The following is a 142,179-nucleotide window of genomic DNA, read 5'->3' as shown; positions in this document are numbered from 1 at the left end:
CTGGACTGTGTGGGATATTGAAGGGCAGGGGTAGTTACGAGGTCTGGAGCCTGCTGGGTTTCTGTTCTACCTGATAATTCATTGCACCCATCTGGTGTCCCAGGTCTAAATAAGTCCCTGATTAGAGGGGAACAATTAAAAAAAGGAGTGGAACTGGCTTCGAGGTCCAGAGTTAAGTTTGAGGGTTGTAGGGTATTTTTCAAGAAAATTGTATTTCCCTATTTAGAAAGCCCTCAAAGAAACAGAGATGGAGAATGTCCTTTGTCAACAAAATCATAGAGACATCCTTTCGTTCTGAAATGAATTGATCTTGTTGTTGTATTTTCTATGTTGTAGTCTACATAGCCTCTAAAGACCAGTTATAGTCTGTTCACTGAATGGTATGGCTAAAACGGTAGGTGGTGAAGTTACTTATTAACCAGCCTCAATTGACAAGATCTTTTCAGACATTTGACTGATGTTAGCTACTCCCGAGGTACTGAACAGATGTGCTACTCTAGTCTAGAGTGATCTTCAGAGTTTCTGCATTAAATTGTAAGGTTTCTTACCAACAACTGTACTACCCATTGTCAGTTGAATGGAGTGGAAAGTGGGTGGAAATTGAAGCTCTTCCCCTTGTGCATTCACTAGTGGTCCTCTATTTTGTACCTGTTACGAAGCTATCACGCAGTACAAGGTTTTGTCTTAAGGGTGTGTGGGGTTTTTTCACTTCTTCTTTTTGTCCACTTGATAGTTTACTTCAGTTAAAATGTAGAGGAATGTAAGGGAGTGGAAGAACAACTTTAAGTGCCAAACTTTGACACAAATGTTATATATCCTTTCAGAAACCCATAGTAGTCAATGATCTCTAAATCAAAATGAACTGTTTTTTTGCACTGGAGTTTTGAGAAATATGTGTGAATGGGAGAAACGCATTTAGTGTTCTTAGAGAAATAAAGAAATAATGTTTAACAGATTTTAAATATAATTTACTATTAACAGCATGAAAATATAAGACATTATTTGTATATCTTCATTACATTTCACAGACGCTCTTATCCAGATCAACTTGCAGTAGTGAGTGCATACATTTTCTGTACTGGTCCCCTGTGGGAATTTAACCCACAACCTTGGTGTTGCAAGCACAATGCTCTACCAACTGAGCCACACGGGACATTATCTCATAGCATTATCTCATGGTTTATAGCTTATGAACAAATATCAAAGCACAAGGACTAAACCATCTTTGAGACACACTTTAATTAATTCAAGTATACCCTCTGTCTTTGAGACACACTTTAATTAATTCAAGTATACCCTCTGTCTTTGAGACACACTTTAATTAATTCAAGTATACCCTCTGTCTTTGAGACACACTTTAATTAATTCAAGTATACCCTCTGTCTTTGAGACACACTTTAATTAATTCAAGTATACCCTCTGTCTTTGAGACACACTTTAATTAATTCAAGTATACCCTCTGTCTTTGAGACACACTTTAATTAATTCAAGTATACCCTCTGTCTTTGAGACACACTTTAATTAATTCAAGTATACCCTTTGAAAAAGAGAATGAGTTAGCATAGGGCAACATTTTTGTTTGTTTGCAAGAAAGGCTGAGCGAGCACAGTCAGAAAGTAGAGATGTTTTTAACTGTGAGAAAGTAGTTACTAAGGTATCAAGTGTATGTATGGTTTATAAATACCCAATGACCAACCCGTCATATTGAACGGTGCTGTCATACAAAATTAGATTATTTATATCAACTATTTAAATGTTACTTTACTATACCCACAAAAACATTATATTGTATTTTTGTGATTTCTTTATTTTCTTATGTTACTTTACACACATATACAGTATGGTACATACAGTATTACACACGGTTAAAGGTTTTGGAAGTCTCCTGGTACTTGGAATGAGATAATCATAAAAGATAGTGTACACAAGATATATAGGTCAATCACAAATATGAATATATTTTACATTTAGGTAGTATTACTATAGTATAGTATAATAGTAGGTGGTATTACTCAGCTTATTTTAATTTGGCTTCCATCTATTCGACCATCTCATGACCTAATTTAGGTTAGAGGAAGACAGAGCATTCAAAGATCAAAGAAGACAGAGTTATTTTATTTGGGGGAAACTACAAATAAGGCCTATATGAAGAGCACATGTAAATAATTTATATTGTTATATATTTTGTCAGACTGGAGAAAAAAAACATCTACAGTACCAGTCAAAGGTTTGGACACACCTACTCATTCAAGGGGTTTTCTGTATTTTTACTATTTTCTACATTGTAGAATAATAGTGAAGACATAAAAACTATGAAATAACACATATGGAATCATGTAGTGACCAAAAAAGTGTTAAACAAATCAAAATATATTTGAGATTTAAGATTCTTCAAATAGCCAACCTTTGCCTTGATGACAGCTTTGCAAACTCTTGGCATTCTCTCAACCAGCTTCACCTGGAATGCTTTTCCAAGAGTCTTGAAGGAGTTCCCACATATGCTGAGCAGTTGTTGGCTGCTTTTCCTTCACTCTGCGGTCCGACTCATCCCAAACCATCTCAATTGGGTTGAGGTCGGGGGATTGTGGAGGCCAGGTCATCTGATGCAGCACTCTATCACTCTCCTTCTTGTTAAAATAGCCCTTACACAGCCTGGAGGTGTGTTGGGTCATTGTCCTGTTGAAAAACAAATGATAGTCCCACTAAGCCCAAACCAGATGGGATGGTGTGTCACCAGCAAAGCACGCCCACACCATAACACCTCCATGCTTTTACGGTGGGAACTACACGTGCGGAGATCATCCGTTCACCCACACCGCGTCTCACAAAGACACGGCGGTTGGAACCAAAAATCTCCAATTTGGACTCCAGACCAAAGGACAGATTTCCACCTGTCTAATGTCCATTGCTTATGTTTCTTGGCCCAAGCAGGTCTCTTCTTATTATTGGTGTCCTTTAGTAGTGGTTTCTTTGCAGTAATTAGACCATGAAGGCCTGATTCACACAGTCCCCTCTGAACAGTTGACGTTGAGATGTGTCTGTGACTTGATTTCTGTGAAGCATTTATTTGGGCTGCAAATTCTGAGTCTGGTAACTCTAATGAACTTATCCTTAGCAGCAGAGGTAACTCTGGGTCTTCCATTCCTGTGGCGGTCTTCATGAGAGCCAGTTTTATCATAGCGCTTGATGGTTTTTGCAACTGCACTTGAAGAAACTTCTTGAAATGTTCCATGTTGACTGACCTTCATGTCTGAAAGTAATGATGGACTGTTGTTTCTCTTTGCTTATTTGAGCTGTTCTTGACATAATATGGACTTGCCTTTCACCAAATAGGGCTATCTTCTGTATAACCCCCCTACCTTGTCACAACACAACTGATTGGCTCAAACACATTAAGAAGGAAATACATTCCATAAATTAACTTTTAACAAGGCACACCTGTTAATTGAAATGCATTCCAGGTGACTACCTCATGAAACTGGTTGAGAGAATGCCAAGAGTGTGCAAAGCTGTCATCAAGGCAAAGGGTGGCTATTTGAAGAATCTCAAATTTAAAATATATTTTGATTTGTTTAACACTTTTTTGGTTACTACATGATTCCATATGTGTTATTTCATGTAAAACATTGTAAAAATAAAGAAAAACCTTTGAATAAGTAGTTGTGTCCAATCGTTTGACTGGTAGTGTATATATCACACCATAATTGTAGTACTGGGTACCTGGGTTCCAAAAACAAAATAAATCTATTATAAATTCCATTGATATCTTAGTTGTTTGCCATCTCTGTGTTTCTTGAGTATTGTACAAAATGGACACTGATTGATTATTGTTAGGGTCTGCATAATATACTAAATGTACTGAAAAAATCCTTTTCATAAGGGAATTGCACACAGTTGTGGAATTTTACAATAAAATGATTGCATTATCAGTGTGTCTTGTTTGTCACATTAATGCCTTGTGGACATTACACATGCACTTCCCTGTTATTCTATGGGATGGCATGGTATAACAAAACAAATGTGACCATGCATCAAAACATGACAAACTAACATTTGCTGCTGATTTCTCACACTGTATTGACCATAGAATACTTGTGAGAACAGGTTAAAATCCTTTTTGATCTACGATAAAGCTGTTGGTGCTGTTCCTGGACAAAAAAAGATGCATATACGGAGGCATGTGAATAACTTTTTGGTTTGCGAGTTGAGGTGTGGTTGACTGTTCAGTGATGTAATGGGAGCATCAGCAGCAGCCCTGCAGCTGTTTGATGTGTTTCAGGGCAGCAGCATGCTAGGCTGGCTGGCTGGCGCAGGGAGACCTCTGCTTTGGCACTTCATCCCCTGGGTTGAGTCGCAGCTGCTGGGTCAGAGATGTCAGCGAATCCCCCTGGTTATTACACAACGCACTATCAAAGGTAGCCTTTCATCTGCAGGGGTACAAGCTCTTCTGAAGAAAAACTGGAATTACAAGGGTCCACCATTAACAATGCAGCACAGCCACTCATTTTTTTCAACATTATTATCATCTTGGTGCCATCCATTCAGCACTCTGGTCCATGGCGAGGTGAGGCAATATTCAGGATCCATTATGCTGCTGAAGTTACAGTTCACTCCTACAGTACATCGATTGAGGTGTGTTGTTGATTGAGGTGTGCATATCCCTGGAATGTTGTCATGAACTCCATTCGATAGGAATTGCTTTTCACCGGGATTATAGCTTGCCATAAACTTGGCAACCAAAGATAGAGGTTTACTAACCTACATAGGCTAGGTGGTTGGAGAGCAAAGTAATTCCATGGACATAACAAAAGAGGGATTCTAGTAATGCGAATTAGAAGACATGCTGCACTTTAAAGGAGAGTTCCTCCAAAAAAACAAATGTCTCTCATCCTACAGATAGGTTACTTATAAAATACTATATGGACCTGGAGAGTCAATAACACAACATTTTGATTTACGGATTAATTAAGCATGGTTGATAGCTCCATTGAGCATGTTTTAGTCCAAGACGTTGCTCAATCTATGTCCAGGAAAAGCCCGTTAGACATACGTTGTTTTGAGTAGGGGGTGCTATCCAAAATTGGGGGAAAATCACCTTTTCCCATTAGCAGTGACTTTGTTGAGGGAAAATGTACATGATACGATTCTGATGTGTTGTTGTCTCACCTAGCTATCTTAAGATGAATGCACTCTGGATAAGCGTGTCTACTAAATGACTAAAATAGAATAAAAAGTTAATAATAAAGCATTGCATGCATCTATGCAGACTAACAATAAAATACATTTCCTAAAGTGATGAGCAGCCTAAGCATAGGACCAGATTTGGTAAAAGTTAGTTTAACTCATGGCTGTTTGCAAAAATGCCTGTTGTGAACAGCACACACATTTCTTTGTACTCCATATTTACAACGGGTGTGTATATGAGAGAGAGAGAGAGAGAGAGAGAGAGAGAGAGAGAGAGAGAGAGAGAGAGAGAGAGAAAATGAGAGGGGTGTGTAAATTAGTAAACACAAGATTGTGCACCATTGACAGCTATACGAGCCATCAAGGAGAAAAGCGCTCACCTTGATCCAGCACCGACGGGGCCACGCCCTGTGTTGCTTGCTAGTGGGCTAGTAAGCCTACGTGTTTGACATGGGCCGGAGCAGGCCTGCAAGCCGAGGGTGAGAGAGTGCCATGTTCCTTATTTAATATTGTTCCCATTCCCTTTTCGCTAGGGTTTAGAATTAGAAAATATAAGTAATAGAACTAATAGAAAATAGAAGTGGGAGACTATTGTGAGCACTGCTCCAGATCACCACAAGGGAGTGAGAAGAGAAGAGGGAGAGAGAGAGGGGGAAAGGGAAAGGGAAAGGGAAAGGGACAGAGAGGAGGGAGAGAGACCCGACTCAACTCAAACTTTCTATTGTACAGCAGAGCATGTGTCTGAATCCTAACCCCCACAACTGAATAGATAAGAACATAAATCATGATCACACCGCTTACAAAACAGAGCTGTGAGCTCTCCATGCAGAAGCGGGCCAGTGCCACTCAACTAAATCAAGCACTTATCACCAGAAACTCCCACCAAAGCACACAATCATTAGAATTAATTGCTAAACAAACCACAACACAACAACCGCATTCAAGAAGAGAAAAGGCACTAATTTCAGTAGCTAACACCATACTATCAACAAGCTATTGTGCATGGTGCACAAGAGTACCCAACACATTAACATTGCAATAATGTGACATTTTGTAACACAGCAATAAAAACAATGAATGCATCCTCAAATAAAGAATATTAACTGCACGGCGGCAGGTTATTAAACCATTGGTCTTACCATGCACGCCGGCAATCATAAAACATCAAAAGTGGCCTTGCGTTCCGGGGTGACCCTGATGAAGGCCCTCATCAGTGCATGTAAGTCCAATGTGTCCAGAATTTCACAGTGAACTTGCATAAGTGTCAGGTGTGTCAGCCTTTTCTGGCTCATTGTGCATCCACGTCTTTAGGTGGTAAAGGGTGGAAAACGCACTCTCCGAGGACACGACAGAGATCGGAAGACAGAGGCATGGTCATATCTCAGTGATGCAGTCATCTCTCAGTGCTCTGACCCGTTCCCTCAGCACATTGGCACATTCGAGGGTGCCGAGTGTACTCAATTTGGTGCTCTGTAGGGTCCTGGCCACTGCCTCACAGGGCCCGAACAGTGCTTCACAACACTGTATGCCAAAGTAGGTTCTTCCTTTGGGTGCCTGTTTGTGCAGTCGCCCGATTTTTGCTCTTGTTGCCCCCTTGACACTCTTGTCATTCTTCAGGTGCTAGATGCACCAGGCCCAGGGTTTTCATCCATTGGGGGGGGGTTTGGCTAGCTAGTACCAGGATTGAAGAAATCCACAAAAAAAATCTGAGAAATTTTGATTTTGATTGACCTTGATCTTCTAACTGCTACCCTACAGGAAGGAATGAACCTCGCAGTAGTGCATTGTCAATGATTGGTTGTAGCCTACAGCTTGAAGATTTCTTCTTATATATATCCCATGTTTTTTTATCTCCCCTACCCCAATTATCTTATTATTTATATCAATAATGCATAAATAAATAAAATGTATTGCAACAACACAAATTCTTATGCCTCTTCAACAGGGGGTGCTGACATTTTGCCATTTCAACACAGGGGCCGCACCCCCAGCACCCCTACTTCCCACAGTTATGCCCCTAGAGTTTTGCAATCATCAATGTTAAAGCTAAGCTGCAGCTGCTTAAAAAATACAAATCGTTACTGACTCTTTCGGTCCATAGAATACATTTTAGTTACTATAGACGGGTTGGTTGTTTAGCAACAAAACCAACGCGTGCGCAACTATGGGGCAGAACAGACAAGATTGGCTTAGATTGTTGACAACAAGTAAACTACATATAGGCTCCAAATGTTTATTGAAAACATAAATACATTTGCACAATGAGCACTTGTTGCCTCACAAATATATCGTTACAGATGTGGGTTAGCTAGCTAGTAAATTTGTCGAGGTAATTGTGGTAATATGTACAGTGAGGGAAAAAAGTATTTGATCCCCTGCTGATTTTTATTTGATCCCCTGCTCCCTTTAAGAGCGTGCTCCTAATCTCAACTCGTTACCTGTATAAAAGACACCTGGGAGCCAGAAATCTTTCTGATTGAGAGGGGGTCAAATACTTATTTCCATCATTAAAATGCAAATCAATTTATAACATTTTTTACATGCGTTTTTCTGGATTACTTTGTTGTTATTCTGTCTCTCACTGTTCAAATAAACCTACCATTAAAATTATAGACTGATCATGTCTTTGTCAGTGGGCAAACGTACAAAATCAGCAGGGGATCAAATACTTTTTTCCTTCACTGTACATGTAGGTAGAGTTATTAAAGTGACTATGCATAGATAATAAACATAGACTAGCAGCAGCGTAAAAGAGGGGTGGGGCAATGCAAATAGTCTGGGTAGCCATTTGATTAGATGTTCAGGAGTCTTATGGCTTGGGGTTAGAAGGTTTCAATAAAAAGATACAACGAGCTGAAACGATTCCCCACATGGCAGCTTCTTGTCATTGTTGCTAGATATCTGACCATTCAGAATCATAACACCACACTGCCTTCTGCCTCATCAATGCGCATGCAACATTTTCGTGATGTTGTCAGCCAATCCGTCTATAACAGCTTTTCACAATTCCATACAAAGAACTTTGTGGCCTTTTGCAAAACAGTAAATGCATTTTCAAAATATAGTTGCTTTCTCAAAATATACAGTGGGGGAAAAAAGTATTTAGTCAGCCAGCAATTGTGCAAGTTCTCCCACTTAAAAAGACAAGAGAGGCCTGTAATTTTCATCATAGGTACACGTCAACTATGACAGACAAAATGAGATTTTTTTTTCCAGAAAATCACATTGTAGGATTTTTTATGAATTTATTTGCAAATTATGGTGGAAAATAAGTATTTGGTCAATAACAAAAGTTTCTCAATACTTTGTTATATACCCTTTGTTGGCAATGACACAGGTCAAACGTTTTCTGTAAGTCTTCACAAGGTTTTCACACACTGTTATTGGTATTTTGGCCCATTCCTCCATGCAGATCTCCTCTAGAGCAGTGATGTTTTGGGGCTGTCGCTGGGCAACACAGACTTTCAACTCCCTCCAAAGATTTTCTATGGGGTTGAGATCTGGAGACTAGCTAGGCCACTCCAGGACCTTGAAATGCTTCTTACGAAGCCACTCCTTCGTTGCCCGGGCGGTGTGTTTGGGATCAATGCCCTTGCTGATGGAAGGAGGTTTTCACTCAAAATCTCACGATACATGGCCCCATTCATTCTTTCCTTTACACGGATCAGTCGTCCTGGTCCCTTTGCAGAAAAACAGCCCCAAAGCATGATGTTTCCACCCCCATGCTTCACAGTAGGTATGGTGTTCTTTGGATGCAACTCAGCATTCTTTGTCCTCCAAACACGACGAGTTGAGTTTTTACCAAAAAGTTATATTTTGGTTTCATCTGACCATATGACATTCTCCCAATCCTCTTCTGGATCATCCAAATGCACTCTAGCAAACTTCAGACGGGCCTGGACATGTACTGGCTTAAGCAGGGGGACACGTCTGGCACTGCAGGATTTGAGTCCCTGGCGGCGTAGTGTGTTACTGATGGTAGGCTTTGTTACTTTGGTCCCAGCTCTCTGCAGGTCATTCACTAGGTCCCCCCGTGTGGTTCTGGGATTTTTGCTCACCGTTCTTGTGATCATTTTGACCCCACGGGGTGAGATCTTGCGTGGAGCCCCAGATCGAGGGAGATTATCAGTGGTCTTGTATATCTTCCATTTCCCAATAATTGCTCCCACAGTTGATTTCTTCAAACCAAGCTGCTTACCTATTGCAGATTCAGTCTTCCCAGCCTGGTGCAGGTCTACAATTTTGTTTCTGGTGTCCTTTGACAGCTCTTTGGTCTTGGCCATAGTGGAGTTTGGAGTGTGACTGTTTGAGGTTGTGGACAGGTGTCTTTTATACTGATAACAAGTTCACACAGGTGCAATTAATACAGGTAACGAGTGGAGGACAGAGGAGCCTCTTAAAGAAGAAGTTACAGGTCTGTGAGAGCCAGAAATCTTGCTTGTTTGTAGGTGACCAAATACTTATTTTCCACCATAATTTGCAAATAAATTCATAAAAAATCCTATAATGTGATTTTCTGGAATTTTTTTCCTCAATTTGTCTGTCATAGTTGACGTGTACCTATGATGAAAATACAGGCCTCTCTCATCTTTTTAAGTGGGAGAACTTGCACAATTGGTGGCTGACTAAATACTTTTTTCCCCCACTGAATATATATATATAAAACATTGGGGATTGGAAGTGATGCAGACAATTACATTGATGGAAGTTACAATCTATCTGCAATATTAATCTGATCTAGCCCCCCCAAATTTAAAAAAATTAAAAAAATAAAACAGATATGTATGAAAATACCCTAAAATAAAAGGTGACATTCTGTACTGTCATCTCATATAAAACATTTGATCTCAAATGCTGGAGTATAGAGCCAAATTAAACGTTTTAGCTTCACTGTCCAAATAAATACGTGGAAAAAATGTATTCTAACTGATGAGAGATTCAACTGAGAAACTGCTGAGTCATCAATCAACTTAGCACATTTAGCTTGATGTTATGCATCAATATTAGCGAGATATGTCACTTTAAAGTATGGAGGACCTACAATATCTTATGGTGAAAACATTGTAATTACATTGTAATCCTCTCTGCTATATTATGAAACTTTGTAACTGCCTGAGAACCCATTTAGGTATTAGATCAAAGTCCACAAGATGCTTTCTGTATGCTCTTCATTTCCCTCTAAATGTGCGTTTTTGAAAGCAAACAAATTTGGAAGTTCAAAGAGGAACGCTGTGGTTCTCTGCAGTTATTAAGCCTTTCATTTTTTACATACTAATTGAACCTCTGGTGATTAGGTTCAAGAAAACAACATCGGTTTAATGGTAGGAGATAGGATGCACCAGCCACTCTAGCCACCATGCCATAGGCAGAGATCGTAGATTATGATAAACACATGATAATAGAATGCTCGTTTCCCCCAGAAGGCATAGTGCACAGTAGGTGAGGACACTGTAGCACCTTACATATGTATCATAGCCTATATGATGTCACAACAGAGAGCATTAGTGTTTTTCATGTTGATCTATTTATAGACCCACCTGACCCAAATCCAGATGGTAGAGTATTCTGTTTATCCACCATGAGAGCCAGGCATGATGCTTTCTCACCTGTGAACAGAATTTTCCTAAAGTCTCCTAAAGCACTCAATGGACCACAAAAGTTAAATGAACCTTAACTGAACAAAACTAGCTCTGAGATCCATGAGATATTTAACTTTCCACTTTCATTGCAGTTTCCAAATGTTTTCCCAAAGTGTTTGCTTGTTGTTATTTGTTCATTTGATTCTGAATGGTACCCTACTGTACAGTGGGGAAAAAAAGTATTTAGTCAGCCACCAATTGTGCAAGTTCTCCCACTTAAAAAGATGAGAGAGGCCTGTAATTTTCATCATAGGTACACGTCAACTATGACAGACAAATTCAGAAAAAAAAATCAGAAAATCACATTGTAGCATTTTTTATGAATTTATTTGCAAATTATGGTGGAAAATAAGTATTTGGTCACCTACAAACAAGCAAGATTTCTGGCTCTCACAGACCTGTAACTTCTTCTTTAAGAGGCTCCTCTGTCCTCCACTCGTTACCTGTATTAATGGCACCTGTTTGAACTTATCAGTATAAAAGACACCTGTCCACAACCTCAAACAGTCACACTCCAAACTCCACTATGGCCAAGACCAAAGAGCTTTCAAAGGACACCAGAAACAAAATTGTAGACCTGCACCAGGCTGGGAAGACTGAATCTGCAATAGGTAAGCAGCTTGGTTTGAAGAAATCAACTGTGGGAGCAATTATTAGGAAATGGAAGACATACAAGACCACTGATAATCTCCCTCGATCTGGGAGATCTCACCCCGTGGGGTCAAAATGATCACAAGAACGGTGAGCAAAAATCCCAGAACCACACGGGGGGACCTAGTGAATGACCTGCAGAGAGCTGGGACCAAAGTAACAAAGCCTACCATCAGTAACACACTACGCCGCCAGGGACTCAAATCCTGCAGTGCCAGACGTGTCCCCCTGCTTAAGCCAATACATGTCCAGGCCCGTCTGAAGTTTGCTAGAGTGCATTTGGATGATCCAGAAGAGGATTGGGAGAATGTCATGTGGTCAGATGAAACCAAAATAGAACTTTTTGGTAAAAACTCAACTCGTCGTGTTTTGAGGACAAAGAATGCTGAGTTGCATCCAAAGAACACCATACCTACTGTGAAGCATGGGGGTGGAAACATCATGCTTTGGGGCTGTTTTTCTGCAAAGGGACCAGGACAACTGATCCGTGTAAAGGAAAGAATGAATGGGGCCATGTATCGTGAGATTTTGAGTGAAAACCTCCTTCCATCAGCAAGGGCATTGAAGATGAAACGTGGCTGGGTCTTTCAGCATGATAATGATCCCAAACACACCGCCCGGGCAACGAAGGAGTGGCTTCGTAAGAAGCATTTCAAGGTCCTGGAGTGGCCTAGCCAGTCTCCAGATCTCAACCCCATAGAAAATCTTTGGAGGGAGTTGAAAGTACGTGTTGCCCAGCGACAGCCCCAAAACATCACTGCTCTAGAGGAGATCTGCATGGAGGAATGGACCAAAATACCAGCAACAGTGTGTGAAAACCTTGTGAAGACTTACAGAAAACGTTTGACCTGTGTCATTGCCAACAAAGGGTATATAACAAAGTATTGAGAAACTTTTGTTATTGACCAAATACTTATTTTCCACCATAATTTGCAAATAAATTCATTAAAAATCCTACAATGTGATTTTCTGGATATTTTTTTCTCATTTTGTCTGTCATAGTTGACGTGTACCTATGATGAAAATTACAGGCCTCTCTCATCTTTTTAAGTGGGAGAACTTGCACAATTTTTTCCCCACTGTATGTGTTGCTATTACGGCAGCAGTTAGCCTAGTGGTTTGAGCGTAACGTTGCTGGTTTGAATACCCGAGCTGACAAGGTGAAAAATCTTTCGATGTGCCCTTGAGCAAGGCACTTAACCCTAATTTGCTCCAGAGGTGCCACCCTATTATTGCTGAACTTGTAAAAACATCTTTGATGCAGTTAATATCGATGACATCAGCTGGCATTTTGTTTTGAACTTGAATGTTTATGCTTATGGTGATAGTCAGAAAACAGTCGATGCTGCTTTCCCCTGCTGAATGACTTGGCCGATCCAAAGTTTGTCACCTTGAGCCAAATAAGAAAAATAAGATCCCATGACACAGTTAGCACTACACAGTGAAACATGGGATTTGGACTTCATGGCCAATTGGGTAGCTGTCAACAGCATCTACACCTGTTCATATGTAAATATCTCAAACTTCTGTTTTCGGGGAAGTTCATAATTTACCCAATTGAATATTTTATGAAAAATGTGTCATCAAAAAGAAGAGGATGGAAAGATTGACCATGGAGGGGACTGATAACACTGCCTAGCAAGCAGCTGCCGCTCATTATGGAGAGACACTTGGGAGTTGCAGAGAGGCAGACTTTCTACCTCATTGGGCTTGCTGTTTGGATGCCAAACATGCACATTTGAATTGTTATATAATTCAAGGTCAAATAGCTGTGATAAACTTTGGATACGATTTCATGGTGGCTTGGTCTTGTGTATATTTATATCATGGTGTTATGGTGGCAGCAGACTGACAAATATACTACCATGTCCAAATAACTAACATCCACGTCTCATTATGTCCAAATCAAAACTACAGGCCAGATATCATCAACACTCCCATAGCAAGATTTATGCAATATTGTTGTTTATAGAACTACAGTGCATGGACATCTTATTCTTCAAACAAGAAGCATCTACCTATAAAATGAGTCTACCTGCTATTTTTACTGTGTCGAAAAAAAACAGTATGTCAATTTGATGTGACACGGGGAAAAAGTGTTTAAATACTGCAGTGTGTTTGACTTCATTGCACCCTACAGTGCATTCAGAAAGTATTCAGACCCCTTCCATTTTTCCACATTTTGTTACTTTACAGCCTTATTCTAAAATTGATTAAATAAATAAAAATCCTTATTAATCTACACACAATAGCCAATAATGGGAAAGCGAAAACAGGTTTTTAGAAATGTTAGCAAATGTATTAAAATAAAAAAACAGAAATACCTTATTTACATACGTTTTCAGACCCTTTGCTATGAGACTCGAAATTGAGCTCAGGTGCATCCTGTTACCATTGATCATCCTTGAGATGTTTCTACAACTTGATTGGAGTCCACCTGTGGTAAATTCAATTGATTGGACATGATTTGGAAAGGCACACACCTGTCTATATAAGGTCCCACAGTTGACAGTGCGTGTCAAAGGAAAAACCAAGCCATGAGGTCGAAGGAATTGTCCGTAGAGCGCCGAGAAATGATTGTGTCGAGGCACAGATCTGGGGAAGGGTACCAAAATATTTCTGCAGCATTGAAGAACCCCAAAAACACAGCGGCCTCCATCATTCTAAAATGGAAGACGCTTGGAACCACCAAGACTCTTCCTAGAGCTGGTACAGTACAAGTTTACAGTGCTTTAGTAATTTAAAAGGTTATGAACTTTGGTTTTACTTTGACACTTTGTGAAAGCTAACTACCTGGGAATAAATAATATAATCCAGTGTTTAATTTTCTTCAGACCTGAAGTTCCACCCATGCATCTGATATGCTGCTTACATAGATAGAATACTCATCTTTGTATCATGGCCCTGTGTAGCTCAGTTGGTAGAGCATGGCACTTGCAACACCAGGGTTATGGGTTCGTTTCCCACGGGTGGCCAGTATGAAAATGTATGCACTCACTAACTGTAAGTCGCTCTGGATAAGAGTGTCTGCTAAATGACAAAAAAGTAAATATAAATGTACCTGTGACAACATTGGCAGTGGCATTGAGGCTTTGAAGTTGTCCATTTTCTTCTTCAGGATTGGCTGATCCCTCCTGATGAACCGGTTGGACATGACTAGAACAGGGTTACCAGGAGGGATCAGCCAAAGAAGTTGGAAGTACCACCCAGTTGACTTCATTAAAATGGTGGAATCTCTCAATGGTGCTGCCCATGCTAAGACAGGCTTTAGGCCACTAGTGGCTTCTATCATTCTCTATGGCTGCTTGTTAGTATGCTCCCCCTGCTGGGCTGGCCCCAGGTACGCAAATGTTTTAATCCATAATCTGCCAGACTGCCCGCGGTGGCTTCCTCACTATGACTGAACCTGGAGAACTTAGAAGTTACAAAACACAAGCTCTGGATCAGTCAATGTTAAAGAGGTAGCATTATTACATTCCTACAGTCAGGGTAGTGTTAATTACTGCACACTGTACCAAAACTTTTTGCAATGATAACTAGAGTTTCTTAGTGGACAAATTCATAGTCCCTCCTTGTTTCGGAGGTCGCAGTTGTAAATTAGAACTTGTTCTCAACTGGCTTACCTGGTTAAATAAAGGTTAAATCAAATAAAATAAATAATAACAAAAATTCCATTTGGTTACTAGAGAATACGACCACAGCTGGGAATATCACTGCACTGTTTCTGTCTTCTTTCCTGTGAGTGTCTCATTGTTATTTATGACTAATGAAAAAAGACTCTCCAAACCTGGTCTGGGCCCCACATCATTTCATGCTCAGCGTTGGGTGACTATTAAAGATAATCAAAGTCTGATAAGGCAGGCCGACACCATTACCAACCGTTTCACAGTTTGGGTTCCAGATGAACTATGTCAATGAGCTTTGGCAGGATTGATGGGGCGTGAGGCCAGGAGTGACAGAGCGCTTTACACCTCTGTAGCGCCCGTCCGGGCTCCATGGCAAAGGCGAAATCAAATCTGCAGCACAGTGAGACGGCAAAGGCCTGCGTTTATTGCCCGTGCACCCGGGAGTGGAGAGTAGACAGGGCTCTATTCAATCAGTAGTGCTGAAGATCCACTTTATAGCACGATTGATAATTAAAGGCAATGTTCCCGCTGTATCGGAGACTGCATTCATGGTAAACGCTGCATATTTCAGCACATTCAGAAATTACCTTTACATTTTAACGTGGATCTTCCGCGATACTTCGGCTATACACATTTGAATCCAGCCCCTAGTTACTGGCACCACAGTGAAGTCAGACAGGCCGGCCTTGTTTACCTACTGTAGGTTCTAAACTACAGTGAGGGAAAAAAGTATTTGATCCCCTGCTGATTTTGTACGTTTGCCCACTGACATTGTTTTGGACTGCAAACCGGCCCAAAAACGTTTAGTTTATTGATCATACATGTAGTGCATGGTATTGCGTCACCAAGATGGATTATTATGAACCCAAAAATATCCCCACTGACACCTCCTTCCGCCTCACTGTGGATCTGTGGATGAGTCACAGACAATGTCAGCTTCTGGCTGATTGCTGAGAGTAATTCTGCTGTGGCAACCCCCTTCCTTCACAGCCAACCTGGTCTCAGAGCATTTCATATTATTCTGTACATAAATCAGAGAAGCTCCATTTAGTATGATACAGTGAGGGAAAAAAGTATTTGATCCCCTGCTGATTTTGTACGTTTGCCCACTGACAAAGACATGATCAGTCTATAATTTTAATGGTAGGTTTATTTGAACAGTGAGAGACAGAATAACAACAAAATAATCCAGAAAAACGCATGTCAAAAATGTTATAAATTGATTTGCATTTTAATGACGGAAATAAGTATTTGACCCCGCTGCAAAACATGACTTAGTACTTGGTGGCAAAACCCTTGTTGGCAATCACAGAGGTCAGACGTTTCTTGAAGTTGGCCACCAGGTTTGCACACATCTCAGGAGGGATTTTGTCCCACTCCTCTTTGCAGATCTTCTCCAAGTCATTAAGGTTTTGAGGCTGACGTTTGGCAACTCGAACCTTCAACTCACTCCACAGATTTTCTATGGGATTAAGGTCTGGAGACTGGCTAGGCCACTCCAGGACCTTAATGTGCTTCTTCTTGAGCCACTCCTTTGTTGCCTTGGCCGTGTGTTTTAGGTCATTGTCATGCTGGAATACCCATCCACGACCCATTTTCAATGCCCTGGCTGAGGGAAGGATGTTCTCACCCAAGATTTGACGGTACATGGCCCCGTCCATCATCCCTTTGATGCAGTGAAATTGTCCTGTCCCCTTAGCAGAAAAACACCCCCAAAGCATAATGTTTCCACCTCCATGATTGACGGTGGGGATGGTGTTCTTGGGGTCATAGGCAGCATTCCTCCTCCTCCAAACACAGCGAGTTGAGTTGATGCCAAAGAGCTCGAATTTGGTCTCATCTGACCACAACACTTTCACCCAGTTCTTCTCTGAATCATTCAGATGTTCATTGGCAAACTTCAGACGGGCCTGTATATGTGCTTTCTTGAGCAGGGGGACCTTGCGGGCGCTGCAGGATTTCAGTCCTTCACGGCATAGTGTGTTACCAATTGTTTTCTTGGTTACTATGGTCCCAGCTGCTTTGAGATCATTGGCAAGATCCTCCCGTGTAGTTCTGGGCTGATTCCTCGCCGTTCTCATGATCATTGCAAATCCATGAGGTGAGATCTTGCATGGAGCCCCAGGCCGAGGGAGATTGACAGTTATTTTGTGTTTCTTCCATTAGCGAATAATCGCACCAACTGTTGTCACCTTCTCACCAAGCTGCTTGCCGATGGTCTTGTAGCCCATTCCAGCCTTGTGTAGGTCTAAAATCTTGTCCCTGACATCCTTGGAGAGCTCTTTGGTCTTGGCCATGGTGGAGAGTTTGGAATCTGATTGAATATGTTGTCATATTTCACTCAGATAGCTACTCTGATGTGTAACAAACAAAATAATGTACTGTATATAACATTTCCAAGATTGGTAAAGATATACATATTTCATTACTGTATTTGCTAAAACCTTTCCAATACATATTTCACATTCCCTTTCGTCTAATTGAGGACTATATACAAATCGTGCTATCTAGAACCTAAAAGTGTTCTTAGGCTCTGTCCCCATAGGAGAACCCTTTGAATAACCCTTTTTGGTTCCAGGTAGAACCCTTTTGGTTCCAGCTAGAACCCTTTTGGTTCCAGGTAGAACCCTTTACACATGGAACCCAAAATAGTTCTACCTGGAACCAAAAAGGGTTATCCTATGGGGACAGCTGAAGAACCCTTTTGGAACCCTTTTTTCTAAGAGTGTTATCAGCTAGTAGTTTGAAAGCCTTGTTACTTTGTTAAAACCACAACTGAAACATTGTCAAATTCATGAAAGTTTTAAACCACGCTATCATCCCAAAACTTCCAATAATTTGTCACTTAAAGTGTCAAAAAGGAATCCAGACATGGGTCGATATCATGATGTCCAGACTCCAGGTTCACATTACATCTGAGCTCTGAGTTTCATCAGAGCAGTTAACATGGTGGTTTTTCCACAAATGCCATCTTAAGTGCAGGTGACACATGACTCTAAAGCCTAGGGGGGCTCTCTCTCCTATCATTCACCCCCTACCTCCAACAAAGTCATCCCCGCCAGCTGCCCCTCACTATCTGTCAGCAGCACTGACAGGTCCAGGCCTGATGATGGTGGGCTTTCTGGTCCACAGACAGCATGCTCACACCCAGTTCATCACAGGATCATGATGCCTCTGGACAACGCAGGGCCCTGGCTTTTGTTATCACAAGCCCTTAACTGCAGAGACAGAGGAAAGCCCCCAGAGACATACACTACATCCCGTCCCACAGTCCACTTGAGGATAAGCCACTGCTTTGAAAATGCACGACCACAGAATTGACCACTGTGGCTGTTGCCCTTGCTGCTACCTCATACCACGTGAAGCCGTGGGCCATGGGCTCTGTTGCGCCAACGTCATCTCTGTCTGCTTGTGCTGGACTGGAGCTCTCCCCCTAAACTATTGTCCATGGTCGGGTGCTTGCATGTCTCCTCCACTGCCTGTCTGCCACCCCCAGGACCCCTGAGTCACCCAGCTGACAGCTGAGTCACTTCTACAGGGTCCAGATAGTCGCCCAGGGAGGTTTGTGTGTGTGCGCGTGTGTGCACGTGCATGTTATGGTTATTTTTACTTGACTTGCGTATGCATAAATGTGTGGGTCAGACATATATATTTTGTAGCATGTGTGTATATTGTGAGTGTCTGTTTTTCCTTTAATCTTGTCCTCATTACCAGGGGGTACATTTAGTTATGAACCCAAGTCATATTGCAAAACTAGCCAAAATATTTTGGGGTCAAATACTTATTTCCCTCATTAAAATGCAAATCATTTTATAACATTTTTGACATGGGTTTTTCTGGATTTTTTCATTGTTATTCTGTCTCTCACTGTTCAAATAAACCTACCATTAAAATTATAGACTGATCATTTCTTTGTCAGTGGGCAAACGTACAAAATCAGCAGGGGATCAAATACTTTTTTCCCTCACTGTAGATCACATCAATGGAGTTGAGCGGAGACGATTGTGGGTGGACTGAACCTCCGACTACATGGAGTCGCTGTCAGTCCCTACTTGTAAAACATTTTTAACCCTTGCCATGTACCTATGTTTGTCCTCTGTAGCTGCATGCCTTACTTTGTTTGCTGAAATCCATAATTTTTTATTTAACTTTTGTCAAATACAACCACCAACTGTTTCCTCGTATCGTCTGACAGAGACTCAATGTAGTCAAAGGTACACTCTGCCCACAGTCGTCGCAACCCAACTCCAATGTACTGTACATATCGTGGAATTAAGAAACCCAGCTTGGGTTCACCATGCAGGATCAGTCTGTCCCACACACTAAAAACAAATGGTTCTATAAAACTATTTCACATGTGAAAATGCAATCCTCACATGTGAAACTACACATTTCACATGAATTTCAAGGGAATTTAATTATATGTTTTTTTAAAAGTGGTACGATGTTCAGCTAAAATTGTGTAAATAATCTTGATAAATGACATGATTCTGACTTTTTAATAACATGATCCTACCTGGGATTTGAAATGGCAACCTCTGGATTTGGGGTACGCTGATCTCTACACATTTATTACATATAATGTTGGTGGGGGATATAATTCTGTGTTAATGTTACTCCTGAATCACTATGATAAATAAAATAGTTTTTCTTGAGTGTATTTTTAACAAAGCTGAGATTTACTTTAATTAAGTCCAAAGTGTAGGAATACAGGTGAATTCAGTCACTGACACAGATATGGTGGCGTAGCAGGAAGATCAGAATACTGTGAACCTGTGATTTCAAATCTCAGTTGAGGACATGTTGAATAATAATTACTCTATAAGTAAACATACACAATCGAATCATGTAAGTTGAAAACACTACGTTAAAGGCCCTGTTTGTGTGTGTATCCTAACAACTCATTTTAGGAACATTTGAATCCACATGTGAAAGGTTGTGATCACATGTGAAACTTCATGTGAAATGTTCCAAAAACACATGGTTTCACATGATTTCACATGTGGAATTTCACGTGAAATAAAAATGATCATGTGCAAAACGTGAAAATGTTACATGTGAAATCATGTGGTTTTTCCTTTTTAAGAACCATACAGGGTTTTTTACTATGGTTAACAATATTATATGGTTAAAAATCCATAGGCGTTACTGATGCATTCATTGAAAAGTTGAATCAGGTGCTCTATCTCTGGAACGGCTGGGTTCCCTAAGGTAATAATTGAGAACCACTGAGTTAGATAACATTAGTCTTTCACAAGACACCATTACTGGCCATTATTATTTATAATTTGTAATGGCATAACACATTAGATGACAGGAATGACACACTCACTCACGGTTGCACAAAAATAACTGTCTATAAACCACGCCCCAAAATATTATTATTACAAACCACGCCCCTAGATTTATATTATTGCTTTTGTGAACTGCAAAGAACCATTGAAGGCCTAAAGGGTTCTTTGGGTCATTATGGTTCCACATAGAACCATCACCCTTCCCAAAGAACCCTTGAGGAACCCTCTTTTCTGTGCAGAGGAATGGAAGTGACTGGGCAGACAGGCAGAGTCTCATACAGCAGGCAGGGGGTGAATGGCCTGTTTGTCCTCCATCCATCCCTCCCTCCCTGAATCTGACTCTTGTATTAGCCCTGCTCTCAAGATGTCTTCCCCCTCTTCTGTCTTTGTCAGGGCAGATTGCAGCACGGCTAATTCCTGGAAGATGCAAATAAATGTACTGTGCTCCTGGGTGTGCCGTGCGTGTGTGTGTGTGTGTGTGTGTGTGTGTGTTTTTTTCGTGATGAGTGAATAGTTAGGAGGTCAAGGATTCACACATGGGTATCCTCTCATCTCTCTCTGGTCCCATTTGACTTGAAGCTATTGTCGTAGAGTGAGGATTATCATAAGCTGTCATAATCATTTACATGCAGCCATAAATGTCATGGTCAATCACTGGTGCATAGCATGAGTGAGTGTCAGTGTGTCATATCAGAGCAGGGACTCTTGACATCTGGTAAAGGTCAGAGGGGCAACAACTCATGCTATTTATTTTCACTTCACTCTACATGTCAACAGTTCCTGTACAGTACATTGGCTGGTGGCTTTTTGGCCAGGGGGCAGTCTAAAACATGATGTTCCTGTGCTTTATATATATATATATATATATATATATATATATATATATATATATATATATATATATATATATATATATATATATTTGTTACCCATTAATTATTTGATATTGAGTTAAAACAGCTGCATTGGACCTTTACGGCATTCATCATTGAGTGATGAGATTCGATTAGATAGGCTATTTACACAAACATAAAGATTCTGATCCTGTATTGCAACCCATAAGTTCCTCATAAGGACCATAAAATAAACTTAAGATATATAACTGGATGGATACATGGTCACATGGACACATAGGATGACATATGATTTCATTATAATAGACATGTCTCTACCTTGAGTTGATCTATGCAGTACATGGAAATGTCAACCATATAATGAAATTAAAGATTTCCAGTTGTTGCAGTCAACTATATCGCAGGCATGATTCAGTTTATTATATCATCATGATTCAGTTTATTGCACTTTTTCAGAGTGAAATGAAGTGCATTGAAGTTGGAGGCAAAATTAAGCAGTGACCGTTCACAACCCTGACCTTTCAGTACAGATGTTGCCTTCACATTACATTTCTGTCTCCTTTGGACCAATGGGCACCACAGCTGCTGTGCATTCTATGACGTCACCATGAAATGCCTGTATGTAGAATCCCAGTAGGCCATACTGTAGTCTCTCAGACAACACAACAACAGGTATTTCTGTTGCTTGGTGAGCTACAAGTGGCCATGAGAAAACCCATTTTCTAATATTTGTTAGCTAGCTCCCAGCTATGTTCCAGATAGGGAGATGGTTTGTATAATGATGTTTTAGATCGTGAGCGTAGCTATAAACCCCCAGTAAGTAGGTCTAGACAACAAAATATTTATCAAAGCAGTGACATGCTACCCATGAAAATAGAACAACAGAAAACAAATATAGCAAACACACACACTGAAAATAAGAAAGGATGAAGGCATAATTATTTTTGCAAACTCAGTAATAACTGTCGCCTGAAAAATACAACTTTGTTATAAAAGCCTCTGCTACACACAGAAACGTCAAATACATTTTTTATCTTTGTAACCTTGTTTGTGCATTTGAGATTTCATCTTTTCTGCGAGCCTGTGTGAGGTGAATGAGCACCAATACCTGTCTGATGTGTTTGTGATCTTATTTGGGAGCTGTGAAAGAAGCTCTGCCATGACACCGCCACTATGACGGAAAGCTTATTGGAGCGCTACAGCACTCCTCTCTGTTTCTCCCATGAGCCTCAGCTGCAGACACTGACCAGTGGACCCTTGGGGACTGACTGATAGACAGAGGGAGCCAGGAGCACATTTTAATCTAACCTGCATTGTCCTCCGCTTTTGTCTGGTCCACTTAACCTCTCTCTCTGAATCTAAAAGGAATGGATTTTTGGGACTATGTTAACGTTTAATTCAGTCTGCAAGGTCGTTTCCACAAGGTTGTCATTTGGTCATGTACAGAAAAAATTATAGTGGTTCAAGAAATCATAGATGTGCCCTTTTATCTTAGCTGACTGTGAAGAAGTTTGACGGTAGGTGTTGGTTGGTTCTTTAGGCAATGCCATTTGGTTTAACAAACACTACAAATAAACACAACAAATGCCAACATTGAGCAGAAAAAATATATGATTTTGCAACTTAGCACCGTGAAGCTACAGACAAACACAATGAACAAAACACCTCTTTTTAAAAGCAACTCTCGCAAAGTTACAGGTTCTTCATTTCAATTTTCTCAGTCTCAGACGGTAGGTAGAGTTAGTGTGATTGATGTCAGGGAAAGCCAGACAGTGAGCAAGCGACTATGGCAGACTTTTATAACCCTCATTCTAACACAAACTTTACTCTGCTTACAGTGCCTTCAGAAAACATTCAGACCCCTTGACTTTTTCTACTGCTGTTACGTTTAGCATTCTAAAATTGATTAAATAAAAATAAATCCTCAGCAATCTACACACAATACCAAATAATGACTAAGCGAAAACAGGGTTTTTGAAATTCTTGCAAATGTATTAAATATAAAAACCATAAATACCTTATTTACGTAAGTATTCCGACCCTTTGCTATGAAACTCGAAATTGAGCTCAGGTGCATCCTGTTTCCATTCATCATCCTTGAGATGTTTCTACAACTTGTTTAGAGTCCACCTATGGTAAATTCAATTGATTGGACATGATTTGGAAAGGCACATACCTGTCTATATAAGGTCCCACAGTTGACAGTGCATGTCAGAGCAAAAACCAAGCCATGAGGTCGAAGGAATTGTCCGAAGAGCTCCAAGACAGGATTGTGTCAAGGCACAGATCTGGGGAAGGGTACCAAAAAATGTCTGCAGCATTGAAGGTCCCCAAAAACACAGTGGCCTCCATCATTCTTAAATGGAAGATGTTCAGAACCACAAAGACTCATCCTAGAGCTGGCTGCCCAGCCAAACTGAGCAATTGGGGGAGAAGGACCTTGGTGACCAAGAACATGACGGTCACTCTGACAGAGCTCTAGAGTTCCTCTGTGGAGATGGGAGAACCTTCCAGAAGGACAACCATCTCTGTAGCCAGACGGAAGCCACTCCTAGTAAAAGGCACTTGACAGCCCGCTTGGAGTTTGCCAAAAGGCACCTAAAGACTCTCAGAACATGAGAAAGAAGATTCTCTGGTCTGATGCAACTAAGATTGAACTCTTTGGCCTGAATGCCAAGCGTCACATCTGGAGGAAACCTGGCACCATCCCTACGGTGAAGCATTTTGGTGGCAGCATCATGCTATGGGGTAGTTTTTAAGCGGCAGGGACTGGGAGACTAGTCAGGATTGAGGGAAAGATCAACGGAACAAAGTACAGAGATCCTTGATGCAAACCTGCTCCAGGTTCACCTTCCAACAGGGCAATGACCCTAAGCACACAGCCAAGACAATGCAGGAGTGGCTTCGGGACAAGTCTCTGAATGTCCTTGAGTGGCCCAGCTTGAGCCCAGAATTGAACCCGATCGAACATCGCTGGAGAGATCAGAAAATCGCTGTTCAGCAACGATCCCCATCCAACCTGACAGAGCTTGAGAGGATCAGCAGAGAAGAATGGGAGAATCTCCCCAAATATAGGTGTGCCTAGCTTGTAGCGTCATACCCAAGAAGACTTGATGCTGTAATTGCTGCCAAAGGTGCTTCAACAAAGTACTGAGTAAAGGGTCTGAATAAAAACAGTTTTTGCTTTGTCGTTGTGGGGTATCGTGTGTAGATTGATGAGGGCGAAAAAAATGATTTAATCAATTTTAGAATAAGGCTGTAACGTAACAAAATGTGGAAAAAGTAAAGGGGTCTGAATACTTTCCGAAGGCACAGTATACAAAGGGATAGAGCCGAATACAAGAAACATGAGATACACCGTTACGTTTGTGTGTAAGTGACTGTGAAGGGCTCTCCCTACAGTGAATAATAAGATTACTCTGTCTAAAAAGATATGGTATGGGCCCTCAGATCCTCAAAAAGCTCTACAGCTGCACCATTGAGAGCATCTTGAGTGGCTGCATCACCACTTAGTGTGGCAACTGCTTGGCATCTGACCAGAAGGCGCTACAGAGGGTAGAGCCTACGGCCCAGTACATCACTGGGGCCGAGCTCTCTGCCATCCAGGATATCTATACCTGGCGGTGTCAGAGGAAGGCCCTAAAAATGGTTAAAGACTTCAGCCACCCAAGTCATAGGCTGTTCTCTCTGCTACCTCATTGCAAGCGGTACCAGAGCGCCAAGTCTGGGACCAAAAGGCTCATGAACAGCTTCTACCCACAAACCATAAGATCAAATGGCTACCTGGAGTATTTGCATTGACCCTCTTTTGTTTTTGCACTGACTCTCTTGCGCTGGCTCTACAGTATGTACACTCACTGGACTCTACCCAAACACTCACATATACTACACTGACATTCCAACACACACACACACACACACATAGGGCTGTGGCTGTCATGAAACTTTGTCAGCCGGTGATTGTCAAGCAAATAACTGCAGGTCTCACGGTAATTGACCTTTAATTAACATAAACACGTTTAGCATTTCCTGGCTTCCATGATGCAAACCTTTAGAACATCCACATTTTAAAAAGTCTAATAAATCCATTAAATATAGCCTACACCATCACAATAAATCAATTACTTATTTTAGACAGGTCTAAAGAAACATGATATGAAGAAAATGTCTGTTTCTGTGACGAGTACTGAGGACACGAAGAGGCAGGACGCAGACGCAGGAATCAACAATGTAAAGGTTTACTTAACACTGAGCAAGAGAACAACAAAGAGCGAGTACATGAAAAGACTAACAATCACACACAACACAACACTGAACAGTCCAGGGCTATACAGCGGTGGTGATGAGATGATGAGATGCAGGTGCGCTGGAGGTGATTAGGGTGCGTTGGTTTTCCATTCCGGTGTTGCCGAGGTGGTGCGCTCAGACCAGTATGATACCTCATTTATCCACCGGAGGACCTTAAACGGGGGGCTCAGTTTCTTGCAGGGCAGGTGGAGAGGGATGTTTTTTGTGGACAGCCAGACATTATCCCCTGTAATACAGGGGTCTCACTGCGGTGGCGGTCGGCTTGGTCCTTCTGCCGACGAATGGCCCTCTGGAGATGGACATGGGCGGCGTCCCAGACCTGTCCGGCCCTGTGGAACCACTCATCAACAACGGGCGCGTCGGTCTGGCTGGGTGTCCAAGGGGCCAGGGCCGGCTGGTACCCCAGGATGCACTGGAAGGGAGTGAGCCCTGTGGATGAGTGAACGAAGGAGTTCAGGGCATTTTCTGCCCAGGGGAGAAACCTTTCCCACTCACCCTGCCGGTCCTGACAGTGGCAACAAAGAAACCTCCCCAGCTCCTGGTTCATGCGCTCCACCTGCCCATTCGACTGAGGCCTATACCCAGAAGTGAGGCTGGCCATGGCCACGATCTTCTCCAGGAAAGCCTTCCACACTCGGGAGGTGAATTGGGGGCCAAGGTCAGAGAGGATGTCCTCCGGAAGTCCATAATACCAGAAGACCTGTTGGAATAGGCCCTCAGCGACCTGGAGAGCAGAAGGAAGACCAGTTACTGGCAAAAAACGGCATGATTTGGAGAACCGATCTACGACCACCATGACTGTGGTGAAGCTGTCAGAACGTGGAAGGTCGGTGACAAAGTCTATGGACAGGTGTGACCAAGGTCGCTGAGGCACTGGGAGAGGAACTAGTTTGCCAGCTGGGGCATTCCGAGGTGTCTTCGTTTGGACACATATGGAACAGGAGTTGACGTAGCGGGAGACATTTTTGGGCTAGAGAATGTAGGGTGCCCTGCAGTAATGGTGGTGTGCGCCCAGATCAGCAGGTGATCACAGACACTGGTGGGTACATACACGCGCCCCGGAGGGGCGTTGGCTGGCCTGGGTCCTCCTGAGCCGCCAGGCGGATGTCTTCATCCACATCCCAAACGACAGGAGCAACGATGAGAGATGAGGGCAGGATTGTACCCCCCAGATCCTTCCTTTCTCTGGTATGGTGCATCCTGGAGAGTGCGTTTGCCTTCACATTCTGGGATCCTGTGCAGTAGGACAGAATGAATTGGAAGCGAGTGAGACATTGGGCCCACCTGGCTTGACGAGAGTTCATCCATTTCGCTGCCCATATGTGCTCCAAATTCCAGTGGTCAGTAAGAATCAGGAATGGATGGACTACGCCCTCCAGCCAGTGTCTCCATTCCTCCAGAGCGAGGACCACCACCAACAGCTCCCTGTATCCAACTCCATAGTTCCTCACTGCGAGGGTAAGCTTTTTTGAGAAAAAGGCACAGGGATACATTTTCTCTGGCTTACCGTGCCGCTGGGAGAGGACCGCACCCACGCCCTCCTCCGATGTGTTCACCTCCAGGATGAAAGGACGAGATGGATCTGGGTGTTTCAGAGTGGCCGCTGTGGTGAACCTCTCCTTCAGCCTCTTGAAGGCAGCGTCAGCCTCAGGGTTCCAGGCTACTTCTGAGGCCCACCATTAAGGAGAGAGGTGAGCGGGGCAGCTATGGAGCTGAAGGACCTGATGAAACGCTGGTAGAAATTAGCGAAGCCCAGGAAGCTCTGTAGGCCCTTGATGGTGGTGGGAACTGGCCATTACCTGACAGCGTCCGTCTTCACTCCTTCCATGAACACCCCCTGAGGACTGATCCGTATCCCAGGAAGGAGATGGCCTGTTGGTGGAATTCACATTTCTCCCCCTTCACCAACAGGCTGTGTTCCCGGAGGCGGAGTAGCACAGCTCGGACATCCCTGACGTGCTCCTTGAACGTAGCCGAGTAGATCAGGATATTGTCAATGTACACCACCACCTGTCTACTCAGCATGTCCCGGAACACGTAATTGACGAAGGACTGGAACACAAAAGGTGCATTGGCAAGACCTTAGGTTATGATGCAGTATTCATAGTGGCCTGAGGTAGTGCTGAATGCCGTCTTCCACTCGTCTCCTTCCCGGATTCGGATCAGGTTATAGGCACTCCTTTGGTCCAACTTGGTAAAGTGCCGGGCCCCTCGTAGCTGCTCGATGGCCGACGGAACCAGAGGGAGGGGGTACCGGTACTTGGTGGTGACCGTGTTCAGCCCCCTGTAGTCAATGCATGGTCTCAGTCCTCTGTCTTTTTTGACCACGAAGAAGAAGCTGGCGGAGGCAGGAGAGGTATAGCGTCTGATGAACCCCTGTTTCAGGGTCTCCGCCACATACTTCTCCATGGCTTCAGTCTCCGCCATGGAAAGGGGGTAAATGCGACTCTTCGGGGGGTGTTGTCCCTCCAGCAGGTCAATGGCGCAGTCCCAGGGCCTGTGAGGAGGGAGACACGTAGCCTTTAATGAAGAGAAGACATCGGAGAGATCTGCATACTCACGTGGAATATTGGGCTGGAGGGCGGACTCCGGACTCTCCACTGACATGGAACAACAAACCACCGGCAGGCAGGTCTTCCGGCATGAGGTGTACCAGGCTGTGTAGTCTGAGCCAGGGCAATCCCAAGACGATCCGGTGAAGGGGTGATGTGACGATGTGGAATGACAGCTCCTCGTAGTGCTCTGGTAGTGTGGGGATGGTGATGGTGATGGGGAGAGTGACGTGCGTAACCAAGGGGTTTATTGTCCAGTGAGATGACGTGTAGTGGAGATCGCAGTGGCACGGTGGGCAACCCCCATATAAGGTTCCCCACTGATCCAGAATCTATCATTGCGGTAGAAATGGAAGAGAAGGAATAACCAGTCACCGTTATGGGAACTAAAAACAATGGTTTTGTGATAGGAGCTGACGTAACACTCACGGAGTGGCGACGGGAGTCATACCGCCTAGATAGGGAGCCACCAGGAGATCTGTGGTCTGTGGTGGTGTAGGGGGTGTTGCTCACCTCCATGGGTGAGGAGTCGGAAGCAGGGCGGCTTGCATAGCTCAGATGAGGTGAGCGTCGAGGTGTTGGGAACGCCGTCTCTCTCTCAACATGTCGTCAAGACGGATGGATGTGGGGATGAGGGTATCAAGGTCCATCTCGTCATCCCGACATGCGAGTTCTGTTTTGATGTCTCATTCCAGCCGAAAGATGCCGCCACCGTGCTGAAGCTCAGAGTGTACTCGGACTGGGCCCCTCTCTCTGTTGTAGATGGAGGAGACGCTCACCTCCGTCCTTTCCCTCCGTGGGATGATACAACACAGCCCTAAACTTAGCGAGGAAGGTGGGGTAGGGAAGCGCCACTGCCTCCTCTCCTTCCCAGACTGCCGTGGCCCAATCCAGCGCCTTTCCATTAAGAAATGAAATCACCAGCGCTATCCTGGCTTGGTCAGATGGATATGCCCCAGGCTGAAGGCTGACGCGCCAGATAAAGGGAAACCTGTAGCAGGAAGCCGCTACATTTAGTAGTTTTACCGTCATAGCGTTCCGGTAGGATGAGGGTTCCCGCAGGAGTGGGTGATCGCATGGGAACAGATGGATTGGGGGCACTCGCCGCTCCCTGAGGTGGAACCCGAGCGCTGGGCAGATTATGCAGAGTTTGGAGCACTTCCTGCATGGCGGCGTTCAACTGGGCAAGCTGCTGCTGGTGCTGGTCGAGGCACTGGGAAACTCCTGCTGCATCCATTTTCGTTTGGTGTGTGATTCTGTGACGAGTACTGAGTATACGAAGAGGCAGGATGCAGACACAGTAATTAACAAGGTCAAGGTTTACTTAACAATGATAAAGAGAACAAACAAACAGAGTAAACGACACGAAGCTTAACAATCACACACAACATCATCCATGACAGTCCAGGGCTAAATAGGTGTGGTGATGAGATGATGAGGTGCGCAGGAGGTGATTAGGGTGCGTTGGGTTTCCATTCCTGTGTTGCCGAGGTGGTGCGCTCAGACCGGTTGCTCAGTAGACTGGCGAATCAGAGCGCCGGAGGGGAGGAACGGGAGGAGACGTGACACTCATCTATTTTCCTGTCACATACTGCATCTTCCTCAGTGTCATTTCATTTAACTCTCTGTGGAATGCCACTGAACTCATTTTTAAAAAGATCCCATCCTGATACCATATATATATCTTTAAAAAAAAAATCAAATTCATCTCATTTTGTGGTGTTATGCCTTCCCACCATCTGGGATTGGAGATGTCTTGTGAATTAAAGTGTATTCACATTCAGCACTGGCGACCCTGTGGGACTGGCTAATCCTGTCTGTGGCTTAATAACAATACCCTTGCTAGACAGCCAGACCTGCTCCTGTTCCTGCTCAATGTGCTGCTGGGGTAGTGGTGTGATTCTAAATGCTGCTGGTGTTGAGCCCAGGGGCAAGATGTGTTGTAAAAAGAATGATAATTAGCCAAGGTCAAAGGCATTTTGGATGATTTGTCAGGACGCGTGCTGCTCTTAATAAGGTTGGGAAAAAACAAAACATCTTACTGGCTTAAAAACATGCTTGTTCATGGAATCCTGTAGTTGTGATTGCATGTTGAATAATAATTTACTGAGAAAATCGTGTGTCATCACAACAAAAGGAGTTGGGAGGATAATTTGAATTGGCTTTGTGAGAATAGTCACAAATGTATGTTGTTAGGATGGTTTACACATTGAGAGTACAATATTGTTCAGTTTTATTCACTGGATCATGTGTCAGATCTGTTGTATTTCATTTTATTGTATAATATACACGTTTTTGAGAAAGATCATTTGAAAAATATAATTGTATCGAGTTAATATATTTATTGGTTCTCTTAATGCTGATAAGATAAATTATAATGTAAGGTTATTTGTTGATGTTAAAATCTAAATTTACCAATTTTAAGGTTGTGACGTTAAATTCGGGGTGGGGTCATCATAAATTCTGCCCCAAAAAAGTTTCCCAGAAAAACGTTTAACTTTTGCGTTCTACATTTGTATGTCAGTGTTCCGTTAGGGGCTTCTAACTTCTGAGAGCACCTCTTTAATCTTGCTGTAGAACCCTGGGAGGGTGTTAGTGAAGGGCGGAGTGGAGGGGAGACATCTGAGGGAGATCTGAGGAGACAGTGGCCCTAGGACTGACGGCGCACCTGTCTTGGCCTGCTGCCAGATGAGAGCGAGGCTGTAGCTAGCTTTAGTAGGAGTGATGGGCGGCCTGCTCTGCCTGCTCCACCCTGCAGATGGGTATATCCGTTGGGTGAGAGGCGAGGGGGAAGTTCAATTCCGTCCAGGAGATCAAAGTTGGGGGCCGTTAATGATGTGCGCTGCCAGCTTCTGCTGCCGCTGCTGACCTGGCTAAAAGTTTCACTTGGGGAAGATAGATGGCCTTATTTATACATCCTTTGCTAGGGGCAGGCGTGTTAGCAAACAGGACATCAATGCAGGGGCCAACGGTGCACTCAGCAATGGCATCTCAATATCACAAGCAATTGACTTTGTGCATTGGCAAAGTACAACAGACACTGGTAATGTGGTCCAGTTTTCAGGTAGAGGTTCAGAGCAGCTGTTTGCAGAGCCCAATAACTTTTATGAAGACACAACAATTCACGCAGAGCACAATAAACACAACTAAATATAATACCACATGCCACATACTATTTTTATTTCCTTTATAAAGGAGTCATAACACGTCCACTGTATGATTCAGCAAGTAATTTGGCTTCAAGGCATTCCTGTCTTTTACATTCATTTTATACCTAAGGAAAAGTCTGCTTGGTCTGTTTTGATCACTGTCAAGACTATACCTTTCATACATGTTTTCAATGGCAGTTTATGATGTATACTGAAGAGTAAGTAATCAAATTATGTCTACTTCACCCACTGCAGACTATTTCTGGATATAAGAACACAGATTTGAAAATGAGCAGATCAGGCCATACGAAGGACGAGAGAGAGAGATCTAGGGCTCTATTCAATCATATCTGCTTTAGCCGGCCTCCGCATAGTGGTTGTTTTCGGCGGTGTCGGAGGTGGAACTGTGTTAGAGCTGTCAAATCCACAAGCAGCTCCTTGCATTATACCTAAAGCGGACATTGCCATTGGCTGCACGGATTCGCATTAAGATAAAAAATCCCATGCATTCTTGTTTACAAGTTCGAACACTGGAATGTGAGATGTAATCAAAACCTCGATTAGGCTGATAGAAATCCTCATTATTTTGTTTAATGATTTTCAATTTGACCATCATTGTATTTATATAGCATACACTTTCTCGTTCTAAACCTCTAACGTGAGCGGGACGGGTGTGGCTTCGTAACAATGATCAAGAGCAGCTGCTCACCAATTTGACAGCTCCAACTCAGTTACACGAGTTACACCAACATCAGCGACGTGGGTGTCAGCTGTCTCCGATTAACACTTGGCCTTCATTTCTCTTCTGCCTCAATAGTGAAAAATAACATTCTTTAGTCCCACATAGTACAACCATTTAATACGATTATCACTGCATGAAGCGATGGAGCATGGAGACACCTGAACAGAGCAGAAAGAAAAATGGATCTCATTCAAAGTAACAGTTCATGCTTACATTATTACCAACGCCCTAAAGTTCCCCCTTCCTTTAACACACAATTACCCACAATACAATGCAATTCTTCCCCTTCACGAGTGCATTGCTAATCTGTTGGGTCATTTTTTGCAGTGGGATGATTCCCATTGTAAAAAAGGCTTTTTGTATGAGATAAAGACAACTGTGCCTACTGCTGCATGTGTCTCACAGTTAATGCCTCTACTCCTCCTAATGGCATTTGTCCTGCATTAAACAAGGCATCCATCAGGGATGAAAATATGTACAGTCAATTCTGCTGCAGGCCAGAAGCTGCTTCCACACTTCATTAGCAGAAGTCTGTGAATGTGTTCAGTTAGATCATCCATGGAGCAGCTCTGAGTTCCAGTCGGTGGGTATTGGTAAACATTCGTGGAAGACAAGATCTGGAGTAAAAATCTGGGAAGCTTTACCCAAAAATATAGGTCAGTTTCCTTTCAAGGTCATTGTCATCTCTGCTGTTTAAGAAGGAAAAATCTGTATGGTACCATAAAGTGTAGGCATCTGTAACAAAAAAAGAAATCCCGTAATCTACATTGACCCCATGCAACTTTGCCAATATGGAATGTTCTTTCATGTAGTGTTAGTGAGAAAGGAAGTGTTTCCTCAAAGACGTGTCATCGAAATGGGGTGAGGTTTGAATGCTTTTTCATATAACACAAATGTCCATCAACTTTTAAAAATTGGATCAACAGTGAATCATTTATAACATACGAGGAGAGAACTCACACTCACACTCCTTGCGCGCCAGGGGACGTATGCGGTGGCAACAAAGGAGGTAGTATAGTATAATGCATTGGCCTATACGGTAATCCATTCGTGGGGCTGAATTTTTTATTTATTTTTTAATCCGGCAACATGGTAGTCTCCTGAGCGTCACACTAAAGGGTAGAACCAGGGGTCATTTCATGGTTATCTACTGACTCATATGCCATTTAAACAACACTCTACAACCCTCTGTGGACTGTAGGTTTATGTTCTGTCAATGGATACTTGATAAGCAAAGACATACATAGCAGTCACAGGCAGTCAAGTGTGCATGTGGATATGGATGTGTAAAATCCACAATGATCCTAGGAAAGTAAAATGCAATTAATGGATCGTCTACAATCATAATAATTGCAATTAAATTAAATGTTTACAATTTAAGTAAAAGTAAAAGTGAATGAATGGATTTGTACAGTATAATTATCTTGACTAGCTCCCCCTTTGTGAAAACATAATTGGCTTTCATCACTAAGCCTCAATTAGGAGGCGCTTGGTTTGGCACATACAGGGGTAGAACAGATAAATACATTACTGCCACTTTCTCATAGCTTCAATCTTTTTACGCTGATTATTATATAACTAAGTCATTGAAATATTACAGCACAATATTGCCTTGATTTGTGAACATATGTTTGAAAAGTTATTCCTCAGCGAGGGAGTCGTGACTTGCTTTGACACACACATTTCACATTCATCACATCAGAATGGATGCCTATCTCACCTCAAATTAGAGTATTGCTTACAGTTGAAGGGAGTTTTCTGATGTTTGTTATAGTCCTGTCTGGCTCGAAGGACCATTGGATGAGTTGAGGTACTCAGGTGCACTGGACAGGTTAGTAGGGTGACAGGTGAACAGGTTTAAAGCCCCCATGCAGACTTTTACATTTATTTTAAAATCATCACTTTATGTCTAATGAATCACTGTGTCCAAAATATATTTGTAATAATTCATTTCCCGGAGCCATTGAAAGGCTCAGTCTGATCGTGTGGGCGTTAGGAAACACATTTGAATATGAAATTAGATACTATGAGGGAAAAAAGTATTTGATCCCCTGCTGATTTTGTACGTTTGCCCACTGACAAAGAAATGATCAGTCTATAATTTTTATGGTAGGTTTATTTGAACAGTGAGAGACAGAATAACAACAACAAAATTCAGAAAAACGCATGTCAAAAATGTTATGAATTGCTTTGCATTTTAATAAGGGGAAATAAGTATTTGACCCCTCTGCAAAACATGACTTAGTACTTGGTGGCAAAACCCTTGTTGGCAATCACAGAGGTCAGACATTACTTGTAGTTGGCCACCAGGTTTGCACACATCTCAGGAGGGATTTTGTCCCACTCCTCTTTGCAGATCTTCTCCAAGTCATTAAGGTTTCGAGGCTGACGTTTGGCAACTCGAACCTTCAGCTCCCTCCACAGATTTTCTATGGGATTAAGGTCTGGAGACTGGCTAGGCCACTCCAGGACCTTAATGTGCTTCTTCTTGAGCCACTCCTTTGTTGCCTTGGCCGTGTGTTTTACCCATCCACGACCCATTTTCAATGCCCTGGCTGAGGGAAGGAGGTTCTCACCCAAGATTTGACGGTACATGGCCCCGTCCATCGTCCCTTTGATGCGGTGAAGTTGTCCTGTCCCCTTAGCAGAAAAACACCCCCAAAGCATAATGTTTCCACCTCCATGTTTGACGGTGGGGATGGTGTTCTTGGGGTCATAGGCAGCATTCCTCCTCCTCCAAACACGGCGAGTTGAGTTGATGCCAAAGAGCTCCATTTTGGTCTCATCTGACCACATCACTTTCACCCAGTTCTCCTCTGAATCATTCAGATGTTCATTGGCAAACTTCAAACGGGCATGTACAGTGGGGAAAAAAAGTATTTAGTCAGAAACCAATTGTGCAAGTTCTCCCACTTAAAAAGATGAGAGAGGCCTGTAATTTTCATCATAGGTACACGTCAACTATGACAGACAAATTGAGAAAAAAAAATCCAGAAAATCACATTGTAGGATTTTTAATGAATTTATTTGCAAATTATGGTGGAAAATAAGTATTTGGTCACCTACAAACAAGCAAGATTTCTGTCTCTCACAGACCTGTAACTTCTTCTTTAAGAGGCTCCTCTGTCCTCCACTCGTTACCTGTATTAATGGCACTTGTTTGAACTTGTTATCAGTATAAAAGACACCTGTCCACAACCTCAAACAGTCACACTCCAAACTCCACTATGGCCAAGACCAAAGAGCTGTCAAAGGACACCAGAAACAAAATTGTAGACCTGCACCAGGCTGGGAAGACTGAATCTGCAATAGGTAAGCAGCTTGGTTTGAAGAAATCAACTGTGGGAGCAGTTATTAGGAAATGGAAGACATACAAGACCACTGATAATCTCCCTCGATCTGGGGCTCCACGCAAGATCTCACCCCGTGGGGTCAAATTGATCACAAGAACGGTGAGCAAAAATCCCAGAACCACACGGGGGACCTAGTGAATGACCTGCAGAGAGCTGGGACCAAAGTAACAAAGCCTACCATCAGTAACACACTACGCCGCCAGGGACTCAAATCCTGCAGTGCAAGACGTGTCCCCCTGCTTAAGCCAGTACATGTCCAGGCCCGTCTGAAGTTTGCTAGAGTGCATTTGGATGATCCAGAAGAGGATTGGGAGAATGTCATATGGTCAGATGAAACCAAAATATAACTTTTTGGTAAAAACTCAACTCGTCGTGTTTGGAGGACAAAGAATGCTGAGTTGCATCCAAAGAACACCATACCTACTGTGAAGCATGGAGGTGGAAACATCATGCTTTGGGGCTGTTTTTCTGCAAAGGGACCAGGACGACTGATCCGTGTAAAGGAAAGAATGAATGGGGCCATGTATCGTGAGATTTTGAGTGAAAACCTCCTTCCATCAGCAAGGGCATTGAAGATGAAACGTGGCTGGGTCTTTCAGCATGACAATGATCCCAAACACACCGCCCGGGCAACGAAGGAGTGGCTTCGTAAGAAGCATTTCAAGGTCCTGGAGTGGTCTAGCCAGTCTCCAGATCTCAACCCCATAGAAAATCTTTGGAGGGAGTTGAAAGTCCGTGTTGCCCAGCGACAGCCCCAAAACATCACTGCTCTAGAGGAGATCTGCATGGAGGAATGGGCCAAAATACCATCAACAGTGTGTGAAAACCTTGTGAAGACTTACAGAAAACGTTTGACCTGTGTCATTGCCAACAAAGGGTATATAACAAAGTATTGACAAAACTTTGTTATTGACCAAATACTTATTTTCCACCATAATTTGCAAATAAATTCATAAAAAAATCCTATAATGTGATTTTCTGGATTTTTTTTCTCATTTGTCTTTCATAGTTGACGTGTACCTATGATGAAAATTACAGGCCTCTCATCTTTTTAAGTGGGAGAACTTGCACAATTGGTGGCTGACTAAATACTTTTTTGCCCCACTGTATATGTGCTTTCTTGAGCAGGGGGACCTTGCGGGCGCTGCAGGATTTCAGTCCTTCACGGCATAGTGTGTTACCAATTGTTTTCTTGGTGACTATGGTCCCAGCTGCCTTGAGATCATTGACAAGATCCTCCCGTGTAGTTCTGGGCTGATTCCTCACCGTTCTCATGATCATTACAACTCCACAAGGTGGAGAGCTCTTTGGTCTTGGCCATGGTGGAGAGTTTGGAATCTGATTGATTGATTGCTTCTGTGGACAGGTGTCTTTTATACAGGTAACAAACTGAGATTAGGAGCACTCCCTTTAAGAGTGTGCTCCTAATCTCAGCTCGTTACCTGTATAAAAGACACCTGGGAGCCAGAAATCTTTCTGATTGAGAGGGGGTCAAATACTTATTTCCCTCATTGAAATGCAAATCAATTCATTACATTTTTGACATGCGTCTTTCTGGATTTTTTTGTTGTTATTCTGTCTCTCACTGTTCAAATAAACCTACCATTAAACTTATAGACTGATCATTTCTTTGTCAATGGGCAAACGTACAAAATCAGCAGGGGATCAAATACTTTTTTCCCTCACTGTATTTACATACACAGCCCTGATTGGCTGATAGGATGGTCTAGAGCCCATCCCCTTACCCCAAAAATAAAAGGCACATGGTATTCAACCTGTCAGTTGGAGCTGGACCCACAAAGCGATGAACTGCCACAGGTGTATAGACTACTTTGTCCTGTCATCTAAACAAAAGGCATACATAATCTTTATTTGCTATTGTATATCATTGTGGTACAGTTTCCAATAGGTAACCAGAAGATGTAGGTCCAGAACAGCCTGTTTGCACGGTGGAACATTCTGGCCTATACCCTGTCTGCCGTCTATTTATTGCAGATGCCATGATTATCTACAGGACAGACTATATGGTATAATCTTCAGTATCATCACAGTCTATTTCAAAATTTTACGAAATAGACTGTGATGATACTGGAGATTATAACTTATTAAAACATGTCTAATGAGTAAACACTCTTTAATTACACACTTTGGAATGTTTTCTGCTGTTTAAAGTAAATAAACAAACCAGACTGCAATGAAAGATTGTTGACATTATTCATAAATTCTCGTCCATTATTTACATAACATAATAAACAGATCGTAAACAAGGTTATAATGAATGTCTAAATCCTGGCATGTAAGTATATTTTCAAGTTATTGTTTTACATGTGCTCAAGCTCTGGAAGGCTGTGAGAGGAAAACAGATCATGGGGAAAGTAAGAGGGTGTTAGCTAAACATAATCAGATAGGAGGTATAGAGCAGCAACAGAGTAGTCATCGATTGTATAAAGTAGAAAAGTAGCAGTGGTTTTATTTACATTGTCATCGCTAGCTTTCTCCATCACTGACATTACTATACACAGCTATAATCACATCCTGTGACAGGAAATGTAGGAGAGTTAGTATTTCACACTTATTACACGCACACAATTACACTTAGCTGTGTTGTGATAGTTGGAGTGAAAATCTACCGGAGAATAGATCTCCAGGAGGATGGTTGGTGACCACTGCCCCTACACATACCTCAAATGTGTTTTAAAATAGTCATACAGTCAATCACATAGAGACCCATAGTCCCTACCCATTGACAATTCCTACTAATCGGTTATAAGGCATGGTTCAACCGCTACACTCTCTGAAACAAGTAATATATATAACTTTTGTCCACATAGCAGAACAATCTTGGGTCTATACAGATGTAGGATCTTAATTTGAGCCAGTTTGCTACAGAAGGAAAATAATTCTGCAGCAACAGGAAATGTAATTAATAGTTGGATTATAATTAATGGATATTTTTTGAACGGGTTAATGCATTTCTCATTAGGGCAAATTCTTATTGGCAGACTAAATAGCCTTGGTTTCTCAAATGACTGCCTCGCCTGGTTCACCAACTCCTTCTCAGATAGAGTTATTGTGTCAAATCGGAGGGCCTGTTGTCTGGACCTCTGGCAGTCTCTATGGGGATGCCACAGGGTTCAATTCTCGGGCCGACTCTTTTCTCTGTGTATATCAATGATGTCGCTCTTGCTGCTGGTGACTCTCAGATCCACCTCTACGCAGACGTCTGGCCCTTCATTGGACACTGTGTTAACAAACCTCCAAACGAGCTTCAGTGCCATACAACACTCCTTCCTTGGCCTCCAACTGCTCTTAAATGCAAGTAAAACTAAATGCATGCTCTTCATTCGAACGTTGCTTGCACCCGCCTGTCCGACTAGAATCACTACTCTCGGCGGGTCTGACTTAGAATATGTGGACAACTACAAATACCTAGGTGTCTGGTTAGACCGTAAACTCCAAAAACCACTCTAAAATGTGCTGTTTTGTCACACAACACAATGCCACAGATGTCTCAAGTTTTGAGGGAGCATGCAATTGGCATGCTGACTGCAGGAATGTCCACCAGAGCTGTCCCCAGATAATTAAAAATGTATTTCTCTACCATAAGCCGCCTCCAAAGACGTTTTAGATCATTTGGCAGTACATCCAACCGGCCTCACAACTGCAGACCACGTGTAACCACGCCAGCCCAGGACCTCCACATCCGGCTTCTTCACCTGCAGGATCATCTAAGACCAGCCACCCGGACAGCTGATGAAACTGAGGAGTATTTCTGTCTGTAATAAAGCCCTTTTGTGGGGAAAAACTCATTCTGATTGGCTGGGCCTGGCACCCAAGTGGGTGGGCCGATGCTCTCCCAGACCCACCCATGGCTGCGCCCCTGCCCAGTCATGTGAAATCCATAGATTAGGGCCTAATACATTTATTTCAATTGACTGATTTCCTTATATGATCTGTAACTCAGTAAAATCATTGAAATTGTTGCATGTTGCACTTATATTTTTGTTCAGTATACTTCCATTAATTTTTTTAAGTGGTACTGGGGACTTTCAGACGAGTCTTGTGAGGTGTCCTAGACCGCAATGGTCATGAGAGTCTCAGCTTTCCACAGAGGTGTCATGCTAGTGTGTAGCCCAAACAGTTCGGACGCTACAGACAGAAGTTGGCAGAAGAGGCTGTACCAACTTCAGACAAGTCTTGTGAGGCTTGTGGGTGTCCTAGAGAAAAACAGAGAACACCATCGTGTTCGTGCGAGTCTCATCTTTCAAAAAAGTGGTAGTTTGTAGTCCAAACCGTTCGGACGCTACAGACGTTTTCGTGAGAAGACCGATTTTTGGGATGTCTCATGGTCTGACAAACACAGCTCTAGCTCTGCCACCTTTCACCACAGATGCAGAAGGGTGATATCGGAATATGTGGTGGATTGAGAAGCAGCCCATGCAAAAATATATCAGATATCTCTAGCTTAAACAGACAGATTTTGATGGGGATGTTTGTATTATGTTAATTAGATTACCGCAGGGGAGCAAACACATTTTTTCGACAATTAAGGCCAAAAACTGATCAAGTCAGGGATTTTGTGAATGTGCTAACCAAGTTTGAACTCTCACTTTTGTCACCTACAGTGCATATGTGACCGAACGGCTCGATTTGGGTCTTATGTAGCAAGATTTGAAATTGTGTTTAATACATTGGATAAAAGTAGAGACTCAGAGCTAGAAAATGGTATATCATACACTACAGTTGAGGAACAATGGGAAAGTAATTCTGCTTTGAATGTTGATAAACTTGTAACCTCACTTTTGAGAAAATGGCCTTGAATGTTTTGGTACACCTACTGGAGACCTCTTCTTTGTTCACACCCTCTTAAGCTTTAGCTCCACCCATCTCTTTAAGGGTTAATCCGAGCACCCAAGCTAACTGGCTAACGTTGGCTAGCTTGCTAGCTACTTCCAGACAAAAATGAGAGAACAGCTCACTCTGACTATTTTACTCGCCCTAGCAGAGCTGGATAGGCTGTTTTTATGTTATCCAGAGTGTTGTTGACTGCAACTGTGCTGCTGGCAACAATTTATGCTTTTTTGACGATGTTTACTGACACTGGCCATATTCAACGGGTGTTGAGTGTTCGTGAATTCATCATTTATTCTGCGCTCTAGCACACTCAGACAAGAGTGCTCTGAAATCGGAGTATTTAGCCAGTGTGAATTTACCAGCTACGTTTATCAACAATTGTCGCAGTGACATCTTTAACATTCTATTGAAATGGTTACTTGCATAGTGAAGTATTTTGTTAAGACATGCAGCTAGCTAGCTAAACAATGAACCATTATCCTAACGTTACTACCCTGCATGAATCTGCAGGTAGCTAACCAACCAGGTTCAACGTTATCTAGCTAACATTAGGCTATAACTAGCAAAGCAAATAGCTCTGAGACACATTTTACATTTATTTTTTTTGTCATTTAGCAGACGCTCTTATCCAGAGCAACTTACAGGAGCAATTATGGTTAAGTGCCTTGCTCAAGGGCACATCGACAGATTTTTCACCTAGTAGGCTCAGGGATTAGAACCAGCGACCTTTCGGTTACTGGCACAACGCTCTTAACCACTAAGCTACCTGCTGACACAAATAATATTACTACACAGATCATTTACATTTTACATTTTGGTCATTTAGCAGACGCTCTTATCCAGAGCGACTTACAGTTAGTGAGTGCATACATTATTATTATTATTATTATTTTTATTTTTTCATACTGGCCCCCCGTGGGAAATGAACCCACAACCCTGGCGTTGCAAATGCCATGCTCTACCAACTGAGCTACATCCCTGCCGGCCATTCCCTGCCCTACCCTGGAGGACGCTGGGCCAATTGTGCACCGCCCCATGGGTCTCCCGGTCGCAGCAGGCTACGACAGAGCCTGGATTCGAACCAGGATCTCTAGTGGCACAGCTAGCAATGCAATGCAGTGCCTTAGACCACTGCGCCCACGTAACGTTAGCTAGCTGACCTAACCACAGCAGTCAAGCACCCAAGCTATCTGGCTAACATTGGCTAGCTTGCTAGCTACTTCCAGACACAAATGAGAGAACAACTCACTCTGACCATTTTACTCGCCCTATTGAAATGGATACTTGCATAGTGGAGTCTTTTGTTAAGACATGTAGCTAGCTTGCTAAACAATTAACCATAATCCTAACTCATGACGTTATTACCCTGCATGAATCTGCAGGTAGCTAACCAACCAGGTTCAATGTTAGCTAGTTAATATTAGGCTATAACTAGCAAAGCAAATGCTCTAAGATACAAATAATATTACTACACAGATCATACACGTAACGTTAGCAAGCGAGCCAGCCAGCTAACGTTAGCTAGCTAGCTAATAGTACACTTTAACTTGAAATGAAAACGACTTTCTGACAAAATTAGAAATGTGTAATATCTGAAAATGTAGCTAGCTATACTATCTTACCCGTATACATGGATGGACGCTTCTCCCTCTCTCACGGATGCCATGGTTGCCCTTAGTTTGAAGTTGTAATCCGGAGACTGGTGTTTTCTCCTTCTCCTTAGCTATCATACTCTAATTCCACTGATTTCAAAACTCGGTCCGCTAGAAAGCGGAGAGCAACACTTATGCAGTTCTACTACGCGATATATATATATTTTTTACAGCTGCGTTAGACAGGATTACCTACACATACTGACCAGCACAAATAGACAGAAGCATGCTACAAGGCAGAACAATCCGAACTCATCTCTCAAACTCATTATCACAGCCAATCATGGCTAGCGGGAAGGTTGCTGTCTTTTTCTGTGGCTAAATCAACTAGGCTCGAAATTTAACAATTTTATTCATATTTACAGATGGCATAAAAGTTCGTTATTAAGGCACATGAAAGTTCACGTTCCAGAAGGCATTTCTGCCAAGAAACACATTTTGAAAAAAACGTTTATGTTCAAATGGCTCTCCTGTGAAGAGTTGATGCGCGACACAAGCCTAGTTTCCTGAAATGAGTCACATATACGGTAGGCTGTGGTTCAGCCAGCTTAGCCTACACACTGACTGTAAGCCGCGCTGAAATGGGACACTACAGTATGCTAACATGACTGTAAATATGCTCAATAACACATCCGTTGTAAGCGTCTGTATAATCATAGGAATCTCATTCCTCACAGAGCGAGTGCACTCTGACTCCCATCCAAACACATCCCAGCCAAATAACATGCAGGAGTAGAGGAAGGCTTCCTCTCCATCAGACTGTCTAATGGGAAGCTGTCCATCACCACTCTCTCTGTGCTCACAGGGGAATAAGCACTAGTCTGTGAGGGGGCTTAATAGCTATCAGAGCCTGTCAGTGAGTAAATGCAGGCGAACGGCCCTGAGCCCAGACCGCCAGCTTGGCCCACTGCCACGCATCACCGCTTCTTGATAAACAAAGGGAGGTAAGGAGTGCCTACATATGGAAATACGCAGTACACATGCACCCACACACATGCACGCACACACACACACAATAAACGTAAATACACATTGTGTTCAGCACATAAACATATGATTTGAACTAACATGCACACACAACATGAACAAACATGCACTTGACTAACTCTGAGTATCTATATCTAATTGACATTTCAATCGTAAACAGCTCTGTAAATAGGTCTAATCATAGAAAGGCAAAAAGTTATTGAATTTTCTGTGTTAATTAATCCATACTTTCAACGTGGCACCGTCATAGGATGCCACCTTTTCAACAAGTCAGTTCGTCAAATTTCTGCCAGAGCTGCCCCGGTCAACTGTAAGTGCTGTTATTGTGAAGTGGAAACGTCTAGGAGCAACAACAGCTCAGTCGCGAAGTGGTAGGCCACACAAGCTCACAGAACAGGAGCGCAGAGTGCTGAAGCACGCAGCGCATACAAATTGTCTGTCCTCGGTTGCAACACTCACTATCGAGTTCAAAGCAACATCAGCAAAATAACTGTTTGTCAGGATCTTCATGAAATGGGATTCCATGGCCGAGCAGCCACACACAAGCCTAAGATCACTATGTGCAATGCCAAGCGTCGGCTGGAGTGGTGTAAAGCTTTCCGCCATTGGACTCTGGAGCAGTGGAAACGCGTTCTCTAGAGTGATGAATCACGCTTCAACATCTGGCAGTCGGACGGACAAATCTTGATTTGGCGGAAGCCAGGAGAACGCTACCTGCCCCAATGCATAATGTAAACTGTAAAGTTTGGTGTAGGAGGAATAATGGTCTGGGGCTGTTTTTCATGGTTCAGGCTAGGCTCCTTAGTTCCAGTGAAGGGAAATCTTAACGCTACAGCACACAATGACATTCTAGACAATTCATCATCATCAGTGCCCAACCTCAATTATGCTCTTGTGGCTGAATGGAAGCAAATCCCCACAGCAATATTCCAACATCTAGTAGAAAGCCTTCCCAGAAGAGTGGAGGCAGTTATAGCAGCAAAGGGGGGACCAACTCCATATTAATGCCCATATTTTTGGAATGAGATGTTCAGGTGTCCACATACTTTTGGTCATGTAGTTAATGTTTGAACTGCAATAACACTGAATGTTCAAACATGAAGATTCATAGTTCAGAGACACATGTGTGGATTCTGAATTATGTGTGATAGCTTCAAGTGTTTTCTGGTAAAACCTGATATGGTCCTGTAATGTTTATTTTATCACTCTGTGATGGTGGTATGCAGCTGCAGCTGCGGCTCTCTTCCATGCCACCCATACTGAGAGGTTTTCCACCATGAATGACTGTTTGATCAGTGCTCTAGATCTATTATTACTCATGAAACCCCAATGAAGTGTCCCTCTCTTGGACCAGAGCCCGGTTGCATAAAAGGGTTAAGGTTTGCATAAGGGTTTACCTTAAGGAATAATTTCCCCTTACCTAAGGGGAATGTTTAAGGGCATTGCATAGAGCCCCTCAAATATTTCCTTAGGTATGGGCATACTTATGGGGGTTTATGGTAGTTTGAAGGCATGTACGGCAGAAGCAGTATTTGGTTACCATGGGACAGCCTGATTCACTGACTAAACGTCTAGTCAAAGAGACAGCATTTATTTTGTGAGATAGCAAAACAGAACTTTACAATCAAGACAGGATAACCAAATTGCTTCAGAAGATAATAAACCACGTTTCCATATTCATTTCTTGTAGTTATTTTTTCTCAGCTTGTTTCTAGCACGTCAAGCTAGCTTACATAGTAGCTAGCTAACTAGCCAGCTAGCTTTGTAGCCATGGATTGTTGAAGGTGGAATTTTTTTTCAACTTGTGTAAATAACCCAACAAGTTGGGTTGTTGGGATTACCCGAACATGGGTAAATTTAACCATCAGTTGGGTATTTTTACTCTCATGCTGGGTTGACCTAGCAGCTTGGTCTTTTTTTATGTAATCATTAGGTCAGGAGGCGTGGCTTATTAGGGGTGTGGTTTTCAGCTAGTTCTTATTGGCCATCCGTGAGTTCAAATGTTCCTTATTTTTTCATTTGACACATTCTTCGATAATATAAAGATTATTTATTACATATTATAGTAAGGTATATCACCTTATTGCATAATAAGGTATAGCACATTATTGTTGCCCAACAATGGGATTTACCTAGGCTTTTAGGGAACTCATACACTTATGTAAGCCTCATTGAAATTACAAAAATGTAAACGCTCGACTTCATCATGTAAACTATACAACAGAACAGATAAACAGGAATTACATTACTCTAATGGGTATCTAAAAATACCTACCTGAAAGCCACGCCCCTACTAAACTACGCCTTCAGTCTTCTGATCTGACCCGCTGGGTCATATCTCAATAACCCAGCATTAATAACCCAGCAGTTGTTAAAGAAAACAACCCATCTAAGTTGACCCAACTGCTGCAACCCAGGAGTTGGGTCAACTAAACAACCTAGCATTTTTTTGTGTGTAGATTTGCATAATATTTTTATTCATCTAGTGGAGGCTGTTATAGCAGCAAAGGGGGGACCAACTCCATATTAATGCCCATGATGTTGGAATGAGATGTTCGAAAAGTAGGTGTCCACATACCTTTGGTCATGTAGTGTATGTGGAAGCAGATGTCTTGTGCCTTTTGAAATGGAGAGGAGTATATCACAGAGGCTTTGATATGTGACAGCCTCCTGTGGTGGTAAGCTGCATGACACTTGGCAAGTATGACAGCAATGACAGTGGCAGGCATGAGTGGATCACAATGCATGTCTCATATTGTTTGTCTTTTCATGAGTTGACATACTTGACAATAAACACATTGTCTGAATGCAAGATAATGTATGCAATGCATAAATGGATAAAACACAAATACATCCGTCTTCTCAGCTAGGTGGCATGTTAACTGGTGAAAAATGAGAGAAAATTGATGTAAATCACAGAGACAGATGTTAATGTGATGGGAGACAGAATGGCTGACAACTGCACTTTAATTAACACAAGGATCATGGAGAGAAGAGAAGGTGTCATACATTGATTTAACTAGGTATCAATTCCTCCTCTACCTTCCAACGGATTGCCATCATCACCTATCACACTCTCTAACACCTCTAATCTCACAGTGTGGGTATGATCCACATAACCCAGCTACCCAATTTCATAATTTATTTTAAACAGTGGGCTGAAACGCCCAGGTTCCTTAAAATTAGAACTTTATATGAATTATACATCTTTCAACACTTTCCTAATTTCATGTTACAGACATAATCAAGATGCACTCTTACAACGATGTGATTCAAATTTGTATTCCACCTCTATTTCTGTCAGAGTGACTAAATTATTTAAAGCAAGAGCATGAACAACGTATCACTTAATTAATACAGCACTTTAATGTATATTCTCCCATATCAAACCGCAAAATGAGTCATTGTCTCACAGAGTTCCACATTAGAAGTAAAACACCTAGTTATTTTTCCACACTGAGGCAAAGGGTGTTGAAACTTCTCAGACGCACTTTTTTGTTGGCAGAATCGTACTGTGAGTAAAAAGGAAACTTTGTGTACCACTACGCTACTACGGTGAAATGAAACCTGGATCAGGGCTCTTTGTTGTGACTGAGACGGCACTGAGAGCGAGAGAGTGAGTGGGAAAGGAAAAAGGAGGACGCTTGCGTAAGCGAGAAAGCCTGGGAAACACAACTTCTAAGATGTCGACATCCTGGGACGGTGTCAGGGGAGGTGAAGCACTCTCACGCTACAACCCCCAATTATCCGCAACCCTGGCTAAGCAGGTAACGTATGGCACTGGACTCCTGGATGCTAATGAAACCTAATTATTTCAGACAAAGCATCCGGGTTGACACAGCAGTCTTTGGAGAGGATTGACTCTGCCTTTGTGCCTGCCGTCTAAGGAGCTGATGAGAAATCGTTGGATAGTGTCTCATGGGAGGCCACGGATGGGGTGGGATCAGAAGAGAGTGAGAGGTGCTGGTGGGAGGGGGGATTTAGGGGGAAGTTGGGGGGGCTCTCTCTCTGAGAAAGACATGCAATTCCAGGTAATCTGTAGTCACACAGAGTTCTCTGCTTGCTCGCAATGAGTGTGCCCAAGGGAGCTGTCATGTCTTTGGCGGTGCTGTTACTTTCCAATGGCTTAATGCCTTATCAATGTCTGAGAAGGGGGATGAGGAGGGAGGGAGCCTTTGCTGGATACGCTTAGCCAGGCAGAGTAAACAACCAGGAACATTAACACTAGCATGCTCAATCACTGCATCACCAGCCAAGCCCTGCGCTGTGCAGTGTTGACGCTGGGATAGAGTGAAGGTCCCTCTCATTTGCCTCTGAGAAGTGATGCCGCTGAGTCCTCTTGGATCATTCATACTCGGAGTGGTTGGCTTGTTACCACTTATCAAAGCTGTTTATTGTATATCTGACGGATGTTGCTTATTGCCTCTACTGCACCGTAGAGTAATGTGGGGTAAATAGCCCCCCCCCCTAAGAACAATGATGACACAAAAAAGCGAAGTTTGGTAAAAATGTGACATGTGACATGTGGATGATGGTCATGCTTAGGCAAACAAACTATGACGGGAAATAAGTTGCTAGAGTTTATACTTTTTTAGTTATTTAATGAATGCGTTTTTCACAAATACTGGGGTAAATGCCCCACCCACCCACCCACATGGGGTAAATGGCCCCCTGAAGATTAGTGTGTTAGAATCTATTTTTTTTATTTTATTAAACTGTTAAAAGCTAAAGTCTAGGTATCTTATTTGAATTACTCTAATTTAGGTACCATTGACTGCTTTATTAAAAACATACAGTATATATATATATATAAATATATATATATATTTTTTTTTATCTCTAAGCAAGTGGATTATGTATCTTTAGGCTCCCCTAATGGTGTATACACTGAGTCACAAAACATTAAGAATACCTGCTCTTTCCAGGTGAAAGCTGACCAGGTGAAAGCTAGGATCCCTTATTGATGTCACTTGTTAAATCCACTTCAATCAGTGTAGATGAAGGGGAGGAGACAGGTTAAATAATATTTTTTAAGCCTTGAGACAGTTGAGACATGGATTGTGTATGTGTGCCATTCAGAGGGTGAATGGGCAAGACAAAATATTTAAGTGCCCTTGAACGGGGTATGGTAGTAGGTGCCAGGCTTTTGTGTCAAGAATTGCAACACTGCTGGGTTTTTCACGATCAACAATTTCCCATGTGTATCAAGAATGGTCCACTACCCAACGGACATCCAGCCAACTTGACACAACTGTGGGACGCATTGGAGTCAACATGGGCCAGCATCCCTGTGGAACGCTTTCGACACCTTGTAGAATCCATGCCCCAACAAATTGAGGCTGTTCTGAGGGGGTGGGGGGGGTGCAACTCAATATTAGGAAGGTGTTCTTAATGCATTGTACACTCAGTGTATATGTAAATGTTTATAGATCTAACTTAATTAGATTACATATATGTAACTTTTACAAAATGATTACATATATGTAACTTTTACAAAAAGACAAAATTTTAGATCAACTTACCTCAGAATTGTTTTGTTAGAGCGACTTAATTGTTTTTTAGCTGAACAAGAGTAGTGGCAGCCAGGAAAAGTGTTGTGGAAAAAATTGGTGACATAAAGTGGTTTCTGTGAGAATTACGGGGGGCAGTTACCCCAGGGGACTAGTTACCCCACGTTACCCTACCTACAGGACCTCCAAGCTGTGAGTCTCTCTGGACCACTTAGTGCGGGTTCTGGATGGATGCAGGGGCTGCTTGGTTTACCTGTGCATTCAGTACATTACTGATTAATTAAATTAAATTTCACCAGGGTTCCAGAGGGGAATAAAGTGCAGTTCAAGAGATCAGTGGCTGTTAAACTTCCAGGATTGTTTGGAGCCCCTTAAGACAAATCCACTTCTCTAGAATAGGCGAGGGAAGAGCAGGCATTTGAGAAAAAAGGACACATTTCACCCACGGTCGATTGGTCAGAACTAATTGGTCAGAACTGTTCAGTGTTAGATAATAATGTATAATTTTCAAAGGACAGATAGGCATCTGATGTAAAGTGTTGTGTTCTTCATGGTTGTGCTACAAGGCAATGAACATACACCCCTATGGACTAGATCTGCTCTCAGGAGCAGGCAGCTTTGAAAATATATCAATCACATCATGGCCTTCTTTTTAAAACGGGAAGACTGATCATTATATCTTGGCAAGGCACTATGATTAATCTTTTTTGTGACAATCTTTTTTACATTTCAAATCTGTTCTTCCCTTTCCATGGCTGACTGAATGAGGTTAAGTGAGCCAGAGGCCTTTTTTCCTCACTTTTCCACAGACAAACTGGCAGGCATGCCCAAAGTTTCAGGAAATCCTTTGGAATTATACAATTTAATGAAAGGTTATTACAATGAATTATACTATACTATAGACAGAAGTTTCTAGACTATTTTCCCTCTCCAATCCAATCACGATTTGTTGCAATGATGGTAGAAATGTAATTGAGAGCTGGTTAATAGAAGTAACTGGATGAAATGAAAACCATGGATCTGCTCTAGAGGGACCTGTCCAATGTCCGCTGACATAAGGATCTCAGGGCCCCAACATGACATTGTCAGACTGTGCCAATTAGGCGGTGATTAAGACTGAGTGGACATCTAACACTGAGGTACCTAAAAGTATGTTCCACGACCGTGCACATTGGGTTTTTAGGTAACTAAGAATATTGTTAGAGAACCAGGTAGAGAGAAATTGTATTAATTTCCCTCCCAGTCTATTGTTATAATTGATGCATTATATGCTGTAACTCTTAAATACTAACATCATTTCCAAGAGTTGTAAAACCCATGGTACATGACGTTAAGATGATCTGGTAAACGTACAGGATGAGAATGCTACATTATAAAGAGATTGTTCTATCCATCATTTTCTCCCAACACTGTAGTGGCATCACCTCTGATAAATACGTTGGGCAGCATCCTGTGCTGTGAGAAGTGAGGCTTTCATTAATGCTCAGAAGTCCTCTGCCGATTAGAGTATTGGGATCTCACTAAGATGGATAGTGCTATCAGTTAGGAGGCCTCCCCACTCTCTGTCACTGGTGGAAACCCAATTTGCCCTGTTAGGGAGGAGCCAGGGGATCCCACTTCCTCACTGAGGCAATATGATCTGATAAATTGCCTTACCTGGCACACTTTTACGTGGGAGGTATCCATTGTCTGTGGTAACAGTGTTTCAGACATTGTATAGGTCAATTTCTAATGAATAAGGACAATTGAACGTTATGCTTATATTGCAAGTTGTAGTGAGTTAAATCAAACATCATGGTATCTGCAATATGTAATGTACTGTAACTACTCGGTTCCTGGTGTTATGCTTTTTAATATGGAGAGTTTCATACCCCGCAGGTTATGAACCCAGTTGGCCATGTACTGTCTAGAATCACTAGTGTAACGAATTTCCACGCTGCAATGTTGGGGAGGGAGGTTGTAGTTTCAAGTTTCAACATTTATTTGTCACATGCACAGTATACAACAGGTGCAAAACAGCAGAGGTGAGACCAAGTCACTGTTATTCGAGTTACAAGCAAGTCTCAAGTCACAAGGTCCAAGTCTCAAGTCCAAGTAGAACCGGTCCAGTCTTTAGTCAAGTCCAAGTTGTGCATTCTAAGTGCAAGTCAAGTCGAGTCAAGTCGCAAGTGTTTTCAAGTAAAAAAAACAACATCTATACAGGCAATGAACTTGTTCAACTACAAATCTTTGTCTATTTATTGAGGCTACCAGACCGTCCTTTTCATTATTATGTCTACAACACATTTTGATTATACATAAGTAAATGATCAATTTCAAGCAATTTTGACATACCAAAAGACCAGTAAGCCTATGCTAGGTATTGTTGCTGGATGCCACATTGCTAGTGAGCTTGATCAACAAACCATTTTTGGAGCTGCATATTCATTTACGGCAATCCTCTCTCCTTACAATTTGAAGTTTGCGCTGCACCCGATCATATAGCTGTACAGCAAATCAGCAATCTGTTCGCTAGCACAGTGCTTTCAAAACTTTTTGACCCACGACCCCCAAAAAGGAGTGGTTCAAAGCTTGCGACCCCCGCGCATGCACATGTACGCCCGCACAGGGCAAACACGCACGCATAATCGCTGCCAAAATGTGGCATGTCATTACAGCCATAAATGGTTATGCATTTTCAAAATGCAAGATACAGAAATAAACGGCGTTTTACACCTGCATTTTGAGCAGAAAGGCATTCATGTTAGCAGTCATTATTAACTAGGGTTATGATATCATGTCACATTGTCACTTCTCTGCAGTCCAGAGCAAGCAGGAGAATATGCCCTACCTGTATGCAGCAGAAGTTGCAGGGTTGGATGGAAAGAAAGTATGATCTGTCTGTAGCCTTTTTCTTCCTCACAAATATTGTAATTACTTCGCCAGAAATCAGTCCACATTTACATTTCGTCAGCCAACAAGATGAGTAGGCCTAACGAACAGCAAAAGCACTAGCCTATGTCAATCTACTATCCCCCATAGTACAGAAATTGACCTATTCTATTCTGTGCGAGAAATAAATATTCCAAACATAGTCTGGGACAGCTGTGGGATGCGATAGATCCCAAATGAATACAACCACTAGCATCAAAACAACTTTCTTACGCAATGAGGCTGACGCAACAGATCAGAACATTTAGCTTAAAATGTGATAAACTATTAGGCTATTTCTTCACATTATAAGCGCAGCAATGTGCACACAAACATAGGCTATCACCGCGAATGTTCCATTAGCGTGAAAACACCATTATCAAAAGTGACCACAAATGCAATTATGCATGTCATGCTTTTATTATAAACGTGCATTTTTATGGTGAAAATTATCTTCCCAAACTTGAAACTCATCCTCTGCTTATGTATGTCAGTTAGGCTCTACACCCCTTGTAAAGCTGATGAATGTGCTTAATTTTAAGAAGTTATTAGGCTACATGAGGTGTGCGACTATTATATTATATAAATAGGCCCGTTTAATTTTTTCTGGCTTGCCGTTCCAAATAAAATGGAATATGTTTTTCTCATATAATTAAAAAATAACTGTTCGCTAGGCGTAGGCAAGACCAGTGTTTTCCTTGTACCTGGCACAGGGCATTGTCGGGAGCTTCAACAACTGAAAAGTAGAGATGGATGGTGGAGAAGGGGAAGTGACTCTACAGACACACACACACAGAAATAAATAGGAGCTGAAAATGTATTTCCGTTGACGTAAGTGGTTTGGACTCTTGCTTGATTTGCATTTATTTCACAGGTACTGTCCATTCTTTTATATTACTGTACATACATTACTGTATATCGCTGTATATATTATTGTTCATTGCTATTTTGTGTAAATGTTGCACAAAGACCAACATTTTATTCTAATCACAGTGAATATGTCTTGTATTATCAACCAATTTCTATAGTTAGTGTGTGAATACATTTGTTGTACAATTGTGCTCCAACACTATATAAATATGGCTTTGATTTCATTAAAGTAACCCACAAAGTAATATTCTCTATGAGTTGCTTTAATGTTGTCTTTATGAATAAGATACATGCATTTCGAGTGTGCTCTAACACTCTTTCATTAAATTAATCCTCAACGTAAAGCAATCTTCTCGTTTTTTTTATATAATCTTTATATACATTGCAATGGCAAATGCAACGTCACCTCATTACCGCTCCCTTAAAGATGATGTCGGTGTTACCTTAGTCCTGCTTGCAACCAAAGTCTTTCAAGATATGTTCGCCCACTGGTTTGTATTGTCATCGGAACAACATAGTTCTTTTTGAACAGACAAAGGGTGATTTATCTATTTGACAATAGAAGTATTTCCTCGTTTACCACGACAAATCTACTGTGGCAATTTACCCGACACTTTGTATTAATGGAAACTAATGTTGGTGTAGCCTACTATTATTGTTTTATTTGTTTCCTATTTATATTATCCAAAAGTGTCTGGTATGGTCATTTTTATCACGATCAGGGGTAAAATATCCCTGGACTGTCCATATTTGAAATCTGTAACTAAATCAAGTCAATCAGGGGGATTGAGTTATTTGTGCCAGAAGACCAGAATCAAACCCACACTGACACAGTAAGCCTATATGTGCACGCTGAAGGCAGCGGCCCTCTCCACTAGACTACTCCAGGCCACAATTCAACAATATTTTGACAGTTAATTCGTAATCTTAGGATACACTCTTGACACTTCTATGTCATAGCCTAGTGGAGACCAATATCTGTATTGTGTAATTAAGCTATATAAAAGGATGGTTGTTGATGTGTATGGCTGTATTTCAGTTGTTGTTTTTTTACATTTGAATGTTGCGGTAATAGGACCTAGGCCTAGCGTTTGAGCGAGCGAGAGAGAAAAATATTTTCATATTAAGCCCTGATCCCAATGACTCGACTGCCGCCACAAGAGAACTGCTCATTTTCAGGGACTCATTTGAATTTCCTGAAGAAGCTGGAATATTTTCAGAGACAAAAGAGTGATCAAGTTAAGATCTGACATCTGTAGGGCCTTGAGGTCGAGGGCGGTGCTGAGTTGGAGTTGTGTGTGGCCATGCAGTTGTGTATCAAATCAAATTATATTGGTTCCGTACAAAGTTTAGCATATGTTATAGCGGGTGCAGCAAAATGCTTGTTGCTAGCTCCTAACAATGCAGCAAAATGTCAAACAGGTACACAAATAATCAATAAAAAAAAGAATAATTAGAAAGAACAACAGAAAATCATGAAATGTCAGAATGAATACAATTAACAACCCAAATATCATTGTAACAGTAATCCAAATGCAATCTCTACGTATCTACACAGGATTAATATCACGGTCGTCGTAAGCAACGGACCAAGGCGCAGCGTGATATGCGTACATCTTTTAATGAGTACTATAAACAACAATTATAAAACAACAAAATGATACGTGAAGTCCTAAGGTTAACAAACACAAACCTCTCCGGAACAAGATCCCACAAATGACAAGTGCAAAACAGGCTGCCTAAGTATGGTTCCCAATCCATAGGGTGGCGCAGTGGTCTAAGTGAATGGCCGGCAGGGATGTTTGTAGAGCCAGTATGAAAAAAAAAATATATATATATATATATATATAAAATGTATGCACTCACTAACTGTAAGTCGCTCTGGATAAGAGCGTCTGCTAAATGACTTAAAAAATTAAAATAAAAATAAAAAAACAAGCCACAGCTGCCTCTGATTGGGAACCACCCCGGCCAACATAGAAACACATGAACTAGAACGTGAACCTAGAACACTAAACCTAGAAACTAACACCCTGGCTCAACATATAAGAGTCCCCAGAGCCAGGGCATGACAATTAATTTACACAAGATATACTAGCAATGATATGTACAGCATTAGAGTGAGCTATGTCAAGAATCCAGTATACAGTATAAATAAAAATGTGGTGTGTAAACAGTGTAACTAAAATGCAATGTACACTAGTAGAAATATTAGAATGAGCTATGTAGAGACTACAGTATATACGGTAAATACACAGTACAAAACCCCATAGCAAAATTGATAGAATTGCAGGAAAAGAATACGCCATAAATAACATATATGTATGTGAATGGTGTGTATAGACAGTATTGACAGTATGTGAATAGAAAAGGTGTGTACAGCAGTAGTTATATAGGATGAGTCTTGACTAGAATACAGTATATACATATAAAGTCGGTAAAACAGTATGTAAACATTATTAAAATGACCAGTGTTCAATGCCTTCGGAAAGTATTCAGACCCCTTGACTTTTTCCACATTTTGTTACGTTATGTCGTGGAAATACTTCTCAAAGATATCTCTCAGACACTGGAGCTTGTGAGTTCAGAATATACTTTATTACAAAGTAACAAGTCGAGCTGGTCCGCAGAGCAACTGCTGGTCCCAGACTCGGAGCTCTCTTTTTATACAGTTTCATTCTTACATAACGTACATGAACACCCTTTTTTATGCAAATAGCCACCACCCTTTGACCTTCCGCCACTATGGTTTCTTTGTCTAGCCTCTTTCTTGTCTACTCCCATGTTTGCTTGGTTTCCCCTCCTCTTGCCTAACTCTTGTTTTCGGGGTGTATACTCTATTGGTGAAGTGATAAAGACAGTTCCTTTTAAAATAATATACATACACACCTGATGATAATGATATAGTACATTGATTACTGCAGTCACAATGTGGTTGTCCAGTCATGCATCTGGATAACAAAATATGTTTCATATGTCATAGATAGGTGTGGTCACTAATCCTCTTTTAAGCCCATAATGATTCTGCTTACTGTTAAATGATTTCATAATATATGTAATAGAAAAATACCTATATATTCCCCCCTTTGGGACTTTCTAAGTCCCAATCTTCATAACCCAATAAAAAATAAAACAGATAATAGACATAATAATGGTTTAACCATTAGTGTAAGAATGGATGTAAACGTATGCATATCACTTTTTTCTTCTTTTTTTTGCCTTGCCCTTGTAGTTTCATTACATACATTACATAAAAGTTTGTCATTCTTTAAACTATTTCATCATCTTCTTCTCCAGATGAACCATTATGATGAGGTTGTGGAGCCCAGTCCAGAACTGGATAAAAGTCCGGAAAATCATTCTTATGGTTTCCTCCCAATCTTTGCTTTTTAGTTTTGTAGTCAGGGCAAGTCCATCCTCCCCCGGGGCTAACACCCCATTCGCTTTCAGGGTTGCCAAACGGACAGTCCAGCAGGGCCCCTTTTGATGTTGCACGGTTTTCCTCTCTTGTCAACATACTGTCCTGGAGATCCTGGAGCTGGATATACAGTCGTGGTCAACATTTTTGAGAATGACACAAGTATTGGTCTTCACAAAGTTAGCTGCTTCAGTGTTATGGGATATTTTTGTCAGAAGTTACTATGGTATACTGAAGTATAATTACAAGCATTCCATAAGTGTCAAAGGCTTTTATTGACAATTACATTAAGTTTATGCAAAGAGTCAATATTTGCAGTGTTGACCCTTCTTTTTCAAGACCTCTGCAATCCGCCCTGGCATGCTGTCAATTAACTTCTGGGCCACATCCTGACTGATGGCAGCCCATTCTTGGAGTTTGTCAGAATTTGTGGGTTTTTGTTTGTCCACCCGCCTCTTGAGGATCGACCACAAGTTCTCAATGGGATTAAGGTCTGGGGAATTTTCCTGGCCATGGACCCAAACTGTCGATGTTTTGTTCCCCGAGCCACTTAGTTATCACTTTTGCCTTATGGCAAGGCGCTCCATCATGCTGGAAAAGGCATTGGTCGTCACCAAACTGTTCTTGGATGGTTGGGAGAAGTTGCTCTCGGAGGATGTGTTGGTACCATTCTTTATTCATGGCTGTGTTCTTAGGCAAAATTGTGATTGAGCCCACTCCCTTGGCTGAGAAGCAACCCCACACATGAATGGTCTCAGGATGCTTTACTGTTGGCATGACACAGGACTGATGGGAGTGCTGACCTTGTCTTCTCCGGACAAGGTGTTTTCCGGAGGCCCCAAACAATCGGAAAGGGGATTCATCAGAGAAAATGACTTTACCCCAGTCCTCAGCAGTCCAATCCCTGTACCTTTTGCAGAATATCAGTCTGTCCCTGATGTTTTTCGTGGAGAGAAGTGGCTTCTTTGCTGCCCTTCTTGACACCAGGCCATCCTCCAAAAGTCTTCGTCTCACTGTGCGTGCAGATGCACTCACACCTGCCTGCTACCATTCCTGAGCAAACTCTGCACTGGTGGTGCCCCGATCCCGCAGCTGAATCAACTTTCGGAGACGGTCCTGGCGCTTGCTGGACTTTCTTGGGCGCCCTGATGCCTTCTTCACAACAATTGAACCTCTCTCCTTGAAATTCTTGATGATCCAATAAATGGTTGATTTAGGTGCAATCTGACTATCAGCAATATCCTTGCTTGTGAAGCCCTTTTTGTGCAAAGCAATGATGACGGCACGTGTTTCTTTGCAGGTAACCATGGTTAACAGAGGAAGAACAATGATTTCAAGCACCACCCTCCTTTTAAAGCTTCCAGTCTGTTATTCTAACTCAATCAGCATGACAGAGTTATCTCCAGAATTGTCCTCGTCAACACTCTCACCTGTGTTAACGCGAGAATCACTGACATGTTGGCAGCTGGTCATTTTGTGGCAGGGATGAAATGCAGTGGAAATGTTTTTTGGGGATTAAGTTAATTTTCATGGCAAAGAGGGACTTTGCAATTAATTGCAATTCATCTGATCACTCTTCATGACATTCTGGAGTATATGTAAATTGGCATCATCAAAACTGAGGCAGCAGACTTTGTGAAAATTAGTATTTGTGTCATTCTCAAAACTTTTGACCACGACTGTACTTCCTTGGGTGATTTCTTAACAATTGTCTGTACAGTCATTTGTTTATCCGTGGTTTGAATCAAGAGTGATTTCAACAAGGGTAGTATGCAACAGAATACTACTCCCATTACTACCAAGGCTACACCTATCATAATTGCCATCTTTGCAAACATGGCTCCCCATTTTCCCAGAGTCAATTCCAGCCAATCCCAGGCATGAGCATCATGCCCAGCATTGTATCTGACTTCTTGTCGTAGTCATTTAAGTTTTGTCATGGCCTCAGTGAATGAACCTTCTGGGGCGGTGTTATTGGGGATAAAGGTGCAGCACTGTACACATTACACAGACTCCTCCTTTTTCAGCAAATAACCAATCCAATGCCTGTGTTTTGCCAGGTCATTTTGCTAGTTGCATGCCACCTGTTCTCCTAAAGCTGTTAATGCTGAGTCCGTATAATTTATGAACCTCTGCTGATTGTAATAAGTGTAATTAATCCATTCTAAGTTTCTGTTGGTAGTTATCCAGATGAATATTGATTCAAATCCTGACATAACTTCGTCTCTTTTTTTCTCTTGCCTTATATTATTTTGGAATTCCTCTAGGTTGGCCTATTGCATCTAAATATATATTTGGGTCAGACTCATAATCTCTTTTTATAATTTTTAATTGGGTATCTTGAGTTTCAACTCTTAAGGAGTCCCACTCCACTATTATAGCTTGTTGTATCAACTGTACCACTGTCACGCTCTAACCTTAGATATCCCTTTTATTCTCTATTTGGTTAGGTCGGGGTGTGATTTGGGTGGGCATTCTAGTTTTTCTATTCCTTTGTTGGCCGGGTATGGTTCCCAATCAGAGGCAGCTGTCTATCGTTGTCGCTGATTGGGGATCATACTTAGGCAGCCTTTTTCCCATCTTAGTTTGTGGGATCTTGTTTTTGTATGGTTGCTTTGTAGCCTGCAGAACTTTACGTTCGTGTTTATTTTGTTGTTTTGTCTGTGTTTCATTTAATAAATGAATATGTTCGCCTACCACGCTGCACCTTGGTCCGAGCCTTCAATCAACGAACGTGACAACCATAGCACAGAGCCCTTTCCAGTCCGCTGGTAACATTGCCCTGAGTCGTCGCCCTTGGCAGACCCAGAAGAAATCTGTCACTGCCACTGAGTGAACCTCATATGGAGCAATCATGGCCAATGCCAAGGTCTGATTCTGACATTGTTTTGGTGTCACTAGTTGTCCTTTGCTTGTCCCTGCTGCCTGGTATGTAGCCCTTTCTGGCATATCTGCGTTCCAAGAGGTATCAATGGTCAAGTGCCAGATAGTACCACACTTACCCTGGAATTTCCCTAAATCGTGTCTCCCTTGAGTTCTATTAAAACACTTAAGTCTATTGTGCCCATTTGTACCAATCATTTTTTATTGCTTCCTCCCATGCCGTATCCCTGTTTCTATGGGTAATTTCATCTCTGGGGGTATTTTCATCTGTCTCTGGAATTGCTGTCATGTTTGATGGTTCTAAATTACCTATGCTCCTTAGGATATTCCACAGCCATTGTAGACCCCCTTCTGATTTTGTCTGTTCTGATGAGGGTGGAGTAGTGGTTGGTAGGGCAGTACGATTTGTTGAGCTAGTTGCAGTTTCCCTTTTTCGCCTGGTTTGGAGTGTATTATTTCTCATTTTTATTATTGTAGTTATTCCTGCCCCAGGTTGTTGGTGTATTTGGCCTATTCATTCGCACTGTCTCGCCTCAGATTGTTGTGGTTTCTTTGTCATCAAGACTGCTAGGCTACCTAGCTTTAGGTTCAATTTTGTCTGATATTGGTGGGATCATGAGTCGTTTCGCCTGCTTAATCCCCATTATTTGTGAGTGTTCACTTCCTATGGGCCTTCCATTCTCATCCCTTTTATATACTTCCACACAATGGTATTTTAGGCATTTAACTCTAAATAATGCATATCCTTCTATCTGGCACCTGCCCAGCCTTGGCCATCCTACATGTAGTATTTGTTCTTTGTTCATAATGAATATTCTCCTTGGTTCAGTGAGACTATCTCTGGAGTATTGCATTGTTGTGGGTAGGCTTAGCACGACTTTCCCTAGATTCACAGCGATTGTCGTCAAGGCCAGTCCGCAGATTTTCAACTGTTCTGGCCTCCAGTTGTTACTAGGGGGACCATTGAAGGGCGGAGAAGTTGATGGTAGGGAAGTCACTTTCCCCTCCATCTCCCGTGGTTTCTCAGTTTCCTTGGTCATTGCCTGTGCTTGGGGTACATGCCATAGTAGGTATCCCATCAACATTATTCCATCCATCACCAGGCCCCACCCCCTGACTCTCTGAGGGAAAGAGGGAGTACTTGCTGGTCTTCGGTGCTTGTATCATGGCCTGTGCTTGCTTCCTCCTCTTCCTGGATCCTGCCTGATGTCTCAGTATCCTCAGATCCCGCATGGCTCACTGGTAGTGCGCCAACTCCTTTTGGGACTCGACTGCAGTGATTCAGATGGTACCACATAGTGCTTCCTTCCACCTGTATGGCCGTAGGCGTAGCTTGAAACACCTTGTATGGACCCTCGCCTGGGCTGGTTCCACTTCCTTCGGAAGACCCTGATGTACACTTGGTCCCCTGGCACCACAGGACCAGACACCTCTGGTCCTGGCTCTGGTTCTCATCTTTTCTCCTGGAGATAAATAGCTTTATGTATAGCAGTTAGTTGTCTCACATATGCTTTGAGTTCCATTTCAAATTGTTCAAGTAAGGGACCTTTATAGGGTCCTCTCAGAACTGGCACTGGCATGGGTCGACCCGTAAGCATTTCATGTGGGGTTAGGTACGTGTTTCTGTTAGTTTGCATGTGATAGCTCATTAAGGCAAGCGGTAATGCATCCACCCAGTTAAGCTTTGCACTAGCACAGATTTTATTCAGTTTAGCCTTGAGGGTTCCATTTATTATTTCAACCATCCCTTGCGACTCTGGGTGATACACATCCCAGTCTTTACTTTATCCTTAGCTGTTGTAATACTTGTTTTACTGTTTTCTGAATAAATGCTGACCCACTGTCTGAACTGATTTCTGACAATATTCCAAACCTGGGTATTACTTCTCTGGTTAGAAATTGTAATTACTGTTCCTGATCCTAGGTCTACTGATGGTTCTGCTTCTACCCATCTACTGAACCTATCTATAATTACAAGCATGTATCTTTTTTCCATTCATTTTCATAATCATATCCATGTAGTCTATGACCAGGTGTCGAAATGGTCCCTCTGGGACAGGTACAGTATGTGACCTATAGGCGTGGTTATGCCCTTGTGCACATTGTGTGATTGAAGTGGATTTAATATTCAAAGTATGTTTGTTATGAGGAGCGATGGTGTGAGGTTGTGTTCCTCTAAGTGGGGAGGTAAGCTTGGCTTCTTCTTTATGTGTTGAGTAAAGCTTATACCATGCATTTAGATTGTAGGCAGTTTATCCAGGTAGTTATTGCAGGTAGTTATTGTAGGTAAGTATTGTAGTGTATTCGACTGAGCCCGGTGAAGCACGAGGCTAGCTAGCTAACCCACTACCTGGACCATTAAAGCTAGCTAGCTAGCGGGTAGCAACCTCGCAGCCACTGCTTAAACCATGCATTTAGATTGTAGGCAGGTATTGTAGTTAGGTATTGTAGGTAGTTTATCCAGGTAGTTATTGTAGGTCGTTATTGTAGGTAAGTAGTGTAGTGTATTCGTCTGAGCCCGGTGAAGCACGAGGCTAGCTAGCTAACCCACTACCTGGACCATTAAAGCTAGCTAGCTAGCGGGTAGCAACACCGCAGCCACTGCTAGCTAGCCAACTATACCAGCTAGCAGTACTGTAACAACTAAATACATTTCAACGGAACGATTTGATTAGTGTAAAGTTAGCTAGCTACATAATTGTCTTGGTATCAAAGACAAAGGTGTAGTATAGAGAAACTATCGAGGTTAGCTAGCCAGCTACATTTTAAAACAGTCAACACCGCAGCCACTGCTAGCTAGCCAACATTACCAGCTAGCAGTACTGTATCATTTTAGTCAATGAGAATTTTGCAATGTAAGCTTCACTTTCTGAACATTCGAGATGTGTAGTCCACTTGTGTAGCTAGCATGACTGACTTTGTGCTAGCTAGCCAACGTTTAATTACTTCTGCATTATGAAAGGAACTAGACACGGACATTAATGATCCATTGGTAGATTGTTGTAACCAAGTATTGGTGCTAAACTGTGTGTTATTGGATGCTAGCATGCTAGTTAGCTATGGCGTCATAGGATACGGTGCCCTGGGCGGTTTTCACAGAAGAATACTATACCAAGTTAGCTAGCTGAATAAACTAAGTTAGTCTATTCCTGGAAACATTGAACTACTGTAGATTACAGCAATTATAATTTCTAAAGTGGAAGTTGGAAGAGTTGTATTTGAGTGTTTCAGTGAAAGGTTAGTGAGGGAGGCCTCGTTTCCCCAGATGTTTAGTTAATTTCATTCCGATCTCCTTTGCATTAGTGTAGCCTTTTCTGTAGCCTGTCAACTATATGTCTGTATATCCCTGTTCTCTCCTCTCCGCATAGGCCATACAAACACCTCACACCACGTAGTTCCAGGTCTCCGGCAGCCTCTGGAACTGCCGTTCTGTGGCCAACAAGGCAGAGTTCATCTCAGCCTATGATACCCTCCAGTCCCTCGACTTCTTGGCACTGATGGAAACATGGATTACCACACGAAACACTGCTACTCCTACTGCTCTCTCCTCGTCTGACCATGTGTTCACGCATACCCGAGAGCATCTGGTCAGCGGGGCGGTGGCACAGGAATCCTCATCTCTCCCAAGTGGACATTCTCTCTTTCTCCCCTGACCCATCTGTCTATCTCCTCATTTGAATTCCATGCTGTCACAGTCACTAGCCCATTCAAGCTTAACATCCTTTTCATTTATCGCCCTCCAGGTTCCCTTGGAGAGTTCATCAATGAGCTTGACGCCTTGATAAGTTCCTTTCCTGAGGATGGCTCACCCCTCACAGTTCTGGGTGACTTTAACCTCCCTACGTCTACCTTTGACTAATTTCTCTCTGCCTCTTTCTTTCCACTCCTCTCCTCTTTTGACCTCACCCTCTCACCGTCTCCCACTACTCACAAGGCAGGCAATACGCTTGACCTCATCTTTTTCTAGATGCTGTTCTTCTACTAATCTCACTGTATCTCCCCTCCAAGTCTCCGACCACTGCTTTGTATCCTTTTCTCTCTCGCTCTCCTCCAACACTACTCACTCTGCCCCTACTCAGATAGTAATGCGCCGTCGCGACCTTCGCTCTCTCTCTCCCGCTACTCTCTCCTCTTCCATCCTATCATCTCTTCCCACTGCTCAATCCTTCTCCCTCCAATCTCCTGATTCTGCCTCCTCAACCCTCCTCTCCTCCCTTTCTGCATCTTTTGACTCTCTATGTCCCCTATCCTCCTGTCCGGCTCGGTCCTCCACTCCTGCTCCGTGGCTTGACGACTCATTGCGAGCTCACAGAACAGGGCTCCTGGCAGCCGAGCGGAAATGGAGGAAAACTAGACTCCCTGCCGACCTGTCATCTTTTCACTCCCTCCTCTCTACATTTTATTCCTCTGTTTCTGCTGCTAAAGCCACTTTCTACCACTCTAAATTGAAAGCCTCTGCCTCTAACCCTAGGAAGCTCTTTGCCACCTTCTCCTCCCTGCTGAATCCTCCTCCTCCTCCCCCTCTCTCCTCCCTCTCTGTGGATGACTTCGTCAACCATTTTGAAAAGAAGGTTGACGACATCCGATACTCATTTATTAAGTCAAATGACACCACTGGTCCTGCTCACACTGCCCTACCCTATGCTTTGACTTCTTTCTCCCCTTTCTTTCCAGATGAAATCTTGCGACTTGTGACGGCCGGCCGCCCAACAACCTGCCCGCTTGACCCTATCCCCTCCTCTCTTCTCCAGACCATTTCCGGAGACCTTCTCCCTTACCTCACCTCGCTCATCAACTCATCCTTGACCACTGGCTATGTCCCTTCCGTCTTCAAGAGAGCGAGAGTTGCACCCCTTCTCAAAAAACCTACACTCGATCCCTCCAATGTCAACAACTACAGACCAGTATCCCTTCTTTATTTTCTCTCCAAAACTCTTGAGCGTGCCGTCTTTAGCCAACTCTCTTGTTACAGTGGGGAGAAAAAGTATTTGATACACTGCCGATTTTGCAGGTTTTCCTACTTACAAAGCATGTAGAGGTCTGTAATTTTTTATCATAGGTACACTTCAACTGTGAGAGACGGAATCTAAAACAAAAATCCAGAAAATCACATTGTATGATTTTTAAGTAATTTATTTTACATTTTATTGCATGACATAAGTATTTGATCACCTACCAACCAGTAAGAATTCCGGCTCTCACAGACCTGTTAGTTTTTCTTTAAGAAGCCCTCCTGTTCTCCACTCATTACCTGTATTAACTGCACCTGTTTGAACTCGTTACTTGTATAAAAGACACATGTCCACACACTCAATCAAACAGACTCCAACCTCTCCACAATGGCCAAGACCAGAGAGCTGTGTAAGGACATCAGGGATAAAATTGTAGACCTGCACAAGGCTGGGATGGGCTACAGGACAATAGGCAAGCAGCTTGGTGAAAAGGCAACAACTGTTGGCGCAATTATTAGAAAATGGAAGAAGTTCAAGATGACGGTCAATCATCCTCGGTCTGGGTCTCCATCCAAGATCTCACCTCGTGGGGCATCAATGATCATGAGGAAGGTGAGGGATCAGCCCAGAACTACACGGCAGGACCTGGTCAATGATCTGAAGAGAGCTGGGACCACAGTCTCAAAGAAAACCATTAGTAACACACTACACCGTCATGGATTAAAATCCTGCAGCGCACGCAAGGTCCCCCTGCTCAAGCCAGCGCATGTCCAGGCCCGTATGAAGTTTGCCAATGACCATCTGGATGATCCAGTGGAGGAATGGGAGAAGGTCATGTGGTCTGATGAGACAAAAATAGAACTTTTTGGTCTAAACTCCACTCGCCGTGTTTGGAGGAAGAAGAAGGATGAGTACAACCCCAAGAACACCATCCCAACCGTGAAGCATGGAGGTGGAAACATCATTCTTTGGGGACAGGACGACTGCACCGTATTGAGGGGAGGATGGATGGGGCCATGTATCGCGAGATCTTGGCCAACAACCTCCTTCCCTCAGTAAGAGCATTGAAGATGGGTCGTGGCAGGGTCTTCCAGCACGACAACGACCCGAAACACACAGCCAGGGCAACTAAGGAGTGGCTCCGTAAGAAGTATCTCAAGGTCCTGGAGTGGCCTAGCCAGTCTCCAGACCTGAACCCAATAGAAAATCTTTGGAGGGAGCTGAAAGCCCTTATTGCCCAGCGACAGCCCCGAAACCTGAAGGATCTGGAGAAGGTCTGCATGGAGGAGTGGGCCAAAATCCCTGCTGCAGTGTGTGCAAACCTGGTCAAGACCTACAGGAAACGTATGATCTCTGTAATTGCAAACAAAGGTTTCTGTACCAAATATTAAGTTCTGCTTTTATGATGTATCAAATACTTATGTCATGCAATAAAATGCAAATGAATTACTTAAAAATCATACAATGTGATTTTCTGGATTTTTGTTTTAGATTCCGTCTCTCACAGTTGAAGTGTACCTATGATAAAAATTACAGACCTCTACATGCTTTGTAAGTAGGAAAACCTGCAAAATCGGCAGTGTATCAAATACTTGTTCTCCCCACTGTATATCTCTCAGAATTACCTTCTTGATCCAAACCAGTCAGGTTTCAAGACTGGTCATTCAACTGAGACTGCTCTTCTCTGTCACGGAGGCTCTCCGCACTGCTAAAGCTAACTCTCTCTCCTCTGCTCTCTCCATCCTTCTAGACCTATCTGCTGCCTTTGATACTGTGAACCATCAGATCCTCCTCTCCACCCTCTCCGAGTTGGGCATCTCCGGTGCGGCTCACTCTTGGATTGCGTCCTACCTCACAGGTCGCTCCTACCAGGTGGCGTGGCGAGAATCTGTCTCCGCACCATGTGCTCTCACCCCTGGTGTCCCCCAGGGCTCAGTTCTAGGCCCTCTCCTATTCTCTCTATACACCAAGTCACTTGGCTCTGTCATATCCTCACATGGTCTCTCCTATCATTGCTACGCAGACGACACACAATTAATCTTCTCCTTTCCCCCTTCTGATAACCAGGTGGCGAATCGCATCTCTGCATGTCTGGCAGACATATCAGTGTGGATGACGGATCACCACCTCAAGCTGAACCTCGGCAAGACGGAGCTGCTCTTCCTCCCGGGGAAGGACTGCCCGCTCCATGATCTCGCCATCACGGTTGACAACTCCGTTGTGTCCTCCTCCCAGAGTGCAAAGAACCTTGGCGTGACCTTGGACAACACCCTGTCGTTCTCCGCTAACATCAAAGCGGTGACCCGATCCTGTAGGTTCATGCTCTACAACATTCGCAGAGTACGACCCTACCTTACACAGGAAGCGGCACAGGTCCTAATCCAGGCACTTGTCATCTCCCGTCTGGATTACTGCAACTCGCTGTTGGCTGGGCTCCCTGCCTGTGCCATTAAACTCCTACAACTCATCCAGAACACTGCAGCCCGTCTGGTGTTCAACCTTCCCAAGTTCTCTCACATCACCCCGCTCCTCCGCACACTCCACTGGCTTCCAGTTGAAGCCTGCATCTGCTACAAGACCATGGTGCTTGCCTACGGAGCTGTGAAGGGAACGGCACCTCCGTACCTTCAGGCTCTGATCAGTCTCTACACCCAAACGAGGGCATTGCGTTCATCCCCCTCTGGCCTGCTAGCCCCCCTACCTCTGCGGAAGCACAGTTCCCGCTCAGCCCAGTCAAAACTGTTCGCTGCTCTGGCACCCCAATGGTGGAACAAGCTCCCTCACGATGCCAGGACAGCGGAGTCACTCACCACCTTCCGGAGACACTTGAAACCCCACCTCTTTAAGGAATACCTGGGATAGGATAAAAGTAATCCTTCTACCCCCCAAAAAAAAAAAGAAAAGAAAAGGTTATATTGTAAAGTGGTTGTCCCATTGGCTATCATAAGGTGAATGCACCAATTTGTAAGTCGCTCTGGATAAGAGCGTCTGCTAAATGACGAAAATGTGAATGTAAATGTAATTGTTTTGCACGCAAACTTCACATTTTGCCAATGTATCATCTACCATTGCCTGTAGATATGGTGACCATTATCCTTGTTTTCTACAAAATAGTCCTCCACATAGCCATTTCCCAGATCGGGCAATGGTGTTGACTCTAAGTCTGGTCTAAGCCGGGTGAATGTCAATGATTCTGCCACACAGTTGTGTGCTAAACCCTCAAATTCTAGCGGAATTCTTTCTGCTGGAGACATCTGGGTATGTTAATAGGGTCATGTATTCCAAAGTTCTTGCATTGGTAAGAACACATTTTCCCTGTTCTATTAGCTCCACTATTTTATGATGTGTGTACATTACTATAGGGTAGCCCATAGTAATGGTAGATGCTTTGTCGTATGCATACTGCAGAGCAGCTAGACCCTAGGGTTTAGTTGCCCAGCATTTTTCAAAATTTCTCGTAGAGAATCTGTTTTGACAGCCTATTCCTCTATCCAGTCAGAGCTGAATCCTGTCATCCCTAAAAATGTAATAATTTGGGCAACTGTTTGGGGTGGTTTGCTGATGCATTCGAATTGTCCTGGTGCTATTGCCTTTGTAGCATGAGCTACTGTTCGTCCCAGATATTCAACTTGAGGCTGGCAGTATTGGAGTTTTGTTTTCGATACCTTGTGTCCCCCTTCCGCTAGTTTTGTCAAGACTTTCATGGAATCGGTATGACATTTTTCTAAGGAGGGAGCACAGATTAATAAATCATCCACATATTGAATCAACGTTCCCTTGAGTATCAATTCCTCAAGGTCTGTTCTCAGGACCTGATTAAATACGTGTTGTGAGTGTTTAAACCCATGTGGCATGCGGGTGTATGTGTACTGCTTCCCTTTGTATGTAAATGCAAACAGATGTCTACACTCCTCTGCCAGGGGCACACAAAAAAACGCTCCACATACAGTGCCTTGCAAAAGTATTCATTCCCCTTGGTGTTTTCCTATTTTGTTGCATTACAACCTGTAACTTAAATGGATTTGATTTGGATTTAATGTCATGGACATACACAAAATAGTCAAAATTGGTGAAGTGAAATGAAAAAAATTACTTGTATCAAAAAATTCTAAAAAATAAATAACAGAAAAGTGGTGCGTGCATATGTATTCACCCCCTTTGCTTTGAAGCCCCTAAATAAGATCTGGTGCAAGTAATTACCTTCAGAAGTTACATAATTAGTTAAATAAAGTCTACCTGTGTGCAATCTAAGTGTCACATGATCTGTCAATTGATCTAAGTATATATACACCTGTTCTGAAAGGCCCCAGAGTCTGCTACACCACTAATCAAGGGGCACCACCAAGCAAGCGGCACCATGAAGACCAAGGAGCTCTCCAAACAGGTCAGGGACAAAGTTGTGGAGAAGTATAGAACAGGGTTGGGTTATAAAAAAATATCAGAAACACCATCCAGATGAGACTAAAATTGAGGTTTTTGGCCATCAAGGAAAACTCTATGTTTGTCGTAAACCTAAACCCTCTCATCACCCTGAGAACACCATCCCCACAGTGAAGCATGGTGGTGGCAGCATCATGCTGTGGGGATGTTTTTCATCGGCAGGGACTGGAAAACTGGTCAGAATTGAAGGAATGATGGATGGCGCTAAATACAGGGAAATTCTTGAGGGAAACCTGTTTCAGTCTTCCAGAGATTTGAGACTGGGACAATGACCCTAAGCATACTGCTAAAGCAACACTCAAGTGGTTTAAGGGGAAACATGTACATGTCTTGGAATGGCCTAGTCAAAGCCCAGACCTCAATCCAATTGAGAATCTCTGGTATGACTTAAAGATTGCTGTACACCAGCGGAACCCATCCAACTTGAAGGAGCTGGAGCAGTTTTGCCTTGAAGAATGGGCAAAAATCCCAGTGGCTAGATGTGGCAAGCTTATAGAGACATACCCCAAGAGACTTGCAGCTGTAATTGCTGCAAAAGGTGTCTCTACAAAGTATTGTAGTTATAGTTATGCACGCTCAAGTTTTCTGTTTTTCTGTCTTATTTCTTGTTTGTTTCACAATAAAAAATATTTTGCATCTTCAAAGTGGTAGGCATGTTGTGTAAATCAAATGATACAAACACCCCAAAAATCAATTTTAATTGCAGGTAGAAAGGCAACAAAATAGGAAAAATGCCAATGGGGTGACTACTTTCGCAAGCCACTGTAGATCTATTACTGTAAAGTACTTGGCTTCCGGAGGAACATTGGTCAGCAGCGTGTGGGGATTTGGGACTTCAGCAGGCCAGTCCTGCACTATGTCATTTACGGCTCTCAAATCATGTACCAACCTCCATTTCTGTTTATCTGCATTGAAGACTGGCAACAGAGGTGTGTTACAGCAACTCTGCGTCTCTATTAGCACCCCTGCTTTTATTAATCCTTCAATTGTCTTGCTTATGCCTTCTTCTGCCTCAGGTTTCATGTGATACTGGACTCTCCAAGGAGGCTTTGCATCTGGGTTTGTTCTGATGTAAATGGCAATAGCTAATTCTACCAGTCCCACATCTGTGTCATGCTGTGACCATACCTTGCTAGGTATGTTTTTTTAAATCTTTTGTCTAAAACTCTCCGCTGGCGTTATTACTTCCCCTAGCTGAACTTGTTGCCTAGCTGTAATCTCTACCTCCTGTGGGTCACTGGTTATTACTGTGGTGCACAGTATGTTAATAAACGATTTATCCACCAAGTGGTAAATCAAGGGGTTGTCTGTCTTGTCCCATCGGCTTGCTTTTGCTCGCTTCATCATGGGACCTAGATCTTTCGCTACGGCTCCTTTATTTACCAATAAGGTAATATGGGGGGCAGCACCAGGAATGTCTGTAACGATCCCGGCAGTCTGAGTCGGGTCCTGTCTGGTGACTAGTGTTTCTGTTCGTAATCTCCAGTTTCCCGAGGGTTCGGGAACGCTCCGGGGAGCGCTCTTGTTTTCCGCACCTGCATCCCATCAGCAATCTGCACACCTGGTCCTGATCATCACCCTTCATAGGCTCTGGCCTAACATCCAGTTCCTGCCGGATCGTTAGCCATGAACAGTATGTTTGTCAGCGTATCAGCCTCTGAGCTACTAGTGTTAGTTTTGTTGTTTTGCACCTTGTTGGCTTGCCGTGTACTTACCTCCGTTTGTTTCTATCTGCAGTCTCTCACCCGGAACCTTCTCCCAACCTCTGCCTGATGGTCGGCGGCTGCCGAGCCATTACCGGACCAACCACTGCACCCTCAACAACCCCTCCACGCCATCCGCTCTGTTCCCTGGATTATTCAGCCTCACTCGGGATCTATTAAATAAACACTCACCTTTGTCTCAACGTACCTTGTCCTGGTCTGCTTCTGGGTTCTGGCTTAGTAAACCGTGACAGAACGATCCGGCCAGTAATGAACCCAGCGGACCTGGACTCTGTTCGCCATGCCATTACCCAGCAGGAGAAGATGTTGGGCCATCATAGCACGGTACTACAGGAGATCGCGTTGTCAGTTCGGAACCTTTCTACCGGTCTGACGGAGGTCCAGAACCAACGCAAGTGTCCGGTGGAGGATCCACTACCGGTTTCACCCATCTCGCCTGCCGCTTCTGAAGTTGTGTCCCTCCGTGAGCCCAAGGTTCCGACGCCGGATAAATATGAGGGGGAGCTGGGAAGATGCCGTTCCTTCCTTATGCAGTGTGGATTAGTGTTCGATCTACAGCCCTACTCTTATGCCACCGACAAGGCTAGGATAGCCTTTGTGATTGAGTTGCTGCGTGGTCGAGCGCTGGAGTGGGCGTCAGCCGTTTGGGAACGACAGGATCCCTGCATGGCTTCATACCAGGGGTTCACGGCCGAGATGAGGAAGCTCTTCGACCATTCCGTCCGAGGGAGGGACGCAGCTAGGCGCCTGTTTTCACTTCACCAAGGAACTCGCAGCGTGGCCGACTTCGTGATCGAGTTCAAGACGTTGGCTGTGGAGAGTGGGTGGAACGAGGAGTCTCTGCAAGCGGCCTTTTACCAGGGTCTGTCGGAGCAGCTCAAGGATGAGTTGATCTCCTATCCGGAGCCTAGTGACCTGGACAGCTTGGTAGCCTTGTCGATTCGGGTGGATAATCGAGTCCGAGAGCGAAGGAGGGAGAAGCAATGGGGTCCGTCCAATCGATCAGCTTCTCAGTTCCCAGTCGGGTCGGGTGGTGGACCAGAACACGTCGATCATTCTCCACCACAAAGGATTAGTGGAGAGGACTTCTCTCCCGATTCTGAACCCATGCAAGTGGGGCGGCACGGGTTAACCAAGGAGGAGCGTCAACATAGACGTAAGACCAACTGCTGTCTCTACTGTGGTCGCTCGGGACATTACAGCTCCACTTGTTCCCGGCGGTCGTCAAACTGCCCGGCTCGCTAAAGTTGGGAGGACTGTTAGCGAGCCAGTTTCAACCTCTCAGTACCTCTGTCAGACCCCGTTTCCCGGCTACCCTTGTGAACAGGAATCAAAGCTTAGCGATTAACGCTTTTATCGATTCAGGTGCCGATGGAAGCTTTCTTGATGCCGAGTTGGTGGAACAGCTGGGGCTTTCCAAGGAGCAATTGCCGGAAGCCATTGAAGCGACCACTCTGAACGGCAGTAGTCTGGCACGTATCACGATGAGGACTGAACCGGTTAAGATGCGGTTGTCGGGGGAATCATTCTGAGATGATTTCATTCTTCATTCTGCCGTCTTCCCATGTTCCTCTGGTCCTTGGATACCCCTGGCTGAAGGAACACAATCCCACGTTCGATTGGGTGACGGGCAAGGTAACGAGTTGGAGCCTTGATTGTCATGCTAACTGTCTCAAGACTGCCTGCCCCCATTCGGTTCCCAGTCAGGTGATTGAGGCTAAACCCCCAGATTTGTCCCTGGTTCCCGAGACATATCACGATTTGGGGGAAGTTTTCAGTAAGCAGAAGGCTCTGTCACTCCCTCCCCACCGACCATATGATTGTGCCATCAACCTGTTCCCGGGAGCTGTCTACCCCAAAGGAAGGTTATACAGTATCTCCCGACCTGAACGTGAGGCGTTGGAGACCTACATCAAAGAGTCCCTAGCGGCTGGTCTCGTTCGTCCCTCGTCATCACCCCTGGGGGGCAGGATTCTTCTTTGTGGGTAAGAAGGATGGCTCTCTTCGACCGTGTATTGATTATCGGGGGTTGAATGCCATCACGGTCAAGAACAAGTATCCCCTGCCCTTGATGAGTTCTGCCTTCGACTCCTTACAGGGTGCTACGGTATTCACCAAGCTTGACCTACGCAATGCGTATCACATGGTCCGGATCGGAGAGGGGGACGAGTGGTTGACGGGTTTCAATACACCGATGGGTCACTTCGAGTATCAGGTGATGCCGTTTGGACTGACCAATGCTCCAGCGGTATTTCAGAGTATGGTGAACGACGTCCTGACAGATATGATCGGTCTCTTTGTGTTTGTTTACCTGGATGACATTCTGATCTTCTCGAAGGAACCTTCCGACCACGTCCAGCATGTCCGGCAGGTTCTGCAGCGATTGTTGGAGAATCGCCTGTTCGTAAAGGCCGAGAAGTGCGAGTTTCACGCCCACACGACATCCTTTCTCGGGTACATCATCTCCAGGGGAGAGATTAGGATGGACCAGGAGAAGGTTAGAGCGGTTCTGGAATGGGCCCAGCCCGGTACGAGATTGCAGCTCCAGAGATTTTTGGGGTTTGCGAATTTCTACCGCAGATTCATCCGGGATTACAGCCGTGTGGCCGCTCCGTTAACTGCCTTGACTTCCAGTATCAGGACCTTCAAGTGGAATCCGGAGGCGGATCGAGCGTTTCTGGATTTGAAGAGGCGATTCACCAACGCACCGATTCTCTCTCAACCGGACACGGCCCGTCAGTTCGTCGTTGAGGTGGACGCGTCTGATGTGGGAGTTGGCGCCATCCTGTCGCAGCGATGCTCCACGGACAGTAAACTCCATCCCTGCGCCTACTACTCTCGTCGCCTTTCGCCTGCGGAGAGGAATTACGATGTGGGTAACCGGGAGCTTCTCGCGGTGAAACTTGCCTTGGAGGAGTGGCGCCACTGGTTGGAGGGGGCGGAGCAATCGTTTATTGTCTGGACTGACCACAAGAATCTTGCTTACGTGCAATCGGCTAAACGTCTCAACTCCCGTCAGGCCAGGTGGGCGTTGTTTTTCGGACGATTCAAGTTTTCCCCTGACGTTCCGACCTGGATCTAAGAACGGCAAGGCGGGACGCCTTGTCCCGGATGTTCTCCAAGACGGAGGAGAGTGGGTCCAAGACCGAGACAATTCTCCCCCGGAACTGCGTCGTGGGAGCAGTTATGTGGAAGATTGAGGAGGAGGTGCTGGCGGCCCTTCGGACTCAGCCCGGTCCCGGTAACGGTCCACCCGGTCGGTTGTTTGTGCCTGAGTCGGTTCGTCCTGCTGTCCTCAAATGGTCCCACGCCAGCAAGATGGCTTGTCACCCTGGCGTGGCTCGGACAATGGCGTTTCTTCGCAGACGTTTTTGGTGGCCTGCCATGGCCGAGGATACTCGGGGTTTTGTTGCTGCCTGTCCAGTGTGTGCGCAGAATAAGAGTACCAATCGGCCCAGCTCTGGACTACTTCACCCCCTTCCTATTCCCCGGCGACCATGGTCGCATCTGGCCCTGGACTTCGTCACTGGGTTGCCCGCTTCTGAGGGGAACACGGTCGTTCTGACTATCGTGGACAGATTCAGCAAGTTCGCCCACTTTGTGCCAATTGCCAAGCTTCCCTCTGCCTCGGAGACGTCCGAGATCCTGGTTAGGGAGGTTTTCAGGGTCCACGGTTTGCCCAGTGATATCGTTTCCGACCGTGGCCCTCAGTTTACCTCTGCTGTCTGGAAGTCCTTCTGTTTGGCCATTGGAGCTACAGTCAGTCTCACATCTGGTTTTCACCCCCAATCCAATGGTCAGGCGGAGAGAGCCAACCAGAAGATGGAATCCACGCTACGCTGTCTGGTCTCTTCCAACCCCACCTCCTGGGTCTCTCAGTTGCCTTGGGTTGAGTATGCCCACAATACTCTCCCTACATCTGCCACTGGGATGTCTCCTTTCCAGTGCCTGTATGGCTACCAACCTCCCCTGTTCCCTTCTCAGGAGAAGGAGCTCTCAGTGCCTTCTGTTCAGGCCCATATTCGTCGTTGCCACCGGACCTGGCATCGGGCCAGAAAGGCACTCCTTAGAGTTTCGGACCGGTATCAGCTCCAGGCGAATCGTCGCCGGATCCCCGCTCCCACCTATACCATCGGAGATAGGGTTTGGTTGGCCACACGGGATCTTCCGTTACGGACTGAGTCTAGGAAGTTGTTACCGAACTTCATTGGTCCGTTTGTGGTGGAGAAGGTGATCAATCCAGTGGCAGTTCGACTCAAACTACCGAGGACGCTCAGAGTCCATCCCACCTTTCATGTCTCCTGCCTCAAGCCTGTCTTCCTCAGTCCTCTGTTGCCTCCTCCGCCTCCTCCTCCTCCTCCTCGGATGATCGGAGGTGGTCCTGCCTACACGGTGCGTCGCATCATGGATTCCAGACGGCGGGGCCGGGGTTTCCAGTATCTCGTGGACTGGGAGGGGGATGGCCCCGAAGAGAGGAGTTGGATTCCGCGGCGACAGGTCCTAGATGCTGACCTCATCAGTGACTTCTACCGCCTCCATCCTGGCGCTCCGGGGAGTCCGCCCGGTGGCGTTCGTCGGAGGGGGGGTACTGTAACGATCCCGGCAGTCTGAGTCGGGTCCTGTCTGGTGACTAGTGTTTCTGTTCGTAATCTCCAGTTTCCCGAGGGTTCGGGAACGCTCCGGGGAGCGCTCTTGTTTTCCGCACCTGCATCCCATCAGCAATCTGCACACCTGGTCCTGATCATCACCCTTCTTAGGCTCTGGCCTAACATCCAGTTCCTGCCGGATCGTTAGCCATGAACAGTATGTTTGTCAGCGTATCAGCCTCTGAGCTACTAGTGTTAGTTTTGTTGTTTTGCACCTTGTTGGCTTGCCGTGTACTTACCTCCGTTTGTTTCTATCTGCAGTCTCTCACCCGGAACCTTCTCCCAACCTCTGCCTGATGGTCGGCGGCTGCCGAGCCATTACCGGACCAACCACTGCACCCTCAACAACCCCTCCACGCCATCCGCTCTGTTCCCTGGATTATTCAGCCTCACTCGGGATCTATTAAATAAACACTCACCTTTGTCTCAACGTACCTTGTCCTGGTCTGCTTCTGGGTTCTGGCTTAGTAAACCGTGACAATGTCATGCCATCTCGCTATGAAGTCTGAGCCTTCCACGTCTGTTACTTCCATAGCTGCCCCTTGTTTCCCAATGATTATATGTTGGGATATGATAGGGGCTGATTTTCCGTGTGCGTCCAGCAACCACAGTTGTTCCAGGAGGGGATCACATTGGGGGTCGTACTGCATTGTGCAGTGGTATTCTGATTTCGTTCTTTCTGCCTTAGGTATCTGCGCTCTGACGAACCTACCCCATTTTTCTATTGTTTTATCTACTTCTCATTTAATGCCTCCTAGCCAATACACGTTTGCTAGGTCTCCTGTCATCATAATTTGCAAGTTTAACCCTGCTTTATTTATGACCACCCCTTCTGGAGTACAACGAATTTGTATGCCCATTTTACACAAGGCGTCCCTTCCTAATAGGTTGACAGGGGTGTGTTCTGATACTAATATAGGGAGGGTTAAGGAGTTGTTGTCCGCTTTTACCCGAACTGGAGCTGTCATTGGAATTAACTGCGTTTATCCCGAGAATCCTACAGTTTTGGCATACTTGCCTGACATGGGGAGGTGAGAGGCATAATTTGGACTTACACAAGTGTAAGTGGCTCCAGTGTCTATCATCATGGGTGTGCCTCTGTCTTCCATTTGAACCTGCAGCATAGGTTCCTGATCAGCTCGAGTGGTTAGTACTGGAAACTGACCTTCCCCTGGGTTCACAGGAACCTGCGGCTGTCTCTGGGATTGTTGTCAATTGCCCTGATTCCCATTTCCTTGTCGTGGCTGCCACAGATTTGTGGGGCAGTTGCTTCTGGCATGTCCTGGCAGTTTCTTCCTCAAAGGTTCTTGTCCACTTGCCTGCCCCATCATGTATATCCGGCAAGCGGGTGACCAATCCTTCCAGGTCCTGTGATCCCCACGGAACATAATGCCCTTGCGTGCCTCTTATCAAGATTTGACATTGCGCCCTATACTTTTCAGGTTTTTTCAGCGTTCTCCTATTCCACAACCTTCCCTCTTCTCTTTCTTTATCATATAGCGTTTCCCTTAAATTTGCTGCTGCCCCTTCTTCTTCCCCTTCTAGCTCTCTGAGGTCCCGTTCTCTGGACATACTCTGTTCTTTTTCCTTTTTCTCTGTTTCTTTTTCCCAGCTCTCTTTTTAGTATTTGTATTTCTCTGTCCACCAGCTTACTGGTCACATTAATTTCAGTTATCATATCTCCATCCAGGGATTCCTCAGCATCTTCCTCATTTACCTGCATTCTCTCCAGGGCTTCCCTTAACCCTTCGTAACAATCAAACCTTTCTGGGTTTATTTCTGTAACCTTCTCAGTCTTTCTTACATTTTCTACATCCCTTTCTTTTGCAAGAGAAGGTGTAGATAGAGTCCTTCTCTCCTCTTCCAGTTCTATTTCTATCACTCATAGACACCAGTGGGTACTGTCCACTGGTGTATGGTGGGGGTCCTATGGACCAGTCCATTTTCTTTCTGTTTGTCTTTTCATCATCCTTTCTCAACATGCTCCTACCCTTATGCATACTTTTTAGTAGACCTTCTCCTTCTGCCTGGAAAATTTTTTGCACTTCCCTTTCTCTGTCTCTTTTTCCTGTCTCTTTTTCCCTTTGTCACCTGCTTTATAGTTCTTTATCACTGTGCCAATTTCCTCACATACTGAGACATCAAACGTTCCTCCTTCCGGCCATACTGTATTCATTTTCTTAATGCGTTGCTCCAATTTTTTGGACGTTTTATCAATTCTTCTCTGTATACAGGGTATCTGTCACCCAGGATTTCTACCTCTGTTTTACTCATTTCTGCTGCCTGTATTCTTGGACTCCCCACTGCCAACCTTGTGTGATTCCTTTTCCGTATTTGTTTTTATAGTTAACAGTATTTTCTTTAATGTCAATCCAGTAACTGCCTGTGGTTTCAATATCACTGGTCTTTTGTTTGTTATCCACTCTACTCGTCTTAGTACCACCAACATTTATATCTCTGGGTCTTTTATTTGTTGTCCAGTGACTCTTTTTCCTCTTTCAAACCCTTCCTGCTCTCCTATGTCCGGATATGATTCTACCTGGGTGTCTATGGGTACTACTACAAAGTATAGAGTTCTTGCCCGTGCTAATTCCTCAAGCGTCTGCCCTATCCGTCCCACTGTCCAATTTCTTCCAATTATGCTTCCCCAATTTACCTATGGCCACTCTTCTCCTACTTCCACTAGATTCCGTATCTCAGTTAAACTTCTCAACAGCGAATTTTTCCTTCCCTTTGTTAAACTATATCGTCGTCCAAGCAAACTTCGTATTCTGATTCTCTCCAAAAATGTGTCTTTATTCCTTTAGCTTCCTGTAATATCCGTACTGTCCTCTGTTCCCTAGTTTCGTCTTGCTCTGCCATTCACTTCTCTTCTGGTAGTCTGTCCACACTCTTGATTCGCCCAACCGAAATTCAGTTATTGTAAATGTGTGCGTTCGTCTTTCTCGTAACACACTTAACTCTCCTGACTGCCACCACCTTTTTGTAGCTAATCTCAAAAACCACCTTTTCACTCTTATTTTCCTTATTTCTAGACCATTCGGTAGCTTATAGCTTTCTACTCTCAGTATTTCAATAGTCATTCGTGCATTCACACACCCTTCTCCTAGTGTGAGACTGGGCGCGTCCTCCCTACCGTGTCACACTCAAGTGACGGTCCAGGAGAGGTGAGCATCCCCTTCCCCACCCAGAACAGGAGTTACTTTCACACTCACTTGCACTCTCACACTTCCACACGCTTTCCTAAGCGACATGCAAATTCAGCGCTTTCGTGATACACTTCCTTGACACAAAAAAGTGGTATTATACAGGGTTTTTGCCTGTCTATGGAGTCCTTTATTGATACACGTCCTCGACACAATAAAGCGGTATCCACAGGACTTTTGCCTGCCTATGATGATACACTTCCTCAACACACCAGAGTGGTATCCACAGGACTTTCTTTCACGTGACACTACTTAGGGATCTTTATTGTTGCAACCCTCAAGGCTTTTATTCCTTCATTGTTTTGCATGAATTGTTTGAACTCAAAAGCTCCCAATTCATATTTTTCAAGTTCTTAAATTTGGAGAGACCTACTTGGTGTCCTGCCGCTGAGGCCAGGACCTGGAGCGAACCACACAAACTCTATACTAATAAGCAAGAACTTTGCTTAACTTTTTAGTGGCCACTTGATTGTGTAGTTCGTCCAAGACGTCCACAGCCGCAGATTTTTCACCGTTCTCGGTCCCTTTTTGCCAATCCTTTTCGTGACGCCAAGATATGTCGTGGAAATACTTCTCAAATATATCTCTCAGACACTGGAGCTTGTGAGTTCAGAGTAGACGTTATTACAAAGTAACAAGCCGAGCTGGTCCGCGGAGCAACTGCCGGTCCCAGACTCGGAGTTCTCTCTTTATACAGTTTCATTCTTACATAACGTACATGAACACCCTTCTTCATGCAAATAGCCACCAACCTTTGATCTTCCTCCACTATGGTTTCTATGTCTAGCCTCTTTCTTGTCTACGCCCATGTTTGCTTGGTTTCCCCTCCTCTTGCCTAACTCATGTTTCGGGGTGTAGACTCTATTGGTGGAGTGATAAAGACAGTTCATTTAACAAATAATATACATACACACCAGATTATAATTATATAGTACATTGATTACTGCAGTCACAATGTGGTTGTCCAGTCATGCATCTGGATTACAAAATATGTTTCATACATCATAGACAGGTGTGGTCACCAATTCTCTTTTAAGCCCATAATGATTCTGGTGTTCTGTAGCTCAATTGGTAGAGCATGGCGCTTGTAACGCCAGGGTAGTGGGTTCGATCCCCATGACCACCCATACGTAAAAATGTATGCACACATGACTGTAAGTCACTTTGGATAAAACCGTCTGCTAAATGGCATATTATATATATATTATATATATATTATATTATTATATTATATTATTCTGCTTACTGTTAAATTATTTCATAATATATTTAATGGAAAAATATCTATAGTTAAAGCCTTATTTTAAAATGGATGAAATTGTATTTTCCCCTCATCAATCTACACACAATACCCCATGAAGAAACACCAAAAACAGGTTTTTAGACATTTGCCAATTTATATTTTTTAACTTAAATATCACATTTACATAAGTATTCAGACCCTTTACTCAGTACTTTGATGAAGCACCTTTGGCAGCAATTACAGCATTGAGTCTTCTTGGATATCACGCTACAAGCTTGGCACAAATGTACTTTGGGAGTTTCTCCCATTCTTCTCTACAGATCCTCTCAAGCTCTGTAAGGATGGATGGGGAGCATTGCTGCACAGCTAGTTTCAGGTCTCTCCAGAGATCTTCGATCAGGTTCAAGTCAGGCTCTGGCTGGGCCATTCAAAGACATTAAGAGACTTGTCCCGAAGCCACTCCTGCGTTGTCTTGGCTGTGTGCTTAGGGTTGTTGTCCTGTTGGAAGACAAACCTTCTCCCGAGTCTGAGGTCCTGAGGGCTCTGGAGCAGGTTTTCATCAAGGAGCTCTCTGTACTTTGCTCCGTTCATCTTTGCCTCAATCCTTACTAGTCTCCCAGTCCCTGCCGCTGAAAAACATCCCCACAGCATGGTGCTGCCACCACCATGATTCAACGTAGGGATGGTGCCATGTTTCCTCCAGACGTGACACTTGGCATTCAGGCCAAAGAGTTCAATCTTGGTTTCATCAGACCAGAGAATCTTCTTTCTCTTGGTCTGAAAGTCCTTTTGGTGCCTTTTGGTAAACTCCAAGCGGGCTGTCATGTGCCTTTTACTGAGGAGTGGGTTCCGTCTACCATAAAGGCCTGATTGGTAGAGTGCTGCAGAGATGGTTGTCCTTCTGAAAGTTTCTCCCATCTCCACAGATGATCTCTGGAGCTCTGTCAGAGTGACCATCGGGTTCTTGGTCACCTCCCTGACCCTTCTCCCCCGATTGCTCAGTTTGGCCAGCTCTAGGAAGAGTCTTGGTGGTTCCAAACTTCTTCCATTTAAGAATGATGGAGGCCACTGTGTTCTTGGGGATCTTCAATGCTGCAGACATTTTTTGGTACCTGTCCCCAAATCTGTGCCTCGACACAATCCTGTCTCGTAGCTCTATGGACAATTCCTTCGACCTCATGGCTTGGTTTTTGCTCTGACATGAACTGTCAACTGTGGAACCTTATTTACATTTACATTTTAGTCATTTAGCAGACGCTCTTATCCAGAGCGACTTACAGTTAGTGAATACAAATATATATTTTTTTATACTGGCCCCCCGTGGGAATCGAACCCACAACCCTGGTGTTGCAAACGCCATGCTCTTTCAACTGAGCTACATCCCTGCCGGCCATTCCCTCCCCTACCCTGGACGACGCTGGGCCAATTGTGCGCCGCCCATGAGTCTCCCGGTCGCGGCCGGCTGCGACAGAGCCTGGATTCGAACCAGGATCTCTAGTGGCACAGTTAGCACTGCGATGCAGTGCCTTAGACCACTGCGCCACTCAGGAGACATTTAGACATATGTGTGCCTTTCCAAATAATGTCCAATCAATTGAATTTACCACAGGTGGACTCCAATCAAGTTGTAGAAACATCTCAAGAGTGATCAATGGAAACAGGATGCACCTGTACTCAATTTCGAGTCTCATAACAAAGGGTCTGAATACTTATGTAAATTAGGTATTCTGCTTTTTATTTTTAATACATTTGCAAAAAATTCTTAAAACCTTTTTTTGTTTTGTCATTATGGGGTGTTGTGTGTAGATTGCTGAGGAAAATGTTTTGTTTAATTCATTTTAGAATAAAGCTGTAACGTAACAAAATGTGGAAAAAGTCAAGGGGTCTGAATACTTTCCGAAGGCACTGTATGTACATAGGGCAGCGGTCTCTAAGGTGCAGGGCAGAGTACTGGGTGGTAGCCTGCTAAGTACTGTGCCTCTATACTGTCAGAGGGATCGCTACAACATACCATTTTGCTCTTGCCATCGTACACTGCAGCTCTAAAACAATGTGACATAGTTTATGTATGTAACCATCTGCAGAGTCACATCTTAAGGTAAATAATTCAGCTTTCTTCATCATTCTCAGTGTTATTATTAATTAATGCTCACCGTTCTGCAATTGTCACACAAGTCTCCCATGAATTAATGGGAAGGCCCAGGGTTATTCCTTTATGGAATTAATGCAACAATTCTTAGCCTAAGGAAATTATGGATGCAACATCATTTCCTACTATCCTTATTTAACTGATGCCCTCAATAAGCATAACAGGGCTAGATGACATGTAACTCCGCTCTCACGTACGGGATTGCTTTTTGAGGATTTACAAAGGCTTGTTGCTCTTGTTGCTCAGGGAATATCTGCCTAAAACGTTGGTGCACATTAATTATGAATTTGGATTTCGTAACCTGCCTGACTTGCTGACATTATTTAAAAGTAATTGCTTGTTATTTTAATTATGGATGAAAGGACACAGGAACAAAACAACATTGCATCATCATGAGAGACCAGACACATGACCATAATCTAAAAGCCCTAGTCACTTGGTTAGGATATACTGATGCTCTGAAATATATTGAATTGCCCTCTTTGGTTATATAAGTGACACAGCTTATCAAAAAATGTAAGGCAAAGTTGAAATAGCATATTATGAGGATGATGATGAAAGGGAAATATAACATTTCGTGAGATGGTCTTACTTGAAATATCGAGGGAAAGAGATGAGGCCCTGATATGCATCTTCTAATGAAAATTCGATTAACACAGCCCTTGTGAAGTTGGGACTAGTATCCGGAGTGATGTGTCATTCTACCGTATACACTTAGTGCACAAAACATTAAGAGCACCTTCCTAATATTGAGTTGCATCTCCTCTTTTGCCCTCAGAACAGCCTCAATTCGTTGGGGCATGGACTCTACAAGGTGTCGAAAGCGTTCCACAGGGATGCTGGCCCATGTTGACTCTAATGCTTCCCACGGTTGTGTCAAGTTGGCTGGATGTCCTTTGGGTGGTGGACCATTCTTGAAACACACAGGAAACTGTTGAGTGTGAAAAACCCAGCAGTGTTGCAGTTCTTGACACAAACCGGTGCGCCTGGCACCTACTACCATACCCCATTCAAAGGCACTTCAACATTTTATCTTGCCCATTCATCCTCTGAATGGCACATACACAATCCATGTCTTAATTGTCTCAAGGCTTCAAAATCCTTATTTAACCTGTCTCCTCCCCTTCATCTACACTGATTGAAGGGGATTTAACAAGTGACATCAATAAGGGATCATAGCTTTCACCTGGATTCACCTGGTCAGTCTATGTCATGGAAAGAGCAATGTTATGTACACTCAGTGTATATGTGTTTGATCATGAACAGCATTCATCCATAGACAACACTCATGCAAGCACACTTGAGTTGTATTCTACACCGTATGTCACTGCTCCTTGGCATTTGTATGATCACTGTCATGCTGCTGCATACACTGTATAACTGGCTTCAGACATGTCACAGGTTAATGTCTCAACTGCTGACAAGTTGGGGCCAAAGTTGCACCTTAAATGCAGTTCCTAATGTGTTTAATCAACATTAACAAATCATTCAGCAGGGAGCGCTTGTTTTTTAAAGGTATTTTTTTGAACAAGTATGGAAAGATGAATGGCTTTTGGGAATTGTTATTAACAGCACTGCACAGGGTAACTGTTGTGTGCCCTCTCTCAAATAACAAAAGCCACCTCAGACTGTGTTTAAAGCATCAGGAGGCCTTGAAGCACTATTCACCCCTCTGTGCACTGTACTAGTAGACAGGGAAACTATAGCTGTCTCCAAATTCTGTGCTAGCAGGAGAAAGGTACCAATATATGTAGCCCACTGTAACTACTATTATCTATTACTAGCTGAGTTCTGTGTCTCCCCAACACCACATTACATTCTGAATGGTTTGTCTGTTGCTCATGGCAACCATGCCTCAGATAGAGTATGACGCCAGACATCATCCACAACAATTAGTTTTTTCAGCACTCAACACTTGTTTACGCCCTATGAAAGATGTTAACCGTGTTATGTTTGACACATCTCCCAAACTGCTTCCTATCACGTCCATGTGCTCTTAAAAGATGTACATTTCATGGACCTTTCTATTGGATATTAATGCGAATAAGCCAATATTAGTTTTTTCCTTTTGTGCGTTTCGGTACACAATGCTCTACGATTGAATTGTCCTGTAGAGGCAGCCTACCTGGTAATGTTAAAATCTAACTAATGTGACTTACTTACTTACTTATTAGCATTTAAATCATCTCTCCGAACATAATATTTGTGGGAAATGCCTTGAAGCTGTCTGAACATTATATGTATTACAAAAACGTTTTTATTGCTCCTCAGTCAACGGTCGACTTGTTTGAAGTAAATAAAATGACTATAAATTAAGGTAATGAAAGCATGTGGGTCACCATTCTCAGGGTTCTACTTTACGCGCCGCAAATCAATCTCACATGAAACTATTCCCAAGTCTTGTGTTTATTCTTTAAAGGGGAAATCAGCAGTTGCTACATACATTTTTGACTTATAAATTATGTACACATTGATTCTTGAAGAACATAACTTATAAATTCCTCATGAGCGTAGTTCAACTGTACTACCCCATCAGAACCCAAAATAAGTTAGTTTTACTAAACAAAGTACATGTAAACAAACATTACATAGCCTCAAAACATTGTTAAACTATCATTTTGATATCATGGATGGTCAGTCCGTGCATCTATAGCTGTCTATGAATTTGAGAATGGTTACATTTCTCCATCCCATCCCTTTACTCTTACCGAAACAGGGGCGGGGAGTATGCTTTATAATTGTTTCTACTGCTGATTGCCGCTTTAATTAACCGCAAGCCCAAAGAAGCATACCCTTCTACATTAATTAAAACCATTTGATTATGCAGTCACTCATGCTTAATTTACAGAATATCTTAGTGTCAAAAGAAACATTGCATAGTCATAAAATATTAAGAGGGCCCAAGGGCAAAGATAGCTTCCTCTCAAAAAGATACAAAATAAAATAACACACCAGCACACAAGCCTTAAGTGTCTCTTTGATCCTCTTTTTGTACGTTTGCCCACTGACAAAGAAATGATCATTCTATAATTTTAATGGTAGGTTTATTTGAACAGTGAGAGACACAATAACAACAAAATAATCCAGAAAAACGCATGTAAAAAATGTTATAAATTGATTTGCATTTTAATGAGGGAAATAAGTATTTGACCCCCTCTCAATCAGAAAGATTTCTGGCTCCCAGGTGTCTTTTATACAGGTAACGAGCTGAGATTAGGAGCACACTCTTAAAGGGAGTGCTCCTAATCTCAGCTTGTTACCTGTATAAAAGACACCTGTCCACAGAAGCAATCAATCAATCAGACTCCAAACTCTCCACCATGGCCAAGACCAAAGAGCTCTCCAAGGATGTCAGGGACAAGATTGTAGACCTACACAAGGCTGGAATGGGCTACAAGACCATCACCAAGCAGCTTGGTGAGAAGGTGACAACAGTTGGTGCAATTATTCGCAAATGGAAGAAACACAAAATAACTGTCAATCTCTCTCGGCCTGGGGCTCCATGCAAGATCTCACCTCGTGGAGTTGCAATGAGAACAGTGAGGAATCAGCCCAGAACTACACGGGAGGATCTTGTCAATGATCTCAAGGCAGCTGGGACCATAGTCACCAAGAAAACAATAGGTAACACACTATGCCGTGAAGGACTGAAATCCTACAGCGCCCGCAAGGTCCCCCTGCTCAAGAAAGCACATATACAGGGCCATCTGAAGTTTGCCAATGAACATCTGAATGATTCAGAGGAGAACTGTGTGAAAGTGTTGTGGTCAGATGAGACCAAAATCGAGCTCTTTGGCATCAACTCAACTCGCCGTGTTTGGAGGAGGAGGAATGTTGCCTATGATCCCAAGAACACCATCCCCACCGTCAAACATGGAGGTGGAAACATTATGCTTTGGGGGTGTTTTTCTGCTAAGGGGACAGGACAACTTCACCACATCAAAGGGACGATGGACGGGGCCATGTACCGTCAAATCTTGGGTGAGAACCTCCTTCCCTCAGCCAGGGCATTGAAAATGGGTCATGGATGGGTATTCCAGCATGACAATGACCCAAAACACACGGCCAAGGCAACAAAGGAGTGGCTCAAGAAGAAGCACATTAAGGTCCTGGAGTGGCCTAGCCAGTCTCCAGACCTTAATCCCATAGAAAATCTGTGGCGGGAGCTGAAGGTTCGAGTTGCCAAACGTCAGCCTCGAAACCTTAATGACTTGGAGAAGATCTGCAAAGAGGAGTGGAACAAAATCCCTCCTGAGATGTGTGCAAACCTGGTGGCCAACTACAAGAAACGTCTGACCTCTGTGATTGCCAACAAGGGTTTTGCCACCAAGTACTAAGTCATGTTTTGCAAAGGGGTCAAATAATTTTTTCCCTCATGAAAATGCAAATCAATTCATAACATTTTTGACATGCGTTTTTCTGTATTTTGTTGTTGTTATTCTGTCTCTCACTGTTCAAATAAACCTACCATTAAAATTATAGACTGATCATGTCTTTGTCAGTGGGCAAACGTACAAAATCAGCAGGGAATCAAATACTTTTTTCCCTCACTGTATCTCATGCTGAAATGCAATGGAATATTAGATTGGCCGAGTCTGACCAATTTGGGCCAAAATGGGCGTTCTCACTGCACGAGACGAGACATGGTTACGTCAGCATGGTTTGTCTGCTGGGAGCAAAACACACGCACACATAAATTGCAAATGAGGACTGAATGTGACTTTTGATACATATAAGCAGTGGTGGAAAAAGTACCCAATTGTCATACTTGAGTAAAAGTAAAGATACCTTAATTGAAAATGACTCAAGTAAAAGTGAAAGTCACCCAGTAAAATACTAATTGAGTCCAAAAGTATTTGGTTTTAAATATACTTAAGTATCAAAATTAAAAGTAAAAGTATGAATCATTTCAAAAATCATTTCATTTCAAACCAGACGGCACAATTTGTTTTTGTTTTTATTTACAGATAGCCAGGGCCACACTCCAACACTCAGACATACTTTACAAACAAAGCATTTGTGTTTAGTGAGTCCGCCAGATCAGAGGCAGTAGGGATGACCAGGGATGTTTTCTTGATAAGTTTGTGAATAGGTCAATTTTCCTGTCCTGCTAATCATTCAAAATGTAACAACCACTTTTGGGTGTCAAGGAAAATGCACAGAGTAAAAAGTACACTATTTGCTTCAGGAATGTAGTGAAGTAAAAGTAAAAGTTGTGAAAAATATCAATAGTAAAGTAAAGTACAGATACCCAAAAAACTTCTTAAGTAGTACTTTAGAGTATTTTGACTTAAGTACTTTACACCACTGCATAAAAGCATGACCATACAATAAACAAATCAAAGTGAGATTATTGCAGATACGCCTAAATACTTTCTTGGTTTGCTTTGCCTCTTCAAACATGGTTATTTGAAAATAATTTAAATGGTTTTTGAGCTTGGAGTACATTTAAATTACATTTGTAGCTTACCTCAATTTAATCCCCTGTTTTAACCTTTCATTACAAATCAGATTTTCGTTCATAAGAATGACATTGCAGTTTAGTGTATTTAATAAGTGAACGTGTTGAATTACATTCTGCTCTACATTGCTCCTTTAAATGTATGAGGCAGAAAGAAAACGGAGTCCTCCTGGGCACCTCCAATAATCCCTTGGTCTGATTAATTCAGAGGACAAATCGCAGAGAAGGATGGGTTTCTTTTTTTCTATTATTTTGGCAAAGCATGAACAAACACGAAAGGAATGTGAAACCTAGTAAACTGATTTAAAGTCTCCACCTTCCTCCCATGAGTCTCTGCTCAAATCCTGTGTGAAGTTTATTTTGTCAAGGATGTGAAAATTGACAACTAAAAGGCTAAAGGACTTTGCAGGTCTAATTCTCCCCTGTTTCTCTTTCACACCCTGGTGTGATCATGAAACGTGTTGTCAGTAGATTACGAAACAAGATTTTTTAAATTGTACTGTGACAATTGTAATAAGAATATATTGTAGGATTCAGAAGTCAGGCAAACAGACATGACATTGTAGTTATTACAATGAAAAACATATTTATTGTAACTTCACCATCCATTATCTGATCCCCACTTTTATAAAGGCCCAATAAATGCATCAAGTTTGGAGGCCTGCTCAAGGTCCACCTGGAGATAAGGTCAACAAGCACTCCTTCAAAAATTCTGTTTTTCTCTGCCTTTGTTCTCAACTGGGCACCGAAGGAGTGTTTCTCCTCTGAGTCTCACCTAAACTAAATGTAATATTTATGAATGCCATTTCCAGCTGCTTGAATATAAATGAAATTGACCCTGCCGTAATCTATCTACAGAGCGCATAACTTCCCACGGGAATGTGTGAGTATGTTGATGTTTTCCCTCCAGGCAGCCAGATAGGACGTCCAGCACCAGTAAGTTAATGAAGTATACAAATGCTGCTCAGTCATGATAAAGAGCCTGGCTGAAATTGGAATAGAGGGAGGTTTTCTGCATTACACCCACTTCGCTCCTTAGAGAATTCTGATGAATGTATGGATATGGGTGTATGTTACTGTATAATAAACCTCCATGGCAGCCCTATAGTACAGTGTTATCTTGCAACCAGATTTCTCAATAAGACAGCAGCCAGGAATCTAACTCTTTTCACAATTTGACCCGGCTGGGAAGAGTCAAAGTAGATAATTGGGTTACCTGTATAGAACTTTACTTGAAGTTTTAGAGGCCCCACTTTACAAAGTTGAAATATAAGTTAAGCAAAACGTTACTTTTCCACGAATCAGATTGGCAGATCTTGCCAATCATTTGACGGTAAGTTTTATATTTTGAGGATTTTTCCTTTCTGTTATCTTCTGGCTTTTCACAAACATAGTAGGCCTACTTGTGTATTACTGTGTGGTGGCAGAATTTTGGGTGAGCTGTTGTCACTTCTCTAGGGATATGTTCTGTGTTGGACTGTGATGTTATGCCTTTCATAGACTCCTGGTATGGCTACACCCTAACACAAGGCCATTGTGTTCCGGAACTGTTGCTTGTATAAAATAATATGATTGTATTATCACATCCCACCATATGAGGGACATGTAACCATTTACTCTTTGAGTTCTTCCCTCACAGCTGCTTGATTAAAGATGTTTCCATTATACAATTAAATAGTCTCTGCATTAATCTTTGGATCGAGTTTTCCACAACAACTGGATATATTATCATATATTATCATATTCCCTAAAGGTCTGCTGACATTGGGCTGATTTTGCATTATTCCCTTGCAACAAAAACTTTGTGTTGCACATCCCACACAAAGGTGAGCACATCCCACTGGGCAAAAACTGGTTGAATCAATGTTGTTCCCAAGTTATTTCAACCCCAAAAATAATTGTGATGACGTTGAATCAACGTGGAAACCTAATTGGATTAGCAAAAAGTAATCAACGTAAGAGCATTTAGTCTTTTTTCACAGAACTTTTAACCTTTATTCCAATGACATGGTGAAATGTTTTGTTGATTACCCGTTGAATTCACGTTAGTTGACAACTCAACCAAATGTAAATCAAAATTAGACATTGAACTGACGTCTGTGCCCAGTGGGATGTATTCAATGCTCAGTAATCCACACTCAGTAGAAAGTGTATCTTATCCACACTCCAACTGACCAAACACTGTACAGTCCCGTCATTGTTATTGTAACTCTAAATATGCATGGCAGTTCCCCCTGGGACATGACATGGACAGTCTTACTCAAAGGCCATAAACAGGTGATGAGATCTGGACTTTATTTGGCTCTAACTAAGGGCACTTCATCACCTGGACTGGGACAAAGTCGAGTTGAAAGGGAAGGACTAAGCTACCCTGGGGTTGCAGAACGAAACGACAGCAAGTGGTCGACTCACAATAATACCCAGGGAATGGTCACATGCAATCAAATCATCAATTTTATATCAAAGCATCTTCAAAACACATTTCCTTTTTCTATTTCAAGCGTTGGTTTGCAACAACAATGCCAGCCCTCCTCAACACTGAAATTCCATACATGGAGGTTGAGTCTGGGGGATTTAAAGTTAATTCCTGCAACAATCTATTAATTAATCTGTCAATGAAAAACAAAATATATAATGTATAGGGGAGGACTCTTACTTCTCCCATAGGTAAAAAAAAAAAACACCGGAATAAGGGAAAACAGTAGAACATAATGTATCAAGAAAACACACCATGAATTTTTTATTTTTTTATTTCACCTTTATTTAACCAGGTAAGCCAGTTGAATTAATGCCAATGTATACGTAATAAAGAAAGTGTTGCTGAAATAGGATTAATAAGCCGGCATCTGAGCAACAGCGGAGAGGACATTTATGAATGACGAGTTCTGAAAGCTAATTTTAATTAAGTAATAATGCCTGAGAAGCCGGTGTTTGGAGGATATACTGGCACGGGTGTTGTTAGGACCGAGACGAAGTCCTCCAAACACCTGCTTCGAGGGCATTATCACTTTTATACAACGGGTTACCAACATATTCAAATAATGATTGACATATTTTCATTAAAAACGTTTTTCTGATTAATTTATTAATACTATTTCATCCTTCCACGAGATATAGTCCCGACACAAATCTAGGGTTGCTACCCAAGCCGGCTGATCGTTTGTTCTAAATGTTCAGTTGCCATGATGGCTGGCAATATCCCTTGCATGCTAGCTAACACCGTCACGTCAAACAGTCCAGCCAGAATAACAGAAAAGTAGCTGCATTTGCGTTTGTTTAAGCTGTTTTTTTTTAAATATACATAACAATGAGCTAATAATGTGCCATTTCGCTTGGCATAGACCATTTAATCTCTCGCAAGGCCACTGTTCAGAAGAGATAGCCAACTACACAGCTAACACAATCACTTCAAACTGAAGCTGGAATGACAGCAAACTAGCTGCATTTCGTGTTTTTCTATTGACATTTCTTTGTATACATCCAAAAATGATGCTGATTCATGATTTTGACTGGCTGAGAAAAGCTGCCAGCCTGTCTGTCTCGTCCCGACTCCCGACACATGCATTACCATAGGACAGCTGAAGATCGAATTTCAATATTGAAACAATGTTGCAAATGTCAGAGAGAAAAGACAGTAAGGTTATTACAAATCTCCGCTGTTGAAAACCAAATGCTAGTCTAAAAGAAATTAAAGATAAAGTCTAGATGCTTTTTACAGTGTAGATCTAATTTATAAATTGCCTGGCTGAGGTGATGGACAGTGGATTGCACAGTCAGATGAAACAGAGTAAATAAGCATTTAAACATCATAGCCGGTGGTAACTTGTGGAATAGACACCGGCTAGAATGCAGTTTTAACCAATTAGCATCCAGGATTAGACCCACCCGTTGTATAATACTGTGATAATCTGTTTGGGTTGGGTTCTTTCCAAAGCCACAGGCCTAACACTTTAAACATTGTCTAACGGTCAACTTCCACTATGACTGTGGGAGGTGGGGTGTTTTCCACTAGCTCCCAGCGACAGCCCCAAAACATCACTGCTCTAGAGGAGATCTGCATGGAGGAATGGGCCAAAATACCAGCAATAGTGTGTGAAAACCTTGTGAAGACTTACAGATTCATTTTGTCTGTCATAGTTGACGTGTACCTATGATGAAAATTACAGGCCTCTCTCATCTTTTTAAGTGGGAGAACTTGCACAATTGGTGGCTGACTAAATACTTTTTTCCCCACTTCTTGCAGACATGAAAACAAAAGCATGTTTTAATGCCTTGCTTTTTGCATCTTTGCTTTAGGTTTTGCTTTTGTGTTTCCTTTTTGTTGTGTCTTCTGAATCTGTTTTCATGCTTTTCTTTTTGTGTTTGTGATTTAGGTTTTGCTTGTCTTTTGTACTAACAGGCCACTGTACTTACAAATGTTTTTGCATGGCATGTTGACCTCCTTTACAAAAGCATCAACACTTACCAAGCATTGGTATGACATGGGTTGTTGAGCTTGAGATTTCCAGGCACAAACAACCTACAAGAGCAGGTACTTAAAAGTTGTGATCAATGTCAATGATTAATCAATACTGTTTATCTAAGCCTCAGTGACCTGATAGAATGTGTCAGTGGCCAAGCCATGCAATATTTCACACCCAGTCCTGCTGCTAACACAGTGGAAGTGCTGATCACAGTCACAGCCCAGACCCAATCAATAGGACTTTGAAGTAATGGAAATGTATTGCTGATATTAATCTAATGAGAGTTCACTTAAACCTCTCGCATTCCCCTATTATACACTGTACCTGTAAAACAAGCATATTAGTAAGACCGAAGTTAGTACACTTTATAGACCAAAAACATAAAAAGAAGCATTTACAACATGTCAACATTAATCAAGTCCTTCAAGTCACGTTCCTCAACCCCCCACATTAATCAAGTCCTTCAAATAACGTTCCTCAATCCCCCGGGTCTTACAAAATTAAACCGCCACAGAGTTTTTCAATATTTTGGAAACCACCCCTTGATCTTTGATTTGATAGCAAAGATTTCGACCGAGTGGTAGTTACATTTACCAAGACCCACCCCTCTGTTTACAAACACCAATGTTTATGGCGCACAGTGGGTGGAAACAGAGATTGGTGGTTGTGGCTTCAAGTGTAGGTTTGTAAAAAAACACCCAGACATTACATACGTCATGTATATTTACATGTAGGAGGTAATATGATTATTCCACTAATTATCCCAGTATGAATGCATTGTATTACACCTGAAGTACAGTGGGGGAAAAAAGTATTTAGTCAGCCACCAATTGTGCAAGTTCTCCCACTTAAAAAGATGAGCGAGGCCTGTAATTTTCATCATAGGTACACGTCAACTATGACAGACAAATTGAGATTTTTTTCTCCAGAAAATCACATTGTAGGATTTTTTATGAATTTATTTGCAAATTATGGTGGAAAAAAAGTATTTGGTCACCTACAAACAAGCAAGATTTCTGGCTCTCACAGACCTGTAACTTCTTCTTTAAGAGGCTCCTCTGTCCTCCACTCGTTACCTGTATTAATTGCACCTGTTTGAACTTGTTATCAGTATAAAAGACACCTGTCCACAACCTCAAACAGTCACACTCCAAACTCCACTATGGCCAAGACCAAAGAGCTGTCAAAGGACACCAGAAACAAAATTGTAGACCTGCACCAGGCTGGGAAGACTGAATCTGCAATAGGTAAGCAGCTTGGTTTGAAGAAATCAACTGTGGGAGCAATTATTAGGAAATGGAAGACATACAAGACCACTGATAATCTCCCTCGATCTGGGTCTCCACGCAAGATCTCACCCCGTGGGGTCAAAATGATCACAAGAACGGTGAGCAAAAATCCCAGAACCACACGGGGGACCTAGTGAATGACCTGCAGAGAGCTGGGACCAAAGTAACAAAGCCTACCATCAGTAACACACTACGCCGCCAGGGACTCAAATCCTGCAGTGCCAGACGTGTCCCCCTGCTTAAGCCAGTACATGTCCAGGCCCGTCTGAAGTTTGCTAGAGTGCATTTGGATGATCCAGAAGAGGATTGGGAGAATGTCATATGGTCAGATGAAACCAAAATATAACTTTTTGGTAAAAACTCAACTCGTCGTGTTTGGAGGACAAAGAATGCTGAGTTGCATCCAAAGAACACCATACCTACTGTGAAGCATGGGGGTGGAAACATCATGCTTTGGGGCTGTTTTTCTGCAAAGGGACCAGGACGACTGATTCGTGTAAAGGAAAGAATGAATGGGGCCATGTATCGTGAGATTTTGAGTGAAAACCTCCTTCCATCAGCAAGGGCATTGAAGATGAAACGTGGCTGGGTCTTTCAGCATGACAATGATCCCAAACACACCGCCCGGGCAACGAAGGAGTGGCTTCGTAAGAAGCATTTCAAGGTCCTGGAGTGGCCTAGCCAGTCTCCAGATCTCAACCCCATAGAAAATCTTTGGAGGGAGTTGAAAGTCTGTGTTGCCCAGCGACAGCCCCAAAACATCACTGCTCTAGAGGAGATCTGCAAGGAGGAATGGGCCAAAATACCAGAAACAGTGTGTGAAAACCTTGTGAAGACTTACAGAAAACGTTTGACCTGTGTCATTGCCAACAAAGGGTATATAAAAGTATTGAGAAACTTTTGTTATTGACCAAATACTTATTTTCCACCATAATTTGCAAATAAATTCATAAAAAATCCTACAATGTGATTTTCTGGATTTTTTTCTTCTAATTTTGTCTGTCATAGTTGACGTGTACCTATGATGAAAATTACAGGCCTCTCTCATCTTTTTAAGTGGGAGAACTTGCACAATTGGTGGCTGACTAAATACTTTTTTTCCCCACTGTATATGCTCAGACGGCTGCAACGCATTGGCAAGATAATGATAATGCAGTTACTGTATGTTTGTCATCACTCAAGTCTTAGTAATTATTCCCTGAGAATGTTCTACAGTTAAGAGATAATGATATGTATGAGACATACACCACATAATCTGTGAGCATCTGCAATCAACACATTGTGGAATACACTTAATCTCCTCTCGGAAACCAAGCCATGTCTTGTTATTCCAAAACTTCTTGTGAAATATTAAAACTTAAAAGGGACAAGAGCAGCATGCAACACAAACACAAGCCATCCCTTTAAAACAGCCTTTGAAGGAGAGGGAGAAGAGTGAGATTGTGAAGCCACCTCCTACACCACCAGTGAATGCTCACTCACAAGGCACAGCAGATTGCTTCATAACGGAGCTAAATAAATGTGGGCTGGCCGTAGATCTTGGGAGCTGGGAGATGAGCGTCAGAGTACCAAGACAAAAGGGGACGAGGAGGAAAAGCAGAGGAATCTGACAGCCCAGAATAAATGACTCAACATCAAAACCCCTCACATCTCCCACCACATCCCCCCAGACTTGGAGGAACAGAACAAAAGCATTGTGCTACTCTGGGAGGCTGTTCATTAAGTGCTTGGACGTGTGTTTACTGCACCCTCTTTCACTTCAAAGCCACCGACTCCTTGCACCATCAGTGCCTTTCTGCGGGAGAAAAAAGTTTTTCTCATTGAAGGACAGCAAAGCATTGTGCCCAAGTTAAGTTTTGGGTAACAAGCAGACTGGCATTGTAAACTGTGAGAACTTAAAGCCACTTAATACTCAAGTCCTGTCTTGAGAGAGGGACAGTATTTAAATTAGTTACTGGTGGACGTTTAAATAGCTCAGCTATGAATAGAATGTAAATCAAACGAAATAACCTGTGAAATATTTAAATATCTAGGAGAACAGTAAGTGCATTTCTTGGTGGCAATGAGGACTGCAGGTATTGTGAGAGTCTTGGTGTGGGAGACAGTGGCTGAGTCCAAATTCCCATACTAGAGTACTACATCCTTAAACTGCATACTATTTACTCATCGTCGCATACTATTTAGCACATACCGTTTAGTAAAAAGTATGCAGTATGCCATGGCTGCAACGCAGTAGAGGCTCCTCATTGGCTGAGTAAGTGGGGCGGGGCCAAGTACAGGTGGATTTTTCCAAATTCCACAGACATGTATCGTATTAACCAGCCTGATAATAGCTCATCTCCAATTTAATGCATTTCTCTAAACTGAATAGGAATGGATTTATAGGCCTAAGGGTCTAGGCCCAAGGGTCTCAATACTTACAGTGGGGAAAAAAAGTATTTAGTCAGCCACCAATTGTGCAAGTTCTCCCACTTAAAAAGATGAGAGAGGCCTGTAATTTTCATCATAGGTACACGTCAACTATGACAGACAAAATGAGAAAAAAAAATCCAGAAAATCACATTGTAGGATTTTTAATGAATTTATTTGCAAATTATGGTGGAAAATAAGTATTTGGTCAATAACAAAAGTTTCTCAATACTTTGTTATATACCCTTTGTTGGCAATGACACAGGTCAAACGTTTTCTGTAAGTCTTCACAAGGTTTTCACACACTGTTGCTGGTATTTTGGCCCATTCCTCCATGCAGATCTCCTCTAGAGCAGTGATGTTTTGGGGCTGTCGCTGGGCAACACAGACTTTCAACTCCCTCCAAAGATTTTCTATGGGGTTGAGATCTGGAGACTGGCTAGGCCACTCAAGGACCTTGAAATGCTTCTTACGAAGCCACTCCTTCGTTGCCCGGGCGGTGTGTTTGGGATCATTGTCATGCTGAAAAACCCAGCCACGTTTCATCTTCAATGCCCTTGCTGATGGAAGGAGGGTTTCACTCAAAATCTCACGATACATGGCCCCATTCATTCTTTCCTTTACACGGATCAGTCGTCCTGGTCCCTTCGCAGAAAAACAGCCCCAAAGCATGATGTTTCCAACCCCATGCTTCACAGTAGGTATGGTGTTCTTTGGATGCAACTCAGCATTCTTTGTCCTCCAAACATGACGAGTTGAGTTTTTACCAAAAAGTTATATTTTGGTTTCATCTGACCATATGACATTCTCCCAATCCTCTTCTGGATCATCCAAATGCACTTCAGACGGGCCTGGACATGTACTGGCTTAAGCAGGGGGACACGTCTTGCACTGCAGGATTTGAGTCCCTGGCGGCGTAGTGTGTTACTGATGGTAGGCTTTGTTACTTTGGTCCCAGCTCTCTGCAGGTCATTCACTAGGTCCCCCCGTGTGGTTCTGGGATTTTTGCTCACCGTTCTTGTGATCATTTTGACCCCACGGGGTGAGATCTTGCGTGGAGCCCCAGATCGAGGGAGATTATCAGTGGTCTTGTATGTCTTCCATTTCCTAATAATTGCTCCCACAGTTGATTTCTTCAAACCAAGCTGCTTACCTATTGCAGATTCAGTCTTCCCAGCCTGGTGCAGGTCTACAATTTTGTTTTTGGTGTCCTTTGACAGCTCTTTGGTCTTGGCCATTGTGGAGTTTGGAGTGTGACTGTTTGAGGTTGTGGACAGGTGTCTTTTATACTGATAACAAGTTCAAACAGGTGCCATTAATACAGGTAACGAGTGGAGGACAGAGGAGCCTCTTAAAGAAGAAGTTACAGGTCTGTGAGAGCCAGAAATCTTGCTTGTTTGTAGGTGACCAAATACTTATTTTCCACCATAATTTGCAAATAAATTCATTAAAAATCCTACAATGTGATTTTCTGGATTTTTTTTCTCAATTTGTCTGTCATAGTTGACGTGTACCTATGATGAAAATTACAGGCCTCTCTCATCTTTTTAAGTGGGAGAACTTGCACAATTGGTGGCTGACTAAATACTTTTTTTCCCCACTGTATGTAAATAAGGTATTTCAGTTATTTAAAATAAATACATTAGCAAACATGTCTAAAAACCTGTTTTGCTTTGTCATTTGTATTGTGTGTAGATTGATGAAGAAAAAAATTATTTAATCCATTTAAGAATAAGGCTGTAACGTAACAAAATGTGGAAACAGGGAAGGGGTCGGAATACTTTCCGAATGCACTGTATGTAGGTAGCTAGCTATGTTTTGATGAAGTGAGGCAGGCTTGCTAACGTTAGCTGACGAGGCAGGCTAGCTAACGCTTTAGCTAACATTAGCGTAGCTAGCTAGCTACATCATTACAACTTAGTTAGGTTATAACTCATACAAGTTTATTGTATATTGTCTAGATACTGCTGGGTATGTAACGTTATCATTTTATAATGCTAGTGAGGCAGGCTAGCTAACATTAGCCTACAAGTCAGATTTCTAACTTAGTTCATAGTGTATTCTGCATTGTCAAAATAATGAATGAAGCTATGGTGGTAGCTAACTCATGTCTTGAGTCTGACTAATACAGTGACGGCATCACTGTAACGGAGTCACTGGCCTGAATCTAATGCAATCTGGGGCTACAGTCAGTCTACATCTGTAAAGCACAGAATTACGGTTTCCACAGCCACAAAGTCCAAATTGACTACATCGTAAAAATTCATGAACACAAACCTTTTGCTTTTTGGTCTTAATTTAAGGTTGGTGACCACTGCTATAAATGGAACAGGGAAGACTCTTGAATCAGGTTGGTGACAGATTCGAGTTCTGTCCCAATTCACCTTCACAACCTAGCTTGGTGAAACCAGCCTGATCGCTGCGTTTACCATTTTATTTGACTTCACATATCATGATATCTGAAGTGAAATAGAAAGGTGAACGCCGCGATCAGGTTGGTTCCACCATGCTAATCATAACCACCATTGATAACGTAACCAGTGCTCTGTGTTTGTTTCTGTGACCAACCAGTATCTTTGATGAGGTGCCAAGAGCTGATCTATGCTGCCATGTTGTAACGTATACGTAGGGAGTCAGGAAATATGTGCAGAAGCTGAGTTTAATAATAATAATAATAAATATGAAGATAATGCAAAACAGGAGAAGCGTACCCCTCCCAGTCCACCAGGTACTGGAGCCGACCCCCACGACGTCGGGAGTCCAGGAGGGATCTGACCACATAGGTGGGGCTTCCCTCGATGTCCAGGGGAGGCGGAGGGGTGTCATGGGGGACGGCATCAGCCAGGGGACCAGGAACCATTGGCCTGAGGGAAACATAAAAAGAGGGTGAGATCCGGTAGTTAGTGGGGAGCTGTAATCTATATGTCACTTCGTTGACCCTCCGGTGGACCTTGAAGGGATCCACAAACCGGGGGCTCAGCTTCTGGCAGGGCATGCAGAGTGGGAGGTTCCTGGTGGAGAGTCAGACGATCACCAGGATAAAACACGGGAGCCTCACGTGGGCGGCGTTGTGTAGTCTGAGCCAGGGCAATCCCAAGACGATCCGGTGAAGGGGTGACGTGACGATGTGGAATGACAGCTCCTCGTGGTGCTCCGGTAGTGTGGGAATGGTGATGGTGATTGGGATAGTGACATGCGTAATGGTGCCTGATCCAAGGGGTTTATTGTCCAGTGAGATGACGTGTAGCAGAGATGGCAGTGGCACGGTGGACAACCCCCATTCAGAGACCAGCTCCCTATATATAAGGTTCCCCGCTGATCTGGAATCTATCATTGTGGTAGAAATGGAAGTGAAGGAATAACCAGTCACCGTTATGGGAACTAAAAACAATGGTTTTGTGATAGGAGCTGATGTAACACTCACGGAGCGGCGGCGGGAGTCATGCCGCCTAGATAGGGAGCCGCCAGGAGATCTGTGGTCCATGGTGGTGTAGGGGGTGCTGCCCACCTCCATGGGTGAGGACTCGGAAGCAGGGCGGCTTCCATAGCTCAGATGGGGTGAGCGTCGAGGCTCCGGGAGGTGTTGGGAACGCCGTCTCTCTCTCAACATGTCGTCAAGACGGATGGACGTGGTGATGAGGGTGTCAAGATCCCTCTCGTCGTCCCGACATGCGAGTCCCGTCTTGATGTCCTCCCGTAAGCCTCTCCTGAGGCCGTGCGCAGAGCACGCTCATTCCAGCCGGAAGACGCTGCCACCGTGCGGAAGCTCAGAGCGTAATCGGACGCGGGCCCCTGTCTCTGTTGTAGATGGAGGAGACGCTCACCCCCGTCCTTTCCCTCCGTGGGATGATCAAACACCTCCCTGAATCTAGCGAGGAAGGTGGGGTAGGGAAGTGCCACTACCTCCTCTCCTTCCAAGACTGCCGTGGCCCAATCCAGCGCCTTTCCTTTAAAAAGTTAAATCACCAGCGCTATCTTGGCTTGGTCAGATGGATATGCCCCTGGCTGACGTGCCAGATAAAGGGAAACCTGTAGCAGGAAGCCACTACATTTAGTAGTTTTACCGTCATAGCGCTCCGGTAGGGCAAGGGTTCCCGCAGGAGTGGGTGATAGCACATGAACAGGTGGATTGGGGGCACTCGCCACACCCTGAGGTGGAACCGGAGCGCTGGGCAGATTATGCAGTTTGGAGCACTTCCTGCATGGCAGCGTTCAACTGGGCAAGCTGCTGCTGGTGCTGGTTGAGGCACTGGGAAACCCCTGCTGCATCCATTTTCGTTTGGTGTGTGATTCTGTGACGTGTACTGAGTATACGAAGAGGCAGGACGCAGACGCAGGAATTAACAAGGTCAAGGTTTACTTAACAATGAGAAAGAGAAATAACAAACAGAGTAAACAACACAAAGCTAAACAATCACACACAACATCATCCAGAACAGTCCAGGGCTAAATAGGGGTGGTGATGAGATGATGAGGTGCTAGTGCGCTGGAGGTGATTAGGGTGCGTTGGGTTTCCATTCCTGTGTTGCCAAGGTGGTGCGCTCAGACCGGTGGCTCAGTAGACCGGCAAATCAGAGTGCCAGAGGGGAGCAACGGGAGGAGACGTGACACCCAGAAAGACTCACAGCTGTAATCGTTGCCAAAGGTGCTTCTACAAAGTTTGACTCAGGGGTGTGAACACTTTTGTTAGTGAGATATTTCTGTACTTTATTTTCAATACATATGCAAACATTTCGAAAACATGTTTTCGAAAACATGGGGTATTGTGTGTAGATGGCTGGGGGGAAAATCTTGAATTGAATTCAGGCTGTAGCACAACAAAATGTGGAATAATTCATGGGGTATTAATACTTTTTAAAGGTACTGTATAGCCTCTTTCCCGGTCTGCGCAACTGGCAGATCCGGCTGTGCTACATTGGCAAAACCGGGCAGGGTAATTCATACACCATTTGTTATGTTTATAGGGAAACAAAACTGGACACAAATTATTTTCTGGGGTCCATCCACATCATAGAGCCGGCCCTGCATCAAATCCCCTTGAGCAAACAGCTCAGGCTTTGTAAATAAGGTAAGCAAACTGGAAATTGTGTATGTCAGACAGTCAGTCAGTCAGGCCTTTGTCCTTCATACTCGCTGTAAATACTGAGGCACCTTGCTCAGCACAAGTCTGCTCAATGCAATTCCACCCAGCCACGAACAGAAACCTTAGAATAGTAACAGACAGAGCAGTTTCCTCTACCCCACGGGCTCCACCTAAGATGTGTGTCTTAAATCATGTTATGAGTTCCTTTTCAAACAGTTGTTATACCTCTTCTCCACCATCACCTCTCACAGTCATACTTTATAAAATAATTCAACATTTTAAGTGAAGCAAATTCAGGTTATTAACACATTTTTCTATCATGCATCACATTTAGATCGGTGAGTAGAGTGCCTAGAAGGACATTTCAACTCTCAATGTCGAAACAGGTATTCCATGGTGAAAAGGACTATTCAAGGCCTACCGTACCATAGACAGAACATCCATCTAGATGATCCATCAGAGGAACCATCATTGTAAAAAAAAAAAAAGAAGGAAGACTGAAGATTCTCTCTCTCTCAAGGTAGACGCAGCAAATAGATATAAAAATGTTGAATGACACTTCATAAAAAATTCCAAAATGTCTCATGAATCAAATTGTCTTGCCTGCCTGCATGGTTTTGTCTCGGGCATTAAGGCATTAAACCATTACTCCATTAGTTCTTCAGGGAGCAGTGTTTCTGTTCATAAGTTGTATGGATAAGCTGAGAGGTATCATTTGTCTCATAGCTTGATCTACATTACTTATCTGCTTTATTATTATTAACCTCCTCCGGTTCTCCCTGTTCGCCCACGACACGACTCCAACTCCATCATCACATTTGCTGACGACATGATGGTGGTAGGACTGATCACCAAGGGTGATGATATAGCCTACAGGGAGGAAGACAGAGACCTGGTAGACCATGTTAGGCAGTGTCTGAGAAAGGCCCGAAAATTGCCAGAGATTCCAGCCACCCGAGACTGTTCTCCATGCTCCCGTCCGGCAGGCGGTACAGGTGCATCAAGGGTCAGAACAACAGACTCCTAAACAGCTTTCACCCCCTGGCCAACTACTGCTCCCCCTTACACCTGCGCTGCTGCTGAAATGATTATTGATTACATTTATTACTACCACTACTCTGCTGTTCATTGATTATTGATTGCCATTACCATTAGTATCTATCTATTTATCTTGCTACTGGTCACTATTACTCCTGTTTATATCTACAGTGAGGGAAAAAAGTATTTGATCCCCTGCTGATTTTGTCCGTTTGGCCACTGACAAAGAAATGATCAGTCTATAATTGTAATGGTAGGTTTATTTGAACAGTGAGAGACAGAATAACAACAAAAAAATCCAGATAAACGCATGTCAAAAATGTTATAAATTGATTTGCAGGGGATCAAATACTTTTTTCCCTCACTGTATACAGTATATTAGCATTGGTATATTACCATAAGTATTTATATATTCCTGCTACCAGTCACTGTTCAGCCCTGTTTACATGTACTGTATATCCACTTATCACGCCTACACTGACACTCTTCCACACACACACTCACACACCCACCCACCACTTATGCTGCTGCCATACTGTTCACTATTGTTATTGTTATTATTATTTATCATGCTACCAGTCACTTTCTCCAATCCCTGCCTACATGTACATATCTACCTCAATACTCCAGTATCACTGCACATTATACATGTGGTACTGGCACTGACCCTGTATATAGCTTCCTCTCTTATTTCTTGTGTTTTTTTATTTTATTATATTTTAGTATTAGTTATACTATTTTGATATTGAGTACTGCGCTGTTGGGTAGGGCTTGCAAGTTAAGCATTTCACTGTAGTTGTGCATGTGACAAATAAAAAGTAATTTATCTTGTCAAGGTTTTCCCAGTCTCCTGTGGAGTATAATCCTTGATTAAATGTGAGGCTGTATTCTGAGCCTTTTACATTTTACGCCATATCACTCACAAATTGCTTTTGAAGCAAAATACAATTTATCAGCTATCATGGTACTGTACATAACATAAGTGGACACACTTTTTTCACATATTGATGAATAGGGAAACCTTTACTGTAGACCTTTGTACTGGTGACCTTACCTTTTCGGTGTCTTGATAAAATGCCTAATATTGGGCACATATGGATCCTGAAAATGTCATTTCTAAAAATGTGCAAAACACTCTGGAATACCAGCCTCACATACAAAACTACTAGCACAACCAAAAGCGGACACATGTTTTGCAGATGAAAATCTAGAAGCTTTGTAAACTGCAATTTTCCCCCACGCTTCCATATTCCATTCATTGGATGCCAAACTCTCCCCCCTTAGGCAGCCACAAAGAAGCACATAAAATTATATTCCAGTTTGTCTGAATCATCAGCAATATACCATGTCCTCAAAAATCTCTTGCCATTTCTATTTTTAAAAGCAGCACAGTAATATGGCCCTTGGTGTCTTCTCCAGCCTCAAACAACTTGCACAGTTTTATCTAATCAATAGAGAAGTCTTTTGAAATTTGCTTTGCTTACTGTCTTGTACGCTTGCTGAGATGTTCAGTGTCTGTATGTGATTCAGAAATGTACTTTAAAAACCATGGCCAAACAATGAGAGCACGTGAGAGGGGAGAGCGCGAGAGAGAGGGAGAGAGATGGTAACTAGAAGACAGACAGTACTTATAAGATAAGTTGAGTTACAGTATGTTTCCCCTCAGAATGGAGGTTGAATATTTGATCCTCTTATCGATTTGTATTTTGTTCTCATTTGACATGTTTGGCCTATTCCAAATTGTTTCAGTTTCCATTGACAACAAAAGCCTGAAAATGAGCTCCATGCTTTCACCTCAGTTTTCATCAATTCTCTTTCAGCCAATTCCATCAATGCAAGTCTAAAGAGTTTCTGTCTTGTCTGTTGTGAATATACAGTTGAAGTCAGAAGTTTACATACACTTAGGTTGGAGTCATTAAAACCCGTTTTTCAACCACTCCACAAATGTCTTGTTAACAAACTATAGTTTTGGCAAGTCGGTTAGGACATTTACTTTGTGCATGACACAAGTAATTTTTCCAACAATTGTTTACAGACAGAATATTTCACTTATAATTCACTGTATCACAATTCCAGTGGGTCAGAAGTTTACATACACTAAGTTGACTGTGCCTTTAAACAGCTTAGAAAATTCCAGAAAATGATGTCACGGCTTTAAAAGCTTCTGATACGCTAATTGACATCATTTGAGTTAATTGGAGGTGTACCTGTGGATGTATTTCAAAGCCTACCTTCAAACTCAGTGCCTCTTTGCTTGACATCATGGAAAAATCCAAAGAAATCAGCCAAGAAAAAAAATGTAGACCTCCACAAGTCTGGTTCATCCTTGGGAGCAATTTCCAAACGCCTGAAGGTACCACGTTCATCTGTACAAACAATAGTACGCAAGTATAAACACCATGGGACCACACAGCCATCATACCGCTCAGGAAGGAGACGCATTCTGTCTCCTAGAGATGAATGTACTTTGGTACGAAAAGTGCAAATCAATCCCAGAACAACAGTATAGGACTTGTGAAGATGCTGGAGCAAACAGGTACAAAAGTATCTATATCCACAGTAAAACAAGTCCTATATCGACATAACCTGAAAGGCCGCTCAGCAAGGAAGAAGCCACTGCTCCAAAACCGCCATAAAAAAGCCAGACTACGGTTTGCAACTGCACATGGGGACAAGATCGTACTTTTTGGAGAAATGTCCTCTGGTCTGATGAAACAAAAATATAACTGTTTGGCCATAATGACCATTGTTCTGTTTGGAGGAAAAAGGGGGATGCTTGTAAGCCGAAGAACACCATCCCAACCGTGAAGCACGGGGGTGGCAGCATCATGCTGTGGGGGTCCTTTGCTGCAGGAGGGACTGGTGCACTTCACAAAATAGATGGCATCGTGAGGAAAGATCAGTGAGGAAGTTAAAGCTTGGTCGCAAATGGGTCTTCCAAATGGACAATGACCACAAGAATAATTCCAAAGTTGTGGCAAAATGGCTTAAGGACAACAAAGTCAAGGTGTTGGAGTGGCCATCACAAAGCCCTGATCTCAATCCTATAGAACATTTGTGGGCAGAACTGAAAAAGCGTGTGCGAGCAAGGAGGCCTACAAACCTGACTCAGTTACACCAGCTCTGTCAGGAGGAATGGACCAACATTCACTCAACTTATTGTGGGAAGCTTGTGGAAGGCTACACGAAACGTTTCACCCAAGTTAAACAATTTAAAGGCAATGTTACCCAAATACTAATTGAGTGCATGTAAACTTCTGACCCACTGGGAATGTGATGAAATAAATAAAAGCTGAAATAAATCATTTTCGCTACTATTATTCTGACATTTCACATTCTTAAAATAAAGTGGTGATCCTAACTGACCTAAAACAGGGAATTTTTACTAGGATTAAATGTCAGGAATTGTGAAAAACTGAGTTTAAATGTATTTGGCTAAGGTGTATGTAAAATTCCGACTTAAACTGTAGATCTGGAAGACACTTTTAAAAGGTGTTTGTGATACCACAGTAGATTTCAAAGTTAATTTCAAAGCGAAGTTTAATGTAGTCAGCCAAAAAGCTGCTCTCTTTTTCCTTGGGAATTGCTTAGGGGAAGAGTTTGTTTATACTCAAGAAATAACTGTGAATGCAAGCAATAAATGAGCAGAAAAATAAATGTTTCTTAGTTGAGAAAAATAACCTCAAGTTAAAGGGGAAATGTGTGTGTGTGCTACCTACTTATTATAACAATGGATTAACTGACCTGGCGGGTGGGTGGAGTTACTCGTTTTGGAGAAAAAAATCTAACCAGGGGTGCCCAAGCAATTACATCTCACCATTCGACTTTCTTCTTACACTTAGGCCAAGCTGTTCATACATACAAAACAACCCAAAAATTACTACTTGTTTGGCCCCCAATAAATTCCCCTATGGCTGCTCCTTAAACCTCTGATCTCCTCTGCAAGCGATGAATGCAGAAAACAGCCACAGTGTACTGAATGAATAATGGATGGGGGCCTGTTGTGAAAATTAAACCGGTCTCATGCTCCCTGTGATCCTTAGCTAAAATTACTTTGAAAGTGAATATCAGGGTGACTTTGGGAACAGCTAAATGAAATGTGAAGTATTTTTCTGGGCCACTCAAGGACATTCAGAGACTTGTCCCGAAGCCACTCCTGCGCGGACTTGGCAGTGTGCTTAGGGTCGTTGTCCTGAAGGAAGGACCATCGCCACAGTCTGAGGTCCTGAGCGCTCTGGAGCAGGTTTTCATCAAGGATCTCTCTGTACTTTGCTCGGTTCACATTTGCCTCGATCCTGACTAGTCTCCCAGTCCCTATCGGTGAAGAACATCCCCACAGCATGATGCTGACACCACCATGCTTTTCCGTAGGGATGGTGCCAGGTTTCCTCCAGACGTGACGCTTGGCATTCAGGCCAAAGAGTTCAATCTTGGTTTCATCAGACCAGAGAATCACCTTTCTCAAGGTCTGAGAGTCCTTTTGGTGCCTTTTGGCAAACTCCAAGCGGGTTTTCATGTGCCTTGTACTGAGGAGTGGGTTCCGTCTGGCCACTCTACCATAAAGGCCTGATTCGTAGAGTGCTGCAGAGATGGTTGTCCTTCTGAAAGGTTCTCCCATCTCCACAGAGGAACTCTGGAGCTCTGTCAGAGTGAACATCGGGTTGTTCGTAACCTCCCTGACCAAGGACCTTCTCCCCCGATTGCTCAGTTTGGCCGGGCGACCAGTTCTAGGAAGAGTCTTGGTGGTTCCAAACTTCTTCCATCGAAGAATGGTGGAGGCCACTGTGTTTTTGGGGACCTTCAATGCTGCAGATTTTTTTTGGTCCCCTTCCCCAGATCTGTGCCTCGACACAATCCTGTCTCGGAGCTCTAATCAAATCAAATCAAATCACATTTTATTTGCCACATGCGCCGAATACAACAGATGTAGACATTACCGTGAAATGCTTACTTACAGACCTTAACGAACAATGCATTTATTTTTTAATAAAAAAGTACAATAAAACAACAACAACAAAAAAGTGTTGAGAAAAAAAGATACAAATAAAATAACAGTAGTTGAGGTAATATGTACATGTGGGTAGAGTTAAAGTGACTATGCATAAATAATTAACCCTCCCGTTGTCCTGGTATTCTGTACACACGCCGTGCCCTCCGGGTCGAACTGTCCCCCTCTCACTAAAGGCCCAATTGGAACATGTGGGACAGTATGGGTGCGAACAGCTTTTGCAGATGTATTTGTTACACCTGGTGCACACCGTGTGTGTTTTACAGTCCTTCTTTGTGGGGCAGACCTGACACCTCTTCCTCTTACTGGGTTGTGCGGGGTTGGGTGCTTGGGCCGGTGCTGCGTGGTCCGGTGCTGCGGGGGCGTGATCCCTCCGGGGCTGATCACGATACGTAGCCCTCTGAAGAGCTTTGACGAGCGCCGCAGAGGCTTCGGTGCGAGGGAGACGGGCCCTTCTTTGTATGAACGGAGTCACTAGTGCCTTTCCCAGCTGCTCGAGGAACACCCTCCTCTTGTTTTGCTTGCCAGGCATCCAAGTAGGGTTGAGCTCTCGCCATATGACAAAAGCGTTGTAAGAGGACACGTCAAGGATGTTGTGGAAGATGACCAGGGGCCAGCGCGCGGTCATCCTCCTGCAGCTGTAGGTTCCAATCACCTTGTCTAGGTTGTCCACACCTCCCTTGTTGCTGTTGTAGTCTAGGACGATGGCCGGCTTCTTGTCCTGGCGACGGCTAACGTAAGCCTCGGTGTGCAGCGTGCTCAGGAGTAAGACGTTCTTGTTTTTCTTTGCCAGGTAGGACACTAGAGCGGTGGTGGACGTGAAGGCAAACTTGGAGGAGAAGAGGAGCCTGTCCTTTGAGGCGAGCAGCGCCTGCGGGAGCTCTGGCTTGTTCTTTCTGACTGTGCCGACCACGGTGACGTTCCTGGTCAGGAGCTGGCGCGCGAGCTCGTATGAGGTGAAGAAATTGTCGCAGGTGACGTTGTGACCCCTGAGTCCCTGCGTCAAATCGAGCACGACCCTCATCCCCTGGTTCTTCTCGGGGCCTCCGCATGTGGCCTTGCCGGTGTAGACCTGCATCTTCCAGGCGTAGCTGGATTTGGAGTCGCAGGCCACCCATGTCTTGATGCCGTATTTGGCCGGCTTGCTTGGGATATACTGGCGGAAAGGACATCGGCCTAGGAGAGAGAGAGAGAGAGAGAGAGAGAGAGAGAGAGAGAGAGAGAGAGAGAGAGAGAGAGAGAGAGAGAGAGAGAGAGAGAGAGAGAGAGGAGAGGAAAGACAAGAGATTAGCTTTAGCGTGTTGTGTTGTGTTGTGTTGTGTTCAGTGTTGTGTTCAGTGTTGTTGTTGTGCTCTTGTACGGTGTTGTTGGCCCCGGCACACCTCTGAAAGGGACCAGTTGCTCGTCCACCGTCACGTCGGCCCCGGGGTTGTAGAGGAGCGGCAGCCTCTCGACCCACTTGTCCCAGACCTCTCTCACGGCCGCAAGTTTGTCACCGCCGCCTGCTGCGCGTCTCTCGGCTCTGGTCTGGCGGTCGTCGAAGCGAAGGAGTCTCGAGTAAGCGTGAAAGACTTTGAGCGGCATGGTTGCGCGGAAAATGGTCCTTCCGCTCTCGGCGTCCCAGAGACTAGAGGCCGCTTCGCCTCGGGACCTGTACACGCCGGCTAGGATGAGCAGCCCTACGTAGGCTCGCAGGTCTGTGGAGTCCATCGCTTTCCAGCGGCCGCCGCCGCGGTCGCGGTCTTCGTGGTCTTCGTGGCCGTCGTCGGCGGCGTAGTGGCGGTCGTCGCCGTCGCCGTCGCCGTCCCCGTCGCCTCGGGCTCCGTATTTTCGAACGCCCTCCAGATTGGTCATCTCCAGGATGATGTCTTCTATCTCGGGTGTGAAAAACAAGCGAAACGTGGAGAGGATGTCGCGGGCTTGGCCTACGGCCTGCCTAGTAGGCCCGGGCCTCATGTCCTCCGGCACCTCAGCAACCGGCCTGTTACTTTTTGCCGCTGCGGCGGCCCCTCCGACGCCCCGATTGTTGTCACAGGGCACCGAGCACCATTGGATTTGGCCGTTTTTCGACACGAATGTCTCTCTTTCCACTCGAGGGATATCGTGTTGTGTTCTGGGGCTGATGCTGCGGCGGCAGCTGCGGCAGCGGCGGAGGTCTCCTCGCTCTCTTTCACCTTCCCCTTGTTCTTCCCCTTGTTCTTGTTCTTGTTCTTCTTCTTCTTCTTCTTCTTCTTGTTGGTCGTCGTCGTCGTCGTCATTGTCTCGTTCGTCTTCTAAGCCTTGACCTTGTTCTACTTGGACATTGTCCTCGTCGTCAGCGGCGGCAGCGGCTGCGGCGTCGTAGTCGTCTTCGTCGTCGTCGTCGTCGTCCTCTGTGGTCTCCTCGTCCTCTGGGTTGTATTCCTCCCCGTCTTCTTCTTCGGACGCTTCCTCGTCCGCTTCCTCGTCGCAGTCAGAGTCATTGGAAAATATCTGTTCTAGGACCTGTTTGGCCGTGAATCGCACAGCACTCATAATAGCTTCGGCACCCAGGCTGGGGAAGTCCCCAAGACCTCTCTCTTCGGCATGTGTCCGGACATGCCACGGAGGCAATATTAGTAGTAGTAGTAGTAGTAGTAGTAGTAGTAGTAGTAGTAGTAGTAGTAGTAGTAGTAGTAGTAGTAGTAGTAGTAGTAGTAGTTGTAGTTGTAGTTGTAGTTGTAGTTGTTGTTCTTGTTGTTATTGGTGTTGGTGTTGGTGTTTGTTTACGGCTTACCTAGTACCTCTGGCTCAGAGCTTATGCCTCTAACGTGTAGCCTGGGTCGTTTTGACCCAGACAGGACAGGACAGGACAGGACAGGACAACGCTAGGGGATATACAGCCACTAGCTCTATCACCTAGGCTCTGACACGTAGCCTGGGTCTTTTTGACCCGGTCACGACAGCGGGAGGGGATATACAGCCACTAGCTCTAACACCTAGGCTCTGACACGTAGCCTGGGTCTTTTTGACCCGGACAGGACAGGACAGGACAACGCTAGGGGTTATACAGCCACTAGCTCTAACACCTAGGCACTGACACGTAGCCTGGGTCTTTTTGACCCGGACAGGACAGGACAGGACAGGACAGGACAGGACAGGACAACGCTAGGGGTTATACAGCCACTAGCTCAAACACATAGGCACTGACACGTAGCCTGGGTCTTTTTGACCCGGACAGGACAGCAGGTGGAGACATAGAGCAACTGGCTCTAACACCTAGGCTCTAACACGTAGCCTGGGTCTTTTTGACCCGGTCAGGACAGCAGGAGGAGATATACAGCCACTCGCTCTAACACCTAGGCTCTAACACGTAGCCTGGGTCCTTTTGACCCGGACAGGACAGGACAGGACAGCGGGAGGAGATATACAGCGAGCCACTCGCTGTATAACACCTAGGCTCTAACATTAACCCAAAAAAATAAATAAATGAATATAATATAATTTATTATTTTTATGGGAGTGGTCATTGAATCCACAATATAACAGGTTCGTGTCTCACAGACAAACAACATCCATCGAAGCTATGTCGACTTTCCAGAACACAGAAAAGGCAAAGGGCGATTCTCGCTGCATCACTGCAGTGTTTGACATACACACGTCGGACTCCAGTCACGTAACTACTACTACCGACAATACCACCACCACCACCGTCGTCGGCACCGTGATCGGTCTGGGCATCGTCGGAGGGTCGACTCGACTGAATCTGAGCACCATCAACTTCAACGACATCTATTCTGCGTTCAATCGAGTAGTGAACAACATACCCATACTTCTCGGGTACACGGTGAAAAGCCTCTCGGTCATGCCCAACAACAAACTGGAGGTGAGACTATTTGTCGAACCCAAATATAGTCTGTTGAGGTATGAGCTGTGGCTCGTTCAGGTCGTAGGACAGGCTCTGCTCTTGTGGTTTTACCACGGTGCAGTGTCACACATCATGGTGACACACCGGGACCATGTGCAGAAGATACACCGTGAAGCTGTGGGATGGTGTCCCTGTGCTGCAACGTTGACCGGTTTCGACGACAGCGAGTCTTGTACTTGTGCTTTGTACTACGACATGTGGGACATGGACGTTCGTCACAGCCACGTCCGAGACCATTTGTTGACATATTATCGGACATATCGGCAAATGCCATGCGACATCTCATCCGTGTGTAGCGGTGTCCACATGACAGATCTCTCAGATGAGGAACAGACACTTCTGATGAAGAAAGTCGCCTGGATATTTCAAGGCTTTTCTGTTGGCCCCAAACAACACGCCATGATGGGGATCCGTTCGAGCCTAGGCATACCTTGTGATTTCACGAAAACCCAAAATGTTGTACCGCAAGTATACAAGTTGACAGACTGTCAGAATGAAACACGTGCGGAGATGTTCAATTGTCAGCAAGCCGAAGAGCAGATGACATATATTCACTTGTCGAGGAAATGGTTATCTTGGGTTTCCAGCATTGTCCTCGACTAGTGACACACACCTACAATATTACAAGGAAATCACCAGATTCTTTACCAAGTAAAAATTTCACTGTAATGTCTGTACCTACAATGTGACCAATAAAAGTTGATTTAATTTCATTTGCAAGGGTCCCGTTCACAGCACAGCACACACTCGCTCTAACACTCTAACACGTAGCCTGGGTCGTTTTCACCCCAGCCAGGACACGAGAGGACAACGCTAGGGGTCATACAGCCACTCGCTCTAACACATAGGCACTGACACGTAGCCTGGGTCTTTTTTTTTGTTGACCCGGACAGGACAGCGGGAGGAGATATACAGCCACACGCTCTAACACATAGGCACTGACACGTAGCCTGGGGCGTTTTGACCCCGGACAAGAAAGGACAGGACAGGACAGGACAGGACAGCGGGACGGGATATACAGCCACTCCCTCTAACACATAGGCACTGACACGTAGCCTGGGTCTTTTTGACCCCGGACAAGACAGGACAACGCTAGGGGTTATACAGCCACTCACTCTAACACGTAGCCTGGGTCTTTTTGACCCGGACAGGACAACGGGAGGGTTAACAGAGTAGCAGCAGCGTAAAAAGATGGGGTGGGGGTGGGGGGGCAGTGCAAATAGTCCGGGTAGCCATGATTAGCTGTTCAGGAGTCTTATGGCTTGGGGGTAGAAGCAGTTGAGAAGCCTTTTGGACCTAGACTTGGCGCTCCGGTACCGCTTGCCGTACAGTAGCAGAGAGAACAGTCTATGACTAGGGTGGCTGGAGTCTTTAACAATTTTGAGGGCCTTCCTCTGACACCGCCTGGTATAGAGGTCCTGGATGGCAGGAAGCTTGGCCCTCGTGATGTACTGGGCCGTACGCATTACCCTCTGTAGTGCCTTGCGGTCGGAGGCCGAGCAGTTGCCATACCAGGCGGTGATGCAACCAGTCAGGATGCTCTCGATGGTGCAGCTGTATAACTTTTTGAGGATCTGAGGACCCATGCCAAATCTTTTCAGTCTCCTGAGGGGGAATAGGCTTTGTCATGCCCTCTTCACGACTGTCTTGGTGTGTTTGGACCATGATAGTTCGTTGGTGATGTGGACACCAAGGAACTTGAAGCTCTCAACCTGTTCCACTACAGCCCCGTCGATGAGAATGGGGGCGTGCTCAGTCCTCATTTGTTTTCCTGTAGTCCACAATCTTCTCATTTGTCTTGGTCACGTTGAGGGAGAAGTTGTTATCCTGGCACCACACGGCCAGGTCTCTGACCTCCTCCCTATAGGCTGTCTCATCGTTGTCGGTGATTAGGCCTACCACTGTTGTGTCGTCGGCAAACTAAATGATGGTGTTGGAGTCGTGCCTGGCCATGCAGTAATGGGTGAACAGGGAGTACAGGAGGGGACTGAGCACGCATCCCTGAGGGGCCCCCGTGTTGAGGATCAGCGTGGCAGATGTGTTGTTACCTACCCTTACCACCTGGGGGTGGCCCGTCAGGAAGTCTAGGATCCAGTTGCAGAGGGAGGTGTTTAGTCCCAGGATCCTTAGCTTAGTGATGAGCTTTGAGGGCACAATGGTGTTGAACGCTGAGCTGTTGTCAATGAATAGCATTCTCATGACTGTAAGTCGCTTTGGATAAAAGCGTCTGCTAAATGGCATATTATATTATATTCTCACGTAGGTGTTCCTCTTGTCCAGGTGGGAAAGGGCAGTGTGGAGTGCAATAGAGATTGCATCATCTGTGGATCTGTTGGGGCGGTATGCAAATTGGAATGGGTCTAGGGTTTTTGGGATAATGGTGTTGATGTAAGCCATGACCAGCTTTTCAAAGCACTTCATGGCTACAGATGTCAGTGCTACGGGTCGGTAGTCATTTAGGCAGGTTATCTTAATGTCCTTGGGCACGGGGACTATGGTGGTCTGCTTGAAACATGTTGGTTTTACAGACTCATTCAGCGACATGATGAAAATGTCGGTGAAGATACTTGCCAGTTGGTCAGCACATGCTCGGAGTACACGTCCTGGTAATTCGTCTGGCCCTGCGGCCTTGTGAATGTTGACCTGCTTAAAAGTCTTACTCACATCGGCTACGGAGAGCGTGATCACATAGTCATCCGGAACAGCTGGTGCTCTCATGCATGCTTCAGTGTTGCTTGCCTCGAAGCGAGCATAGAAGTGGTTTAGCTCGTCTGGTAGGATTGTGTCACTGGGCAGCTCGCGGCTGTGCTTCCCTTTGTAGTCTGTAATAGTTTTCAAGCCCTGCCACATCCGACGAGGGTCAGAGCCGGTGTAGTACGATTCAATCTTAGTCCTGTATTGACTCTTTGCCTGTTTGATGGTTCGTCTGAGGGCATAGCGGGGTTTCTTATAAGCGTCCGGGTTTGAGTCCCACTCCTTGAAAGCGGCAGCTCTACCCTTTAGCTTAGTGCAGATTTTGCCTGTAATCCATGGCTTCTGGTTGGGGTATGTACGTACGGTCACTGTGGGGACGACGTCAACAATGCACTTATTGATGAAACCAGTGACTGATGTGGTGTACTCCTCAATGCTATCTGAAGAATCCCGGAACATGTTCCAGTCTGTGCTACCAAAACAGTCCTGTAGCTTAGCATCTGCGTCATCTGACCACTTTTTTATTAACTGAGTCACTGGTGCTTCCTGCTTTAGTTTTTACTTATAAGCAGGAATCAGGAGGATAGAGTTATGGTCAGATTTGCCAAATGGAGGGCGAGGGAGAGCTTTGTATGCGTCTCTGTGTGTGGAGTATAGGTGGTCTGAGTTTCCCTGCATTAAAGTCCCCACCACTAGGAGCGCTGCCTCTGGATGAGCGTATTCCTGTTGAGTTATGGCCTTTTACAGCTCATTGAGTGCAATCTTAATGCCATTATTGGTTTGTGGTGGTAAATAGACAGCTATGAAAAATATAGATGAAAACTCTCTTGGTAAATAGTGTGGTCTACAGCTTATCATAAGATACTCTACCTCAGGCGAGCAAAACCTCAAGACTTCCTTAGTATTTGATTTTGTGCAACAGCTGTTGTTTACAAATATACACAGACCACCACCCCTTGTCTTACCGGAGTCAGCCGTTCTATCCTGCCGATGTAGCATATAGCCCGCTAGCTGTATGTTGTCCATGTCGTCGTTCAGCCACGACTCAGTAAAACACAAGATATGACAGTTTTTAATGTCTCGTTGGTAGGATAACCATAATCTTAGGTCATCTAATTTATTTTCAAATGATTGAAGATTGGCTAATAGGATTGATGGAAGAGGCAGTTTACTCGCTCGCCGGTCGGATCCTTACAAGGCACCCCGACCTACGTCCACGATATCTCTGTCTCTTTCTCCTGCAAATGACGGGGATTTGGGCCTTGTCGGGTGTCTGTAGGATATCCTTCGCGTCCGACTCTTTGAAGAAAAAATCTTCGTCCTATTCGAGGTGAGTAATCGCTGTCCTGATATCCAGAAGCTCTTTTTGGTTATAAGAGACGATGGCAGAAACATTATGTACAGAATAAATTACAAATAACGCAAAAAAACACACATAATAGTACAATTGGTTAGAGAGCTGTAAAACGGCAGCCATCTTCTCCGGCGCCATCTCTCTACGGACAATTCCTTCGACCCCAAAGCTTGGTTTTTGCTCTGACATGCACTGTCAACTGTGGGACCTCATATAGACAGCTGTGTGCCTTTCCAAATCATGTCCAATCAATTGAATTTAAAACAGGTAGACTCCAATCACATTGTAGAAACATCTCAAGGATGATCAATGGAAACAGGTTGAACCTGAGCTCGATTTCGAGTCTCATAGCAAAGGGTCTGAATACCTACAGTACCTACAGTACCAGTATTACTACAGTGTAGTAATGGACACACCTACTCATTCAAGGTTATTTTCTTTATTTTTACTATTTTCTACATTGTAGAATAATAGTGAAGTCATCAAAACTATGAAATAACACATATGGAATCATGTAGTAACCAAAAAAGTGTTAAACAAATCAAAATATATTTTAGATTTTAAATTCTTCAAAGCAGCCACCCATTGCCTTGATGACAGCTTTGCTCACTCTTGGCATTCACTCAAGCAGCATCACCTAGAATGCTTTTCCCACATATGCTGAGCACTTGTTGGCTGCTTTTCCTTCACCCTGCGGTCCAACTCATCCCAAACCATCTCAATTGGGTTGAGGTCAGGGGATTGTGGAGGCCAGGTCATCTTATGTAGCACTCCATCACTCTCCTTCTTGGTCAAATAGCCCTTACACAGCCTGGAGGTGTGTTGGGTCATTGTCCTGTTGAAAAACAAATGATAGTCCCACTAAGAGCAAACAAGATGGGATGGCGTATCACTGCAGAATGCTGTGGTAGCCATGCTGGTTAAGTGTGCCTTGAATTATAAATAAATCGCTGACAGTGTCACCAGCAAAGCACCCCCACACCATCACAGCTCCTCCTCCATGCTTCACGGTGGGAACTACACATGCAGAGATCATCCATTTACCTACTCTGCGTCTCACAAAGACACAGCGGTTGGAACCAAAAATCTCAAATTGTGACTTATCAGACCAAAGGACAGATTTCCACCAGTCTAATGTCCATTGCTCGTGTGTTTTTTGGCCCAAGCAAGTCTCTTCTTCTTAATGGTGTCCTTTAGTAGTGGTTTCTTTGCAGCAATTCGACCATGAAGGCCTGATTCTGTTCTTGCCATAATATGGACTTGGTCTTTTACCAAATAGGTCTGTCTTCTGTATACCCCCCCCCCCCCTACCTTGATTGGCTCAAACACATTAAGAAGGAAGGAAATTCCACATATTAACTTTTAACTAGGCACACCTGTTAATTGAAATGCATTCCAGGTGACTACCTCATGAAGCTGGTTGAGAGAATGCCAAGAGTGTACAAAGCTGTCATCAAGGCGAAGGTTGGCTACTTTGAAGAATCTCAAATCTCAAATATATTTTGATTTGTTTAACACTTTTTTGGTTACTGCATGATTCCATATGTGTTATTTCATAGTTCTGATGTCTTCACTATTATTCTACAATGTAGAAAATAGTAAAAAATAAAGAAAAACCCTGGAATGAGTTGGTGTGTCCAAACTTTTGACTGGTACTGTATGTAAATACGGTGTTTCTGTTTTTTATTTTTAATACATTATGGGGTATTGTGTGTAGACTGATGACGAACAAAATGATATAATCCATTTTAGAATAAGGCTGTAATGTAACAAAATGTTGAAAAGGGGAAAGGGTCTGAATACTTTCCGAATGCACTGTATGTGAGTAACTTGGATATGTCACAGGTGTGACTCATTTTCATGTAATCAGGAACTACAATTCCTATTGGGTAATTGACAGAGCAAGTTTTTGTGTTCCAGGTGGCCGCCCACAGGAAGTAATGCAGTCCGGAGGCATGGTGGATCCTTGTGCAGAGAGCTTGTAGATTATACGTTTAGTTGTGCTGTAGTGAATGGCTGCAGTCCAAAAGCTAAAGTAGACAGCCCTCGACCCTAAACCCTCAGCCCTTGAATTACGTTTTACATCGTCACATCTGAGTGTTCAGCTTAAAAACAATCAAACTAAAGCTATTAATGTACCTAGCAAGCTAACGTAGCTAGTTAGTACTAGTGTCAGGTAGCTAGCTACAGTTACCCATAGCTGGCTAGCTAGTTTCAAAGTTTGGTCATTTATTCCAATACATTTCAGAATTCCCAAAAATATTTTATGAAGCTAGCTACGTTTTATAGGCTTCTCACTATGGGACTAAGCCAATTTGAGCGTCATTCCCAATTGCCAACGCTAAAATCAATGTCATCTATATATGTATTTTGTTAGCAAGCTAGCGTCATCATTTTGTCTCATATGCCGAGAATGCAGCCGTTTTGATTAAATTTGACAATTCGCGGCCACCAGAGTTTGACATGTGACTTCTGTTTGCATTGAATTGTGGGTTTTATCAACCCCACAATTAATCAAAGTTCTTCACTCGCTCCCTCCAGCTAAATCAAGGGCCAAGGGGCAACGTTTGTGAATTGGAACTCCACTTGAGATTGCAATCAAACTGAATCCGGTTTCACCTGGGATTCCCCCGAGGGAAAGTGGCTAGCATGAGGGCTGAGTGAGTAAAATGAACGTGTTTGGACTCCAGCCAATAAGTTCTGAGAAAAGAAAATGCATGCCTGACTGCTGGAATGTGTTGCTTCCTTTACCCCTTTGTTTTGATTTGTTTGTATGATCCGTGATTTTAAGTAGCATGGTTTTAAGAGTAAAAGTAACAAGAAATTGATATGGAGATTCAGCATTATAACTGAATTGTGGAACTGAATTGAGAAATGGCTGAAACCAAATGTACTGAAGTGATGATGTAGATCATGCCTTACAAAATAAATGTTGAAAACTGTATTTTGTGTTCTGCCTCTGCTTCACGCTGCCTGCTCAATCCCAGACCTAGAACCTGTCCCTTATCCACCTTGTGACACTTGGCATAGTAAGGCTACAGGAATAGGTTATTTATTGTTAAATCCCCAACGTTACATTTGACGATAGTCGGCAGGATTATATATTTATATGTAAATCCCCCACGTTACAGATACTGTACATATCTCCCAATGACATCAATGCATGATTTACAAGAAAGTTTGAGTTTTATCTCAAGTCACAATTTAGGCCCAACCGGTCTTAATCTTTATGTGCAATCCCCTTGCAATACTTCTGCGCTGAGTATGTGTGTCATTTACATCAGGGATACATTGATGGCCCAAAGCATCTCTGACAGCTTTAGATACTTCTGAACTTGCTTTGGCTCTTTCATCATTCTTCATTGAGGATGTTATTGTTTAGAATTGTGATCTGGAGCATCTATTAGACAATATCCTTGACAGAACTTTAGTTGAATTACAGAGGCATTGATTTGCTGGTTCTTCCATAGCGGCAAAAACAAGATCCTGAGAAGAAAGGAAGAATGAACCGAAAAGAAGCACAGACAGATTAAAACTTTGATTGAATAGAGGTAGAAGTAGGTTTATTCCATTGATAAAAAATTGATTTGTTTACACTTCAGGCACAATGTTCATGTAAAATGTATACAATTCTTTAAACATTTCCAATGACTGCTTGCAGTTTATGTAGACCTTCAAAGCTAAAACAATGGATCCCTCTCTTGAGTTGAGTTTGATTTCCTTTCTTGTCACTCCACACTGCCAAGCCCTTATATGAGTCCCGATCAGTCACTTATGAATGGAGCAATTAGCTCTGATTATTAAGCGCTTTGTGAAGCTTCACTTTGCCAGTTCATCACAAGAGCACGTTCAATTGATCAACCCCTCTCGAGACTGAGCCTGATGACACTCATATTTTTAACCAACTCTGTCTGCCTTCAGCAGCACTTGGCTAGGACTGGCAGAGACTGAAGGCACTTTCTCCTTGTCAGTTGAACATGTGGAAAGGCTTGAGGACACTCTGCTACTTTCTACCACTTTTGTAGGAGAAGAACATGAGAGATTACAGCAGGTTTTGGCAAGCAGATAGCTATAGCACAAGATAACTGACACCCGCGGTGAAGAGTGGACATTTTCGCATATCTCTGTGAAAGTCAGCATGGACAGTAATCATGCCTTCCTGTCCATTTCAAGGTCATTCCATGAGCCATCATGCCCCAGAAAGGCTTTCCTGAGGAAGTTTAATGTAACTGGCAAGTACACTATATGACCAAAAGTATGTGGACTCCTGCTCGTCAAACATCTCATTCCAAAATCATGGGCATTAATATGGAGTTGGTCCCCCCTTTGCTGCTATAACATCCTCCACTCTTCTGGGAAGGCTTTCCACTAGATTTTGGAACATTGCTGCGGGCACTTGCTTCCATTCAGCCACTAGAGCATTAGTGAGGCTCGAGCACTGATGTTGGGCGATTATGCCTGGCTCGCAGTCTGCGTTCCAATCCATCCCAAAGGTGTTCGATGGGGTTGAGGTCAGGGCTCTGTGCAGTCCAGTCAAGTTCTTCCACACCGATCTCGACAAACCATTTCTGTATGGACCTTGCTTTGTGCACGGGGACATTGTCATGCTGAAACAGGAAAGGTCCTTCTCCAAACTGTTTGGAAGCACAGAATCATCTAGAATGTCATTGTATGCTGTAGTGTTAAGATTTCCCTTCACTGGAACTATGGGGCCTAGCCTGAACCATGAAAAAGCCCCAGACCATTATTCCTCCTCCACCAAACTTTACAGTTTGCACTATGCATTCGGGCAGTCAGCGTTCTTCTGGCATCTGCCAAACCCAGAACTGTCCGTCGGACTGCCAGATGGTGAAGTCTGATTCATCACTCCAGAGAACGTGTTTCCACTGCTCCATAGTCCAATGGCGGCGAGTATTACACCACTCCAGCCGACGCTTGGCATTGGGCATGGTGATCTTAGGCTTGTGTGCGGCTGCTCGGACATGGAAACCCATTTCATGAAGCTCCCGACAAACAGTTATTGTGCTGACATTGCTTCCAGAGGCAGTTTGGAACTCGGTAGTGAGTGTTGCAACCGAGGACAGATGATTTTTACGTGCTACGCACTTCAGCCCTTGGTGGTCCCGTTCTGTGAGCTTGTGTGGCCTATCACTTCGCTGCTGAGCCGTTGTTGCTCCTAGACATTTCCACTTCACAATAACAGCACTTACAGTTCTAGCGGGGAAGCTCTAGCAGGGCCGAAATTTGACGAACTGACTTGTTGGAAAGGTGGCATCCAATGATGTTGCCACGTTGAAAGTCACTGAGCTCTTCAGTTTGGGCCATTCTACTGCTGTCACGTTCGTTGAATGACGGGACAGACCAAGGCGCTTATTTTAACTGTTAAACACACGACAAAACAACAAAGGAAACGAAATGTGAAGTCCAAGGTAGCACACACAACATACCTCACACGGAACAAGATCCCACAACTAGACAGTGCCAATAGGCTGCCTAAGTATTGTCCCCAATCAGAGACAACGAGCGACAGCTGCCTCTGATTGGGAACCACACCGGCCAACATAGATCCACACATACTAGATCGACAACATAGACAAAGCACAACAAGGAATATACACACCCTGACTCAACATATAAGCGTCCCCTGAGTCAGGGCGTGACAGTACCCCCCCCCCCCCCAAAGGTGCGGACTCCGACCACACAACATAAACATAACAGGGTAGGGGCCGGGTGGGCATTCCGCCTCGGAGGCAGATCCGGCTCGGGGCGTGACGACCTCTCACTTGGCTTGTTGCGCGGAGCAGGAACAGGCCGGGCCGGGCTGGCGACGCGCACCACTGGCTTGGTGCGAGGAGCAGGAACAGGCCGGGCTGGCGACGCGCACCACTGGCTTGGTGCGAGGAGCAGGAACAGGCCGGGCCGGGCTGGCGACGCGCACCACTGGCTTGGTGCGAGGAGCAGGAACAGGCCGGGCTGGCGACGCGCACCACAGGCTTGGTGAGAGGGGCAGGAACGGGCCGGGCCGTACTGGCGACGCACACCACAGGCTTGGTGCGAGGGGCTTGAACGGGCCGGGCCGTACTGGGAACACGCACCACTGGCTTGGTGCGGGGAGCAGGAACGGGCCGGACCGGACTGGCGACACGCACCACTTGCTTGGTGCGAGGAGCAGGACTGGGTTCCTTTATTAACCCCCGCTCCTTCTGCTACCTAACCAGCTCCTCTCGCCGTGCCTCTACTCTTTCCTTCTCCCTTTTAGCCTCCTGTAGCGCCTCCCTCTGACCGAATAACTCCTGCTCCCTCTGAACCAATAGCCCCCGTAACATGGTGGCCTCCTCTCCTAACCTGCAGATCCGCCCTTTAATGGCCTCCTGCTGCCTCGTCGTCCACACCGTGTGCCCCCCCCAACATTTTCTTGGGGTTGCCTCTCGGGTCTCTGTCGTCGGCACTGTTGGCGCCGTTTCTCCTCTCCTACCTGGGCATCCCTCCTTCATCGCCTTCCAATAACGGACGGCCTCCTCCTCCGTAATTCTCCCCCACCCGAGGAGGACATCTACTAACGTAACCTCCTGTTGAGTCCCAGGCGTTTGCTCCTTCTCGACACGCTGCTTGGTCCTTGAGTGGTGGGATCTTCTGTCATGTTCGTTGAATGACGGGACAGACCAAGGCGCAGCGTGATATGCGTACATGTTTATTTCAACTGTTAAACACACGACAAAACAACAAAGGAAACTAAATGTGAAGTCCAAGGTAGCACACACAACATACCTCACACGGAACAAGATCCCACAACTAGACAGTGCCAATAGGCTGCCTAAGTATGGTCCCCAATCAGAGACAACGAGCGACAGCTGCCTCTGATTGGGAACCACACCGGCCAACATAGATCCACACATACTAGATCGACAACATAGACAAAGCACAACAAGGAATATACACCCTGACTCAACATATAAGCGTCCCCTGAGTCAGGGCGTGACAACTGCCAACGTTTGTCTATGGAGATTGCATGGATATGTGCTCGATTTTATACACCTGGCAGCAACGGGTGTGGCTGAATTAGCCGAATCCACTAATTTGAAGGCATGTCCACATACTTTTGTATATATAGATTATTCAAGAATGTGTGCAAGCAGTGATAATGACACGGACATAGCAATTTATCAAGCTTTGTTGTCTGGCTGAGACACATCAAACTAATCACTTTCCCAGCCATCCCTCAACAGATCAGCAATATCCTGACCCATATCGATCAGGCTTTAATGCCTCTCAGAGAACTCTAAATTTGACATTCTCTTGTTAAAATGTCAAAGCATTCCATGTATTAATGAAATGCTATTCATAACAGGAATCAATACAGAATGCCACAAAAACGAGAATTATGCTGTTTTCATCCCTGAAGACAATAGCATTTGTCTCTGTATGCAGTTTGTATTATGTTAGTCTTCAAGGAGGAAGAGTGGACCCTAATCATTATGCATTCTGAGTATGCAGAGAAGGGATGGAATTTTGTATATTTAGCTATTGGGAGAAAAAGTCTGAAAGCAGCTTTGAAGCACTTGGAATGATAATACATATTGAGTGTGGACTTGCTTTATTTAATCTACATCAATAAAGCATTTAAGATGGTTCACGAGATTAAAGAAAGGTTGCACGATATACAGTATATTCCACAAATCTAACAATGTAGATTGATTATATTCCATCTAAACGGTCTTTCTGCAAAAGTTTATAAAAATAATGAATCAAAGAGGTGCGGGGGGTTGCCTTTATCAACATCATTGGCGCCCAGGGAGAAGTTGTTTTTCGGGGTTAACTGCCTTGCTCAAGGGAAGAAAGGCACATTTTTCCACCTTGCCGGCTCAGGGATTCAAATCAGGGACCGTTCAGTTACTGGCCCAATGCACTTAACCGCTAGGCTACCGCCACCAACCAGCTATCTAAGTGCACTGGGCCATGCAAAACGAACTGGCCCACTCAGATCTAGCATGGTGTTTGGGGATGGAATAAGCAAGCTAGCTAGCTAGCAAGCTACAACAACTCCAACACTGGATATTTTGCAGAAATGAATGGTCAAATACCAATCGGATTAATGTCATTGTTTATTTCAAGGGGTCTTTATTTTTTCTGAACTGCCTGATCTTTATTGGCCGATATAACTTGCAGAATATCCTGGTGGCCAATGTTTGTGTTAGCCAATATACCTAGATTTGCTGTTACTGCTGCTAGTAACATAACGTTACTCAGGTTAGCATGTGGCTAGCTATAGCTACCATCTGCCAACAGAGTTTTAGCCAGTTTGGTTATAGACGTTCAATGTCTACTATGATGGTAAAGGTTTATCTTGATTTTGTGTAATAGTACGAGAAATGCTGATGTGCTGAACTGCTAGTACGTGTTGTGTTTCAAGGCTGCTAGTGGTTAGCTTTTAAATACCAGCAGGGGTATAAAAGGGGATATGCTAAAAGCCTGTTCGCTGTATAAGTGATAAAAACATTTTAGCTGATACAGAGTAAAGAAATCACAGGATATGGTCAGATGATAAATTTGCTTTATTCAGAGTACATTTCTCTAAAACAATGAGGACTCGGTATGATGTGGGTCTTTACCGTCTTATGTGGACAGTGGCTTCACTCCTGCTGTGTATTCACTTGTGTGTTCTTATCTTCATGTCACTTTTCCAAATGCTTTTCCGACATGACTTCGGTCAAATTTGGATCAAATATAAATGTATCCCAAAATACAAATGTAAAGTGATATGCCGTATTGGGACTTTTTGTTGGAAAGATGAAACCAATCAGAATGTTTAACAGCAACCTAATTCTGCAATCTTCCCTTTTATTTTATTTCACATTAACCTCTGTATGAGACAGACCTGGGTTCAAATACTATTTCAAATATCTCAATTACTTTCACATACATTCGAAGTAAGTATTCAGATATATTTTATTAGAAAAGACAAGTAGTTTAACATTTTAATGTTTTTGGAAATACACTTGGAAAGTATTTGAAAATACTCAAAAACACTGACTCAAATACACTCCCATGCATTTAACCCAGGTACTTGAAAATAGTATTATACACAGAAAAATGTATTTTAAATACCAGATACTCAAATACACATGTATTTGAACCCAGGTCTGGTATTAGACAGCAAAAGACAGTGTAGCAGGTAACCTACAGTAATGTGACTTTTACAGTCTTATATAAAGTGGCAGTGCAGTTTGGCTGCATTTTTTATGCAGAGCTGAACATAATGCTAACTGACTATTTGGCTTCAGGGTTTAAAAAAAATAAAGCACACGTGCACACACAGAGGAGGACAGATGGAGATAGAGAAGAGGGAGAGACAGAGATTGGAGTAAACATAATACATTTTTCGCAATATCAGAGTAACTGACAAGCATGAACCAAATATCAAAAATATGGATGGCTAGAAGACCCTAATATAATAAATGGAGGAAACCTCAGCTTGAGCATTGCAGAATCTGCACCAGCGTATTTTGTTTCCAACCCTTAGGGTTCCACAGCATTTCCCCTCAACTGTTCTGAACCCTCTGGTATGGTACTGCAAAGTTTTAGTTATGTTTGTCCATTACTTTCTCCAGGAGGCTGTCGACTCTAGAGTATGTCTTGTTTGATGCCTCCCCATGCCCTCAAAACAAAACAAGAGCGGAGATGCTGTCAGATTTTGCACTCCATTAATATTTTATCAAAAACCCTCCCTTTTCTCCCACAGAAATAGGAGAGAGCGGCACACAATATGAAACATATCTAAAATCCTCTTAAAGGAGAAAGAGAAAGCATGCAACACATTTAATTAATGTAGTAGGGAGTAAATTATTGCACAGATAAAACAGTTGTTGAAGGGGGAAGATATTGTAGCTTGTATGAACTGAGAGAAAATCAAAGACAGTTCATTTTGTAACATCCAAGGCAAAAGCCCATCCTATATTCTTGGATGGTATTGCACCATAAGTGGGTGTGGTGGAGTACCCCAGATCACTTCCTTGGACCCCCAGATAAGATTGGATCATCAGTGGGGGTATCCTAGATCATTTACTTACATTTACTGATACGTTTTTGGACCATCAGGGGTCATGTCCAGATGACTTTCTTGGAACCCCCAGGTAACTTCTTTGGACCATCAGTGGGGGGTGTCCCAGTTCACTTATTTGGACTACCAGATGCGTTTTTTGGACCATCAAAGGGCATGTCCAGATCACTTCCTTGGACCCCCAGATAACTTTTTGGATTAAAGTACTGTTCCGCTAATAAGCTCCAATTCAATTATTTTTAATTTCTCAAGATATCGGCATGCTATAGTTTAGCAAACCCATCCACCTCAGTCTCAACCCATTGCATGTGTCAGAAGTTGACTGTTTATGAAATACAACTTTTTGGTCCCACTTTTGTCACTTGACTTTATTGCTATCACACATTCCTGGGGCACTAACACAAAGATGTGTTTTCTTTACAGTTCATATGGCATAGTATAATTATTGGCTTGTGAATCTCTTTGCTGCTTATGGAAGCTAATTAATCATGCATAGCGTCATCTTAATTTAGACTACGTAGGAGGATTTGCATATAGATTAGCTTGTCATCATTGCCGAGTTATTCATAACATTCATTATTAATGACTAAGGAGTAAAAATGCTTTGAATCAATTGATTCAGCACTCAAGTCCTATTTACAGTTTGTGCATCTATGCCATCAATTCCATCTTTGATCTCTGATACAAAAACTGACTTCTCCAGAGGTTCACTACAGTTGTTTTGTGGAGTTGGAGGGAACTCTCATATTTAACCTTTATTTTATAAGGGAGTCATACTTAGACCAAGGTCTCTTTTACAGATGAGGCCTGAATTACAGAAATTACAGAAAATACACACATCAAAATATAAACACAAAATGCAAGCAGGAAGAAAACACGTTCATAAGAAACAAACCCATTCATCAGTAATAAGTTCCTCAATCAGCTTTCTGAATTGCCCTAGAGGCACCAAAACGTCAAATTTAAAAACATTTTGAAGATTGTTCCACAAATAAGGTGCAAGAAAACTAAAAGCTGATTTACCTAACTCAGTAGAGACCAAATGAATTTCCAGAGTTAGCCATCGCCTGGTAACTCGTATGTCTAAAGTTTAGTAATGATGTTAGGTACAGTGGGACTTTTTGTAAAAGGGCTTTATAAATGAAAACATATCAATGTGTCAACCTAATTTACATGACATCAAAGAGGACCAACCAACTTTATTGTAAAGAATGAAGTGATGAGTACTAAAATTGTCGCCCGTAATAAAGCGCAGTTCTTTAAAATTAGGGTTAATATTGTAGCTGGGTAGCCTCTCATAGGTTTGTCTTTGTGTAGTTGTAGGGCATTCTGCTTGGGTTCATTGGTTTCCATGATGATTCAGTTTGGTAATGTTCTGGCTTATAGGCCATAAAGACAGGTAAGTAAATATTGGCGATTTAAAAGTCATTTCTGTCTCCCTTTCAAAAAGAGTATCCAGTAGAAAATGTATATTTACATAATCATCGATACCAATACTATTATAGAATTACAGTACCCACAGCCAAAAGCAAAGAGGCACCTATATCGGTCCCTAAAAGCTGGATCTCAAAGTAACCCTTGTCATAAGAGATTATGAGGGAATAATGACTTGGCCGGGGCCAGGATTCAGTCGGAGGGAAGGTCGGAATTAGCTGCAGTGAGGAGAACTGGGTCAGCTGACTAAGCCCCTGTTCTGAACCCACCATGAAATTGAAAGTCTTACGCTGTTGTTGCAGTAGTCTGGTTTCAACACACAACTGTGAATTTATATGAAGCCCGACACTTTTTATTATCCCAATCGCATGAGGCAAGGAGAAAACATTTTAGATTGAGAATCTGAACACTGTTTATCAGTGGTGTAGTGGAAGGTATACGCAGGTATAATACTCACTTCTTATTCCCCATGATGCGTATCAAAGTAGTGTAGTGGAGGTATACGTCGTATCAATTAATAAGACTGATGGAACAGATCAGAATGTTTAGCTTAATATGTTGATAATCTAATATTTCTTCACATTTTAAGCACAGCAATGTGCACATGGCGGTAGGCCTACAGTGGGGAAAAAAAGTATTTAGTCAGCCACCAATTGTGCAAGTTCTCCCACTTAAAAAGATGAGAGAGGCCTGTAATTTTCATCATAGGTACACGTCAACTATGACAGACAAATTGAGAAAAGAAAATCCAGAAAATCACATTGTAGGATTTTTAATGAATTTATTTGCAAATTATGGTGGAAAATAAGTATTTGGTCACCTACAAACAAGCAAGATTTCTGGCTCTCACAGACCTGTAACTTCTTCTTTAAGAGGCTCCTCTGTCCTCCACTCGTTACCTGTATTAATGGCACCTGTTTGAACTTGTTTTCAGTATAAAAGACACCTGTCCACAACCTCAAACAGTCACACTCCAAACTCCACTATGGCCAAGACCAAAGAGCTGTCAAATGACACCAGAAACAAAATTGTAGACCTGCACCAGGCTGGGAAGACTGACTCTGCAATAGGTAAGCAGCTTGGTTTGAAGAAATCAACTGTGGGAGCAATTATTAGGAAATGGAAGACATTCAAGACTACTGATAATCTCCCTCGTTCTGGTGCTCCACGCAAGATCTCACCCCGTGGGGTCAAAATGATCACAAGAACGGTGAGCAAAAATCCCAGAACCACACGGGGGGACCTAGTGAATGACCTGCAGAGAGCTGGGACCAAAGTAACAAAGCCTAACATCAGTAACACACTACGCCGCCAGGGACTCAAATCCTGCAGTGCTAGACGTGTCCCCCTGCTTAAGCCAGTACATGTCCAGGCCCGTCTGAAGTTTGCTAGAGTGCATCCAGAAGAGGATTGGGAGAATGTCATATGGTCAGATGAAACCAAAATATAACTTTTTGGTAAAAACTCAACTCAGTCGTGTTTGGAGGACAAAGAATGCTGAGTTGCATCCAAAGAACACCATACCTACTGTGAAGCATGGGAGTGAAAACATCATACTTTGGGGCTGTTTTTCTGCAAAGGGACCAGGACGACTGATCCGTGTAAAGGAAAGAATGAATGGGGCCATGTATTGTGAGATTTTGAGTGAAAACCTCCTTCCATCAGCAAGGGCATTGAAGATGAAACGTGGCTGGGTCTTTCAGCATGACAATGATCCCAAACACACCGCCCGGGCAACGAAGGAGTGGCTTCGTAAGAAGCATTTCAAGGTCCTGGAGTCTCCAGATCTCAACCCCATAGAAAATCTTTGGAGGGAGTTGAAAGTCCGTGTTGCCCAGCGACAGCCCCAAAACATCACTGCTCTAGAGGAGATCTGCATGGAGGAATGGGCCAAAATACCAGCAGCAGTGTGTGAAAACCTTGTGAAGACTTACAGAAAACGTTTGACCTGTGTCATTGCCAACAAAGGGTATATAACAAAGTATTGAGAAACTTTTGTTATTGACCAAATACTTATTTTCCACCATCATTTGCAAATAAATTCCTAAAAAATCCTACAATGTGATCTTCTGGATTTTTTTTCCTCATTTTGTCTGTCATAGTTGACGTGTACCTATGATGAAAATTACAGGCCTCTCTCATCTTTTTAAGTGGGAGAACTTGCACAATTGGTGGCTGACTAAATACTTTTTTTCCCCACTGTATGTGCAAATGTTCCAAAATCCAATTTGTGGGAAGCACCATTCTAAAATGCGCACCGCACATACGAACGGTTTCATGGACAGAGATGGAAATATCGGTTAGACATTTAGAAAGAGGTGAGATCTAAAGATGCAACAACTATCTTGGGTTGCTAATATACCTAGGATAATGCCTTTGGCTGCTAGACAATGAAAGAAAGTTTTTAGACCAATAGAACAGGAGAGCGCATATGAGGAAGTCTTTATAAAATAATTGCCTCTACGTGCATGTGCTGTTGAATTAAAGGGTAACAGGACAAAAAAAATCAACATTTCTTAGATTTTTCTCAGACCTGAAAAGTGGTCTCCTGATGAGATTTAAGCAAAATAATTTGTTAAACTTTATTATTATTTTGACCCCCCTTTTTCTCCCCGATTTCGATCTTGTCTCATTGCTGCAACTCCCCAACGGGTTCGGGAGAGGTGTATGTGGAGTCATGAGCTCCTTAACACCCGACAGTTTAACCCGGAAGCCAGCTGCACCAATGTGTCGGAGGAAACACCGTTCAACTGGCGACCGGGGTCAGCCTGCAGGGTGTATACATACAGTGGGGGAAAAAAGTATTTAGTCAGCCACCAATTGTGCAAGTTCTCCCACTTAAAAAGATGAGAGAGGCCTGTAATTTTCATCACAGGTACACGTCAACTATGACAGACAAATTTAGGAAAAAAAATCCAGAAAATCACATTGTAGGATTTTTAATGAATTTATTTGCAAATTATGGTGGAAAATAAGTATTTGGTCACCTACAAACAAGCAAGATTTCTGGCTCTCACAGACCTGTAACAACTTCTTTAAGAGGCTCCTCTGTCCTCCACTCATTACCTGTATTAATGGCACCTGTTTGAACTTATCAGTATAAAAGACACCTGTCCACAACCTCAAACAGTCACACTACAAACTCCACTATGGCCAAGACCAAAGAGCTATCAAAGGACACCAGAAACAAAATTGTAGACCTGCACCAGGCTGGGAAGACTGAATCTGCAATAGGTAAGCAGCTTGGTTTGAGGAAATCAACTGTGGGAGCAATTATTAGGAAATGGAAGACATATAAGACCACTGATAATCTCCCTCGATCTGGGGCTCCACGCAAGATCTCACCCCGTGGGGTCAAAATGATCACAAGAACGGTGAGCAAAAATCCCAGAACCACACGGGGGGACCTAGTGGATGACCTGCAGAGAGCTGGGACCAAAGTAACAAAGCCTACCATCAGTAACACACTACGCCGCCAGGGACTCAAATCCTGCAGTGCCAGCCGTGTCCCCCTGCTTAAGCCAGTACATGTCCAGGCCCGTCTGAAGTTTGCTAGAGTGCATTTGGATGATCCAGAAGAGGATTGGGAGAATGTCATATGGTCAGATGAAACCAAAATATAACTTTTTGGTAAAAACTCAACTCGTCGTGTTTGGAGGACAAAGAATGCTGAGTTGCATCCAAAGAACACCATACCTACTGTGAAGCATGGGGGTGAAAACATTGTGCTTTGGGGCTGTTTTTCTGCAAAGAGACCAGGACGACTGATCCGTGTAAAGGAAAGAATGAATGGGGCCATGTATCGTGAGATTTTGAGTGAAAACCTCCTTCCATCAGCAAGGGCATTGAAGATGAAACGTGGCTGGGTCTTTCAGCATGACAATGATCCCAAACACACCGCCCGGGCAACGACGGAGTGGCTTCGTAAGAAGCATTTCAAAGGTCCTGGAGTGGCCTAGCCAGTCTCCAGATCTCAACCCCATAGAAAATCTTTGGAGGGAGTTGAAAGTCTGTGTTGCCCAGCGACAGCCCCAAAACATCACTGCTCTAGAGGAGATCTGCATGGAGGAATGGGCCAAAATACCAGCAACAGTGTGTGAAAACCTTGTGAAGACTTACAGAAAACGTTTGACCTGTGTCATTGCCAACAAAGGGTATATAACAAAGTATTGAGAAACTTTTGTTATTGACCAAATACTTATTTTCCACCATAATTTGCAAATAAATTCATTAAAAATCCTACAATTTGATTTTCTGGATTGTTTTTCCTTATTTTGTCTGTCATAGTTGACGTGTACCTATGATAAAGATTACAGGCCTCTCTCATCTTTTTAAGTGGGAGAACTTGCACAATTGGTGGCTGACTAAATACTTTTTCCCCCCACTGTATGTATACACCCCCTTTGAATGAAGCCCCTAAATAAGATCTGGTGCAACTAATTACCTTCAGAAGTCACATAATTAGTTAAATAAAGTCCACCTGTGTGCAATCTAAGTGTCACATGATCTCAGTATATATACACCTGTTCTGAAAGGCCCTAGAGTCTGCAACACCACTAAGCAAGGGGCACCACCAAGCAAGCGGCACCATGAAGACCAAGGAGCTATCTAAACAGGTCAGGGACAAAGTTGTGGAGAAGTACAGATCAGGGTTGGGTTATAAAAAAATATCAGAACCTTTGATCATCCCACGGAGCACCATTAAATCCATTATTAAAAAATTGAAAGAATATGGCACCACAACAAACCTGCCAAGAGATGGCCGCCCACCAAAACACACAGACCAGGCAAGGAGGGCATTCATCAGAGAGGCAACAAAGAGACCAAAGATAACCCTGAAGGACCTTTAAAGCTCCATAGTGGAGATTGGAGTATCTGTCCATAGGACCACTTTAAGCAGTACACTCCACAGAGCTAAAAGCCATGTGGGAGACTCCCCAAACATATAGAAGAAGGTACTCTGGCAGACGAGACTAAAATTGAGATTTTTGGCCATCAAGGAAAACGCTATGTCTGGCGCAAACCCAACACCTCTCATCACCCCGAGAACACCATCCCCACAGTGAAGCATGGTGGTGGCAGCGTCATGCTGTGGGGATGTTTTTCATCGGCAGGGACTGGGAAAGTGGTCAGAATTGAAGGAATGATGGATGGCGCGAAATACAGGGAATTTCTTGAGGGAAACCTGTTTCAGTCTTCCAGAGATTTGAGACTAGGACGGAGGTTCACCTTCCATCAGGACAATGACCTGCATACCGCTAAAGCAACACTCAAGTGGTTTAAGGGGAAACATTTAAATGTCTTGGAATGGCCTAGTCAAAGCCCAGACCTCAATCCAATTGAGAATCTGTGGTATGACTTAAAGATTGCTGTACGCCAGCGAAACCCATCCAACTTGAAGGAGCTGGAGCAGTTTGGCTTGAGGATTGGGCAAAAATCTAAGTGGCTAGATGTGCCAAGCTTATAGAGACATACCCCAAGAGACTTGCAGCTGTAATTGTCTGGCGCAAATGATTGACTTTGGGGGGGTGAATAGTTATGCACGCTCAAGTTCTGTTTTTTTGTCTTATTTCTTGTTTGTTTCACAATAAAAAATATTTTGCATCTTCAAAGTGGTAGGCATGTTGTGTAAATCAAATGATACAAACACCCAAAAAATCCATTTTAATTCCAGGTTGTAAGGCAACAAAATAGGAAAAATGCCAAGGGGGTGAATACTTTCGCAAGCCACTGTAAATGGTGAACACACAATTTATACATTTCTTATGGTTAATAATGGACCCTCATCCTATTTGTGAATGAATAAACACATATTTTAGACAAAGAAGAAAATCACTGAATAAATGACTTACAGATGACATTGGCTTATATAATACCTTATAACAGCGTAACTACATATTTCAAATTAGTGCCTGTCATGTGTTCTCCGCTGCCCACTTAGCTAAGTGTTTAACTATTAGGCTCATATAATTCAATAGAAGAAAACAGAGAGAGAGAGAGAGAAGGAGAGAGAGAGAGACTGCCAGTTCCTTAATGTTTTGGCTGTATAATACAGCCAATGGCTATATTAAGGAACTGGCAGTCTGCCTCTCTCCTTCTGTCTCTCTCTGTTTTCTTCTATTGAATTCAATATAAATGTAGTTCAAGCCCTACGATAGCACATTGTGTAGCTAGCTAGCCTACAATGGTACTAGCTAGCTAATGTTAGCTGTTAGCTACGGACGTTAGCTAGCTAAATATAGCCAGCCAAGTGAGAGCCATCTACCTTGAGAGCTGGAAAATTATTAGCCACTTGAAGGCTGACATAATCAATAAATCAACAATCAATCAAATAATTTTCTTACCCGAGACTTGTGCTAGTATCACAGAGTTTTCGACTTCTGAGTTATTTAAATTATTTTTGCTCGTATCGTCACTGGTTACGTGGCCAAAAACAAGAAGGAAATGACGAAAGGCTGCTGAGGTTAGGGTTTAGGGTATGGACAACATCCCAAGGATCCCGGATAGCACTAATCCTTTTTTCAGGGGTCATTCCAGAATTTTCTGACAAGGTGGGTGGTGCTGATGTAGCTAGCTGAGCACAGGGAGAGGGAAAGCTCAAGCTGGAGATGTAATTTGCATTTTTTTACATCTGTAACTGCCATTTCTTGAAACCTAAGTTCCAGCCCGAAATGTAAGAAAAAAGTTACCACACATAGTAGCCTACTATCAGTGTTTGAGCCTGAAATAATTTAACATCCTCACATGTTCTAGGTTATAGGAGGTTAATGTAAATAGCCTACACATAGAAATAAGAAAGTAGCTTGTTTTAGCTTATAAATTAATAATATGTACCCATTGTACTCATTCGTACTACTACGGTGGGATATTGCTCGTCTGCCTGCCGCTAACTCTAGCAGGCTTGTAACTGTGTGTGCATGTCGCACATGGCTAGTCAACCGCCAAAATCGTAATTGAGACAATGCTGAAACAATCCATGGGCGAGTGTCACATTTTCATTTGTGCCGACATCAAAATGAAAGAAAATATATATTGCAAATTCAGCAGCCTGAATAGGCTTTTAGAAGTGCCATCTTTATTTTATTACTTATCGTTAATGCCGACTTGTGTGCTTTGGTGTGCTTATCAATGCACAACCACAAGCACCTTTTTTTCCAGTCATATCGCTAAAATAATTGTATTAAGTCATACAAAAGCGTTACTATGCGTGAAGATTAAAATGCATTCTTTCCTTACTAAATGTGTAATGTGATATATACAGTATTTTAACATTACTACTGTATTTTTTTAACACATAAACAACATTTGATTAATACAATATTTAACCAGTCGTCTTCCTCAAATTAAGAGGATGATGAGCCAATCTTTGCAAGAGGAAGGGAGTCTAATTTCATTGGTCCTCAATTTGTGAATCATTCATTCAGAGTAAGCAGAGTTAGCCGTGAGTTAGCCTGCCCCGGAGCAGGTTAGTTCTGAAGGATTCGTTGCCATAGAAATGTACCTGGCTAAAAGGTGAGCCATTCTCATATGACTGGTTATCCCGAGTTGAACTCAGAGTTGACCATAGTTACCTCACTAACACCTCAAACCTGCTTAGTAGGATACCCCTCAGAAACCAAAATATAAGCTTGTTTAACTCCAATGTTTGTAAACATAAAAATACCTTATAGCCTCAAAACATGGTTAAAATGATAATATTGATATCATGGAGGGTCAGTCCTTGCACACATAGCTCTATCTATGAATTTGAGAGTGGTTACATTTCTCCAAATGCTTTGTTATTGTTTCAACTGTTTTCGTACAATTTTCGGTGGAAATTAGTCCTTGTGCACAGAGTTGTATGGCTTGTTTAACTTTGCACACTCTGTTATCGTGGAATTGCCCATATTCATCATTAGTCATATATTGTGCATATATTTTTTGTCAATAAAGAATCTGATTGTGGACTGGGCTTTTTTTGTCATGTCATAGCAATTTAGTGTCACTTTACAAGGACATATGTCACTGTTATTTTATGGGGAAGGGATATAATGGTATAACTAAAGAGAAACAGGTATTGATAAAAATGTTCAGCACTGATACAGCGTTATTACATAGAAACTACTGTCTCTGTTTCCAGGTAACAACCATCGGTTGGTTGGGATGTCAGGAATGGATTGGGGGAAACAACTTGGTAACTGCTAATGGTAATTACTAGCTAATTACCTAGTAAATACATAGTTCTGACTATGTTATTACCCGGTTATTACTGTGCTGGAATGTAAAGTGGTACCGAAATGGCTACAAATCCATTCCAAATATCGCTAACTCTGCATGCGGCTGTAGTCTTGTCCTGTCTTTGTCAGTTTGCCCTCCACTTTGCATTCTGCATCTCATTAGAGACAATAGGACCTGTTACCCCTGCAGGTGGGTTCGTAGCCTAAAGTGCCTTCTTCTCAGAATCAGAATCTGGGCCTCATATCCTCACTGTAGGCCACTGATTTCCTGCAAGCGCCAATGCATGGGCCCATCCTGTATTGATCACTCATTCACACTGCATTAAAATGTCTCCTAGTGGTATGGTCTGTCCCCCAGTCACTCTGACACAGTTCCTAATAAACAGTGCTGGGTGAATAAGCAGTGCTTGTGTGTCAGCTTAAGATGCTGAAAAGGTTAGCATCCTCTGGATCACCAGGCCAAACATTAAAGCTGGTACCCTAATGCAAGACAATGGGTGCTAAGGGGTCATTGAGAAACTGGTGGCCAGTGATAGAGTCCCAGTCAGTAATAGAGTGTCCATTTAATTTACACCCTGAAAAGATACTGAGACACAGGGATTGCAAGCATAATTGCTGGATACAAATCTCTAGATCTGAGTGATGCCCTTGGCAAGATAACACTATCTATCCCCAGGTCCCCCCTCTTTGGTCAGAGAGACCGACACAGGAGGAACTAGCCATGGGGTAACAATATGTTACCAGGAAAATTAGGAAGGTCTGCACCTACTCAGTTTGCAGTGAAATATTTTTTTTTTTATTCCATCTACAGTGAAAAACGTTTAGCCCTTTTCAGTAACAATATGTACCGACACTGTCGTTGCACTGTTACTGCCTATTTAATGACTATTTAATTACACAGTTATAGACTCATGTGTGAAATGGGACAGAGTATTAGACATATCCAGAGACCATAAACTCTATGTTTAGCTGAATTATTTAATTAATTCAATCCTAAAATGTTCTGCAAAATATAAAAAATTACTTTAATTTCCGGAAGACCTATTTACCACCGAGAGATAGAACAAGTAATAGATCAATACATTCAAAGGTTTTATTTCCAATTTCATGCTTTTCTGACTCTATCAGAAATGTGTTCTTCACCGATAAATCCCTTCCATAACTATTGCACTGTCAACAGGATTTATAAACTGAATCCTGACTGTCATTTCTCAGATATCTCATCATATCCTATCCTATCCTATCCTATTTATTAATTCCTACAGTCCCACTGTGATGCTGGCACATTTTGGTCTTCTAACCCCTTTTAAACATTGTGTATTTGAGCTAGAGACTTCTGGGTTGTACTATTGTATTAATCTATTTCTGCATTCGTTGGTACCAACGATTAGTCTGTGTGATTAATGGGAGCTAGAGTGGTGTTTGTGAGACAAGGGCAGATCCCGAAGGGGCCCGGGCTCGGGTCTTTTTACAAAAATGTCTGTAGAGTACGAATGGTTTGAGCTACAAACTATTAAAAGCTATCTATGAAAAGCATAGACATTCACGAACAAGCACATCGAACATGTGTTGCTCTATAACGCTCACAAGCTATACAAGAGTTGTTAGAATGTAAGGGGTTCTTCTACATACAGGTAGAAGATCATGGGAAATCCCAGGACAAAGTGTCTATAATACTGTAATAAGCTCACATAGTTGCTGTCACAAACTCCAAACTCCACACAGATGTCACTGACTAGTTTGATACTAATTTCCCACTGAGCAAACCATTTCTGTACGTACAGCATTCATATAAAATCATTTTTATGAGTCTTTGGCTGACCTTTTTTGTTGTTGTTGCATTTGTCAATAAAACTCATGAATGCAACTCTTGATGTCAAATTGTGTTGTGTTCTACTTGTAGCCCTGGTTGTCCTGAAAAGAAAATGGAAAAAACACTTAATTGAGTAGCTAAATATAAGGGCTGGGCATGCAGATAAATGAAAGTCAGATACATTATTTTTGCTGGGGTCGCTGGACTGATAGGTTAATCAAACACACAAATCTGAGCCATAAGTAATATGTCCTGGTTTTGTGCTTGGATACATATTTTCATTCTGCAGCCTTTTGAAGTTGACAGGAGTAATAGGATAGCCCCATGATGGAAGAACTTGTGGCAATGATCTAGCACAGGCAAGAAAGCTGGGGAGAGACTACTGTACCTCCGCTGGGGAGAGACTACTGTACCTCCGCTGGGGAGAGACTACTGTACCTCTGCTGGGGAGAGACTACTGTACCTCTGCTGGGGAGAGACTACTGTACCTCTGCTGGGGAGAGACTACTGTACCTCTGCTGGGGAGAGACTACTGTACCTCTGCTGGGGAGAGACTACTGTACCTCTGCTGGGGAGAGACTACTGTACCTCTGCTGGGGAGAGACTACTGTACCTCTGCTGGGGAGAGACTACTGTACCTCTGCTGGGGAGAGACTACTGTACCTCTGCTGGGGAGAGACTACTGTATGGCAACCCATGTTCTTTGTACATTTCCATTGCATTTCTCAATCTGCGAAATGCTAACAAAATAGTTAATTAATGTATTATGTAATAAACACAACGGGCAATGATAGAACATTTCCTTTGCTTTCTTTTCTTTTGAAAATGCATGATTTTGAAAAAAAGCACACGTAAGTTATTCAACCCCGTGGGATATAAACACACTTCAAAAGGAAAGCCAGATATGGTGGCTTTATTCAATAGAGTTATACAGATTAAACGAAAAGATAAAATTGGTTTTGTATCGCAAAAAAACAACATATTTTCTCTCACTATATTTCCATAATTGAGACTTTGATTGTTGCAAAATAGAAAAGTTGCACTGCACTTCTGATGACCCTTTCAAGTTTTCTTCCAACTCTGGATTGTCTCAAAGTTGTGAATGTTTGACTCTATGGAGTACAGTGGTAACAGGAGACAGTGTTTCTTAATTAGAAGTTGATTAAGTTAAGCATATACAGTGCATTCGGAAAGTATTCAGACCCTTTTGTTATGTTGCAGCCTTATAAAAAAATTGATTAAATACAAAATGTTCACACAGTACCCCGTAATGACAAAGCGAAAACAGGTTTTTAGAAATTTTAGCAAATTTATTACAAATAAAAAACAGAAATACCTTATTTACATAAGTATTCAGAACCTTTGCTATGAGACTCGAAATTGAGCGCAGGTGCATCCTGTTTCCATTGATCATCCTTGAGATGTTTCTACAACTTGATTGGAGTCCACCTGTGGTATATTCAATTGATTGGACATGATTTGGAAAGGCACACATCTGTCTATATAAGGTTCCACAGTTGCAGTGCATGTCAGAGCAAAAACCAAGCCATGAGGTCGAAGGAATTGTCTGTAGAGTTCCAAGACAGGATTGTGTTGAGGCACAGATCTGGGGAACGGTACCAAAAAATGTCTGCAGCATTGAAGGTCCCCAATAACACAGTTGCCTCCATCATTCTTAAATGGAAGAAGTTTGGAACCACCAAGACACTTCATAGAGGACAAGGCCCTTGGTCAGGGAGGTAACCAATAACCCGGTGGTCACTCTGACAGAGCTCCAGAGTTCCTCTGTGGAGATGGGAGAACCTTCCAGAGGGACAAACATCTCTGCAGCACTCCACCAATCAGGCCTTTATGGTAGAGTGGCCAGACGGAAGCCACTCCTCTGTAAAAGGCACATGACAGCCCGCTTGCAGTTTGCCAAAAGGCACCTAAATGACTCTCAGACCATGAGAAACAAGATTCTCTGGTCTGATGAAACCAAGATTGAACTCTTTGTCCTGAATGCCAAGCATCACATCTGGAGGAAACCTGGCACCATCACTACGGTGAAGCATGGTGATGGCAGCATCATGCTGTGGGGATGTTTTTCAGCGGCAGGGACTGGGAGACTAGTCAGAGTCAAAGTACAGAGAGATCCTTGTTGAAAACTTGCTCCAGAGAGCTCAGAACCTCAGACTGGGGCGAAGGTTCACCTTCCAACAGGACAAAGACCCCAAGCACATATCCAAGACAATACAGGAGTGGCTTCGGGACAAGTCTCTGAATGCCCTTGAGTGGCCCAGCCAGAGCCAGGACTTGAACCCGATCAAACATCTCTGGAGAGACCTGAAAACAGCTGTGCATTGACGCTCCCCATCCAAGCTGACAGAGTTCGAGAGGATCTGCAGAGAAGAATGGGAGAAACTCCCCAAATACAGGTGTGCCATGCTTGTAGTTTCATACCCAAGAAGACCCGAGGCTGTTTTCGCTGTCAAAGGTGCTTCAACAAAGTACTGAATACTTACGTAAATGTGTTATTTCAGTTTTAAATTTTTTATATATTAGCAAGAATTTCTAAAAACCTGTTTTTGCTTTGTCACTAATCCATGGACCATCAATATGATTAGCCTGACAGCTCTCTTTTTCTCTGCAGGGTCCCAAATCCAACCTCAATTAAGACATTCAATTGGCTTCCCCAGGCATATCCTCCAGCGATGGGTCATGTGATGTCAGTTCTGTTTTCATATGGACAGGTTAATTTCACAGACTTTGGTTTTCTATGTAAAATCAATTAATTGGTTCATGGTAATCTGGGAGAATCTTCACATCAGTGGATAATGGTCATTATACATGCTTATCACTACATTGTATCTTGAATACTGCTTATTTTCCCGAGGGTGGGCAGAAATATCCATGAATGTGAGAGAACACTATTATGCTTGACAAAAGTAAAACTATTAGCAACTGTAACATCAATCATGATTACAAAAGCTACAGTATGTCATAGTTTGTTCTTGTTAATGCTTTTCACAGTAGTTCTGGTATTTGCATTTAATTCATTAGCAAAAGCTCATTATTGTAGCTAAACCATTTCTGAGTGATTTTGACTCAGTTTTGAATACAGTAAGCCAAAGGCATTAATTTGCAGTACTGTACTGGGAGATGGTACTGAGAGTATTTTCTTAGAGAAGTTTTTGCCTGTGTTTCACTTATACCTCTACAGGCACTTTGTATGTGATAGATAAAGGGAAGCACACAAGCATTGGGGAAAAACACCAAAGGAGCTTTTACAAAAATAGCACCTGCACTTAACAAACAGGAGAAAGGTATTGAATCTTGACATCAGTGGCAGCAAGTTATTCAAATCTCTTCTGTCCCTGGGGCCTCTGTATATTCCCAGAATAATCACCTGGCGGATGTCTCCCTCAATTGAAAAGTCATAAAGTGCTCCTGTGAAATCCTTATTTTACACTGTGCGTATGGCTGATTCTGACACTGCCTATTCTGTTTCCTCACCATGGGCTAAGACTACAGGGATTTAGAAGGATGTTAGGGTTGGCACCTCCAGAGCTGATTGTCAGGCAGCTCACAAAACACTTGGAAAAAAATTAAAGATTAACACTTAGAAAAATAAAGAAGTAATCAATGCCAACATGCTGCATTGTGTGAGAGGGTGTCCGCAGGCTACAGCGTCAATGTTTCAAAGCATCTTTCACATTTCAATTTCATCTGAACCCAGAATAGTTCAGATCACAGCCCAAAAATGCCATTGGCTTATTAATCACGGAAGCCCATGGAAAAGGCTGCTCTGCTTGACATTGGGGTTATCCATCACTCTACTGTAAATACAGTATCACATTGCATCTGCCATGAGGAGGAACTTGACTCATGCTTTGCATCATAATGCCGGGCCAATTTATTGGTATTCTGCATGGGTTAGGGTATTAAATACAGCTCTTTGTTTCTCCCAGATAACTTTCTCATTTACATTTTCACCTCCCCAACATAGTTGTTTCTCTGTCAATTATAATCCTTAAATCCTATAATTGCTTAATCCTTTCCAATGATCTCATTTGCCTCAGATTTTCATTTACCTGTATAATCATCACCTGAACACCAGGTGACCTCTCAGTAAGCCTCTACTCTACTGCCTGTTGAAGTTAGCTACCAAACCCTCCCTGGGAGATACTGGGTTATTACACGAAATTAGCCTTTTTGCATCCCTTTGATATTTTAAGTTGGAATTGTGTACCAATATTGCATTTTAAAAGCCTATTATATTAAATGAAGTGCCATTTAATATATATAGATCACATGGAGAATTCAATCAATCAGATTTTTTGTATGCATAAAGACTTGCTAAAGTGCCATTTCTGAAGATTATTAATTTCATTTGATTATTGATTAAATTACATCTGTCCCTCATTTGAAAGTCAACCCTGTTACATGAACTGAACTCTTGTTTTAATATGTTGAAACTTATGTCCAGTCCTTATATTAGTTGTACAGTGCATTCGGAAAGTATTCAGACCCCTTGACTTTTTCCACATTTTGTTACATTACAGCCATATTCTAAAATGGATTACAATTGTTTTTTCCCTCATCAATCTACACACAATACCCCATAATGACAAAGCAAAAACAGGTTTTTATACATTTTTACACATTTATAAAAAGTTAAACTGAAATATCACATTTACATAAGTATTCAGACCCTTTACTCAGTACTTTGTTGAAGCACCTTTGGCAGCTATTACAACCTCGAGTCTTCATGAGTATGACGCTACAAGCTTGACACACCTGTATTTGGGGAGTTTCTCCCATTCTTCTCTGCAGATCCTCTCAAGCTATGTCAGTTTGGATGGGGAGTGTCGCTGCACAGCTGTTTTCAGGTCTCTCCAGAGATGTTCGATCGGGTTCAAGTCCTGGCTCTGGCTGGACCACTCAAGGACATTCAGAGACTTGTCCCGAAGCCACTCCTGCTTTGTCTTGGCTGTGTGCTTAGGGTCGTTGTCCTGTTGGAAGGTGAACCTTCGCCCCAGTCTGAGGTCCTGAGCTCTCTGGAGCAGGTTTTCATCAAGGATCTCTCTGTACAGTGGCTTGCAAAAGTATTCACCCCCCTTGGCATATTTCCTATATTGTTGCCTTAGGTCTGGGCTTTGACTAGGCCATTCCAAGACATTTAAATATTTCCCCTTAAACCACTCAAGTGTTGCTTTAGCAGTATGCTTAGGATCATTGTCCTGTTGGAAGGTGACGTCCCAGTCTCAAATCTCTGGAAGACTGAAACAGGTTTCCCTCAAAAATGTCCCTGTATTTAGCGCCATCCATCATTCCTTCAATTCTGACCAGTTTCTTAGTCCCTGCCAATGAAAAACATCCCCACAGCATGATGCTGCCACCACCATGCTTCACTGTGGGGATGGTGTTCTCAGGGTGATGAGAGGGTTTAGGTTTACGCCAAACATAGAGTTTTCCTTGATGGCCAAAAACCTCCATTTTAGTCTCATCTGACCAGAGTACCTTCTTCCATATGTTTGGGGAGTCTCCCACATGCTTTTTGGCGAACACCAAATGTGTTTGCTTATTTTTTCTTTTAAGCAATGGCTTTTTTCTGGCCACTCTTCCGTAAAGCCCAGCTCTGTGGAGTGTATGGCTTAAAGTGGTCCTATGGACAGATACTCCAATCTCTGCTGTGGAGCTTGGCAGCTCCTTCAGGGTTATCTTTGGTCTCTTTGTTGCCTATTTGTTGGTCCGTGAGTTTTGGTGGGCGGCCCTCTCTTGGCATGTTGTGGTGCCATATTCTTTCCATTTTTTAATAATGGATTTAATGGTGCTCCGTGCGATGTTCAACGTTTCAGATATTTTTTTATAACCCAACCCTGATCTGTACTTCTCCACAACTTTGTCCCTGACCTGTTTGGAGAGCTCCTTGGTCTTCATGGTGCCGCTTGCTTGGTGGTGCCCCTTGCTTAGTGGTGTTGCAGACTCTGGGGCCTTTCAGAAAAGGTGTATATACACTGCTCAAAAAAATAAAGGGAACACTTAAACAACACATCCTAGATTTGAATGAATGAAATAATCTTATTAAATACTTTTTTCTTTACATAGTTGAATGTGCTGACAACAAAATCACACAAAAATTATCAATGGAAATCAAATGTATCAACCCATGGAGGTCTGGATTTGGAGTCACCCTCAAAATTAAAGTGGAAAACCACACTACAGGCTGATCCAACTTTGATGTAATGTCCTTAAAACAAGTCAAAATGAGGCTCAGTAGTGTGTGTGGCCTCCACGTGCCTGTATGACCTCCCTACAACGCCTGGGCATGCTCCTGATGAGGTGGCGGATGGTCTCCTGAGAGATCTCCTCCCAGACCTGGACTAAAGCATCCGCCAACTCCTGGACAGTCTGTGGTGCTACGTGGCGTTGGTGGATGGAGCGAGACATGATGTCCCAGATGTGCTCAATTGGATTCAGGTCTGGGGAACGGGCGGGCCAGTCCATAGCATCAATGCCTTCCTCTTGCAGGAACTGCTGACACACTCCAGCCACATGAGGTCTAGCATTGTCTTGCATTAGGAGGAACCCAGGGCCAACCGCACCAGCATATGGTCTCACAAGGGGTCTGAGGATCTCATCTCGGTACCTAATGGCAGTCAGGCTACCTCTGGCGAGTACATGGAGGGCTGTGCGGCCCCCCAAAGAAATGCCACCCCACACCATGACTGACCCACCGCCAAACCGGTCATGCTGGAGGATGTTGCAGGCAGCAGAACGTTCTCCACGGCGTCTCCAGACTCTGTCACGTCTGTCACATGTGCTCAGTGTGAACCTGCTTTCATATGTGAAGAGCACAGGGCGCCAGTGGCGAATTTGCCAATCTTGGTGTTCTCTGGCAAATGCCAAACGTCCTGCACGGTGTTGGGCTGTAAGCACAACCCCCCACCTGTGGACGTCGGGCCCTCATGGAGTCTGTTTCTGACCGTTTGAGCAGACACATGCACATTTGTGGCCTGCTGGAGGTCATTTTGCAGGGGCTCTGGCAGTGCTCCTCCTGCTCCTCCTTGCACAAAGGCGGAGGTAGCGGTCCTGCTGCTGGGTTGTTGCCCTCCTACGGCCTCCTCCACGTCTCCTGATGTACTGGCCTGTCTCCTGGTAGCGCCTCCATGCTCTGGACACTACGCTGACAGACA

The 142,179-nt window shown here is 43.4% G+C and overlaps 1 protein-coding gene across 1 annotated transcript; it reads right to left on the bottom strand.

The window, feature by feature from the left end:
* Nucleotides 1-59,532: 59,532 nt before the first annotated feature.
* LOC121574246 (piggyBac transposable element-derived protein 4-like) lies at nucleotides 59,533-108,061 on the bottom strand. Its single transcript, XM_045222694.1, has 5 exons — nucleotides 107,833-108,061; nucleotides 106,930-107,637; nucleotides 105,834-106,723; nucleotides 97,130-97,401; nucleotides 59,533-59,899 (listed from the first exon to the last, which is right to left on the bottom strand). The coding sequence occupies exons 1-5, from the start codon at nucleotides 108,059-108,061 to the stop codon at nucleotides 59,533-59,535; spliced, it is 2,466 nt and encodes an 821-aa protein (XP_045078629.1).
* Between the last annotated feature and the right edge of the window lie 34,118 nt (nucleotides 108,062-142,179).

This window comes from Coregonus clupeaformis, chromosome 9 (assembly GCF_020615455.1).
Source record: "Coregonus clupeaformis isolate EN_2021a chromosome 9, ASM2061545v1, whole genome shotgun sequence".
Classification (NCBI taxonomy): Eukaryota; Metazoa; Chordata; class Actinopteri; order Salmoniformes; family Salmonidae; genus Coregonus; species Coregonus clupeaformis.
Note: the sequence above shows the minus strand (reverse complement) of the source record. Positions and strands in the feature narration are given on the sequence as shown.

Bases quoted from the DNA above. Each gene is read 5' to 3' on its own strand.
- LOC121574246 (XM_045222694.1), bottom strand. From the start codon at position 108,061: ATGAGTGCTGTGCGATTCACGGCCAAACAGGTCCTAGAACAGATATTT. The intron at 106,724-106,929 runs GTGTGCCGGGGC...TCTCTCTCCTAG, and splicing joins GCAACTGGTCCCTTTCAGAG to GCCGATGTCCTTTCCGCCAG. The intron at 97,402-105,833 runs GTCTGCCCCACA...ATGCCCTGCCAG, and splicing joins GTAAGAGGAAGAGGTGTCAG to AAGCTGAGCCCCCGGTTTGT.